Raw genomic sequence first — 127,658 nt, forward strand, 5'->3', positions numbered from 1 at the left:
TAACGTTTTTCACATTGGTGCACTTAATGATAACATTAGGTGCAACTACGTTAAGTGATAACGTTTGCACCAAAGTTTGAGTTCTTTCATGAGAATGAATGCCCATGAAAGAACTGAAAATCAAACACTGTCGTTCATATGTCCAGGTTTAATGCATCAAATGTATTTTTTTTAAAAAAAACGCAGTGACATTTTTGTAAATAACTCAAACTTTGGTGCAAGTAACTGGTACAAATGTACAAGTAAAAGTGCAAGTAAAATAATTTAAAAGTGCAATCATTTTCACTTAACAGTGCAAGTAATTTACCTTTTTAACATTAATTGGTACACCTAATGATAACATCTTTCGCATTTGTGCACTTAATGATAACGTTTGATGTAACTAATGATAACATTAGGTGCATTTAAAATTGATGCCCAATGTACATTATTTGTTGCCCCACTTTTAATAGATTTTACTTGCACTTTTAATATATTTTACTTGCACTTAGGTGCACTATATGAAACTGTTATTTGCACTTTTAACACAATTTACTTACACTTCAAAGTTTAATTATTTACTAAAATGCCACTCCATTTTTTTAAAATAGTTTTCTGATGCATTAGATCTGGACACGTGGACGGCTGCAATTGGTTCTCAGTTCTCTCCTGGTAGTTGGTTCTCACCTAATCTGTCTCATATATATGTTAAGATATATATATATATATATATATATATATATATATATATATATATATATATATAGAGAGAGAGAGAGAGAGAGAGAGAGAGTTCCAATGAAAACACTTGTTTAGGTGAGAACGTGAGAACAAATCGTGTGCATCCATCTAATATTATTTAATAATCAAGATCAATCGTGTTTGCACACATTAATTGCATTCGCACACATTTATGTTAAACATAAATAATCTAACTACACTGAATAATAGTAAACGAGAAACCTGACATCGTATAAGCGGAAGCGATGATCGTGTTGATCTCCAGCCACAGTTGATATTCTTGTTGTGTTGCCCCTTGAACGGTAGACCGTTAGCCATATTTGTCTCATACTTGACTCAGAACCCTAGATGGCGTATTGGTGTCTACTGAGCAGTATGAGTACCATATCTGTATGTGCTATATAATGAATATCCTGAAGTCCATCGATCCAGGTTTATATTAGGCGCAGAGTCTAGTTGAATACCAACTTCTAGTTATTCAATCCCACCAGACCACTTAATAAGTCTTGTCAACTTGCACCACTTAATTAAGGCCCTAATATATAATATATAATATATAATATATAATATATATTATTAGGAAAAATCTTACATTCTCCCACTTGGTGCAAGTACTAGCACAACCCTCGCCAAAGAACAAAACACAAGAATCATAGTGACATGTCCTCTATTTAATCAGAGTAGTATCCATTATGGTCACCTGCATTTTAATTCTCCAACTTAGGTCCTTCATGGGCAAACCCAACGCTTATTCTTGGTACCTTAAGGGATGTTTCTCAATATATATTAGGTGCACAACTAAAAGGAGAAACACATCCAAAATTGTACAAAAGAGTACACTGTATGATCTCTAAAATTTTAGAAGCATGCCTTAAGAAGAGATCTCTTAACGTTAGCATAATGTTAACTATATTCTATGACTTCTTAATAAGTTAACATAAGTACTATCTCTAACGGCTAAGAGCTTAGAGTTAACACGTCTGTTACTCCCACTCATCAAAATAGCCAAAAGATAGTCAAGTCACACAGAAGCATTCCAATAACTTAGACAACAAACCAAAAGTCTAAGTCCATAAATTTGGAATCTTAATCATACACCATAACTTCCCAAATAACTCCAATGTCCACTATAAATGAACTAAACATAATGAGTCTTACTTATATGTCTCACAAAATTGTCTTGAGCCTTACAAATCAAAATGGCTCAGGATCAATTTTGAAGAAACTAAAAACTCTATTAATCACTAAAGGATTTATTAAATGTCAGTGCACCACAAATTAAATGCTTTTATTCTAATAAATTCCTTAATATTGTTACAACATTTTCATAAATATGTTGTACAACCAAACATTCAATAATTTGAACTGATGAATTTACAAGATTAATACTTGTAGAATCTTTTGGATTTATTGTTTGACATACAATCCAATTTAGTATGTATGAAGACAATAATTAAATCCATAATCTTTAATGGAGCATCTTAACGATCTTTTTCTAAATGATCACTCCCACTGATTAAAATATTATTTAGCGAAATTAATAAAATGAACTTAATAATATTCATACTCATAATTAATTTGACCAACTAATAAATGAAGATCAAATTCACCACCATTAGTTGGGCATACTAAATAATCAATTTTTGGTTCTAATTAAAATCCAACTAAATAATGAAGATATAATTCCCCACAATAGTCGTACATACTAAAAAAACACCTTCCGAAACCAAGTTAGAATTTGGCTCAAAAGATTATTATTGGAATCCAAGAGGTATGTCAAATCACGTAACTTACTACAGTTAGTATGAAGAACCGAGCAAGATTCGTGGATCAATTTAATAAAAGTGGCTATCTAAATTTTGGGAAGTAACCGAAAACATGTTTTGCCAATGCAAACCATGAAACTTAGAATTATAATTGTGCTAAATTTATAAATTCTGAGAATTGTGATAAAATTATTATCTAATGGGTTGAGAGATTTATCGACATAAAACTTGCAATCGTTATGCTATGGCCCCGTGTCCAGCATGCATTGTGGACACGGTAACGGTGCCGTTAGTGGCACCATTATCTTCCACCATTTTTTTAAAAAAATTTCAGACCGCTTTGTTATAGGAGCATATGTTCATAATTTTATTACTATATGTTCATAATTGTAAGTTCATAATGTTAGAGCTCTATGTTCATAATTCCATAACTGTATATTCATAATTGCATAATTGTACATTCATACTTCCATAACTGTACATTCATAATTCCGTAACTGTACATTCATAATTCAATAACTGTAAATTCATAATTTTCGAAGCTCTATGTTCACAATTTTAGAGCTCTAAGTTCATTATTTTATCACTATATGTTCATAATTGTAAGTTCATAATGTCAGAGCTCTGTGTTCACAATTCCATAACATACATTCATAATTCCATAACTGTACATTCATAATTCCACAAACAAATAACGCCATTAAAGGCGAGGCAAAATCAATTTTTTTTTTTAAACTGGAATGCCGCGTTTTCCCTGAAAACGACGTCGTTTTGGACTCGTGTCCACAATGCATTGTGGACACGAGTCCACAGCATAATTTGTGTAAAACTTGTCTGTGGGCTAAAGTTTTAATTCTATTAAATCCAATTAAGAAACCCTTATGATAATATTTTAACCGCAAATTCTGCTGTGGACTCGTGTCCACAATGCATTGTGGACACGAGTTCAAAACGACGTCGTTTTCAGGGAAAACACGGCATTCCAATTTTTTTTAAAAAAAAATTGATTTGTCTCGTCGTTAACAGTGTTAACGGCGTTATTCGTTTGTGGCATTATTAATGTACAGTTATGGAATTATGAACACAGAGCTCTGACATTATGAACTTACAATTATGAACATATAGTGATAAAATTACGAACATAGAGCTCTAAAATTGTGAACATAGAGCTTCGAAAATTATGAATTTACAGTTATTGAATTATGAATGAATAGTTACGGAATTATGAATGTACAGTTATGCAATTATGAATGTACAGTTATGGAATTATGAACACAGAGCTCTGACATTATGAACTTACAATTATGAACATATATAAATAAAATTATGAACATATACTCCTATAACAAAGCGGTCTGAAATTTTTTTAAAAAAAATGGTGGAAGATAACGGTGCCACTAACGGCACCGTTACCGTGTCCACATTGCATGCTGGACACGGGTCCATAGCATAACGATTGTATTTTCACAATTACTAAATAGCCAGAAGAATCTAGTGACATAAAACTTGCCTGTGGGCTAAAGTTTTACTCAATTAGATCCAACTGAAAAATTTATTTATGATGAAACATTTATCAAATGAGTTGAAAATCAAGTGACACAAAACTTGCATGTAGGCTAAAGTTTTACTCAATTAGATTCATTACAACCATTATGATAAAACTTAAGAAATCATGTTCCTTTTCTTAATCCCTGTGGGCAAATTAAGAAATATGATATAAAATTTACATCATTAAATTAAACTTCTTGATAGAATTAGAACTCATTATTTCTATCATCACTGATAAAACTACTAAACTACATTCCGATACATAATTGCCTATGAGCTAAATTATGACCGTAGTCCAGTATTTCATCCTGATTAATCATACAAATATAACAAAATTGTCTGTGGGCTAAATTCCATCATATTACATACAATTAATCACAAATGATATGACCAAAACTTTATGTGATCAAAATAAAATGCTTAATGTATAATTTTAATTGATTAAGGATGTTTTGGCTACTCCCAAACCAAATTAAAATTATAAGATCACTAGACAATTATCAATTCCTTGCATAACCTATATAATTTTAACTGATTAAGGATGTTGTGGCTACTCCCTAACCAAATTAAAAATTATAATATCGTAACTTAATAATCTTAGGTAGTTGAATATGCTGTAGCTATTCCTTAATTAACAAAGATTGAAAATTTAAGAGACTTCAGTAAATTAAAGATGTTTTGCCTATTCTTTAATGAACCGAAATCAAATCACATTGGCAAGGAATACCTAAAATTTTAGCAAATTATACCAGATTGTGATGGGAAAAACTAAATATACTCCCAAAAAAGGTGGTTAGAGACTAAGTCTCACTGAAAACCAATTCCTTAGATAGAGTATCAATTTAAGGAGACTAGTAACACAAGATGTTCTTAAGTCATGGTCATTAAAACTAGTATGCCTCCCAGATTCATATACACTTAATGTATAATTGTCTGGGGTATAAAATGAAAAAAAAAAAAAGGACCCAACATTTTGAATAATAATGTACTGGATATATATACTTTAAAATTTTAAACTGTAAGCCCATGGCAAAATGTTTTAATGCATAAAGATCAAATTTATGAGAAATAACTGAATTTACAAATTCAAACAATATCAACCCAAAAAGATATGCTAACATTTGTAAATCAAAATCTCACAAACCCTAGCTAATTGCATAATTAAACTTAATATTATGCACTTACTGTGATCGAATGCATAAAACAATATAAAGAATATGAACCAACTAAAGAATATGAATTTACATCAAATATTCATTTATTCATATTTAACCAAATATGGGCAATCATAATTCAAAGAACTAAATGAACTATGGAATTAATGGCAATAGTCAATTGCCAAGCAAACGTGTTTTTCCAAAATTACTAAATTGACTCAAAATCACTCTTCATTAGGGCTGTGCATCGGACGGTTCTGCCGGGTTCGGTTTTCGGATTACAGCTATTAAACCCTATCCGTGTATTTTCTAAGTGTAAACTTATCGGATATATAAATCTTGGATTTCGGACGGTTTGCATCGGATTACGGACTAAATCGGATATGTATTAAAAATTCATAAAAACTACAAATTAACTACTGAATAAGTAAATCAACACTAAATAAGTTGTAACTTGTTAACTTCTAAGTAGTAAGTATTAACTACTAGTAGTTAACAATTTACAACTTCAAAATCACAAGTTCACAAATCACAACTAAAACGTTAGCCCTATTCGGCTATGTCTAATGCCTCTATCAGGCTAACAGCTAACAGCTAACTTGTTACAAGTTAATGAAGCTAACAACTTTACAGCTTACAACTTACAAGTTACAATTCAAAAACAGTTTATAGATTCAAATTCTCAAAAAATAAGTTGTTAAGACACCATTCAAAAACCAAATGCAGCAACAGCAACTCAGCAAACCAGCAACTCAGGCACTCAGCATTCCTCATCTTCCTGCTTAAGGTGCAAATTTAAATAGCAAATAACAAAAAGAAAAAAAAAAACTGAAAAGAATAACAGTTTAACATTTTTTGCTCAAAAATCCAAAATAGGCTCAGATTGCTGTTGTTTCATATCATTAAGATTTGAGGGAAATTGCTTCTAAAGTTTTGGAACTAAATCCAAAACTTGAGCAACATACCAACCCCAAGTCCTTTGATTCAGACAAAGGTGGAAGCATCATCATAGCCCATACTACTGCACATACCTGTCAAGCTGTAACCTGATGTTCAAATGTTCAATCAAGTGGAACTGTGGAAGGGGCTGGGGCACTAAAATGCACTTACATAATTGAATTCATAAACCATAAATAAAAACAGAATGGTAATCTAATTTTCTAAGAGAACATAAAAACAACTAAATATAAAACTGAGAGCAGAATGAATGAACATTACTGCAACGGTTGGTAGGGAAGTTCCAGCAGTCCTAACTCCAGTTGGCAACTCTGCAAATAAAAAACACATATTAATTATCATACAAAAAAATACATAATAATAAGTATCATAAAATAAATACATAATAATGAAAGTATTTAAGTAAACTACTATTACCTTTCTCAAGCCTTTCACAATCATCAATATTTTCTTCAATTTGAATAGGTTGATTTGGTAATCTCAACCAATCCTGTGTACAAATTAAAGCTTCCACAATCTTAGGAGTTAAGGAACTCCTAAATGGATCCAACATTCTACCACCGGTTGAAAAAGCACTTTCAGAAGCCACAGTGGATATTGGAACTGCAAGAATATCCCTTGCCATTTTAGAGAGAATTGGCAGTCTTTCAGAGTTCACCTTCCACCATTTTAGGATATCAAAATCAACCTTATCTTCCACAATGGCCTCACTCAAATATATTTGCAGGTCATTCTGTTTAAGGCTTCCACCACTCTCCATCCTTTGCCTTTTCAATTGAGATTTCAACTTACCTTGTGGCCTACCAACAGTTACAGCACTAGGCTGCACACTCACAGAGACAGTTTGAGAAGGTTGGGCAACAGCAGCTGGTTCAGTGTTCACATCCACAGAGTAAGTGGCAGCATAATCATTGTACAACTCAAGAAGTGCAGATTGGACCTTCTCAAAACAGGCTTTGCCTTTATCATCACCATAAAGTTGAGTTAACTGGGCAGGCATGTACTCAACCTTATCTCTAGGATCCAAAATAGTGCTAAAGAAGATCACACAATTCATTTTTTCAGGGTCCCCCCAATATTTCAGAAACTTAGTTTTCATTTGGGTGCCCATTACCTGTAAAAAAGCAAATAATTAACATTAGTTAATATACAGATTTGTTAAATAGTAAACATTTCAGTTAAGGAATGGAATTTACCGTTTCAAATCCAGATTCACCACCAGTCATGTCTTCTAACGTGCAACTAAGATCAGAGATCTCACTGAAGAAAGTGTTAGATGTAACATAAAGAGAACCAAAAATTCTCACAGTCATGTCACAGAAAGTTTTTAGCAGAGTTACCAAACTTTTCACATCAAACCAATCCATAAAAGTAGGCACAGAGGTACCAAGGTCATCAGAAAATGAGGGATCATTTCCCAAATAGGCATCAAAGACTACCTGGTACTGGATTGCAGTGTTCAACATCATATATGTGTTATTCCATCTTGTAGGAACATCCAACTGCAAATCTGATTTGGCTTCCACCCCAATAAGTTCAACAAGATCTCTAAAAAAAATTTAGCCTTGCAGGGGAGTTCCTAACCCATCTAACTGCTTCCCTAACCCTCTTAACTGAAGTATCAGCAAACTTCAACCCATCTTGCACCACCAGATTCAGAATGTGGGCTATACACCTCATGTGCATGTACTTAGACCTTACAGAAGCGATACCCCAAAACATCAACTTACTCTTAAAAAATCCCATGGCAGTATCATTGGAAGAGGCATTGTCAACTGTGACAGTAAAAACATTCTTAATACCCCACTCAACCAGACAAGTCTCCAAGGCCTTGGCTATATACGCTCCCTTATGAGATGAAACAGGGACAAAGGCTATGATTTTTTTTGTTGAGCTTCCACTGATCATCAATGAAATGTGCAGTAATGCACATGTAGTTTATCCTCTGTACAGAGGTCCATGTGTCAATGGTTAAGCTGACTCTTTGGGAGCAACCCTTAAAAATTTGTTTAAGGACTGATGTCTCATCTAGGTATCTTTGGAAAATATCCCTTGAAACTATCCACCTAGAAGGGATTTGGAACCTTGGGCAGGCAACTAGAATAAATCTCCTAAACCCTATCCCACCAAAAAACCTAAAGGGCAACTCATCTATTATAATCATCTCACACAAAGCCCTCCTAATGGCTTCCTGATTAAACACCCATGTGCCTAATTCCCCCTTCAGAACCCCCTGGTGCAGAGGATGAGACAGCATTGAAAGTCAGAAGTGACTGCCTTGTATCCTTCGAGTGAGGATTTTTAAGACAGGCCACCATATAATTTCTTAAAGATGAAGTGCCATGTTTTTTTGGCTGACAACAAAAGATCTTAGAACAATATATGCACCTCCCCTCAATCAGATTGTCCTCTTTATCATGTATCTTTACAAAGTGCTCCCACACCCTGGATCTGGACTCAACCTCTTTTCTCTTTTTCTTTGGAACAACAGGAGTCACCTGAGGCTGCTGAGGTATCTTAGATGCCTTGGGGTTGTCCTTGTCCCTCCTGAGTTGAAAGTTGTGGTCCAGAACTAGGTTGACTGATGCTCTCCATCCAAATAGATGGGCATCAACATTCAGGTTTCAAACAATTGTTTGTCATATAGAATAACGGATCAAGCATTCAAGCATACAAACAATTGAAAGAAATCCATATTCAGACACTTCTTTATGTCATCATCTATCAAGATTTTATAATATTACATTTACATATTTACATTATGCACAAACAGTTAAGAACATTTAAGGGTCATACATCCATAAACATATTCACAAAGAAATCCAGATTCAGAAACTTTATCCAGTTCATCATTATCTGGATTTCAGTTAAGGGCTTCCACCATTTCACATTTAAGCCTTTAACTGTTTAAGGGACATCACAATTCAGATTCAACCATAATATATCAGAATATAACACATAAATCACAAATATAGAACTAGAGTTTGGGTTTAAAATAGCTTCCACCAAAATACATCAGAATATAACACATAAATCACAAATATAGAACTAGGGTTTGGGTTTAAAACATCTTCCACCAAAATACATCAGAATATAACACATAAATCACAAATATAGAACTAGGGTTTGGGTTTAAAACAGCTTCCACCAAAATACATCAAAATATAACACATAAATCACAAATATAGAACTAGGGTTTTGGTTTAAAACAGCTTCCACCAAAATACATCAGAATATAACACATAAATCACAAATATAGAACTAAGGTTTGGGTTTAAAACAGCTTCCACCAAAATACATCATAATATAACACATAAATCACAAATATAGAACTAGGGTTTGGGTTTAAAACAACTTTCACCAAAATAGATCACACTATAACACATATATCATCATATAACACAAATAGATCAAAATACAGTGAATAATCATAAATATAAAAACTAGGGTTAGCGATTTACTTGTTTTCCCCAAATACTCCCCGGAGAACAAGGGTCTCTAACCAGTAATCACCAGAGAGAAGGGCTTCCACCATTCTAAGCCTCCAACGGCCACCAGAGAATCAGACACAGCCGGACAGTGCACAGGTCTCAACGACTCAACGAGTAAGTGAGTCACTGAGATTAGAGAAGAAGAGAGGACTCTAAGAGACTGAGATTCTGAGAGTATGAGAGATTGAGAGTATGAGTCACAGTCTCACACTCTCACAGAGAGAATCGGAGATTCGGAGTAGAGAGAAGTCAGAGAGAATGAGAGATTGAGAGAATTAGGGTGAAGGGTCTCAGAGAGTGGAGTGTAGGGCTGCGCAAAAGCTAAGGCTTACATATATAATAGCCTTATACGACGTCGTACCATACTAAACCTTAGCAAACCCTAGGAAAGATCAGATAGTTCGGGCGGGTCGGATGCGTTCTTTGCCTACCCTATCCGAACCACGTAATCCGGCGTCGTTTCACTTGGCGGATCGATTTTGTGATGTCGGATTCGGCTCGGGTTCGGATGCGTTGCAACGGGTCTCGGGTCGGGCGGTTTTTTCGGGTAGGTTCGATTTTGCACAGCCCTACTCTTCATATCCCAGTTAATAATAATATTATTATTATTAATAACAAAATTGCAAATAACCAAAATAGCAATAAATAGCCATAATAATATTATCACATTAAGTAGGAAACTAAATATGGAAAAAACAATGGTTAAAACCGCTAATATTTATAAACGTTTTTCGATAAAATTTTGAAAACTTAATAAAATTTGAAATTCGAAAAACATAAATGTCAAGAAAATTATTTTCTATACTGGAATATTGCCACATAAATTTATTTGGAAACAGTTCAAGATGCATAACTGAATACCATAACAGTATTAATGTCATCATTAATTAATTATTAATAGTAATAAGTAACATTATAGTCACTATTAACTTTAATAATAACAAATTAAAGTATGGTAATGCACATATTAATGTTTCCATTTTTCTAAAGAATAAAATATGTGACTAGTCCAAATTAGCGGTTAACTGTAACTGTAGCACTAATTATCAATAATAAACATAAAATATAATTAATGGCTAACCTTAATGATGCAAACCGCATCTCCCCATCGCGCTAGCAATGATGACAATCCACAAAAGAAGAAAAAAAAAACTCTAGAATTCTCCCAATCTTCACTATCGATGTCAATAATCTCGATGCAGCGTCCAATGGTACGTTAAAGATTTATTGGTACGACTTAATTACCAACATTAATAGTCATGTAAAATCATGCCAATGTACCAAATATAGCAGATTACCATGAAATAATAATTATTATGAAAGGTAATAAATGAGATTAGCCCCTAAACTTAATAACAGTAATTAATAATGCCAATTAATAATAACTACAATAAAGGTAAAATTGTAATTAAGAGATGCCAAATACTAATCTCAATTTACCACATAATAATTAATCATGACTATTATGATTCTTAGAGAGACTGAAGTTAAGGTAACAACCAAATTATCATTATACAGACAATATACCAACTATATTGCTTTTGCCATGAAATTAAAGACTTAATATTATTATTAAGGCACTTAAAACTATTGATAGATTAAAAATTAATCAACTTAAATAATAGTTATAATTCTAAATGGCCAAAATAACAATTAAATCCTTACATCATTAATGTCTCAAAAATAGGCCAAGACAATAATTATAGCAATTAATTACTCAAATTAGGCTCATAAACCTCAATGGCCCAAGTGAATTATAACATTGATGAAAAATGGTCTAGTACTAAAATAGACCCAAAACTTAATATTATTGCCAACGATGAATACCATTAACAAAATATGATAGTTAGTAATAATCAAAACTTAATAAACATGTTATAAACCCAAAATAAGCTATAATTATTATTAAAATATCAATAAAATGGTGGGATCCATACTTTAATGACCCAATATAGGTCCCAAATAGCTTGTTCAAAATTGGTTATAAAATCCCAAAGACACATAAAACTAAAACGTGCTCAAAATTAAGGGGAAACCAAAGCAAGCTACCTTAGTAGGCTATAATGTCCTAAATTGGCCTAAGGATCTAAAATTGAATGATATTTTAATAATAAATTTATTAGTTAATAATATGATAAATCCAACCTTAATACATGCTATTATGAATGTATAATTATAACAATGAAATAATTATTTAATAAATATACGTAGCATGTATGGATTTGCATATTAATATATTATTAACCCATAGATCATAAACAAATTGCAACACTTCAGGTAATTTAATACAAACCTTAATATTAAATTAAAATTTAAATAGCAAATTAAAACTTAATATTTGCTTCAAACTTAATGATAATTTAATAATTATTTAAGGAGGAATTAAACTGAAAATGAAGCTAGAAGAAGTCTAAATATGATGATGGAAAAACTTAAACAAACCCCAAATAGACAAAATAGGCCCAAAGTTTTTTATTTATTTGAATACTGGACCAGGTCTGCCAGAAATGGGCCTGACCCGGCCCAAATTTACAACCCATCATCATCTTCTTCATCTTTAATCAACAACCTTGAACCCTAACAGCGGCAACGAGACCAGCGAATCGCCGGCGTCACCTGAAGGAGAGGAAGGCAGCGTTCGTCGGAACCAGCACCATCTTAAGGATGGGAGACAACAGCGGCAAACCGGGAAATCCAGCCACCTCCGCCGTTTCTCATCGTCGCGACATCAACGCCACAGGTCGCCACCGTCGAACTCCTCAGTGTCATGACGTCGTCTTTTCAACAGAGAACACAAGCCGCATGGTCTGAACGAAGAACGGCGACAGAGAACACATCGGCGACTTCTTTAATGCCGGCGAGGGGAAAAACGACGCGAGAAAGAAAAAAAATCAGAACTATTTTTTTTTGGGGTGCTGTAGCTGTCGTTCTCATTGCCCAAAAATCGCCGGAAAATCCGGAACACCGACGATCCAAAACGAAATTAAAAAAGTTTTTGATGCTGAAATTAATTTTATTTGTCCAAAAATTAACTGAAATTAATTCCACTGAACCAAATCAATTACATATAATTCATCCAAAATATACATAATATTTTACTCAATTATATCAAAAGATATATATTTTTATATGCGTATTTGGATGAATGTAATTGAAAAACCAAAGCATATACAAAACTTATGTATATGAATTTAATGTTGAGTTTTAGGCAATAACAATCAACCAGGCAGAGATTTTAAAGGTTCTGATACCAACTGTTAGACATAAATAATCTAACTACAGTGAATAATCGTATACGAGAAACCTGACCTCGTATAAGCGGAAGCGATGATCGGGTTGATCTCCAGCCACAGTTGATATTCTTGTTGTGTTGCCTCTTGAACAATAGACCGTTAGCCATATTCGTCCCATACTTGACTCAGAAACCTAGATGGCGTATTGGTCTCTACTAAGCAGTATGAGTATCATATATGTATATGCTATATAATGAATATCCTGAAGCCCATCGATCCAGGTTTATATTAGGCACAAAGTCTAGTTGAATAATTAACAACTTCTAGTTATTCAATCCAACCAGACCACTTAATAAGTCTAGTCAACTTGCACCCCTTAATTAAGGCCCTAATATATAATATATAATATATATTATTAGGAAAAATCTTACAGTTTAACCTATATCAATCTAGCTAGACCATTAAATTTATTAGATTGATGCATAATAATTAATCATACAATGTCACCTAGACCAATCTAGATCAATCGCATTTGCACACACTTAAGCTCGTTTGCACACACTTAATTAGATTGATGCATAAGATTTAGTCTCACGTTCTCACCTAAGCAAGTGTTCTCGTATGTATATATATATATATATAGTCAGGTTATTGTGAGAACAAAACTTCCCGTGCGTTAGGTGCGGTTTACACCATTAGGTATGTATAAATTCACCACACAGTGTCCGAAAATACATCATTATGTGTGGTGTATTTTTTTGGTGTGTGGTGCATTTTGTGGCATTTCATTCTGGTGCATTTTCGTACACTGTGTGGTGTATTTATGCATACCTAATGGTGTAAACCACACCCAGTGCACGAAAAGCTCTGTTTTCATTTGAACCAGAATCTGTATATATATATATATATATATATAGGGAAGGGATCAGGTGCATTTGTTGCTTCCCGTGCGGATGTGCGGTGGATTAATGTGCGTGAGGTTTATACTTAATGTGCGTGAGATTTGTACTCAATGTGCCTGAGATTTGTACTTAATTGCGTCATGTTAATATGCGTGAGTTTTGTACTTAATGTGCCTTAGTATTCTGTTTAATGTGCGTGACATTTGTGCTTAATGTGCCTGAGTATTTCAGAATTACGAGCTCAGAAAGAAGCAGAACAGAAACTCACGCACATTAACGCCCAAGCTTCTTGTTACTTCTTCCTTCAATTTGACCATGGATTCTGGGTTATCAGCTACCTTCAATGCAGTTGAATGTTTATATAAATAACGCATGCACAGTAAAATTTGCACAGCAACAAAATGTGGATTTCTGTTGTATTATTCCCATAATTCTTAACCTCCATAGCTCGCCTCCGCATCATCATCATCAGGGAGGGGGCAAATGGCTACTGGGGATGGGGAAGAAGCTGACATAATATTTTCTGCTGCATTTTACACATTCACGCACATTAAGTACAAATCTCAGGCACATTAAACACAACACTCACGCACATTGAGTACAAATCTCACGCACATTAATCCACCGCACATCCGCACGGGAAGCAACAAATGCACGGGAACCTTTCACTATATATATATATATATATATATATATATATATATATATATATATATATATATATATATTTATTTATTTATTTATTTATATTTAGGGGGCTCCAATTCCCATGAGAACCTGTAATCTAATTTGGACCACTAAAATTAGACAATCCACGGTTATGATCAAATCGTCATAATATACTATAATTAGCACTTATTAAGGGCACGGATTAATTAGGATTGCTACACCGAAAGGCAGTTATTTCAGTCAACGGGCTCTCTAATGAGTTCAATAGACTCATTGAGTAGTATCGTTGGACCAACATGTTTATTTAACCCGTTGATAGACTCGTGACCACTGAGTAGTTTTTGATTATTCACTTGGCACTTGTCATGCGCTCATTTTGCTTTGATCGTGCATTCTTATATCGACTTTAGTTATTCGCTTCGCCCAAGCCGTGCATTCATATTACTTTGACAGTGCAATGTTATGCAAAATATCGTGCATTTCTCTTGTTGTGCATTTCTCTTGTTGTGCATTCACATACAGCACAACATCCTATGATGCACATCCCAATATATATCCGACGATGCACCAAACTAAGCGTACTGATGCACATCTCACCTGCCTACGATGCACAACTCACAACACTGGTTCCACAACTAGTCAACTAACACAACCAAACTATCCAGAACGCATACATATACACCAACATCCACATATATGCAATATTATATATACTCAAAAAAACAAGCGGAAAAAAACAAAAAATACTGATCACTTTTCATATATGGACGATTAAGACGAACACTCGATTGATGATGAAGAAATCGCAACTCCAATCCACAACAGTGATCTAAGAAAATAAAAACAAATCTGGTAACATCTGTTGCAATACCCTTTGAACCTTCCCTTGTGAATACATGTTTACTCTACTGGCTGTACGGTAGAACACGATGTCTTTGAACCGACTGCCGTTTGTGTAGACGATGACATATCTCACATAGGAATCTCCCAACCATGCTCTTGTTCTCACGAGTGTGCCTGTTTTGGTCGTGGGTCACCGTTCCTGGTTCTGCGAGAGTTTCTAAAGAATTGTGCCCAACAATTCTCCTTTGAAGCGACCCTCACTTCTCTCTTACATAGGTGATTCTTTCTCGAGTATCCCGCATACTCAAGAATCATTAAAGCATCAACATGCTAGCCTCGTGCGTGAGTCACTGTTTTAACGAGGAGTGGTAGGGAGTCCGAGACCCCCATAGTGACGCGCACCGTTCCATAATTTAGTTGTCCCATTGAACCTAGGTGCCAGCTAGGTTGGGTATCCACTATAAAACTTTTTAGTCCAAGGGCATTAGACCCATTCCTCGTGTCAACTTCTCCACAACTTCTTTGCCTAACCCTTTGGTCAGTGGATCCGCTATATTGTCTTTTGACTTTACGTAGTCAATCGAGACAACACCAGTTATGAGCAGTTGTCTAATGGTATTATGTCTACGATGCACATGTCTAGACTTACCATTATACATATGACTTTGTACTCTCCCAATTGTGGTTTGACTATCGCAATGCACACATATTGGAGGTACCGGTCTTTCCCAATTAGGAATATCCTATATAAAATGGCGTAGCCATTCAACCTCTTCACAGCCTTTGTCCAAGGCTATCAACTCAGATTCCATCGTGGATCTAGCTATCACAGTTTGCTTAGAAGATTTCCATGCAACGGCTGCACCGGCTAGTGTAAACACGTAGCCACTCGTGGACTTAGAGTCCTTAATATTAGATATCCAGTTCGCGTCGCTATACCCTTCAAGTACAACGGGATATCTCCCGTAGTGCAGTCCAAAGTCACGAGTATACCTCAAGTATCTCATAACCTTTACTATTGCCTTCCAGTGCATAGCACCGGGGTTACTCGTATATCTACTGAGTTTACTCACCGCAAAGGCAATATTCGGCCTAGTACAGCTCATAAGATACATCAAACTACCAATAACCCGAGCATATTCCACTTGTGAAATACCTTCTCCGTGGTTCTTGGTTAGATGAACGTTTGTATCAAACGGTGTTCTAGCCAATTGACCTTCATCCTTGTTAAATTTCTCAAGGATTTTGTCAATATAATGTGATTGGCTCAACACGAGACCATCAGGTCTTCTAATGATTCTAATCCCAAGGATTAAATCAGCCAAACCCATATCCTTCATGTCAAATCTCGCATTTAACATGTTCTTGGTAGACTTGATCATCCGATCATTACTACCAACGATGAGAATATCATCAACATATAAACAAAGAATGATGTAGCCGTTTATCGCTTCCTTAACGTAGACACATTTGTCACTTTCGTTTATTTTAAACCCGTTAGTTAACATCGCATGGTCAAACTTCTCATGCCACTACTTAGGCGCTTGTTTCAAACCATAGAGCGATTTAACCAACTTACACACTTTCATTTCTTGGCCCGGAACCACGAACCCTTCGGGTTGTTCCATATAGATTTCCTCATCTAATTCGTCATTTAGGAAAGCGATTTTAACGTCGATTTGATGAACTTCCAAGTTCCGCAGCACGGCTATTGCAAGAATCATCCTAATGGAGTTTATTCTCGTCACGGGAGAATACGTGTCGAAGTAATCAAGGCCCTCGCGTTGCCTGTAACCCCTGATTACATGCCTAGCCTTATACTTCTCGACGAAACCATCCGGTTTCATCTTCCTCTTAAAGACCCACTGGATCCTAAGGGTTTACTACCCGGAGGAAGATTAACAAGTTCCCAAGTGTGATTCTGTAGGATAGAATCCACTTCACTTTTTATAGCGTCTTTCCACATTGGTCCTTCTGTAGAAGTCACGGCTTCTACATACGTTCGAGGCTCATTCTCTATCAAACAAGATAGAAAATCGGGTTCATTTTCTAATAAACAAGTTAGAGTACCCGAATCGTACTCTAACAAGTAAGTTAGAAAATCAGGACCAAATGATTTTCCAACTCTCGCCCGCTTACTGCGTCTCGGCTCGAGCTCGGGTTCTTTCTCAGATTCCCCACTATCATTATCCATAGTTTCGTCAAATGTCCGTTTTGACGTGCTTGGTCCCTCGTTAGACCTATAAGGAAATATATTTTCAAAGAAATATGCATTCCTTGATTCTATTATCGTGTTCTCATGTACGTCCGGATTATGGGACTCGTGTACTAAGAACCGATAAGCACTACTATTATGTGCATAGCCAATAAAGATACAGTCCACCGTCTTAGGACCTATCTTTATTTTCTTAGGTGTTGACACCAAAAATTTGGCAAGACACCCCCACACTTTCAGGTACTAGTAGGAAGGTTTCCTACCGTTCCACGGCTCATAAGGAGTCTTATCGAGCTTCTTGCGGGGTACCTTATTCAAAAGGTAATTACTTGTCATAATCACCTCACCCCACGCATCTTGAGGTAGGCCCGAACTTATAAGCATCGCATTCATCATGTCTTTCAATGTACGATTCTTTCGTTCGGCAACACCGTTCGATTGAGGTGAGTAAGTTGCAGTACGCTCGTGTATTATACCTACACTCGCACAGAAGTCACCAATAGGTGCTTCGTACTCACCACCTCGATCGCTTCTAACCTTCTTAATTCTCCGATTAAGTTGGTTTTCCACTTCATTCTTATAAAGAATGAATTTATCAACGGCTTCATCTTTGCTCTTAAGCAAATACACATAGCAGTATCGTGTGCTATCGTCGATAAATGTGATAAAATACTTATTACCACATCTCGTTTGTATCGATCTAAAATCGCACAAATGACTATGGATTAATTCTAGTGGTTCAGTTTCCCTTTCAACCGATTTGAATGGTACTTTCGTTAGTTTTGCCTCAACACAAATTTCACACTTGTTATTTGTGTTAATTTGAAAGTTAGGAATATGGTCCATGCTAATTAATCTACGCATAGAATTAAAATTAATATGACCTAGTCTACCATGCCACAAATTGGAAGACTCAAGCAAGTAAACAGAATTAACTTTGCTTTTGTTGATAACAGGAATTACACTGAGCTTAAAAAGCCCGTCAGTTACATATCCTTTACCAACAAACATCCCTAACTTGGACAAAACTACTTTGTCTGACTCGAACACCATGCGAAAGCCATGCTTATTCAACAGAGAGCCAGACACAAGATTCTTCCTCAGCTCAGGAACATACAGCACGTTGTTCAACGTCAGTTCCTTTCCCGGAATCATCTTCAGAACCACCTTGCCCATGCCTTCCACAACAGACTGAGCAGAGTTTCCCATCCACACCTTTTCACCCTCAACGGTCTCAAAGGTGTTGAACATCTCTTGGTTGCAACATAAGTGCCTGGTTGCACCGGTATCAATGAACCACTCACGAGGGTTTGAGCCCACGAGGTTCACCTCGGTCACCATAGCCGAAAGGCTAATCTCGACCTCCTTCTGATTGCTATCTCCAACGACATTGGCTTCTGAACTCTTGTTCTTCTTCCTTGGAGCCTTGTATTCAGATACTCTGTGGCCAGGTTTGCCACAATTGTAGCATTCACCAGGAAACTTGTTCTTGGTAATGCCACATTTCGGACCTAGCTTTCGCTTGTCCTTCTTGTTCCTCTTGGAGCTCTTACCGTGCTCCACAACGCTGGCCTTAGCGCCAACAACGATAGGAACTTTCCTATCATTCGTCCTGTTCCCTTCCTCAATCCTGAGTCGCTGGATTAGGTCTTCCAGGTTCATTTCCTTTCGCTTATGCTTAAGGTAGTTCTTGAAGTCCTTCCAACCTGCAGGCAACAAGTGGATCACAGATCCCACTTGGAAGGCTTCACTTAGCATCATGCCCTCGTCACGGATCTCGTCGAAGATTAATTGCAAATCTTCTACCTGACTTAGCACGGTGTTTGAATCAACCATTTTGAAGTCGAGGAATCGGCCAACCACAAATTTCTTTGAGCCGACATTCTCACTTCGGTATTTATGATCCAAAGCTTCCCACAACGCTTTTGATGTGCTAATCTTTCGATATACATCATATAGCGTGTCACACAATCAGTTCAGGATGTAGTTTCGGCAAAGGAAGTCCGAATCTTTCCAATAGCCAACTGCCATCACAGATTGTGCATCTTGTTCCTTGCCAAGCCGAGAGTTGCTAGGTAGAACAACATCTTTTGTTGCCACCTCTTGAAGTTCGACCCAACACCGGTGAACTTCTCCGGCTTTTCAGCCGATCCACTCGGTACTTAAGGTACCCGAGACATGGAAATATATCTCTCAGTGCTCCCACCATCTTGTGAACCAACGTTTACTGGTGTAGCTTGGGAATTAGCAACATTGTTGCTGTTTCCTCCATTGTTGTCCGCAACAACATTATCCTCCCCATCGATTGGCAGTACGGGATGCTCCATTTTCTTCAAGGAAATTCGGAGAAGACCACCAACAGGAAAACAAGATATAAGGTTTTAAGACTGTTGGAACCGTTGGTGAAAACCAAATAATAATCAAATTAACTAAGATTATTATTTTTTCTGGAAAGTAAGGGAAGGAAAGATGGAGTATTTGGCTAGTGTTTGGTGTTGGGTTTTTGCAAGAGTCAAGCGATCACTCTTTCCTTAAAACCTTATTTGCCACATCCCAAAAGTGCTAGGACTTTGTGGCCTAGGCTTCCCAGGATAAAACTTGCTCCGATTCAATGTTTGAGCGTACAATATATCAATCTCTGTGGTACATTTTTGAGAAAATTCAATAGAATCTAAAAGGCGCACGAATCTTTTAAAGCCAAAAATTTCTAATTAAATAGTTGCAATTCTTGTATGACTAAAGAACTTAACCACTTCAATAGTCTTACTAAGGAATTGGACAATCTCAAGGCAAAAAACAAAAGGTTGAGAGAGGAGTGCACATCAAGAGAAATTTGAGAAGAAAAATTTCGAGAGCTTATTGACATATATGTCTATAACTCCAAGGCTGACCTTGCTAGCAATACAAAATCCTATCTATGGATAGAACCGAATTGGATTTTGTTCCTTCATCTTCTAAGGCGCCACAAAACATAAGGCTCGGTTGTTATATAGTGGACCATGTCAACCATGATTGTCAAATGATTGTAGAAAGATGACCAATCAGTATTGTGTGGACCATGGTCTACACAAGTTGTGTGGACCATATTTTATATATTGTAAAATAATGTACATTCAGTACAAAAATAATGTACATTATATTGAGGGGATGTACATTATTTTTGTACTGAGTGTACATTATATTGTATAATGCACACTCAGTACAAAAATAATGTACTTTTTGTTATGGTCCACACAACACTGTGCGGACCATGGTCCATACAATAATTTGCCAAAGACGACAATTACATGCAAAATGACTTTTTCATAAAGCTAATCGAAAAATCTATTTTGAACAGGTTTTTTTAAATTTTAACATTTTAGAACAATAAACTGTTACATAAAAAACTAATGAATCAAACACTTATATTAGTTGTTTAACCAAATCAAACAGTTAATAATGGTCAAATAAACCAAAATTGACTGATAAGCTAACTATATTATCAAACATGACCTAAAAAATAAAAAACAAAGAAAAATAACATACAAGTTATACATATAGGAATTGTATGAAACTAAGAGAGCAAAAATATAATCCCTTGTTTTCTGTCAACAAAATGTATCAAAATTAACACAGATATGGAGACTCGATCAGATCAATAACAAGCTAAGAATAACTCAAATTCGAAATCATTAATTGGTAAATTAGTGAATTCGATCTCATGCATTTCTAGCAACAACAAAATTCCAAGTTACGTTGATGAATCTCCTTTCGTGTTCATACATTCAACGTAGCTGGCACCAGTAATTCATTGGTGTTTGGCATCTGGTGCTGCAAACCTCATTACAGGTTGCTGTTTTCCATCTGGAATGGCAAAGAGAACAATTGGGTCTGTTATCCTGACAAAGGGAACGTCGCATCTGAAGTAGCCTTTTCTCTCCAACTGCAATATATCACCTCTCTTCAACTCTCTCATGTTTGCATCCCCAAACGCACAAGTCTCCTTTTTTGTGCAGGGGTTGACAACGTCAACGAAATCTTCATTTTCCTCAAGCTGCAAAAGAGCACATGCACTTGTCAAAGTAACAAGGAAACACACTTTTCTCTCAACTAAAACACTGTTTTGAGGCCACTCACCGTGGCTAAGTTACCCATCCCCAAAATAAAAGGCCACATAGATTACAAAAATTCTACACAGTACTGCCATCATCTATACCCAAAGTAAAATCTAGTTCCTCATCTCATTGATAGCTCCAGAAGTTCCCAAAAGGTGGAATCATGTATAGCTTAGCACATGTATTAAGTAGTTGAAATATTCTTTTCCCTACCTACTTGTAGCTTATGAAAATGAAGTCTCTTCTCCCTAACTAGTTCAATAATTTCTTTTGAACTGTTTAGCCATGTACTAGGTTCTGTGTGTTGTTACATGGGGAAGGGTGGATTTACTGATTATTCCTTTGCGTAGAGTATTAATTAATTGGAGCATACTATTTAATTTGAGTATTAACAATGACATAGTTGCGAATAACGTATGTTATAAATCTCAATAGTATTAATTAAAATCAGAATTTCATTATATTAAAAATTATTAGAAATTCAGGTTTCTAGGTGCGAATCTCTACTTTATGCTGTTTATTAGTTGTCACTTTTGTACAGATATATTTTGCGGGGGTGCGGGGTGGGAGGAGATGTTTACGTGGGGTCGATACTATGCCTTAAGTGTATGGAATATGGTTTTGTGCAGATGGATGCACTGCCCCAAGCAGTCCCCACGCGACCCCGGGGTCATACCGTCCAACGGGTTGCACCAGGGTGCGAGGATGCCATTGCTGGCACGGTGCACCACATGCCTGCTCCGAATACCCGCATGGTATGTCCTCTACACTTTTATTTGCATAGAGTATTACGTAATTGAGGCGCGGTACATAATTTGGGTACTAACAATAGCAGAGTTGCAAATAGCGTATGTTATAAATCTCAATAGTATTAATTAAAACCAGATTTACAGAGTGTTAAAAATTATTAGAAATTTAATTTTCTAGTTGTGAATCTCTAGTTTATGTTGTTTATTAGGTGTCACTTCTATACAGATATATTCGACGGGGATGGGGGCCATGAGTAGATGTTTAGGTTGGTGTGATACTATGCCTTAAGTGTATGGAATATGGGTTTGTGTAGATGGATGCGCTGCCCCAGGCAGTCCCCGCGCGACCCCAGTGTCATACCGCCCAAGGAGATGCACCTGGGTGTGAGGTTGCCATTGCTGCCACGGTGCACCACGTGACCGCTCCAAGTACCCGCATGGTATGTCCTCTGCATCTGTATTTGCATAGAGTAGTAGTTAATTGAAGCGTGGTATACAATTTGAGTATTTACAATGGCAGAGTTACAAGTTGCGTATGTTATTAATCTCAATAGTATTAATTCAAATCAGATTTTCATTATTTTAAAAATTATTAGGAATTCATTTATATGGTTGTGAATCTCTAGGTTATGTTGTTTAGTAGTTGTCACTATAGTTTCATACTAAGCCTTATCTGTGTGGAATATGGTTTTGTGCAGATGGATGCACTGCCGCAGGCAGTCCCTACGCGACCCTGGAGTCATACCGTCCGAGGAGAGGCCATTGCTGCCACGGTGCACCACGCGCCGACTCCAAGTACGCACATGGTATGTCCTCTACATCCGTAAATAGTCTGACACTTGGTGTAACCGGGGGTGAGGCACAGTGGTTTTGGCTTTGACATATTCTTGATTATTTGGAAATTGTTTGGTTGTAGGGGTTTCAACAAGAGTTCACGATCGTGGCACAGGATCTACTATCGACAGCTACACGGATTGCAGAAATGATCCGGGAAAATCCAGTCCAGGCTCGGGACTACCCCGATTTCAAAAGGGTTGGCGACGCGGCTAGTTTGTTGAGGAGGGAGACACCGGAGACACTAGAGGGCATGCACCACAGCACTTACACACCAGTTCAGCCACCAACTGCGTCAGTAGGTCACCCGGACGACGCTATGTGGCAAGACACACAGTTTTTAAGGGAGCTGGACCAGGTGGAGGATGCAGCGAAATAGGGGTCAGCAGCTTCCGGGGGTCCGGAGCAAGCAACCATAGAAGAGATGGGGGGGGGGGGGGGGGCGATGCACCGTCTTTTAGTTTAGGGTTGACATAGGAGCTGGCAACCCCAAGAGTCGACAATGGCACGGCAGGGCCATCGGACATACGCACGCCATCTCCGCAGGTATGAACTCTAACAACCGCGTGCACGACTCTACATTTCCATGTTTGTCCGACTTAATAGACGCATGTACCCTTATGCGTAGGTGCAGCGGTGGGAGACTAGGGCAGCGACAACAACGCAGGGCATAGCCTTAGGGCTGAAAGTTTATGTACGTCGCAAGGGCAAGAGGCCCCAAGTGCCCGAAGATGAATCGTTTGGCATGTTTTACAGCACCGCCGATGGGTACCCCAGCATCCCCCTTCCACCGATTTATGTCGTACGGATGTGGTTGTTTTGCTCTCTGCATAGTGATCGGTAAGTCACGTGGGACTCATGCACTAATACCTACGTGGTGGGTGGGGGGGGGGCTAGGGTTGCATTAACCCTAGCCTACGAGTTTGGTGAGCCGACTCACAAAAGCCCGCAAAAAATTAGGCCTGAAAAATTTTGCATGTGCATCCCTTGGAAAATGACTTCCTCCCCTAAAAAAAGGGAAGTCAGTTAAAAAATATTAAATGGATGCATACAATTAATCCTAAAACTCTTCAATTTTTCCCAAATCACTCATCTCTCTTAATAATTGGAACCTAATTAATTGGCCCTGAATCCAATTCACACCTTCTATCATTTTGAACCTTTTCCCATTTATGTTTCTTGTGAGATTCGAACTTCCCATTATCGCCTTCCGTCGTGACCTCAAGTCAGGCAATCAACTACTACATAATGTCCCAGGAATAATGATTCTTTACTTGGTCATTAAGATGGAGGATATATAATTCCTTGTAGGAGCCATCAAAGTATAGGCATTTTAGTCCCTTCTTATAGAAGACATTTAATCTTTTACTTTGATTTCATGCTCATCAGCTCATGATGCGTCTTTACACAAGAGAAACGGAAAACAAGTACATACAACAAGTAAAGAATTATATATATGCTCTGATATAAGACATTTAATCCTTTCCACTTCCTTCTTCTCATTACAAAATTTGGAGAAAATTATATGCTCTTGTTTATTGCTTCTTATGCACTCTATGTATAATACAGATAGAATAAAGTGTCAAAAGAATAAAGTGTGCAAAAATAAAAAATAAAAAAAAAAAACAAAAAAAAAAAAACATAAACATAAAAGCAAAGTGAAAATGATGAGGGAATTGGTGTAAAAATGCATTACCAAGATAAATCAGTTTTGTCTTAATTGCACAAATATATTCCACATTCTCGATCTTCAATTCACAACGGTAGAAAATCATTGAATGAAACCATGCATGAATAAGTAAATAGATACACTCATACACCATGAAACAAATGTATATATTATGATGATGTTAACTCTTTTAAAATTGAGTTTAGAATCCCCAAATTTTTTAGTGCATGCATATTTCGTTTTTGATAGGACTGGTGTTAAGGCCGAAATATGACTAGACTTAGTTGCTCCATATTAGTTAATTTCAACACATCTACACCTCCCATGTTTAGGCCTTCTCCAAGGGAGCGGCATTTGTGACACCAAACGCCAAAATGACGCTGATTTTGGCGCTGCACTCCTCCAACGAAGCACCAAAAGAGGCGCCATTTTGGCGATGATCTACAGTGCATCGTCATATTTGGCGCTGCACGGTAGCTTGACGCCAAAATGGTGTTAATCTTTTTAATTTCTACTTTGACCCTTGTTTTTTTTATTAATTCATTTTGTATCCCTATTTTGTTTTTATGGATTTACATATTTTATTAAATACATAAACATAAAATTTGAATAATTAAAAATAAATTATACCATTTGAAAGATCTCATCAATACGATTAAAACAAGCCTAATATTATATATAGATTAATTAAAAATTAAAATACATAAAACATAATTTTCATAATATTAAACTGAATACATCCGAAATTAAATATATAAAAACATACCTAGAATTAATAGAGAAACACATTATGCACTCCGTAATGTATTGACAGAGCATTTGTGGGAACGATTTGATAATTTTGAAAATTAAATGTAATAGTTGTTATATGTTACGGAGTATATTATTGTGGAATAAAAATATTATTTGCATTACAATTAAATTTTATATTCAAAAAATTAAAGTAAAATTAAAGTTTTAATGTATAAGAAAACAAATTATTTTAGTGTAGAAATAGAATTTGGTGTAATGGGTTGGAGATGAATAAAATTTGGTGTAAGAATATTCTGAGAATATTCTTTTTGGTGCAGAATTTGGTGTAATGGGTTGGAGATGGCCTTAGTGGATTATTGAGCAATAGAGTTCATATTTGGCAATAGGCATCGGACAAATCTCATAATAATTGATTCATGTATCATAATAATTGATTCCAACATGAACCACAAAGGCTTGCTTGAGTTATTGTTCCTTGACCGGCCTAATGGGACCTGCAGCGAGCCCTCGGCGATTGAGAGGAAGCCGTAGCAATCTAAAGAATTCTCCTTTAGAACCCTTCGAGGGAAGCTAACTCCGGGCGGAGGAAGCTTTCCGATCTCTCCCTAAGGCTCGTTGAAGAGGAATAAGTCCTAAAAGCAGTAGCAGTCTTAAGAGTTGAGTTCCTTTCTTTTCTTTACCGTGGCTAGGGATCGTATTTAATCGCCCGAAGGGATTCCTACGGGGAAGTAAGCTCTTCCCTCTGCCCATAGTCCAAAAACGAAGGGCAGGAGGGAAGGGCCTTAGTTCCCCTAAAGAGAGCGGGAAGATCCCCCGACCGGTGCTCACTGCACACAAGGAGCCCCCCTCACTTTGAGGGGTTGCTCCTGCACTGCCGTTGGTGAGACTTGATCCCTAGTCATTCTTCCAAAGTTTCACCTCTATGACCAGTTGAGCTACCCATGCAGGCTTGATTCCAGCATATCATGAATGTATGAAAAATCTTTCTAGCTGACATGTTCAGAAAATCTTACAACATATCATTCAACACATCTATTAAGAGTTAATTTCAGCAATGGTCCTCCGACTATATTGATTTTTCAAAATTAGTCATCGACTTTTAATTTGGACACTTTACGTCCTTTAACTTTCAATTTCTTTCCAATTGAGATCCTTTTGTCAAATCATGATAAATTCGACTTTAAATGAAAGGTTAGAGTAGTCATTTCATTTGCCTAATGTATAATTCTTCGTATTTCTCCATTGTATGTGCGACTTCGGACATCAGATTCACTTAATTGCTTAATCCCTAAATCCACTCGAAGAAACAAAATTCCACTAGGGATTAAGCAATTAAGTGAATCTGATGTCCGAAGTCGCGTATACAATGAATAAAGTGTGCAAAAAAAAAAAAAAAAAAAAAAAAAAAAAAAACATAAACATAAACATAAAAGCAAAGTGAAAATGATGAGGGAATTGGTGTAAAAATGCATTACCAAGAATGAAACCATGCATGGATAAGTAAATAGATGCACAATGAAACAAACGTATATATAACTCAAGCCACAAGTTTTATTTGTAAATTAAAAGAAATATAATTCTTATGTTTATTTTTATTCGGATAAATTTCAATTAAATAGTTTGAATAAAAAGTTTCGAATTACACTTTGGATAAAGTAGGTTGCACCGCCGTCGGGAAGATTAAAACTTAATACGGACGCTTTCTTCTCAACAAACAGCAGTCGTTATATTATAGACAGGTCCAACCCTGGGCAAGTGCAGGCTGGGCCCTTGCCCAGGGCCCATCTCTAGTAAGGGCCCGTATAATATAATACATACTCTGTATATATATTAAAAATTAAAAATTATGTTTATCGATTTATGATTTTCTGAAGTCGAGGAGTCGAGAAGCGGAAGAGACAACCACAGTCTCGCACTCACGCCGCCGAACCAGTGCCCAGGAGTCACGTCTCAGCAACCATCCAAAGCTTCTTAACATTTAAAACTAAAGTAATTTAGTAAACCTACATATTACAATCCTACACGGAAAATCGACAATCTGCTAACCTGGAATAGATAATCGCTGGGCCAATGTCGAGGCTTCGGCTGCTTCTCATAATCGCTAAGCCACCGCAAATCTGTAATTTGCAATGGCCTAATTGCCGACCAACTGGAGTGACCAACACCTCTAATTAATTGTTCAAGAGTATTCTTTCTGTATGACTGTATTCAAAATTTATTATTCTATTATGTCTGACTCTCTGGACTCTGGTTTTTCTCCTTCTCTGCAAACTGTAAACAATGGAATCTATTTTTTTGGAATTTATTTTCCATGAAATTTTAATTCCATTTCCCTTCAAATATTTTCCAGCAAACCAAACGAGCTGTTACAGCTAATTAAAGTAATAGGTATTCCAATTGTCTAAATAGCCTCTAATTAGTAATTATCTAAATTCTCTGGATATTTTTTGCAAACTGCCGAATTGTATTTTAATTCCATCAAATAAACTAATAGGTATTCCAATTGTCTTTTTAATTCTATTTAACCAGTTAACCTTAATAATTAAGAATCTTATCTGTGTTTTAATTCTATTTGGGATTTGGGATTCTTAACTAGTTAAACTTAAGAATTAAGAATTTTATTTGTCTTTTAATTCTATTTAGTATTCTTTGTGTAAAATGAAAATGTAAATTTAGTAATTTTATTATTTGAAGATTGATTTTATTTTGGTTTTAAATTTCTTTATTCGTTTATTTATGAAGGAATTGAAGGCATATGTTGACTAGGTCTATGAAATATACTGACACAATTTATATACTGAATGTTCACATTTTACCTACTGAATATTTATAATTTTATATACTGAATATTCACAATTTACATACTAAATGTTTACAATTTTATATATTGAATGTTCACAATTTTATATAATAAATATTCACAATTTACATACTGAATGTATACAATTTAAATTGTGAACATTAAGTATATAAATTGTGTATTTTGACCCGAATCTACCTTGCAAAGTGAACCCAGGTGTGGCATAACTGTTCCTATAGGGCCCTTTTTCCTTATTTGCCCCGGGCCTATAAAATGATAGGACCGGCCCTAATCATAGACCACAGTGCATGTGCACCGCGGTCAAAAACGGCGCCGTTTCTTTAAGTAAAGAAACGGCCCGCCGTTATAGTTAACGAAGTCCGCTTGTTTGGTGTATTAAACACCAACTGACACTACAGTATATCTAAACCGACACTGCAGTTATATCAAAATGATACTGTAGTTATAGTGAAATGAAACTGCAATGTATATAAAATGAAACTGAATAACATTTCACATATTTGAGTGTATATTGTACAATGAAGCTGTAATTATATCAAAATGATCATGTAGTTGTGTTTTAATGAAAATATAGTGTATATAAAATAAAATTAAATAACATTTTCACATATTTGAGTCTATAAATATCGAATGAAACTATAGTTATATCGAAATGAAACTGTAGTTGTGTTGAACTGAAACTGCAGTGTATACAAAATGACACTGAATAACAGAGTTACTTTTTACGAAAGGGTGTAAAACGGCGAAAAACAAACACGTTTCTTTTCATTTAACAAAAGGACGCGCGATGCATGATATAATTTGCCAACAAACAGCGCAACAGGTGGAGCTTGCCTAAGGCCTAAGGGATTCAAGTGGTCAGATAGTTATATATATAGGAGCTTCCTAGGAGCTTTTTCTCATATGATCCTCTTCATACATATATATATATATATATATATATATATATATATAAAATTCAGTCCTCTCCCAAAGCAACCAAAAATCTAATGGATATTGTTAAGCAACCCCAAGTTAAAAATTTGCCCAAAAACAATTTTCTTTCACTACATTTAATTTGGCAGAACAGATTTTTGTAATTTTGACACAAGTTTTTTTGTTTCTGTGTTTTTTTTTTCTTCTCCTGGTCAAGTTTCTATTTCAAACTATATATATAGTTATATACGCACACACTTTCTTCCCACCTGATGACGAATTGGAATACGGTGATATGATGATGAATATCTTTAATTACGAGATATAATTGACAACAAAAAAACTGTAAATACATGGGGTTGAAATTTTCACCAAAACTATAGAACTAAAACACTTCATACAAATCAGATAGAACAAAACCTAGAATTGGAGGACTACAAGATCAGAAGTAATTGGGCTCTCAAGATGGTAATACACACTGCATCATAGGAAGCAAGGTAAGCTGCTCATGTGCCTGTCTTTGAATATAATGCCTTAGCTTGTAATCAATTGTCACCATGATGGCATGTAAAAGTCACCATCTTTTGCATATCACGAAAGCACTCAGGGCATTTCTCTTTCATTGGGATATCTTTCAAGGTAACTGGGTACTCAAACGCACAACAAGAATGGCTATTTGATGAACAAGAAGTATGCAGGGTCTTGTTGTAATAGTCTTTGAATGCTTGGTCAAAGCTTTTAAGGGCCACGTTTTCCTTCCAACTCTCATGCTCATTAATGACCCTCAACATTTTAGCTCCTTGCCCACAAACAACCACCTTTTGCCCTTTGCTTAACAATGCCCATCCTTCCATTATTGCACCCTTACATTCATAACCCAACAATTTTTTGAACCCTTGTGCAATTTCATCGTCGCACACATCACCATGACAATTAGTTGCATATAAATAATTGATTCGTGACAGTAATGCACTTCGAAGCCTTGTCCAAAACCTCCAAGAATGGTAGGAACTATGTAATAAATGGCTCATGTTTTCTTCATCAATGCTTGCTCTTATTGTCTCATTTTTTCCCATGTAAATCAACATTATGGCTGTATCTGTTTTGAAGCGTACTTCATGTACTTTGGAAGTGAATTCTCTAACCCATTTAATGTCATTTCCTCCATATAAGAAAATATAACATCCCTCCCTAATCTAATGAAAGAAAATAAGAAAGCATTACAAAAATTATTGTTACATATTAAAGTTTAAACAAGGAAAAACATATTAAACATTATTGTATTATCATAAGCAATGGAATTAAAATCTATTTTTTATATTAAATTTCTTCTTGGACAAATTAAATTTTGCAGAGTTCACTTTTATGATGCTTAAAACAATATAGGATATCTTGTAGGCATGCATGTAGTTCTAACTAATAAGAAGTTGAAAATGGCCATACCCAAGATGTTATTCTGTAGTCAATTTCGCCAACCACAAGGCCAAGACTCCAATCTTTTTCTTTTTTCCATAGAGCGTTTTCTCTTTCAGTTGAGTACATATTTGACTGCTTTCTCTGATTTTCAATGAAAACATAGAAAATAATTAATGTTACGAAATGACACAATATTTTTATTTTTAAAATGAAATTTAGAAGAAATTTGCATTGGTAAAATAGCAAATAATTTATTTTGTATGCATTATTTTCAATTTTAAAATTCTACAGTTAAAAGTTAATACGTGTTTGTAATGTGATGAATAGTTGGAGATGTGTAATTAGTAATTACAGTGAAAGAGAGTATAAGAGAAACATATATATCATACCAGCTTATTTATCATGTTGTTAATTTGACTTGTCCAAGCATTTATCTTTTCATCAACTTCACCTGCCAAATGACTGATCTGTTCGTCAATGTCAAATATCAAACTATCGAGACCTTGAGACCTTTCTTTCATCTCCTTTTCGATGAAAGGGAATATATTGTTTCGTTCCTGAACTTCCAATTTTCTATCTTCAATATAACCAGGACTCCATGTTTGTATCATGTGCATCGCATTTTTATGAATGATCCTTCCTTGTTGATCTAGTGAAATGAGGATAGGCTCCTCTCCAATCTGAAAGTGTGGGAGGAGATTCTCCTTGACAAATCTAGTGAAGCTTCGTGCAATCCTTTTATGTGGATCGTCCATTATTTCAAACTCCATTTTATCTCTAAATTCTTTATGTTGTTTAGTAGACCACGAAAAATGATCATCCACAATCGGGATCCAAAGAATATATGGAGTTGAAATGGAATTTGTGTAAAAGTTATTGAGAATCTGAATTCTCTCATTAGAGATGTCAAGGCCTGATGTTAGTAGCAGAGCCACTTTTTTATCCTCATCAAAAAAATTTAATCCAATTTTCTCAACCTAAAAAAAAAAATAAATATAAACCCAAAAGAAATATAAGAAGAATATAAAATCTCCACTGTCAAAGATATGAGGAATGCATTTCGCAGATCTAAAAAATTGTTATACTGTATGCACAGTTGTCTGCACCATAAATCTACAAAATCCATATATGTAATCTTCATCACATCAAATCTACTTGTAAGATAAGTAAATCTACTTGTAACATAATGTTAAAATGTATTATTTGAAATAACATAAGTAAATAAGTATTTTTTTTCTTCTTTCAATTGTAAAAAAAAAAAAAAAAAAAAAAAAAAACTTACACACATACATTTTATATTTATTTTAAATACGGAGTAATATAAATACAATAAGAGAAAGATACCTAATTGTTTTCTTCTTGTCAAATAAAGTTTAGAAAAGATTGTTATCTATTTTATATAACGTAGAGCTTATTTTACAAAGGAGTTAATTCCACTTTTGGTCGTAGATTTATAGGTGAGTGGTGACAGTTTATTTTTAGTCCTTTTTTTTATTAAAACATCCTCATTTTGTCTTAGTATTATTGTGACATGACTACTTTTAGTCCTTATTCAACAAAATCGTTGAAATGTCGTTAAATACAAAGACATTTCAATCTTTTTTAGACAAAGTAGGTTGAACCGCTATATTTTTTATGTTTATTTTTTTTGAAAAAATCCATAACTGAAGATCGAAATGCCCCCTTGTATTTAATGATATTTAAACTATTTTGTTGATAAATGACCAAAAATGGTCATGCCACAATAATACTATGAACAATAGTGGATGTTCTAATAAAAAATGAATTAAAGTGAATTGTCACCTATAAATTTAGGACCAAAAATGGAATTAAGTCTTTTACAAAGTTATTAGAGTAGTGTGGTTGTTAAAATATTGCCAAATAGAATTCAGAAAAGATTTACGCAGTATATTTTATATATTGTATAGTTTATTTAACAAAGTTGTTGGAGTAGTATCGCGGTTGGAAATTTTTTTCATCAGATAAGAAACATTGTTTCTAGACTACTTAATAACCATATTTTCAAACGACTATTTTCCTAAGGAAGTGGATGAACTTCTATATGTATTTCGGATTATTTGTGACTTGTTTACAGTCTTACCTCGGGAGTCTGTCGAGTAGAAAGTGAAATTTCATTTCCATCAATGACGTTGAATATTAGCTTTAAAACTTCCAATTTATCAGAAGAGTTATGAAATAAAGCACGTTTTAGTGCTTTATAAGATTCCTCTGCTTTCTTTGCTTCTGTATTAAAAAAAAAAAAATTTAAAAATTAAAAAAAAAATTAAATACATCAATTTTGACATAATATATACTCCGTATAAATATTATGGCATGCAAATTTTGTGTATGCTATATTGCTATATATGTAACCAACCTAGTGCTGGGAAACAAGTGGAGAGTGTATCTTTGATCTTGGCCGTTATAATGTTCAGTTCACTTCGAAACCTGAAAAACGATAATTATCTATAATTCTATAAACATGCAATAATCACAATTTATTAATTACATTGGGGTGTTACTTATCATCTTTGTGGATAAATGTAATACAAAATACTAATTATGTATTTTTATTTATTAATAATTCAACTGATCAGTTGAGAAGAAATGAGTATTTCGTCAATAATATATCATAACTTAAATCTTACTTGATGTTTGTGAGAGGAAGACAAGCACAATTGGTCGCAATACAAGCAATGCTTCTCCCGATCCAATAGCTAGCCATTGGTAATGCCAAAATAACTGATTGGGACAAGGAATCTGATGATGATTGATTAATCTCAACAATGCATTTGGTGAGATCCATGGCACACTTTATCAAATCATCAATTGGGTTTGGGTCATTAGATGTTGTTGAATTTGTCATTTGCATGACGATTGGCAATTGCTCTCTCAACCCTTTCCTATAGTGTAGTTGAGAAAAAATGTTGAGTTTTCCATTGCAAATGGAAAATGCTGCCAGCATTAGCACCATCTTTGCCTCCCATGGATACGCGGATAGTGTGCTTAATAGACATATTGTGGTAAGGTGTCCATCAATCATGCTTGATGACTTGGATGTTAGCTAGAAACAAGAATTATTCAAAAATCAACTAATACTACTATAGATTGAATAAAAGAACATTATACAAAGCATTATGATCATCATATTGATGGAATTCCGCAATGCTTTAAATGCGGGCAGAGATCACTAACCATCGTTCAACTGTCAAGAACCATACCTCAAAACAAAGATGTTGTATTTTTAAAGAAAACTCCCTAAAATTGAGTTCAAACTCCTCTAGCATCTCTCCTGTGGCTTCTTTATCCGTGGCCTACACCAATAAAATGAAAATGTATTGACGACTTCTTATTCAAATACAATATAATACTGATAAACAAGTTAACTAACCTTTTCAGAGTTGAGAATTTTCTCAATTGCACTAAGAACAACATTAGAATTGAAGTTTGTACCGTCAGGATTATGAGTTGCACAAACTAGCTCCATCATAACATTGTCATCAATAGGAAAGTTTGCCATGTTGAGTTGAAATTAATGAAAAAGGCCAAGCTAAATATGATTTAGAAAAACTAAAAAGATTTTGGCTTGTGAACACAATGAGAAGAATGGCTTGTGTATTCATTCACCATCTATATATAGTACATAAACTTGTAAAGAAATAATCTTAAAAAAGGTACTTAGCTTGCGTTTAAAAAATGGGTAGAAATTATAATATTTTGTTCCCTGCTTTTTATGCACTCAAATCAAAGTATGCATAATATATAAGCAGAATGTGCTGAATACTCCCCTCTCCTTCCTTTCGTCTTTAATACAAAAGCATATTATGTATTCTCTTTACACAACTTAGAACTTATATATAACATATTTTACTCTAACAAAGGTGGAAGCTAAGGCATAATTAATATGAAGTTATATATAACTATATATAGATTTATTATATTTGGAAGATTGTGATTTCGAGCCTCAGTGGAGGCGTTATTGGCTCTTTGTGTTTCAGTAGGTTGAGAAAGTATGAACAGATACTACATTGTAATAGAGCTAGTAGCATTCAAAAAAAATATATATATATATAGATTTATTAAATGCGAAACTATTGCAAATGATTCTTGACTTAATCACTAAGGCGAGAGATAATATGTACTAATTTAAGCGCAATCATTTATACAAAATTTTAGTCCCTTCTTATAAAAGACATTATTTAATATAATCCTTTAGTTTAATTTGTTGTGTCTTAGACAAAAATTAAGGAAAATAGAAACAACTAACACTATGATATTATTTATAAATTTTTATGTATGCTTATAATTATTATAGGGCATTTCACTCTGTTCCTATGAGTGCACGGGTTAAGAGCATCAATTGAAAGCCATGCAAATTATATATATGAAAATTGAATTTAAGTCTTAGTGTGATATTTGAATTAAAGTAAATTGTTTAAATTAGTAAAATAATATATGTGTTTTGTAGTGCCCGATAGTGTGGATATTATGTCATGCGATACATGTATGACATCGTGACAAAATATTCATCTGTTGATAATTTGGATGGGGTAAGTGAATTTAAATAGAACTATGTATAGTTAAGTTATATTTTATTAAGTAACATATTTAATAATTTAATAATTTTATTAATTTATTTTTTTGTAGGCATTTGAAAGCGATAGTCTGTATTCTATCGACGACATAAATGAGCTTCGAGAGCATTGGTCAAAGTTCTTCTTTTCCGAGTGCTTATAACTTTTATTTTATTGATAAATTAAAAAGTATTTTGTTTTGATGATAGTATTGAGTCGGGCATGTTTTGATGATATTATTGTATTAAAGTATGAGGATTTTAAGTGCTATTGTATTTTGATGATAGTATTTGCATTGTGTTTAATTTGATGATAGTATTTGCATTGTGTGTTAAAGGTATTGTTTTAAAGTGTATTGATAGATAAATTGTATTGTGGAGTAATGTTGATAGGATTTGAATAAGCTGTAACAGGTACAAGAATTATAAAAAAAAAAATAGGGATTTTAATTAAATAAAATAAATAATTAAAAAATTAAAAAGTCATCCGCGACCATTCCTAGCCAAAAATGGTCGCAGATGACTAATTATTAAAATAATAAAAAAGGAAAACGCAATCATTTCTAGCTTCAAAATGGTCGTGTTTTACCTTCGAATTAAAAAATAAATAAATACAATACGCGACCGTTCTTTGTCAAGAATGGTCGCGTATTATTAAATCATAGATATGAGGCATGACTATGTCATTAATGTCATATTTGAATATTTGAATATTTCTGTTGTCTATTCTTTAGTAGGGTAACTAGGGTTTGTAAATTTTTGATTTACAAATGATTGCATATCCTTTTGGTTTGATATTGTTTGAATTTGTAAATTCAGTTATTTTTCATAAATTTGATCTTTATGCATTGAAACATTTTGCCATGGGCTTACAGTTTAAAAAAAATAAATCAAAGTATATATCCAGTACATTATTATTCAAAATGTTGGGTCGCTTTTGGTTTGGACACATTGGTGTTTGAATATTAAGTTTATACTTTGAAATATCATATTGTAAATTGCTTTAAGTTATGCAATTTATTTAGAATATATGAGTTTAATGTTTAATTTTATGTATATTGGTTCTAAGCATAATATTCTGTTTTAAATTATGCAATTTTATTATGGCTTTAGCAATGGATACTTTGGGATGAAATTATATTATTAGTTCCTATTTAAGTTGGACTTATGAATAAACTTTAGTTGTGGTAGTGCCTGAATTTGAGCACGTTTAAGCCGTTAATTTAGTTCACCAATTTAAACTTTAATCATAGGTGAACCATACAGTTTTCGGATAAAACCCTACAGTTTTTTCAGTTTATACCCCAGGCAGTTATACGTTAAGTGTATATGAATCGGGGATGCATACTAGTTTTAATGGCCATGACTTGAGAACATCGTGTGCCACTAGTCTCCTTAAATTGATACTCTATCTAAGGAATTGGTTTTCAGTGAGACTTTGTCTTTTGCCAATTTTTCGGGGGTATATTGGAAATTTCCCATCATAATCTGGTATAATTTGTCAAAATTTTAAGTTTTCCTTGTCAATGTGAATTTTGATTTCGGTTCATTAAAGAATAGCCAAAGCATCTTTAATTTACTGAAGTCTCTTAAATTTTCAACCTTGGTTAATTAAGAAATATCTACATCATATTCAAGTACATCAGATTATTAAGTTATGATCTTATAATTTTTAATTTGGTTAGGGAGTAGCCACAACATCCTTAATCAGTTTAAATTATATATGTTAGGCAAGGAACTGATAATTGTCTAGTGATCTTATAATTTGAATTTGATTGGGAGTAGTCATAGCATCCTTAATCTATTAAAATTATATATTAAGCAGTTTATTTTGATCACATAAAGTTTTGGACATATCATTTGTGATTAATTGTATGTAATATGATGGAATTTAGCCCACAGACAATTTCGTTATATTTGTATTAATCAAGATGAAATACTGGACTATGGTCATAATTTAGCACACATGCAAATTATGTATCGGAATGTAGTTTAGTAGTTTTATCAGTGATGATAGAAATAAATCAATTTATTTACTGTATAGTTATTTGTAAATAATTTCAAATTCTATCATGAAATTTAATTTTATGATTTAAACTTTAGATCATATTTCTTAATTTGCCCATAGGGATTAAGAAAGGAACATAATCTCTTAAGTTTTTTTATCATAATGGTTGTAATGAATCTTATTGAATAAAACTTTAGCCTACAGGCAAGTTTTATGTCACTTGATTATTCGACTCATTTGATAATTATTTCATCATAAATACAATTTCAGTTGGATCTAATTGAATTAAAACTACTTTAGCCCACAGGCAAATTTTATGTCTCTAGATTCTTCTGTCTGTTTAGTAATTGAGATAAAATATTATAATATGGGTTTCTTAATTGGATTTAATATAATTAAAACTTTAGCCCACAGGCAATTTTTACAATCGTTATACCCTGCACCACGGTGCACACAGCACTGTGCGTCCCGCGCCTCTCAAAACAACATCGTATTGTTAAGTTGTGTAGGAAGTTGACGCGATTATGTATATTATGGTATACAATTATATACATTTGTTTATATAATTATGTCCATTTTTTATACAATTATGTACATTTTGTATACAATTATGTACATCCGAAACAAGGAATTTATGTGTATTATGTTAAAATAAAGTTTATGTGTATTATGTATTATGTTAGATTATGTGTATTATCTTTTCAAAAAAGTGTATGTATATTTTGTTATACAATTATGTACATTTTAGTATACAATTATGTACATTTTAGTATACAATTATGTGCATTTTTGAAACATGAGATTTTTTTTTAAAGAAAATTAACAAACGACACAGGAAGCGGAATTCCCAAAATATAAATTGCACGATATAAATTGCCCAAGTTTTATGTCAATAAATCCCTCAACCCATTAGATGATAATTTTATCAAAATTCTTAGAATTTATAAATTTAGTTCAATTATAATTCTAAGTTTCATGGTTTGCATTGGCAAAATATGTATTCAGTCACTTCCCAAAATTTAGCCAGTTTTATAAATTGATCCACGAATCTTGCTCGGTTCTTCAGACTAACTGTAGTAAGTTATGTGATTTGACATACCTCTTTTGGATTCGAATAATAATAAAATATAATGTATCTTTTGAGCCAAATTCTAACTCATGGGGTACGGATTGCGGGGAGCGGGGGGGGAGGGGGGGGGGGGGGGGCTCCGACCGTGACACTTATTTTTCGCGGACGACAGTCTGCTTTTCTTCAGGGCTACTCGTGAGGAAGCTCAACCAGTCAAGGGGTGTCTTGATAGTTACAGTGCAGCATCGGGGCAACTAATCAATTACGACAAGTCCAGCATCATGTTTAGCTCAAACAATGGAACCGAGACGAGAGATATGGTCACTGCATGCATGGGGGTCCGAGAGACGACGGATTTCGGCCATTACCTTGGACTGCCTTCGGTCCTGGGTCGCAATAAATCGGCCACCTTTCGTATATAGAGGAGAAGGTTCGGGAGCGGTTAGGGTCGTGGCAACACAGATTTCTCTCAAAAGCAGGTAAAGAAGTCATGCTTAAAAGTGTCGCTCAGGCCCTTCCAATATTTACTATGTCCGTCTTTTTGTTACCAGTTCAGATCAGTTGTGTGATAAGATTGAAAATTTGTTCAATCGTTACTGGTGGCGTGGAGGAATGTCGAACGGTGGGGGCCTGCACTGGATGAGTTGGTCTCGCCTAAGTGTGCCAAAATGTCGGGGTAGATTGGGGTTTAGATGCTTACACGAGTTCAATATTGCATTGCTTGCCAAACAAGGATGGCGTTTATTGATTACTCCACATTCGTTGGTGAGTCAACTTTTGAAAGCGAAGTACTTTCCAAAATGCGACTTCATGGAAGCTAGTATAGGTAACAACCCGAGTTACATGTGGCGGAGTATTATGGCAGGGCAAAGTGTTTTGAGAGAGGGCTTAGCACGTCGTTTCGGGGATGGCAAGGCTACAAAAATCTGGAGTTGGCCTTGGTTAGCTGACCCATCTAATTCCATTCTTACTACTCCTCTTGTAGACACCCTAAGGGAGGCTACTGTAAGTGGTCTAATGACTAATCGCGGACGGTGGGATGAGGAGATTCTCCACGACCTTTTCGATGAAGTAGACGTGCGCAGGATCGTCGCTACCCCCATAGCTACTCACTTGCGGGACTCATGGCGGTGGGCGGGTGACATACGAGGGGCTTACTCGGTCAAGCAAGGATACAAGATCTTAACAGCCAATCATTCTTTGCATGCACCAGGGGAGTTCGCTGCGTGGGAGAAGCTTTGGGGCTTACCAATTCCGCCTAAGGTACGTAATCTGATTTGGCGTTGTGCTCGTGGAATCCTCCCGGTTTGCGAGAATTTGAAATCAAAAAGTGTGTGGATTGGGGGCGGGTGTCCGCTCTGCATGTAGTACGCTGAAACAGCCGAGCACCTTTTAGGGGAATGTTGGATAGCACAGCAAGTTTGGAAGAGAGACGACGTGTTGCAGGGGGCTTCTATTCAAGCTTTCATTGAAACAGTTCTATCTAGCTCATGTGTGGAGAGGGTTGTGCATATGGGTGCAGTCTTCTGGATGCTTTGGACCGTGAGGAACGATCGAGTTTGGAGAAACAAAGTGTGGGAAATTGCGGTGATACACAATCATATACTGATGTCGATTACCACATGGAATGACGCCTATAAGCTGGCAGCTTCCAGAGCGTGTATAGCTTACTTTTGTGTGATCTGGGAACCTCGTCAAAGCACTGGCTGAAACGTAACGTAGACGCAGCGATTTTGGTTGATAGCGTGGGCTTCGGGGTGGCAATACGAGACCATGATGGTAGATTTGTGGCAGCGAAGAATGCCCGTCTGGTCTGCAATCGTGATCCTTTGATGGCAGAGGCTTGCGCGGTAAAAGAAGCTCTCTCATGGCTTCGTGGTCTAAGCCACGACCGTTTAATAATAGAAACCGATTGTTTACTTTTTTGCAACGCTTTTAATTCTTGTCTTTTGGATTTTTCATACGTAGATTCAATTGTGAAGTAATGCTTAATTGCTTATTGATTGCTAGCAACATTGGGAACGTTGTTGTTCGCCATGTCAAGAGATCAGCGAATCGAGTGGCTCATGTTCTTGCACGAGCAACTTATTCTTCGTCTGGCTCGGGTGTGTGGTCGATTGTACCTCCTGATTGCATTTCCAGTCTTCTGGATTAGTAATATTAATGCCTTTGGTTTCAAAAAAAAAAAATAATAATTCTAACTTGGATTTGGAAGGTGTATTTTGTTTTTTTTTTTTTTTGGTATGTCTAAGTACGGTTGGAAATTATACACATAAATTATACCAAAAAAAAAAAAAAAAACAAACAAACAAAACAAAACAAAAACAAAAACAAAAAACAAAAACAAAAACAAAAATTTCACACATAAATTTTATATTTATTTTAAATACGGTGTAATATAAATACAAGCAGCGAAAGATACCTAATTATTTTGGTTATTGCCAAATAAAGTTTAGAAAATATTGATATCTATTTTATATATACTGTAGAGTTTATTTTAGAAAGTTATTGGAGTAGTGTGGTTGTTAAAATACTTTTTTTTCACATAGAAACTTTTATTTTGAATTTGATAATCATATTTTTAAATTATTATTTTTTAAGGAAGTGGATGATAAGAAATTTTTCGTTGAGGGTAAAGATGATGCAACAACAGGGAAAAGTGAAATTTGTTTTATTGACTTTTAAAGTTATAATAACAACAGGAAGTGAACATCATTGTTCAATGTTTGTAATCTTACCATGCTGTATTGGCGCGAAGAAAGTGAAATCTCATTATCATCAATGGCATTTAATATTAACTTTAAAACTTTTGATTTATTGGAAGAGTTGTTAAATAAATCATGTTGTAATGCTTGATAAGATTCTTCGCCTCTCTTCTCTTCTATATTAAGAAAAAAAATATTTTAAAATATTAGTTTTGACATAACGTATCTAAATATTATGTACTCATGACATGCATGCAAAAAATTATATGTGATATGAAACAAACCTAGTGCTGGGGAACAAGTGGTGAGTATATCCTTGATTTTGGTAGTTATAATGTTGAGTTCACTTTCAAACCTGAAAAATCATATCAATAATCATGCTTAAATATGAAATAATCACAAACTAATTATTATGTTGTTCGTTGTATTACTTATCATTGAGGATAATACAATACAAAATAATAATTTTATACTTTTACTATTAATTCAATTGTATAACATTATTATTATTATTATTATTTGTATAGTATTAATATAATTGAGAAGAAATATACATAATATGTCAACATTTAATAATAAATGAACTGCATTAGTTGAGAAGAATTGTGTAATCCCACCATAAAATATCATAATTTAAATCTTACTTTATGCTAGGCATAGGAAGGCCAGCACAATAGGCCACAGTACAAGCAATGCTTCTACCGATCAAATAGCTAGTCATTGGTAATGCCGGAATGATTGAGTGGGGCAAAGAATATGACGACGGTTGATTGATCTCAACAATGCATTTGGTGAGATCCATATATGGCACACTTTATCAAATTATCAATTGGGTTTAGGTCATTAGATGTTGTTGGATTTGCCATTTGTTTAACCATTACCAACTGCTTTGTCAACCCTTTTCTATAGCGTTAGTTGTCGAGAAAAATTTTTGAGTTTCCCATAGCTAATGGAAAAGGCTGCAATCATTAGCACCATCTATGATGCATGATGACTTGGATGTTAGCTAGAAACAAGAATAATTCAAAATCAGTGAATAGTAAAGCTAGATTGAATAAAAGAACATTAAACAAAGCATTATGATTATCATATTGATGGAATTCCACAATTACCATACTAAAATTGATCGAGACCAAACTTCTCTAGCATCTCTTCCGTGGCTTCTTTACCGATAAAATGAAAATGCATTGACGATTTCTTATTCAAATACTGATAAACAAGTTAACTAACCTTTTTAGAGTTGAGAATTTTCTCAATTGCATTAAGAACTGAAAATGTACCGTGATACTTGAAAAATAACCGTTATGTGTTTTTATAAGATAATTGAGTTATGTACCAGTTTAGTTAATTAATTAAACTTGTTTATGCAAGAATAAATAATAACTGCAGAAAGCATAAATAAAATAAAAACACAAGGAAATTGTTACGCAGTTCGGAGCTCCTTCTCCTACATCTGCGAGGCAACCCACGTCTGTCCAATCCACTATAGATGTTCACCAAAGGAGTATTACAAGAGGTAACTGAAAACGGCCTCCAGCCTTTACCACTACCACTCTTTCTAACACCTATCCAGGACTGACACACGAACGCCCGAACAAACTACACAAATTGCTTCAGTAGTACCACGTACTGTTCATGCAGTACAATACAAATATTCTTACGAATTAAATCAGAAAATACATTCAAATTATAAATTGCTTTGTAAATATCAGAATAGCTCTCGCAATTGTAATTCTCAAAATATCGGCAATTGCTTCCTTCGAACTGTGTGTATTTATAATCCTTTCATAAGTCTTGTTTGTCTTGATCCACCCATGTAGCCTTTCCCTTAGCAACACACTGTTCGAACAAGCCTCATCCACTCAATTTGAAAAGCTTCTTTGTGGACTTTAAGAATACAAGGAATACTGTCCACTAATTAAGATCTCACGTGGTCCATAATGAAATAGCAACTCTAAATTAATATTAAAACTAACACTAGTAAAATAAAAATAAAATTGCCAATATTGTGTAAAAATATTTTACACTTACAATCTCCCCCTTTGGCATTTTATTTGGAAAACTTGAGTATCAAATACGTTGGACAAGAATCAATTTTAAATTTATTTACGGCCCTTAGTATAGATACTTAACAAGACATCAAAGAGAAATAAAACAAATAACTATTGAAGCCTTTTGGACCACATGTGAGTTGAAACCCTGATTAAATTACTCCAAATCTTGAATCATACATAGACGTAGAAACCATAGCAGCATATCAATTCAATCAACGTACTTTGAGTAGATGTCATACCAAAAAAATACTGTTAGTTAGGAGCACCAACACTTCTATTACTCCCCCTAACTAATGGCAGTCCATTATTACTTTTACTAGCATAATCATGTCCAAAATAGCCAAACCAAAATCAATATTGTAGCAGTCAAAACACTTCCAAAATAAACTACCTTCCAAAACATCCGTACTACTCCCCCTTACTCCTAACCAAAACATCCGTACTACTCCCCCTTTTGCCAAAGAAAATGACAAAGGCAGGTGAACATCAAAATAGTGGATCAGAATTACCGTGCAGACGGGGTGCCCGAGTCAGAATCATCGTCTCCCTCTTCAGAGTCAGTACCCGAGTTAGCAGCACCAGAGTGTGCAAGAATCTGAGCGTGAATAGCTTCCATACGAGTGATTTCCTTGAGCTGTACATCCCTAAGATTTTCCAGGCCAGCGATGGTGGCTTGTTGAGAGGCAACGGACTGCTGAACCTGCGCAATAGAGGCCTCAAGAGTGAGTAGAATCTGCCGACGATCAACCAAAGTAGTGGGTTCTTTGGGAATCCGTTTAGCGCCCGGACGAGAAGCCGAAGCAGTGTCAGCTGAAGACGCCGGGGCAGAATATAGTGGTGCCGGAGGTGGAATGTCCGGAAGTTGAGCCAGAGACGCCCGACCATCATAATGACCTCGTTGAGTGAGTCGATCATCAAAAATGTAGGCATTGTCGGGAGTTGTAAGGACTTCCTCCTTATATGGTTGAAAACCGTGATCTTGAAGGACTCCGAAGATCAAACATGGAAACGGAAGATGTATTTTGGCCTCCTTTTTCTGCAAAAAAGACATTAAATGAGAGAAAATAACCATGCCAAGGTTGAATGGAAGGCGGTTCCGGATTTTGTATAGGAGTCCAGCTAGTTGTTCCGAAATTTGGTGACGACGCACGGCCGGGACCCAATTCGCGGAAGCTAGGCGCAAAAGCACAGAATAAACCGTGGTGAGCTTCAAGCTAGAAAGACCATCCCGCGGCCATGAAACTACCTTGTTATGAGTGAGAGCAGTAGCTAACAATTGAGGGCTCGGATCCGGTGAGGCAGGATTATTCGGGGTCCCCAAATAAGCATTGATCTCCGTAGGGCCAAAGGGGTACCATTTGCCACGAATATAGACTTGATGAAACCTTGCGGAGCCTTCAGTAAATGTGTCCAAAGTCAGGTTTATATAGAATTCGGCCGTCAACCAAGTAGAATACGGACCAACATGCCGGAGGGAAGCAAGTAGATTTTGATCTCGCATCAAGGGGATAATGTTACACTTGGCAGTCAAATCTGCTTCATTGATGGTTTTTTCAACGATGAACTCTCGGTGAATATGAGTCTGCCAAACTGTCAATAACTCAGGTGAAAGCAGCTTGGGTTTGTAGACCTTGCCCGAACTCCTTGATTTGGAACCTGATGAAGGAGGGATAATTGGAGTATCAACATTGGCTCGGGAACGAGTGATCCTTGGTGGTAGAGTGGACCCCCGTCATTGATGTTTTCGGTCAGAGGGACCATCTATAGCATCCACATCGGTAATCTTTCTCTTTTCAGTGGGACCTGCATCACACAATTTCTCCTTTCTCTTTTCAGTGGGACCTGCATCACACAATTTCTCTTTTCCCTTACGGGAAGGCTTAGATAAAGGCACAGTAATAAGGGGAACAGAGTCTTTCATTGGTGACAAAGGTATAGGGATGGTCTCCGTTTTTGCAGTAGTGATAGGTATGTGAATGGGAATGGAGAAGGCAGAACACGGCATAGGTATATTTGGAGAGGATAAATTTTGTGCTATATTTCGAATAGAGAAATTGGATGACAAAGAGCTCACATAATCAGAATAAGACAATAAGGGAGCAGTAAAGCAGGATACGGGATGAGAAACCGGATCATAGGGATCATTTGGTAATGGTAGAGAATGTACATTTATGGAACAAGTGGGCACAGAGGACACAAACTGCTCAGGTAAAGAAACATTGAAATCTATTTTACGAGAAGAGGATAAATTTCGACCAAGAGGAGAAAGGGAAGAGGGTGATACCACTGGATTGACCGGAGAGAGGAGAGCAGACACTGGTATTGGCTCCGGTATGGCAGACTCGGTTGGAATGGGAAAGGGCACGGCGAAGACATGGCGGGCAAGGGCAAGCAGCTGGCGGCGTTCCTTGTCCGTGAGACCATCTAGAAGAGAAGATTGTTGCTTGATGGTGGCTAGAATCCGATCAGTAATTTCGGGTGGAAAAGGTGAATCAGCGTCTATAATTTGATGAAGCATTGTGATTCTTGCAGAGGAGGAAACATGTACGAAAAAGGGATTGTCCATTTTTGTGTCTTGGTTCTAGGATTAACAATGGTGGACTAAGATGGAGAAAACTAGATGAAGAAGAAGAAGGTCTCGGCTTTGGGTGAAGGGAATGCAAGGAAAGAGACAAAGCATTTAATGTGATGTGATGTCTTCTCAAAAGGCGTGGGATGAGATGATGGGTAGAAGACCTAGGGTATGATGGGAACAAATTAGAGGGTTTTAGGATAAAAAATAGGTTTTGACTTGAATAAGTCTTCTAGTTGTTTAAGAAGACACGAATAACAAAACAAATAAAAATTAGGCACATTATAAGTGTATTAGATAAGGAGAAGACAACTTTGATGTGAAAAAAAATAATTCAGCACGATATTGCTTTTATTCCTGAAAAATTCGAAGGAAAAAAAATTAATTAGATTACTAAGAGAAGTAGAATACATAAACTGATAAAAGATTAAATTGTTTACCTGTTGGAGCAATTAAACATTAATCGTACAAACTCCGAGAGCGGCACGAAGTAATTCAAACCTGGATTTATCTAACGGTTTTGTGAATAAGTCTGCAAGATTTTTTTCAGTCGGAATATATTCTAGTTTGATCTCTTTTTCTTCGACTAGTTCTCTGATGAAATGATGACGGATGTCTATGTGTTTTGTCCGAGAGTGTTGAACCGGATTTTTAGATATATTGATCGCGCTCGTGTTGTCGCAGAAGAGTATCATATTTTTCTGGTCAAACCCATAGTCAGTCAGCATTTGTCGCATCCATAATAATTGAGTACAACAACTGCCTGCAGCTATGTACTCAGCTTCTGCAGTGCTGAGTGATATTGAATTTTGCTTTTTACTCAGCCAGGCAATCAGATTTTTCCCAATAAAGAAACATCCTCCGGACGTGCTTTTCCTATCGTCGGCGTTACCCGCCCAGTTAGCATCACTAAAACCTGTAAGGCTAAGATTTGTATCAGTAGAATACCAAATACCGTAATTAATTGTACCTTTCACATATTTTATGATACGCTTGACAGCCTTCAAATGTGATTCCTTTGGATCTCCTTGATATCGTGCACACATTCCAACACTTACCATGATGTCCGGTCTGCTAGCCGTTAGGTATAGCAGACTACCAATCATACTTCTGTATAAGGTGGAGTCAACAGAAGTTCCTTGATTGTCTTTAGATAATTTTGTAGTTGTAGAGACGGGTGTTCGGGCATCTTTTGCAGATTCCAGACCGAATTTGGATATGAGATTTTTCGCATATTTTGTTTGAGAAATAAATATTCCTTCTTTTGACTGATTTACCTGTAATCCTCGGAAATAAGTTAACTCTCCGATCATGCTCATTTCAAACTCTTGTTTCATAACTTTGACCAGTTTGTCAGTTTCACCTGTCTGTGTGGACCCAAACACAGTATCATCAACGTAAACTTGTGCAATGGTTATGTGTTTACCTGATCGTTTTATGAACAAGGTTTTGTCCGAACCACCTCGTTTGTAGTTGTTTTGAAGTAAATATTGGGCGAGTCTTTCGTACCAGGCTCGTGGAGCTTGTTTTAGCCCGTATAGTGCTTTTTGAAGCTTGTATACATATTCTGGATGTTGTGGATCTTCAAACCCTTTCGGTTGTGCTACATATATATCCTCTGTAAGATAGCCATTTAGAAAGGCTGTTTTAACATCCATCTGAAAGAGCTTGATCTTTAGTGCGCAAGCAATGGAGAGCAGCAATCGGATGTATTCCAGGCGAGCCACTGGAGTGAACGTCTCGTCGTAGTCGATTCCCTCAATTTGGGAATACCCTTGAGCCACTAACCTTGCCTTATTTCGAGCAATATTTCCAGTTGCATCTGTTTTGTTTCGGAAAATCCACTTTGTACCTACAACATTTACGTTATTCGGTTTAGGAATTAGAGTCCATACCTTGTTTCGTTCGAATTGCCCCAATTCTTCTTGCATGGCCTTTATCCAGTGTTCGTCAGTTAGGGCTTCCTTGATGTTCTTTGGTTCAAACTGTGATGTATAGCACGAGTATCCTGCTAGTTCAAGATAGTCGCGTTTTGGTTTTCCTCTAGTTTTCACACCTGAACTGGGATCTCCAATTACATTTTGAATTGGATGATTTTTCTGGATACGAGTTGGAATGTCAATATCGTCATGCTCATTTTCTGATTCTGTCTCGATTTCAGATTCAGATTGATTGCATATGGGTGATGAAGAAGATGACTTATGGTCTGGTTCTGGAGTATCAGAGGCAGGAGTTTTAGGTCGATCAGTTTCAGGTTCTGTCACTGGATCAGACTGAATGACTTCAGTAATCTCACTGGGTTGATCATCAATAACCACGTTTGTGGACTCCATGATAGTTTTGGTCACTTTATTATATACTCGATAGGCTCTGCTGTTGGTGGAGTATCCGAGAAAAATTCCTTCGTCGCTTTTTGGTTCAAATTTAGAAGTAGGATGCCTATCTTTCAGGATAAAACAACGTGAGCCGAAAATATGAAAATAAGTAATGTTTGGTTTCTTACCTTTCCAGAGTTCGTACGGAGTTTGCGTTGTACCCGGACGTAGATAAACTCTGTTGATGATGTGACACGCAGTGTTTACAGCTTCTGCCCAAAATTTTTGAGGTAGTCCTTTGGCGTTGAGCAGAACTCTACCCATCTCCTGGATAGTGCGATTTTTCCTTTCCACAACTCCGTTTTGTTGTGGAGTTTTTGGTGCTGAATACTCATGTGTAATCCCTGATTTGTTACAAAAGTCATTGAAAACATTGTTCTCAAATTCTCTGCCGTGATCGCTTCTGATTTTCCTGATGGATTCGTTTCTTTCCTTTTGAAGTCTTAATCCCAGTGTTTTGAATGCCTCCAGTGCCTCGGATTTTTCCTTGAGAAACATAACCCAAGAAAAACGAGAAAAGTCATCTACACATACTAGTATATATTTCTTACCTCCAACACTTTCTGTCTGAGTTGGTCCAACGAGGTCCATGTGTATCAATTCCAGGCACCGACTTGTGTTTATGGTGTGTTGGGCTGGATGAGCTGATCTGGTTTGTTTCCCAGCTTGGCAGGCACCACATATAGTTGACTCTATTTTCATCTTTGGTAGCCCACGAACTCCTTCGATTTTTACAAGCTTATCGAGAAGTCTATAACTGAGATGCCCCAACTTTTGATGCCACAGCTCAGCTTCATTTATGCTGGACCTGCAACATAACGTATTATTGGTTAAAATATAGCAATTATCAGTTGATCGTTTACCTTCCATGACACATTGATTTGTGTTGTCCATCACACTGCAGCTGTTTTTGGTGAAGCACACGTTCCAGTTTTGGTCACACAATTGACTTATGATAATAAGATTAGTGTGAAGTCCACGGACAAGTAACACTTTGTCCAGTTTGGCAAACCAACTACATTTAAAGTGCCTACGCCAGTTACTTGACCTTTGACACCGTCACCAAAAGTAACTTCACCATTACTAGTGTTGACGTTATTCAGAAATTTTACATTTCCTGTCATGTGACGGGAGCACCCGCTGTCAAAATACCATTTTTCTTCTCGCCCTGCACTTTTAGTATGAAATGAAACAAAAGATATATAATCAACCTTTTTAACCCAAATTTGTTTTGTGAACGGTTGAATGTTCTTTTGCCTGAACTTCTCAATTCTTTGATCCTTGTAGAAATAGTAGCATTCTGGCCTGGTATGTCCGCGTAACCTGCAATAGTGACAAACGGGATTATATAGCTTATACTTCATTTTGTTTGCGTTTACTTTACCATAGGTGCGTTTCACAGCGCTGTATTCAGGGATGTCATCTGGGTCAGGTCTCGATGCTTTGACAAATACAGTCTTATCCTTGGAGTTACTGCCGGTGAAGCCCAACCCAAATTTTGCAGACGTTTTCCTGCCGGAATCAAGAATCTCATCTAATGTGGATGTGGTATCCATCATTTGGATTTGTCGTTTGTAGGTTCTGAGCTCTTGTTTCAAATCCTGAACTTCTCGTTGGAGTTTTGCTTCCCGGTCAGCTGCTTCCTTAAGAAGTACATTACTGGTTTGTACTTCGTTTTGCAGTTTTTCTTCTCAACCTGCTGCTTCTTTAAGCAAATCATTCCTATCAGCTACTTGATTTTGATACACCTTATTTGCATTTGTTACAATCTCTATTTCACTAGCTAGTTTGCAGTTCATTTTTCTTAATGCTTCCCATTTGGGATACAACTTATTAAATTCAGCTTCAAAAGATAACGCATTTTGTTCCACATCTTCTGCAGAGACGTAGTCACCACCTTCTGAATCTTCAACAAGTTCTGAACTGTCAGTAAATAGTGCCGTAAATGCAACAAAATTACCCGAGATTTCTTCGATATCAGACCATGTTGGTTCATAGTCAGGCTCGTCATCGCTCCAGGTAATGGCTGACATAGATTTTTTGCGTCGAAGATAGGTGGCGCATTCAGCTTGTACATGCCCAAATCCCTCGCATTCGTAACACTTGATGCCTTTGTTGTTGGACTTTTCTTTGGATTGTCCAGGACGTGAGACAGACTGTTTGGCATTTGACGTCCCTATCTTAGGTGCAGTTCTGAGTGAAGCTGCTCCCTTTTGTGAACTTCTGTCACGCGTGTTTTTGGATACCTGTTTCAAAATTTTGGAAAACTGTTTAGTCAAGAAGGCAAGTGTATCACTGCTAGATTCATCTGTATCGGATACTGCATTATTTTCTTCAGCGGCAAACGCAATATTTTTTTGTTTTTTCGTATGATCAGTTAAAATCTCCATTTCATATGTTTTAAGATTTCCCATTAGCTGAGTAACGGTCTTTTTCTCCCAACCATCATGCTCTTGGATGGCTGTGACTTTCATTCGGAACCTGGGCGGTAAAGATCTCAATATCTTTTTAACAAGTTTTTCCTGCGAGAATGGTTCACCAAGGACCATTGCTCGATTTGCTAGTTCCTGAACGCGTGTATGAAAGTCGGTGACTGTTTCATCCTCGTTCATGCGCAATTCTTCGAATTCTGACTGGACCAGTTGCAGCTTAGACTGTTTTACCGAGGTCGTTCCTTCGTATGTGGACTCAAGGGCCTCCCAAACACCTTTAGCTGAAGGAATACCTGCAACAATTGAAAACTGACTTTCATGCATAAGAGAGTAAATAGTGTCTAAGGCTTTATCATTGTTTCCTGCATTGGTAATTTCGGTTTGAGTCCACTCAGTTTCTGGTTTAGTGACTTCTGTTCCATCAGCATTGGAGCTAGGTTTAATGGGATGTGTCCATCCTGACACCACAGATCGCCACACAGCTTCACCCTGAGCTTTTAAATGTGTACGGGTGCGAGCCTTCCAATATGCGTAGTTGTCGTCGGTCAATTGAGGAAGGACTTTAGTTCGATCCATTCTGCAAAACTCAGTACCCCGTGAGATCAAACAAATAAGCAATACACAAAAGAATAGAAAGAGCCGCTGAAGAGATAAATTCAAGATGCACGGATTCGCCAGATCGATAGACTAACAGATTAAGTCTACAGGCTCTGATACCAATTGAAAATGTACTGTGATACTTGAAAAATAACCGTTATGTGTTTTTATAAGATAATTGAGTTATGTACCAGTTTAGTTAATTAATTAAACTTGTTTATGCAAGAATAAATAATAACTGCAGAAAGCATAAATAAAATAAAAACACAAGGAAATTGTTACGCAGTTCGGAGCTCCTTCTCCTACATCTGCGGGGCAACCCACGTCTGCCCAATCCACTATAGATGTTCACCAAAGGAGTATTACAAGAGGTAACTGAAAACGGCCTCCAGCCTTTACCACTACCACTCTTTCTAACACCTATCCAGGACTGACACACGAACGCCCGAACAAACTACACAAATTGCTTCAGTAGTACCACGTACTGTTCATGCAGTACAATACAAATATTCTTACGAATTAAATCAGAAAATACATTCAAATTATAAATTACTTTGTAAATATCAGAATAGCTCTCGCAATTGTAATTCTCAAAAATCGGCAATTGCTTCCTTCGAACTGTGTGTATTTATAATCCTTTCATAAGCCTTGTTTGTCTTGATCCACCCATGTAGCCTTTCCCTTAGCAACACACTGTTCGAACAAGCCTCATCCACTCAATTTGAAAAGCTTCTTTGTGGACTTTAAGAATACAAGGAATGATGTCCACTAATTAAGATCTCACGTGGTCCATAATGAAATAGCAACTCTAAATTAATATTAAAACTAACACTAGTAAAATAAAAAAAAAAATTGCCAATATTGTGTAAAAATATTTTACACTTACAAGAACAACATCGGAATTGAAGTTTGTAGTGTCAGGATTAGGTGTGTTTGGTTCGCACATGGGAATCGGAATTGGAATGGTATCAAATACTTGGTAATGGTAATGGGTTTTGGTGAAAGTATTTAACATGTTTGGTAATAGGGTGAAATGAGAATGGTTACTAATAGTAGTGCTTGAGGATGAATAAGGGAATGAAACCCTTATTTTATTTGGATATGAGCTTTTCAATTGATGGGGTATTCGAAACACATAGTAGTGTTCTAAAAACCTATCAACCAAACAATAACAATCACATTCATACCCATTCCTATGGACAAAAACCACATCAACCAAACACACCCTATTATGAGTTGCACAAACTAGCTCCATCATAGCATTCTCATCAATATGAAAGTTTGTCATGTTTAATTGAAATTAATGACAAAAAAGCCAAGCTAAATGTGATTTGGGAATCTGACCCCCAAAAAATGTGATTTGGAAAAACAAAAAAAAAAAAAAAAAAAAAAAAAAAAAAAAAAAAAAAAATGGCTTGTGAACACAATGATAAGAATGGTATGTTTATTCATTCACCATCTATATATAGTACATAAAGTTGTAAAGAAATAATCTTATTTGTTTAATTCATTTATTTAATTTTTTAAAAAAAAGGTACTTGCGTTTAAAAAATGGGTAGAAATTATAATATTTTGTTTACTGCTTATTATGCACTCAAATCAAGAATGTATAATATAAAGAGAATGTGCTGAATATTCCCAGCCCCTCTCCTTCAATTCCTTTCGTCTTCAATACAAAAGCATATATATTATGTATTCTCTTTACAGATGTTAGAAATTATATGTAACATATTTTACTCTAACTTAATTAGTTGGAAGCTTAGGTATAATAATATGTAGTGTGTATATATAAGTAATGTTGGTAAGTGTTTGTTACTTATTAGGAAAAATATAATACTCACTACATAACATTTTGAGTATAATTATAAGTATTACATTTCATACTGATCCAACTCATCTCGCAGACACTCACACAAATATTTCTAGTGGAATTTGTACCCCACACTGTCGCCTTTAGTCATGACATCAAGTCAGGTAACCAACCACTGCAGTACAACAAAGCGGTCTGGAATAATGATTCTTTACTTGCCCCAGGAGTAATCAAGTATAGGCATTTTAGTCCCTTAGCTTCTTATATAGAACACATTTAATCTTTTACTTTGATTCCATGCTCAAGATGTGTCTTACACATAAGAAAGGGAAAACAAGTACATACTAGAAGTAAAGAATTATATTCTCTGATATAAGACATTTAATCCTTTCCACTTCCTTCTTCTCATTATTATAAAATTTGGAGAAAATTATATGCTCTGATTTTCAAAAAAATTTTAAAAAAATTTGCTTCTTATGCACTCAATGTATAATATAGATAGAATAAATAAAGTGTCACAAGAATAAAGTGTAAAAAAAAAAAAAAGAAAAAAAAAACAAAACAAAACAAAACAAAAACTAAGAGCAAAGAACAAAAAACAAAAAAGCAAAGTGAAAATGATGAGGGAATTGGTGTAAAAATGCATTACCAAGATAAATCACTTTTTGTCTTAATTGCACAAATATATTCCACATTCTCGATCTTCAATTCACAACAGTAGAAAATCATTGAATGAAACCATGCATGAATAAGTAAATAGATACACCATGAAACAAATGTATATAGCTCAAGCCACTTGAGTAGTATTTGATTATTCACTTGGTATCTGCCGTGGGCACTCATTTTGCTTTGATTCTTATATTGAATGACGTGCATCGACAACTCTCTAGTGTGGTTATTCGCTTGGCTCAAGTCATGCATTCATATTACTTTGATAGTGCATTCATACAGTGGCGGACTCAGAAATTTTGTTCAGGGGAGGAGAAACATTATAACAAAAGGGATAGCTTAAAACAAATGAAATAGTTAAGAAATTAACCATAAATATTGTTAGATATGAGCGAAAAAAAATATGTATAACAAAATATGAAACATAATTAATTTGATAAAATAATTTTAATAGAAAACACATTTTGTTATCAATAGATAGCTCTATTACATTGTAGTATCTGTTCATATACTTTCTCAACCTACTGAAACACAAAGAGCTAATAACGCTTCCACTGAGGCTCGAACTCACAACCTTCCAAATGAAAGTCCAACCCAGGTACCATTGGACCACATAGTCCTGGTAGTCATAAATATTGTTAGATATGAACGAAAAATAAAAAAAAATATATTTATAACAAAGTATAAAACATAATTAATTTGATAAAATAATTCTAACAGAAAACACATTATAAATTACACATCTTATTATTAATAAAAAATACATTATCTTATTATTAATATAAAATAAAACTATATACATATATTTTGAAAGTATTATAAAGTATATACATATATTTTAAGAGTTTAACTATGTTGAAGTCACTATTATTCAAATTGCCAAAATATATACATTCACACCACGCATATTCTACCATATGGGCTAAGTTCACTTTCATTAACATTGGCTGTTTTCATCTACTTATACTTAAACCTTGTACTATATATACATACATATATACATACAAGGGTTATATATCGGGTGGGGGTGGGGTGAGTGGGGGAAGCTGCCCCCACTGCCCCCACTGTAGGTCCGCCCCTGCATTCATATACAAAATGTCATGCATTTCTATATCGTGATATATCCAACATGTACCAAACTAAGCGTACTAATGCACATCTCACACGCTTACGATGCATAACTCACAACACTAGTTGCACAACCAGTCAACCAACACAAGCGAATGCACAACCATACTATCCAGAATGCATACATATACACCAACATCCAAAATATAAGAAATATTATATATACTCTAAAAACAATCGAAAAGAAAAAAAAACAAAAACAAAAAAAAAAAAAAAAAAACAAAAAACAAAACAAAACAAAACAAAAAATACTGATCACTTTACAGCGATAATCTAAGAAAATAGGAACAAATCTGGTAACATATACTGCAATTACAAATAAATAAATAAATATATATAAATATATATATATATATATATATATATATATATATATATATATATAAAAGACGCTACCACCCCACTTACAAAAAAAAATCAATTAGTTTCAACTTAGAAAATCAAATCTAAGTCATCCAAATAAAAAATTTAAAGTTTTTAAATTTTAAAAATTTAAAAATTTAAAAAAATAAAACAAAAACAAATCAAACAAACAAAAAAACACAAAAGATTAGACCACACATTATCACGAGTGATTCTCATACAAAACAGATTTTATATGTGTGTGCCTGTGTCTTTGTTTGTGTGTGTGTTTAATTTGTGTCTCTCTGTGTGTGTGTATGTGTTAGATTATGATGATGTTAACTCTTTTAAAATTGAGTTTAGAATCCCTAATTTTTATAGTGCATGCATATTTTGTTTTTTATAGGACTGGTGTTAAGGCCGAAATATGACTAGACTTAGTTGCTACATATTAGTTAATTTCAACACATCTACACCTGACAATCCCATGTTTAGTGGATTATTTAACAGTAGAGTTCATCTTTGACAAAAGGCATCCGACAAATCTTATAATAATAGATTCCATCATATCATGATAATTTGTACGAAAAATCTTTCTAGCTGACATGTTTAGAAAATCTTACAACATATCATTCAACATATCTATTAATAGCAGACCTTATAATTTAAGAGTTAAAAGAACTTTCGATAGTTTCTTATTGTTAGTGTTTTATTTATTTAAGAAAAATCCCAACATATAATTTCCAATATTATTATCACAAATTAAGATAGGGTTTAGCTTGGTGTCTGTTTGTCCTTGAAGAAGACTGACTGATCAGTACAATCAATAGACGTACCTCTTGATCAAGTCACCGAAGATCTGATAAAGGAAAGTTTTCTAAAAGCTGGAACGCGGTTATGAGATGATGATTTTGGAAAGAATATCAGCGAATCAGCTTGAGAGGTATGGACCGAATCTTAAGATTTCTTTCTTCACAAAAATTCCTACCATCTACAATCAAAGATATATTTGGAGATTGTCCAAATCAAAGAAGTATATATATTCTTATTCACTCAGAAGTTAGGGTTGCATTGATTGAAGCCGCAATACTCTATACTAAACAGAATACACATCTCTGGTTGTCATGCCTCTTCTCAAGACAATGAGTTCTTGGTGATTATGAAGAAGAACTTGAGAAGTATCAACGTTGCTTAAACGATAGGACGCGAAGATCACTCAGTTGTGGGAACAACGTGGGACTGTGTCATTGAAGCGGACTGCATCAGAGTTAGCTCTCCAATTGAAGGGATTTCATTGGACTTCTGCATGCGTGGCTCTCCAACTTCAACAATCAACTAAACTTTTATAGACTGGATACTGACCTTGTGTGGGGCACTTGGGTGAGATTGTGTTTTTCTATACCTTTGTACATTGGATTAGGAGTTAGTGGATTGGACGCATCGGTGATCGTCCCCCAGATGTAGATACACACTGTATCGAACTGGGTAAACAAACATATGTGTTGATTTACTTTCTGCGTTAGTTTTCCGCTTTACGCTTTATCTGTCGTTCTATCTGAATGACTGCTTAATCGAGAATCTGAGTCAGTCAGACCATTATTCTGTTTGCTAGAAACTAAATCAATATCCAGATTAAGAGAATATGCAAAATTACATGTGGTATCAGAGCTTTTAGGTCTACATAATGACTTGATCCATACGGGAAAAGCTTTTTGTATTTTGTCTCTCTTTAAGAAGTTGTTTGCTTGGTTGTCTGTTGGGTTTTAAACTGCTCTCTACTTGTGTGTTCTGGTTGGTTGTCTGTTTTGATTCAGGATGGATGCAAATATGAAACCACTAGAATTGGATGGTCATAACTATTCCTTCTGGGAGGCTCGAATGGAGATTTATCTTCAAGCTCAAGGCACCAGAGTTTATCGTACTGTCCTCACTGGATGGAGTCCTCCGACAATTCAGAATGTTGATGGAACCGCTGAGATCAAACCAATGGAGACATGAACTGAAGATGAGATGTCGTCCTATGATCTGAATAATAAAGCACTGAATTCTATTGTAGGATCTCTACATGAATCAGACTTTACTTTGGTTACAGGAATAAAAGAGGCAAAACATGTATGGGAAATCTTTGAAACCAGATTTGAGGGTACCAGTGATGTCAAACAGTCAAAGCTTCAGATTGTTCTATCAGAGTTCGAAACTCTCAGGATGACTGAAGAAGAAACTATCTCTAACTTCCAAATTCGTGTTCAGAATTTGATGAACAGAGCATCAGTTCTTGGGGAACCATTTACAGATGAAAGAGTTGTCAAGAAGATCCTTCGTTCTCTACCCAAACGATTCCGAATGAAAGTGACTGCAATTCAGGAAAACACAGGCTAGGAGAAGAAGAGTGTAGGAGAGCTTATGGGGAATCTGCATACTTATGAACTTCAGGTGTTGGCTGATGACGATCCTGTAGTCAGCAGAAAAGGCAAGTCAGTGGCTTTTGTAGCTGAGACTGATCGAGATCAGAATCTGACACAGATGATATAGACGATGAAGCCCTAGCCTTATTAACAAAAAATGTCAAGAAAATACTGAAAGGTTTCAATCGAAGGAGCCAAGGACAGCCTAACAGGACTCAGTACAAAAGTGGAAACTCCTCATATCAGAAATCAAAACCGTCCTCTTTCACAAAGAATAGTCAGTCCCAGACTGGACGAACAGGGCAATTCAGAACCACACATACAGACATAGTTAAAACTTTAAATCGATCAGTGCAGTGTAGGGAGTCTGAAGGGTTTGGACATATACAATCTGAATGTGCAACTTATCTCAAAAGAAAGAAATCTATGTATGTGTCTACCCTAAGTGATGATGAAGAGGAAACAACAGATGACCCGTCTGTTGAAAATGTTGGAAACTTCGTAGCCTTCTTCACAGCAACAGAGGTTCACTCAAAAGCATATGAAACTGATGGTGAATCCTACATATCATCAGATGATTTTGAAGAGTGACATGTTCAGCTACAGATGGAATTTGCCAAACTGGTTGGTAGTTGGGAACAACTAGTGAAAATCAACAAGAATCTGAATGAAGATCCGAAACACCAAGATGAACTACTGAAGAAACTAAATACTGAATTAGTTTTGAAAGAAGACCTTATTGCTCATATCAGATCTCAAGAGGGAAAGCTGATAAAAGAACTGGATGATCTGAAGAAAACTATCAAGATGATGGATACCACTTCAACCTTAGACAAAATTCTAGATTCTGGTCGAAATCCTAACGATAAAAAAAAAAGGCTTGACTTTGAACGTGGACAGTCCTCAATGTCAGCCCCTGTTTTTATCAAAGAAGGGACATCTGGGGGTATTTCAGTTCTCTGTCATAAACGGGGCCAATCATCAAGATCAACTCAGTTCTATCATAAAGGAAGCATGTCTGTCTACTTTGATTACTAAGGCTGAACCTAGCAGAGTCAAAGTTCAGTCTCAACACTCAAAGTTTAAGACTAAGTATGTTAAAGTCAAACAGTATGTACCCATCTGTCACTACTGTCTGACAAAAGGGCACACCAGACCTGAATGCTACTTCTTCTACAGAGATCAAAAGAAGGAAAAATATCGGAATAAGACCATCACTCCTTTCACAATGCAAGTTTGGGTCAGAAAATCAGAAGTAATCATCTATCCCACAATAGTATTGACTGCCTCTATGACTAAAGCAAGATGGTACTTCGACAGTGGTTGTTCCAGACATATGAATGGGAATGCCAAGTGTCTTATGTCTGTTCAACCTAGTAGTGGATCAGTGACATATGGAGACGAACAAAAGGGAAAGATAGTTGGTAAAGGTACTCTAAATGTGTCGGGGCTTCCATATCTTGACGAAGTCCTCTTGGTCAGTGGCCTGAAAGCAAACCCTATTAGCATCAGTCAGCTGTGTGATCAGAATTGGAATGTGTGTTTCAACAGAGACTGCTGTAGGGTCCGTGGTAAGGTAGATCAAGTGGTAATTGAAGGAACTCGCTCTTCTGACAATTGCTATGTCTTAACAAATGATACTACCTATTTTATGTCTAAAGCAGACGAATCAAAACTGTGGCATCGACGTTTGGGACACATAAATTTCAGAGATATGGACAAAGTGATCAAACTTGATGCTGTTCGAGGGATACCAAAGCTTAAAGTAGAACAGGAAAGAGTTTGTGGTGCATGTGCTATTGAAAAACAAATCAGGGCTCCCCACGAAGCAGTAAAAATGATTACTACTGAGAGATGTCTAGAACTGGTTCATATAGACCTTATGGGACAACTCAAATTGAAAGCATTGGAGGAAAGAAATACATTTTTGTGTGTGTTGACGATTTCTCACGGTTCAGTTGGGTATATTTTCTAAGAGAAAAATCTGAGGCTTTTAATGCTTTCAAAACTCTATGCATAAGAATACAAAAAGAAAAAGACGAACCCATTGTAAAAATCCAAAGGCTGAGAAGTGATCATGGAAAGGAGTTTGAGAACACCTTATACTCAGAATTTTGTTCAGAAAATGGGATAACTCATGAATTCTCTGCTCCACGAACAGCACGACAGAATGGGGTTGTGGAAAGGAAGAATCGAACCTTGCAAGAAATGGCAAGAGTAATGCTACATGCCTCACATCTGCCACAACGTTTCTGGGCAGAACCAGTGCATACTGCCTGTCATACAGTCAATAGAGTCTATCTCAGACCTGGTACCTCTCAGACGCCATACGAGATATGGAAAGGAAAAAAACCAAACTTGAAATACTTTCATGTGTTTGGAACCAAGTGCGATGCTCTAATTGGATACTCACCAAACAGTCGAGCATATAAGGTCTACAACAAAAGAACTCAAACAGTCATGGAGTCAGTAAATGTGGTTATTGATGACAATCTAGAAGAATCAAATGAAGCATCTATGACTGATCCTGCGTTAGACGCACTTATCAGTGATCCACCAAAATCGTCTGACAAAGCCAAACTGACCGACACACATGAATCATCAGAAAAAGATGAGGGTAATCCAGAAAAAGACAAATTGCTTTCTAATGGAGATGAAAAAAATAAGCCCACCAGAACTCAGAAAAATCATCCATCAGACAACATAATTGGCAATATTATTATAGAAAATTAAGATAGGGTTTAGCTTGGTGTCTGTTTGTCTTTGAAGAAGACTGACTGATCAGTACAATCAACAGACGTACCTCTTAATCAAGCCACTGAAGATCTGATAAAGGAAAGTTTTCTAAAAGCTGGAACGCGGTTATGAGATGATGATATTGGAAAGAATATCAGTGAATCAGCTTGAGAGGTATGGACCGAATCTTAAGATTTCTTTTTTCACAAAAAGTCCTACCATCTATAATCAGAGATATATTTGGAGAGTGTCCAAATCAAAGAAGTATATATAATCTTATTCGCTCAGAAGTTAGGGTTGCATTGATTGAAGCCACACTCTATACTAAACAGAATACACATCTCTGGTTGTCATGCCTCTTCTCAAGACAATGAGTTCTTGGTGATTATGAAGAAGAACTTGAGAAATATCAACGTTGCTTAAACGATAGGACGCGAAGATCACTCAGTTGTGGGAACAACGTGGGACTGTGTCATTGAAGCGGACTGCATCAGAGTTAGCTCTCCAATTGAAGTGATTTCATTGGACTTCTGCATGCGTGGCTCTCCAACTTCAACAATCCACTAAACCTTTGTAGACTGGGTACTGACCTTGTGTGGAGCACTTAGGTGAGATTGTGTTTTTCTCTACCTTTGTACATTGGATTATGAGTTAGTGGATTGGAAGCATCGGTGATCGTCCCCCAGATGTAGATACACACTGTATCGAACTAGGTAAAAAAACATATGTGTTGATTTACTTTCTGCCTTAGTCTTCCACTTTACACTTTTTCTGTCATTCTATCTGAATGACTGCTTAATCGAGAATCTGAGTCAGTCAGTCCATTATTCAGTTTGCTAGAAACTAAATCAATATCCAGATTAAGAGAATATGCAAAATTACACTTATCATCTTATAACCACTATAATCAAAAGAACTATCTAAGTCAAGTACGGAAAATCCTCTTAAGACAAGAAACAGGGTCGTTCTATTAAAAACATGGGCCATGTCAAATAGTTTAATTTGGACCTTCATTGTTTTTGTTCCAAAATGCAATAATCTAAAGATAATACGTAAACTGCAAAGACAAAGACAATAATAGAGAGACAAGAACATAGGGAGATAGATTTTTTTAATATTTAAATTTCGCTATAATGATAGAGATTTCTATTTATAACGGTAAGAAACATAATCTCAACAAACCTCTGAGACAAAAATCTCTATAAGTGAGGAAATTGAGTGGGAAGAATAAATTAAGTGGCCTTGAGGCTCCTTTTATAGAGGAGCCTCAAGGCCTTTCAGTGTTATCCCACCGATGTGGGATAACACTGAAATACAAAGGGGAGCCAATTTGGCTCCCCTTTGTATTGTGTTTTTTTTTTTCAACAACAAAACTAAAAATAATAATTATAATAACAATAATAATAACAATAATAATAATAATAATAATAATAATAATAATATATTATTATTATTATTATTATTATAATTATAATTTCTTATTATTATTGTAGTTATTGTAACAATGTCCTTATACGTCTTTTTACACCTCAACCGCTAATCTAAACAGCTAATTTTACCAAATGTTTTTTTTTACAAACCGCTAATACAATCCGCTGTTCAAACCCGCTAATACAATCCGCTATCTAATAATCGCTAACACAATCCGCTACCGCTAACCACTAACCGCTGATAACCAAACGAGCCCTATATCTATAAAATGAAGTACTTTCCTTTTGTGGATTTACGGATTCCTCGGTGATTTTTAGAAACCTTGCTTAAACACTCTACTATATTAATTCTGATATTTGTCTTTGAGAACATCACGCTTGGTAGCTCAGTGTCGCTGGAACTGGTTCAGCAACGTCAAGTGGTGAAATCAAGCACGTACAATCCTGAGTAGATGTTAGGAAGGTGTTGTGGTAGAAACGGCTGGTAGCCTTTTGTACTTACATATTGTATAACTCTTTGGTGAACATCTATAGTGGATTGGGCAGACGTGGGTTGCCCCGCAGAAGTAGGAGAAGTGCTCCGAACTGCGTGATCATTTCTATGTGTTCCTGGTTTTTATTTCTTACATTTTAATTCTTTATGTTTATTGTATTAGCATAAACTGACACAATTAAAATGGTACGTTAATTGATTATTTAAAAACCAAGTAGAACTTTAATTCTAAACTTGCATTCAAGAGTCACGACACTTTTTCAATTGGTATTAGAGCCCGGAGACTTAATTTATTAGTCTATCGATCTGGCTATTCCGTGCTTCTTGAACTCAAGCTTTCAGCGGCTTTTATTACTTTTATTCATTATATTACTTTGTTCAATCTCACGGTTTGTTGAGTATTTCAGAATGGATCGTGTTAAGGTTCTTCCCCAGTTAACGGGCGACAACTATGCTTATTGGAAAGCACGCACACGAACGCATATAAAACCTCAAGGAGATGCTGTTTGGCGTTCTGTTGTGATGGGTTGGACTCATCCGACTAAAGTTAGTACGAGTGTTGACGGTCCACAAGTGGCAAAACCTGAAACTGAATGGACCCAAACTGAAATAACTAATGCTGGAAATAATGATAAAGCACTAGATACTATTTACCAACTAATACATGAAAGTCAATTTCCCATAGTTGCAGGTTATGGTTCAGCTAAAGGTGCGTGGGAAGCTCTTGAGTCAACCTACGAGGGCACAAATTCAGTGAAACAATCGAAGCTGCAACTGGTACAGCCTGACTTTGAAGAACTTCGAATGAGTGGAGAAGATAACATCATTAGCTTCCATAGCCAAGTGCAAGAATTGGTGAATCGTGCAATGGTCCTTGGTGAACCTTTTTTCCCAAGCAAAACTAGTAAAGAAAATTCTGAGATCTCTACCGCCCAGGTTCAAGATGAAGGTCACTACCATTCAGGAACATGACGGTTGGGAAAATAAGACTGTTACTCAATTAATGGGAAACCTCTGAACATATCAAATGGAAATCCTTACCAATCACACGAATAAACGAAAAAACTTAGTTTTTGCCGCTGAAGAAAACAATGTTGCCTCTAACTCAGATGAACCAGGTGATGATACTGTTGTGTTTTTAACTAAGCAATTTTCTAAAATCTTGAAACAGGTGTCAAAGAATTCCCGCAACAACAAACCACAAAAATCTATGTAGGCCATTACCTGGAGTGACGACGAACCTGAGACCGACGCAGCTGGATCTGATGCAGAAGAAATTTTCGGTAACTTTGTAGCATTCACTGCTCGTGTTTCAGCGTGTTTAGAACTTGGAGACATAGCCGATTCAGAAGAAGGCGAATATGGCTCCGCGGAAGATTTAGATTTACCTACTTTGTCTTATGAAGTAGAGTTTAATAAACTGTATCCCAAGTAGGAAGCCCTACTAAAAGCTAATCGTCAATTGACTAGTGAGATAAGAATATTAGCCAATGCTTATAAAGTGTACCAAAAATCAAGTAGCTGATAGGGATTTACTGCTTAAAGAGGCGTCTGATCGAGAAGAGAGACTGAAACAAGAGGTACAGACCCTGAAGCAGGAGTTGAGAACCTTCAAAAGACAAATCAAATGATGGACACAACCTCAACACTTTACCAAATACTTGATTCAGGAAGAAAGTCTTTTGTAAAATTTGGTCTGGGTTTCACCGGGGGTACTTCAAAAGATAAAATTGTATTCGTCAAAGCATCAGGACCAGATCCAGTGGACATACCTGAATCTAGCTCACCGAGACAAAATAATGGTATAGTACGGTCAAATAAACAATTTTACAAACTCTATAACCCCTTGTGTCATTATTGCAGGTTGAGTGGCCATATCAGACTTGAATGCTACTACTTTTATAAAGATCAAAGGCGAGAGAAGTTCACCCACAAGCATATTGCACCGTTTGTGAAACAAGTGTGGGTTAAGAAAATTGATTTCGTCTCTCAGGCAATTCCTAAAGAATCTCGAATTGATAATTGGCAAACTGCTGATTAAGAGTTGCAATTAAGAATAACATGTAAAATTCTAATTTTTTTTAAATTGTTTTACCTAATAAAATTTGCTAATGTCTTAGGTAATAATAATTTGAGTTATTCTAAGCTTTTTAATCTTTCAGATTTTTTTCTCTTTACCTGTAAGTTCAATTTTTTTCTGTCTCTAAAGTGTTCATACTTGCTATATCGGTTGATTTGCCTGGATTATTCTTTGCGTTTTGTTTCTGGCTATTTTCTGTGTGTTCACAAAATGTTCTATTTACGTTGTTTTGGGTGCTTTTGAACTGATAATCATGTTTTTGCTTATGTTATCTTGTTGGTGTTTCCTGTGTAAAAATATGGTTGCTTGAATGACAAATTTGTTGCAATTGGATTAATTTTTGTATTTTTTTTGGGTTGCTATGTGTTTTATGTGAATGTGCCTACTGATTTACCTGTTCTAAGAATTGATGTTTGAATTTGAGATTGTTATTCATTATGTGTAATTTCATTTCTTTGTGTTAGTTTTTTGGTCCGGTCATGACCGTATTTGTGTTTGCTTGTGTGCTTATTGTGCTAACTATTATGAATTCTTGCCTAAAGTTGCTTTATATGAATCTGTGATTAAATCTGCTTTATATGAATCTGTGACCAAATCTGCCTTATATGAATCTGTGACTAAATATGCTTTATATGAATCTCTGCCTGAATTTGCTTTACCTGAATGTACTCACTATTATGCTTTATTTGCTTTACATGCTCCAACTTTACTGTTGTGCCTATCTGTGCTTATGTGTCATTTGCTTAGTTGTTATCAAGTTTTGCGTTTTTCATTGCTAATTTTCTTGTGCAGGTTTAGTCCAATCGGGCACACCGTCATACTCAATCCATGAATATAGATGTTCACCTTTGTCACTTAATTGGAAAAGGGGGGGGGGGGGGGGGGGGGAGTATATACAAAGGGGGAGTTGTGGATTTTTTTTGTTGATAAAATTAAGGGGGAGAATTTTGGTGACTGTTGGTACTATATTTTTTGTTGATAATCTCTAATCTCTATTATGAAGTTTTGGAAGAATAGTTTTTATTTAGCTATTCTATCTTTTTATTATTCTTTGAACTATCTGGGTTATTATTAACTGCAATGTATTGGAGTTTTATTTGGTTTCATCAGGACAGATTGTTTTGGAAATTACTACTGCTGATTCTTGGATGGAATATGGTCCAAAAAGAGCTTGGGTAATTACTTATCTTATCTTAGATTATTGTTTAGCACACATACTAAGGACTTTTTAATAGAATTAATTTATTTCTCTTGTTTGCCCAAAGTATAAGATGCTATAGTGTTTTTGCCAAATAAATTGCCAAAGGGGGGGATTGTAAGTGTACAAAGTTAATACACATTAATACCTATGTTGGCTATTTTATTTTATTTTATTTTAAACAGTTTTTAAGTTAAGCTAAGCTCTTTTGAACTATTTCCTATCATATGATATTTAATTGAATGGCTATCAATTATTGGTTACAAGTGAAAGGGAAGTCAGTAGTCTTCTTATTTGGTGGATCCTTATGAGGTTTTCAAATTAAACCTTCTCTATCTTATGGAAGTGTACCTACGGTTAAGATGAAGTCAATATTGGTTACGTGGGAAATGAAGTCAGCATGGGAAGCTATTAGCATGGACACTATGTGTGGTGGAGAGCTTTTTAATATATTTAGAGGTGATGGATGGCTATTATATTAAGGAAAGTGGTTAAAGACTATATCTATAAAAGGAAGTACTTTCCTTTTGTGGATTTACGGATTTCTAAGTGATTTTTTGAAACCTTGCTTAAACATTCTACTATATTAATTTTGATAGGGAAAATGACACTTTTTCCCCTTATGTTATATACTTATAGCACTTTTTCCCCCTCAATTATTTAAGTGGCTCTTTTTTCCCCTAAAATGTTAAATGGACATATTTACCCTTAAAATAAATATTTCATTTATTTTTATTCTCCAATAAATTATTACTATAATTTGGTTCAAACCAGATACTATAGTAACCAAACCAAAATATTCCAATTACAATTTATATTCAAAACGCGATATTTAGAGTTTATTAAAATCGCGAACTGGAATGGCCGGTTCATGTTTCAAACTGAAAAAGTAAAATACATTTATTGTTGAATTTAAACTATTTTAAAATAAAAAATAAAATTTTAAAATAAAGACGGTTCAAAATTGCGAACGGGATCCGGAACCGCCGGTTCATGATCCAGTTTTTTTTTTTTATTCTTAAATTTAATAAATTGAAATCCAAATATTGGGTTCTAGATCTAAATCATAACTGAAAACTTTTAATTCGATTACTATAGTGTCTGGTTCAGTTCGAACCGAACCGTGGTAATCGCTACATATACGCAATAATTTGTTGGAGAAGTAAAATAAATAAAATGTTTACTTTAAGGGTAGAAATGTCAATTTAATATATTAGGGGAAAAAACCACCACTTTTAAAATAATTGAGGGGGCTAATGTGCTTACATAAATAATTGAGGGAGAAAATATGCTATAAGTATATAACATAGTGGGAAAAAGTGTCATTTTCCCATTCTGATATTTGTCTTTGAGAACATATAGCCTGGTAGCTCAGTGTCGCTGGAACTGGTCAGCAACGTCAAGTGGTGAAGTCAAGCACGACATGCACGTACAATCCTGAATAGATATTAGGAAGGTATTGTGGTAGTAACGGCTGGTAGCCTTTTGTACTTACCTATTGTATAACTCCTTGGTGAACATCTATAGTGGATTGGACAGACGTGGGTTGCCCCGCAGACGTAGGAGAAGTGCTCCGAATTGCGTGATCATTTCTTTGTGTTCCTAGTTTTTATTTCTTACCTTTTAATTCTTTACGTTTATCGTATTAGCATAAACTGACACAATTAAAATGATACGTTAATTGATTATTTAAAAACCAAGTAGAACTTTAATTCTAAACTGCATTCAAGACTCACGTCACTTTTTCAGATGAAAAGGTAAGAAAATCATAAGATTCGAAAGATACTAATGAACGTCTTTGTTACAACTACATGAAACTAGAATACTTATCGTTTGTATTTACCTGGTTGAAGAATACAAATCTGAGAAGAAGATTAGAAAGATCGGATCAAAAGTGTTAGGAATATAGCGGAATAATACGGAAGCAAAGAATCAAAAATTGAGAACAACAAGGAATATATGTATGTATGTGTGTGTGTGTGTGTATATATATATATATATATATATATATATATATATATATATATATATATATATATATATATATATATATATATATATTTATTTATTTATTTATTTATTTATTTATTTATTTATTTATTTATATGAATATACGTGAGAGTAGCTAAAAGAGAAAGAAAGAAAGAATTCAATTAAATTGATATTGATGTAATGAGAGATAAATATGGCATGTACATTGACGAAGGGAAAACGTGGCTGCGGATTGAGGAGAGGAACATGTGCGACATGGCCGACATGGATGGTGTTGAGGATGACGCAGTCTCCACAAATTTGAGCCACAAAACACATTAAATTCTAACAATCTCCACCTTAGATCAAATTTATTGTAAAATTAATAACTGGAACAGCCGGCTAAACTCAAGCGCTACTTGAACTTAGTAACAGGAAGAGCTTCAGAATAGCAGGATGGATCACCATCAACCTCCTATGCGACTGAAAGAGCATAAGCAACCAAGTTGGTTTCATCATCACTAGCATACCTAACAGGTTTTTTAATTGTCCTCCAAGGACGATCCATAGCAATGGAATACTCTCGTTGTGGCTCGACGAGAGGTGCGGTGCTTGTAGATACATCATCTTTAGTATTACCATCAGTGGTAGTAATACTGTCAATAGACCTGAACTCAAACTCCACCTTTCCACCAGTACTCTGTGTCTCATCTGTAATGGGAACTTTTACAGAAGAAAGTAGTGCATTTTCATCAAAAGTGATATCTCGACTCAGAATGATTTTTCGAGAATCAGGAGGCCATAGACGATACCCTTTTGACTCAGAAGCATAACCAAGGAAAATGCATTTGACAGCTCTCGGGTTTAATTTACCCGTACTAGAATGAGCATATGCAGGACATCCAAAAACTCTTAAGATAGAGTAGTCAACATAATTACCTGACCAAACAACCTCTGGAATTTTGAAATCAAGGGATGAATGTGGAGATCTATTTACCAAATAGCAAGCAGTAGAGACGGCATCGGCCTAAAAATCGCGTCGTTTCCATAACTCAGCATTAGAGAGCATACAACGAGCTCTTTCCAATAGAGTCCCGTTCATACGTTCGGCAACACCATTCTGATGGGGTTTACCAAGCAAGGACTTGTGCCTGGCAATTCCATTTGCCACACAGAAGTCATTGAAATCTGACTCGCAGAACTCCAAGCCATTGTATGTCCTGAGCTTCTTGGCTTTTTTACCTGTCTGAGTCTCAACAAGTATTTTCCACTTCTTGAAAATAGAAAATGCCTGATTTTTATGTTTCAAGAAATAGACCCAGACCTTACGAGAAAAGTCATCAATAATAGACATAAAATATCTACAGTCTCCCATAGACTGGAATTTAGTTGGTCCCCATAAATCGGAATGTATGTATTCCAATACATCTTTGGTACGGTGTGTACCAGTAGAGAAACTAACCATCTTTTGTTTCCCATAAACACAATGCTCACAAAATTGTAATTTACCTGTACCTGAACCACCAAGGACACCTTTCTTGCTCAGGAGATGCATGTCTTTCTCACTAATATGCCCCAGACGCATATGCCATAATTGAGTGAGATCCGCATCAGACATCGATGAGGATACCGCTACTGAACCTATCACAGTACTGTCGTGCAAGACGTACAAGCTTCTAGAACGAGAAGCTTTCATGAGAACAAGAGAGCCTTTGATGACCTTTAGAACTCCACCTTCAGCTGTGTACTCGCACTCCAGAGATTCCAAGGTGCCCAATGATATCAGATTGCGTTTCAAATCAGGAATATACCGAACATTGGTAAGAGTCTTGATAACATTATCATGAGTTTTAATCTGAACACTTCCAATTCCACTAACCTTGCATTGGGTATCATTACCCAGCAAGACAACTTCACCATCAACCGGTTCCAAAGAGACGAATCAGTCTTTGCGAGGACACATGTGGAATGTATAACCAGAGTCCAGAATCCACTCGGTTTCGCTCTGTTGGCCACCGGAACTAAGAGATAACATAACATTGTCTTCTGAATCACTTTCAACAACACTAGTTTCAACATACTTCTTTTCTCTCCCTTGCTTGTTCTTCAACTTGAAGCATTCAGTCACATCGTGACCCTGCTTCTTGCAGTACTTACAGGATTTGTTGGACTTTCGTCCTTTGGACTTGGATCTAGATTTTTTATTGCTACTCCCTGATTCAAGTGAACGACCCCTTACAGTCAAGCCTTCACCTTTGTCCTCAGACTTAATTTCAAAGTCAAATTTTTCTTTGGACAATAGGTTCGACTTAACATTGTCGAAAGTAAGGGTATCACTACTATTACCATACAGCATAAATTTATTTGAAATGTTTGTATGATTTAAGGAAAGAGACAAGCAACAAAACAACACGATCCTCATCGTCAATTATGACATCAATATTTTCCAAGTCTAATAAAATAGAATTGATTTCATCCAAGTGAGACTTAATAGAAGTACCTTCCGTCATACGGATTGTGTACAGACGCTCCTTCAGGCGTAGCGTGTTCGCCAGAGTTTTTGCAACACCCCCATTTTTCAAAACCTAATTTTCTTTACAATAACTCTTTTTCTCAATTCAAAATGAATTAATACTATAGCGGAAGCATTAACTAACCACAATCAATGGGTGTTACAAATTGGTATCAGAGCAGTTCGAACCTTTGGGAGCCTAGGTTGTGAGAACTTAATTAGTAAAAGCCTAGGTTATAAACTTTAAGAGATATAGAAAATCTAAGTTGAAGTCTATATGTTTCGGGGATGAAACATCCTTTAAGGGGGGTAGAGTGTGACACCCGGTAATTTTAAGCAATAATATAATTTGGAGAAAATTATTTAGTTCACCCTTAAAATATTTTCGTATGTTGCCAAAAGAATTTTTGAAAATTATTCCTAGAAAAATTAAATTGTTATATTTATCTATTATGCCTAAAAGAAAGCCTTATATTATTTTTTTCGTGTATTTATAAATATATATGTAATCTGATAAAAGGTAAACAAAGAGATTAATTGGTGTAGTGGTTTGAGACCTGTTTGTTTAGTTTGAGGTTTTGGCTTCAATTCTTATAAGCTGCAAAATTGTTATTTTGTTTTGATTTCAGCAGAGAAAAGGATTAAGAGTTGTAGGCAACATTTAAAAAAAAAAAAGGGATTGAAATAATAATTGATTAGCTGTTACTATAATTAGCAGAAAGATTATGAGTGATTAGCAATTATAAAAACATAATTGGATGGACTAGGAATGATGATTGAAGTGATTAGCGGTTATATATTCTTTATTATAATGATGATTGATTGATGATTAGCAGATTTATATTATTTATTATTATAAGATAAGATAAGATTATAAGAAAGAAAAGTATTATAAGAATGGGTAGGGGATGAATCGAACGAAGAAAGATTAGGGGAAAAAGAAAGAAAGGGGAAGAAAAGAAAGAAGAAAGAAAGAAGGATACGAGATGGAGATTGTGAGGTTTATGGAATTGCTAGGAATTATCCTTTTGGTAAGATTTCATGTTCATTAAAATTTTATATTTACCTCAAAGTATATATATGTTTTTTTAATGTGTGAATGTGGTTATGATATGATGTTATATATATCAAAGTTATATGATTTCACAAATTATGTGTGATATTATGTGATTATAATATATATTATGTTGACACAAGTACATTTATCGATAAATGGTAACGTTGTGAGTGGTGATTCTCGAAGTATCGAGAATGGATTTCGACGTGTCGAACCCGTGTGTTGTGTAAATGCTTGGCTTGGGATATTTAAAATTTATATATTAAAATAATGATCAAATGTGATCAATTTGCGAAAAAGTGTTATTTTGGACAAGCTACACCATTTATGTATGTGGTGAAATTCTTATTATTATTCCACGTTCATTTTATTAGCAAATAATGTTTGGAAAAGAAATATTTTGACATGAAAGTATATATACATACATATTTTAGTCTTGGAGGAGCGTGATATTTGGTGTTGGTGTGAGCCGAAAAACTCACAACCAACTGATTGGAAATTTGGTCATTCTACCGGAGTGAGCCGGGAGAACTCACAAAAATATTTTTATTATACCGGAGTGAGCCGGAAGAACTCACAAGTTTGGAATTTATCACAGATATGGAAACTGGAGTGAGCCGGTAGAACTCACATTGGAATTCTAAAATTATTTTCATGATTGGCTTATGATGCCTAGCTCTTGGTGGTTAAGTTGAGAGCTTAAAGACTCTACACTTGAAAAAAGGACGTGGAAGGTTTTGAAAAATGATTATTTACTAAGTAACACTTGGACAAACTCTACTATGTTAATTGTACAAAAGTATACATATATTTATTCGTATATGGTTTGTGAAAGTATAAAAATATATAAGTATTTTACTTTGAAAATTATATAAAATCCAAGCCAATTATTTTACGGGGTGAAGTGAAACTTACTTAGCTTACGCTAATTTTTGTCTATTCTTTATCTTTTTGTGTCAAGTAATTTTTACAGGTGAACATGGATAGGAATTCAAGATGAATTCAAGCTAAGAAGGAATTAAGAATAGACCTATTGGAGATTTATTATTTTTGAAGCTTTATGGATGTATATCATTACCCTTTATTGTATCATTATTATAGAAGTTGGATTCGGGTTGATTTTATTCGATGTTGTAATTTTAGCCTTAGCACTTACAGGGCGTTTGGTTGGAGGGGGTTTAAATTCCCTTCCCACTTAATTCCCACTTAATTCCAAAGGCCATAACATTCCTTAGTTTGGTTGGAAGGAATTGCAATTCCCCCATTTTCATGGAATTAAAATCCCATGCCTCCCCCCCCCCCCCCCCCCCCTCCCCTGGTATTTTAATTCCTGGGATTTTAGGAAGAAAAAAAAGCTAGTGATGAGACAAAATTATCCCTCTTTTTTTTAACCTAAAATTAATACCACAACAATAATTGACATTTTGGACTTTATACTACTTATTCTCTTTCAATTCCCATGTATACCAAACATTGGAATTGAAATTCCCAGTAGTTCTATTCCTGTGAACCAAACACTGAAATTTAAATTCCCACTTTATTCTCAGTAATTCATCTCCCATGGAATTGCAATTCCTTTCCCACGTAATTCCCCCTTTCCAACCAAACGCCCTGTTAGGTTGTTGGTTGCCTGAGTGTGGCGGTAACACCCTTTATTTTGGTTAATTAATGCTTCCGCTAGAGTATTATTGAATTTTGAATTGAGAAAAAGAGTTATTGTAAAGAAAATTTGGTTTTGAAAAATGGGGGTGTTACAGTTTTGGCCATGTAAAGCGTATCCATCTTGGACCATAAATCTAACGCAGTCGTCTCACTTACTACCTCACGTAGAACCTCTTTAGACAGGCACAAAAGAATAGTTGAACGTGCCTTGTCATCCAAATCTTTTTAGGCTTCATCTGTCATTGTAGCTGGTTTCTGCTCTTCTCAGCTAGTGTTTTTTTCAAACCGTTTTGGATTAGAACGGCTTCCATATGAACCTTCCAGATAGAGAAGCTAATTTTCTTGTCGAACTTCTCGATATCAAACTTGGTAACAATCGACATCTTTGAAAATAATTCTCAATTAAACTTGGCTCTAATACCACTTGTTAGGAATATAGCAGAATAATACGGAAGCAAAGAATCGAAAATTGAGAACTACAAGGAATATATATATATATATATATATATATATATATATATATATATACACGTGAGAGTAGCTAAAAGAATTCAATTAATTAAATTGAATTTGATGTAATGAGAGATAAATACGGCATGTACATTGAGGAAGGGAAAACGTGGCTGCGGATTGAGGAGAGGAACGTGTGCGACATGGCCGACATGAATGGTGTTGAGGATGACGCAATCTCCACAAATTTGAGCCACAAAACACATTAAATTCTAACAAAAAGAAAGATGGTAAAAAAGAGCAAAAGAAAGTGCATATATATGGTTGAAGAATAAGGAACAGGAGAGCTCACACACTTACAGGATTGGATGAAGCATTAATTGCTTACTATTGGAGAATGAATCTTCTAACTCAATGACAAATTCGGGGATAAGAAAATTTACCACACACAATATAATGCAGAGATTAGCTCCAAATATCTCATGGTAAATGAACAAGAAGATGTAACTTCTACTTTTTCCAGTTACAATTCAAATAATATAATGCTTCTTCTACAACTCGCTGTGATACATTCTTAGTAATGTTGAGAAAATTCAATAGAATCCAAAAGGAGCACGAATCTCAGCTCTAAAATCCAAAAAAAAAAAAAAAAAAAAAAAAAAAAAAAAAAAAAAAAAAAAAAAAACACTTCGAGAGCTTATTGACAAATATGCCTACAACTCCAAGGCAGACCTTGCTAGCAATACAAACTCCTATTTGTGGAGAAAACCGAATTGGATTGTATTGCTTCATTTTCTATGGCACCACAAAACATAAGACTGGTCTTTTAAAAAATATTGTATGGTCTAAATAAGAAAAGGGCATGGTATGGCATTATGTCTACCTTCTTGGTTCAAAAAGTTTTTTGTCAAAAGCATGGTAGACAAAATTTTATTTTGAATTGAAGATGATGGTCATATTCTTCTAATATAAATCTACTTGGACGTCGTCATATTTGGGTCTTTAAATTCAAAGCTCTATAAAATGTTTTCAAATTTCATACAAGCAAATTTAAAATGAGCATAATTAGTGAACTAGTACTTAATTACTCTAAGGGGTGTATTCAATCATGACTTTCATAGAGTTTTAAAGACTTTTATGAACTTTAAAAGTTTGGGGTATTCAATAATATTATTTTTACTTCATTATTACTTGTTTATATTGATTTTTATTTTTTCTATAAATTTTTTATCCCTAACATTCTCTAATTATCCATAAATACATGAACAAAGCAAATCTTTCATCATCAAATTTTAGTATATGTTTCATAATATTCATATAAATATTTATATATTTTGATTTTTATTCTTTTTTATGTTTATATTCGTAATATATATATATATATATATATATATATATATATATATATATATATATATATATATTAACAACAAGTTACCACAATTAGCGAACTACTGTTCGCAACAACAATTTGGAGTCGTAAACCGTAACACCTCGTTGTTGTTTGCAGTCTCAAATTACTATTGCAAATAATAGTTCTTTGCGTGATGCCTAGCAATATATCAAGTATAATTATATATATATATATATATATATATATATATATATATATATATATATATATATATTAAATATTAGATTTTTTTTTATTTTATGAAACTTGTAATTATAATTTTAAATATTTTATTTGATCAATTCTTTTATTATTAATTTTATTATTTAATATTATATTGTTATGAATTTCTAATGAAATAAATTTTTTTTTATGTTTATTAATAATATATATATAAGTAATTAGCATATAAGTCTCAACATACTATGAATAAAAATAATAATGTTGAGAATGTTGATGTGGGTGAAGAACTACATAATAAGATAATTTTATGATATATTATAAATGTTTTGTAAGAAAATTATAAATGATAAGAATCAAAATCATTGAAAGTTTGTAAGGATGTATTCAATTTAGAATTTCAATGATTTTTGTAGACTTTTTAAAATAAAAAGTTGATAAAAGTCTATGAATGTTTTTTATATAGAATTTTATAGAGTCTTATAATGTTTTGAAAAGTTTTGAACGACTCTATGAAAGTCAATCAAAGTTTATTAAAATCTATACTTTTAAAAGTCTTTAAACCTCTACAAAAGTCATGATTGAATACACCCCCCTAAGGAATCATGTGTCACCGCACTCTAAGGGGACGTTTGGTTCATGGAAAATGCCTTAAAGTAGAGGAAAATGTTGTTTTCATGTGTTTGGTTCATGGAATTCATCATTTTCCATTGGAAAATGAATTCCTCAAATTTGAGGAAAACAAAATCCTTGGTTGGACCAAGGATTTTGTTTTCCTTGGAAGATGGGAAGAAAAAGTGAGATGAAATGCCTATTTTACCCTTGTTTACTTTTTTTAATTATACTCCGTATTACTTTTATTAATTTGTAGGGGCATATAGATCTTTATACTCGTTATTCATTACAATTCCAAATCTAACCAAACAATAGAATTAGTATTCCAGTAATTCTTTTTCCACCAACCAAACAATGAAATTCATATTCTTAGAAATTATTTTTCCATGGAATTTCAATTCCACTTCCCTTAAAATATTTTCCGCGAACCAAACGAGCTCTATGAGCAACATTATCAGTTGGAAATATTAGGGGGAAATGTAAGAGTGATTAGGAAAGAGAATGTGAGAGAAGGTTGAGAATAAAAAGAAAGAAAAATAAAAAGTAAAAAGAATGTTGCAAACTGACAAAAATAGGATGCTTCTCTTTCCATCCCTCTCTCATTCATGTCTTGGGAAGAGAAATAGCTCTTCAGGAAGAGCAAAATGTTTCTCTCTCCACCCCCTTCTCCTCCATGTTGGCACTTTTAACCTTAAAAACTGTGAAATATGCACTAATGTAGATGCTCTAAGGCCATCCCCAATAAGGGGACTATGCACAGATTTTAAGAGAAAATTGCCAACATGAAAGGATAATAATGAGGAGAGAGAATGTTAGAGTTGGTACGACAAATGTGGAGATTTTGCAGAAAAAGTGGGACCCACCTATTTTAATAATTTTCGAGAAAAGACACGTGAAGGCCACAAATAGCGCCCAGCGAGCGCGTTAATGACAGTCTTTATTTTTATTTTTATTTTTATTTTTTTATTTTTTCATTTTTCTACCATTTTCTCTTTCCTAATCACACTTACAAAAATTCCTCAAAACCCACACCAAAATCCCTACTAATGAGGATGCCCTAAGAGGGTGTTTGGTAAATACTCCTTATGTCCCATTTTATCTGTCATACTCACTATTCATTAGTCAAACCAACTCTTCTTCTTTTGTTTATTTTCTTTAATATTTTTTACTTATTTTCAAATCTGATTTTTTATTTTTAATAATACTTTTAGTGTAGTTTTTAAATATATAAATTTTATATACTAATACTAAACTTAATATTATGAAAAATTGAATTAAAAATAACTTCAGTCAAGCCTCGTTAATCGAACCAGACACATAAAAATGGGACGGATGGAGTAGTTATTAGTTGATAATTGTTATCTGATTGGATTAGTGAATTTGACTAATTGATAACATTAACTGATAACTAATTACATGCAAAATGACTTTCTCCAAAAACTGATCTATTTTGATCAATTTTTTGAATTTTAACATTTTAGAGCAATAAACTGTTACAAAAAGTTAATTAATCAAACACTTATATTAGTTGTTTGAAATGCACTCAGGTGCGAATGGAGCGCGCAGGTAGGAAATGCGAATGCATGATATCCGTCCACGTGTCCAAATCTAATGGATGAGACACTGATTTTTTTTAAAAACGCGGTGACATTTTCGTAAATAATTGAACATCGAAGTGCAATTAAAATGTATTACAAGTGCATGTAAAATGTATTATACATGCACTTGCAGACAAAAATAGATGCACTTGTAGGTGAAAGTAGGTGCAGCTAACCAAGACAAAAACTACATACACTAGCAAGCGAAAGTAGGTGCACTTATAGGTGGTGCACCCAATCAATGAATATTGACACGTGGTGCGTGTGGATTGGTTCGCATTTCTTTCCTGAGCACTTATTCGCACCTGAAAGCGACCCTTAGTTGTTTAACCAAATCAAATAGTTAATAATGGACAAATAAACCAAAATTGACTGATAAGCTAACTATATTATCAAACATGACCTAAAAAATAAAAAACAAAGCCAAAACAAAGAAAAATAGCATACAAGTTATACATTTAGGAATTGTATGAAACTAAGCGAGCAAAAATATAATGGTCAATACATAATGAATCCCTTGTTTTCTGTCAACAAAATGTATCAAAATTAACACAGATATGGAGACTCGATCAGAGATCAATAACAAGCTAAGAATTACTCAAATTCGAAATCATTAATTGGTAAATTAGTGAATTCGATCTCATGCATTTCTAGCAACAACAAAATTCCAAGTTACGTTGATGAATCTCCTTTCGTGTTCATACATTCAACGTAGCTGGCACCAGTACGTCTGCAGTCGTGAGTGAGTCAGTAATTCATTGGTGTTTGGCATCTGGTGCTGCAAACCTCATTACAGGTTGCTGTTTTCCATCTGGAATGGCAAAGAGAACAATTGGGTCTGTTGTCCTGACAAAGGGAACGTCGCATCTGAAGTAGCCTTTTCTCTCCAACTGCAATATATCACCTCTCTTCAAGTCTCTCATGTTTGCATCCCCAAACGCACAAGTCTCCTTTTTTGTGCAGGGGTTGACAACGTCAACGAAATCTTCATTTTCCTCAAGCTGCAAAAGAGCACATGCACTTGTCAAAGTAACAAGGAAACACACTTTTCTCTCAACTAAAACACTGTTTTGAGGCCACTCACCGTGGCTAAGTTACCCATCCCCAAAATAAAAGGCCACATAGATTACAAAAATTCTACACATTACTGCCATCATCTATACCCAAAGTAAAATCTAGTTCCCAAAAGGTGGAATCATGTATAGCTTAGCACAGGTATTAACTAGTTGAAATATTTTTTTCCCTACGTACTTGTAGCTTATGAAAATGAAGTCTCTTCTCCCAAACCTATACAGAAATTTTCAATAGATTTTTTTTATTTATATCTAAGATAGATTCCGATGGAATGATCTAATAAAAGAATAACTTCACAGCAGAAACATTTAGAAAAATGACGTTTAGTGGCCTCAACTGTCAAAGGTATCACTCAGATTGTCAAGGCAAATGTGAGCAAGTTCAGTAACCAAATCAAAAAGAAACACATGAATAACACCTAGTTATCCGACTATCCCTTGTCTGAAAAAATGTATGTATCATACCTTCTTTTTGGTGATTAAATAGTCAAAATCAACCAAAGAGAGCTTCAAAAGTTCATTTGTATGAGGAAGCCAAGTGAGCTTCAATTTGGTAGTCTTCACAGAGCCTTCAAGATGCAGCACCCCAGTCAAATTTACAACATTCCCCTGCTGATCTTTTTCTATACTCTTCACAATAGCATTACCCCAATCCATTAAAGTGACTTCTTCATCAACAGAAATCAACTCTGCATCGGCATAGTCAATCCAAACTCTTTTCGAGTAAGTGGTTACCTTAACCCCAGCACCTTCATATTTCTTGTGCTTTGGTATGGTACGTGTAAATGGATCTTCTGGGCCATCACTTAAAGTCAATAAGACACGTCTTTCTGCTATCACAGCAGTGTGCCGGGGACACACAGGATCAATTATCTTCTTATTAATAGCCCACAGCTTGTCCCACTCCATGAGATTCAGATTCTTTGAGGCTCCCTAACAATCAGGTACAATCTATATTAAGTTTCAAGACACAAATCTACAATTTGTGATTGTTGTGACGTATCACTTACATGTAATAACAAATTCTAGAGGACATTTACCAGATATACAAAATTATCAAGCATGTATATAGACAGATCGAACAAGTTACTTCATCTGCCTCCCTCCCAAAATTGTTAGGAAGCTAGGGAAAAATAGTTTTGAAAAAAAATAAATAAAAGATAGGCCAACTCAAAACCATATATCATGACAATGGACAACATATAAATTGAGAGTTTCCTTACTGCATTTATGTAAAGTCAATCTAAAGTAGAAATCAGAAGGATATTCTAAGTCTCTTACTTGTTCAAGAATGAACTGTATCAAAGCCTCAATCTTCAGCCCTCTGCGCACAATTCCTTGCACAGTAGGAAATCGTGGATCATCCCACCCTTCGACCAGTCCATTTTTAACAAACCACAGCAGCTTCCGCTTACTAAGAAGTGTATAAACCAGGTTCAGCCGACTGAACTCATATATGTGAACTTTTTGGAACCCCATATCGGTCTGTATCCGGTAGTACTGATCATTGCGATCATGGTACTCACTAGACCTAAGTGCATGTGTAATGCCTTCAGTGGCATCAACAAAGGGACAAGCAAAATCATAAGTAGGGTACAGTTTATATTTGGAACCAATCCTATGGTGTGCAGTGTCATTGCAGCGGTAATATACTGGATCTCTAAGCGACTTGTTAGGATCCTGCATATCCAACTTCCCTCTTAGACAGCACATCTTACCCCTCTCAGAACCAGCAATCATTTCCTTCCATAATGCCAAATTTTCCTCAACAGTGTTGTTCCTACACTTTGATTCTATACCATTCATTCTTTCCTCCTTCATCTGTTCTCGTGGTGTATCATCAACATATGCTTTCCCCTCTAGAATCAATTTTTCAGCCATCTCCATCAACTGAGGAAAGTAGTCTGATGTGTATGTTACAGCTTTGTATTTAATTCCCAAAGTCTCAACATCTTTCAAAAGATTATCCACGAACTCATTACTTTCTTTGTCTGGATTAGTATCATCAAAGCGCAAAATGACATCACCTTTATACCGCTCAGCAAAATACTGGTTTAGAAGTGCAGCTTTAGAGTGACCAATATGAAGAAATCCACTTGGCTCAGGTGCAAACCGCAACCGTACCTTGCCAACCTCAGCATCTGGAAGATCTACCTCAAATGTAGAAGCAGAAGGATTAGCATTTGAAACTTGCTGCTCATTTACTTTGGCTGCTGCCTTTGTGGAGCCCTTTTTCCCTATATATGTTGCGATGACTTCACCAAGAACAGCTTCATATGCTACAAATATTGTGTTGAACCACCTTACCAGATTTTGGTATTTCTTTGATCTTCTAAGACTTTCCCATCTCTGTCCAGCTCCTGCAATGATTGGATTCCTAAATATTGATCCAAGTGAATATAGAGGAGCACTTAAGACTCTAAGATTGTGAAGCTGGTTTAGGTAAGCAAAAAACAGATAACTTGCAATTGATAATGACTATGGGAAAAGAGTAAGGAGCTTCAGAGCTTGGCTGTAGTTCAGATGTTAGCTTGAGCCTTCTGGTGACTAGCTAACCATTCCCCGGTAAAAAGAAACAAAATTGAAAGCAAAGAAGCGGAAAGAGGACTTTAGACTGATCAATCAAGTTGATATAAGGACAAGAAAAATAAATAAATAAAATACATAAATAGAGGCAAGCTCTGATTTCCATGCCTTATATTACACATACATTCCTTTACTTCTAAGCAATCCAACTATATTATCTTAGCATGGCTACCTACGAATTTTGCCAAGACCAGTTTGACTTAGTGCCAAGGCAGGCTGATTTAAAAACGTAAATATAGTACCAGTTTGATCCAGCAATCAGGTAGGTCAGGAAAACACCAATATATTGTTTAAAAATAATTCCTGAACACTATCCATGCATAATGACCGTCAAATAAGTCAAGTGCACACATTTACCTGCAAGACCAGACCAGACAGCAATATCTGCAATTGAAAGACTATTCCCAACCAAAAATGTGTGCTGCATCAGAAATTGGTCCACATAATTGCATGCTCCCTGAAATTCAGAGCCAGATGCAAAAGTAGGGGCATACTCCAGCCATTCATCTATCTATAACAAAAAAAAAAAACAAAACAAAACAAAAAAAAAATAAAACAAAAAAAGGGATGGAAATATTACAACAAAAGCAGAAAGGTAAAGTACACTGCCTGGATACCAAAAACATTATTTTAAAAATTCCTAAATATATTGAATGGAAAAAAAAATTGGATAGTGCACCTGGCTAGACTCAAACGAATCCCGCCGGTATAATCCAGGAGTGCTTGCTACACGGCCAATATACCTTAACAGAACAAAAGTTCCCCGCAACTTTGATCTGTGCATTACACTTAGTTAGCATTGGCATGCAACTAAGAAAAGTTCAAGGGAATTATAGGTCTGTATCATTTATTTATCACTTGCAGGGACCATTGAGCTTAAAGATGTTGGCCCTGTTTGGTAAAAAATTGGCCTATAGGCCAATTTTGGCTTATTTGACCACTATTAATTGTTTGATTTAGTTAAAATATCAACATAAATGTTTGGTTAATTAGCTTTTTGCAACCCCAAAAGGCTAAAATTCAAAAAGCTACTCTAAGCAACTTTTTCAATTAGCTTTTTGAGAAAAGAAATTATACCAAACAGCTATCAGCTAACAGCTAATTTACCAAACACTTTTCTACAATCAGCTAATGTTATCAACTATTTATACCCTTTAATTAACACAATCAGCTAACAACTAACAGCTATCAACTAACAGCCATTTTACCAAACAGGGCCGTTATCTTACCCAAAAGCTATCATAAACCGAATCATGATATGAGACCACAAATATGCCTTTTTTATAGGTAATTGATACCTAAAAAGGCTAAGTGCTCTAATACAGATTTTCAGGTCTATTACTATCACAATTTCATTTATATATATATATATATATATATATATATATATATATATATATATATATATATATATATATATATATATATATATACATATATATAGATATATATATATATATATATATATATAACATGATCACAAGTCCTATGGCAGCACAATAACCTTAGTATCAATAAGTATCATACACAATCCCATCTGAGCATTCACTCACGTAGATTAATAGTCAAGCAACTGGTTTTAGTTATGATTTAATTTCTTTCACCTTAGTTAAGGCTTCACACACTTCGAATTCAAGGAACAAGGATGCTTGCAACAGCTATAATACCATCTTTGATCCCACAACTATTGCGCCATTTCCACTTTCACTTTGATTGCATTTGGTCCCTTGACTTTTACAAATTACAAATTGACCAAATTTCGTCTAAAATGTCTAAAATGGCCACACTTTTACCAAAATTCATACTTCTTCAAATGAGAGCATTCTGGACATTTTGGTGTAAATTTGGTTGATTTGAAAAAGCTGAGAAACCAAAAGTGGTTGAATTAAAAGTCAATAACCAAAAGTGGAAATGTCATTATAGAAGAGACCAAAAATGGTATTAAATCCTTGCAACAGAACAAATAAAACTTAAGAGAACAAACATTCCTTGCAACTTCAATCATTGCATAATAGTTACTTCAGGAAATTGTCTCTATTTCTGTTTTCTAATATTTTAGTTTTCATTCTGTGTGCTCTATTTTCAATTTTCTATTTAGAAAACTTGTTTACTAACACTTATTTAAAAATAAAAATGAAAAAGACTAATTTATAAATTAACACAAGTTTAATTTCAAATGATTATTAGACCTTATATTTAAAATATTTTTGGTTATGTTTAGTTTAATAAATGGAATAGATACAACTTTTACTTTTAAGTTTAATATATGTAAGATTTTTAAATTTCATATCCGAACCAAATTTATATCCGTATATAAGAAAACTTAAAATATGTTTTTATACACACACACACACACACACACACACACACACACACACATATATATATTAAAAGATTTTTATATTTGAAATCCGAACCAAATTTATATCAGTACACACCGAACCAATGATCTATTGAGTTCAATCAAAATCTAAAACATGGTGTACAGTTCAAGTTCTAATTGTGATAATGTGAATATTGTCTAACTTTAAGCGTAAGCAAATAAATTATGTTTATATAAGTAAATGCAAGTACAAAAAAATTGAAGATGTTGATAAGTAAGAGAATATGATAATAAATGTAATCATTGTAATGAATAAATATGTAAGTAGATAATGGCGAGAATATGGTTACAGTGATATATAGCCAAATAGATGATAGAGATTCTATATTCCATTTAGAAAACAATTTTTAAAAATTCACCAGGAAAATCAGTTTTTAAAATGGAAATTGTGCTAGTAAACATGTTTTTTTTTTGTTTTTTATTCTCAAAATATCCCGTTATCCAGAAAACTAGAAAAATTCTCCCATTAGTAAACGGGCCCATAGGTTTTTGCCATTCCATTATCATTAGAGACTAATAAACCTATGAATACTATGTTACATACATAAAGGTATAAACAAAATTATGATATGAGACACAACACCTAAAATATGTTAATATCATAGATTCAGATCTAATATATTTCATTTTGGGTTTTTTAAACTCATGTTCACAAGTCCTATGGTAGAATAACAATCTTTGCTTCATACACAAGTCACTTGCATAGAAGCATAGTCAAGAAATTACTTTTAGTGATGCGCAGTTTATCAAATTTGTACAATGTTAGAAGAAGAAAATTTACAAAATTCGGGATCATTTTATATTATCAATGAAGAATCCATGCACTGAAAATTCTTCGGAAATGAAAGTAACACTCAGTAGTGACCTTGGGAATACCATGGTTTATGTTGGGCTAATATATCAAATCAAGGGTGTAGAAATTTTTATTTCTGGAGTCCAAGCTCTAAAGTTTAAACCCAAAAACTTGACCAGTTTGTCTAATCAATAGCTTGTTCAAGGAAATAACTAATCAAAAAAAGACTAGTTTCAAGGAAACTTATAAATCTTTACTTCTAGGGTACAGTACAGGTTTTTAACAAGAGACAGCCCCTTCCAAGGGAAGAGAGTTCTATGTTGATCCCAAGCCAGCAAGTCCTTACGATATAGGGTGTCTTCATGATACACATACATAATTAGAGTATTAGATTAACTTCTCGGAAATGAAGCAACAAGTACATTGCACAAATCTTTGTTGAAGAAAAAACAAAAAGAGATAATTCCTTCATCATTGTAATTTGTAACCAAGCTCACATGAACAACTAGACATCAATTTACAATCACAAGAAATAGAAAGAGGAACACACAACAGAAAGATTAGTACTTCTTATCATGCAAAATCATAAACATAATGCAAACTAACAGCCATAATTGCTATCTTATCTATTTTAATCAATTTTTATTAGAATATTCAGATATAAATATACAGAAATATGCACAAAAAATTACTCTGAAAAACATGGCATATACTGTCAATAGGTGAATAAGCAGAAGCTGGGTTACCCATTAGGTAGTAGAACTGTGGGTGGAGAACCAGGGCTGAGAGTTGCATCTGCGGAAAAAGCAACACCGGCAATTTTTGCAGCAACAAAGACAGCCAGCGGAGGACTATCAGAGGATAATAGGATTTTGAGTTCCATAGTAGCTGATCACTAGACTGACAAACATGAGTGGAGTTCACAACTTCAGAAAGTTACTAGACAAATTGTAATCTATAACACCAATAATCATTTGAAACTGTGAAGTATAGCCACAAAGAAAATAAAACCCAACAAGAAATAAATAAATAAATAAATAATAAACTTCAGCAGGAGAAAATGATTAATAAAAAACATAAAATGGTCCTACAGCTTCTACGAAATAATACATTTTCAACATGTGCTAGCTAATCCTACAAAAATTAACAAATAAATAAATAATTTGATTGATTTTTTACTTTAGCTCAAAGAATTAACAACTCATACTAAACAACTACGAACAGAAAACCAAAAATCAACTCAAATTTTAGCAGAAAAACATAACTGATCAATTAAACACAAAATATATACGAGTGAATATGAGTCTTGACTCACAGACTGGTGATCAGCAATGGCAGATTCAAAGTGCTATTTCGCGAGGGCGAACTACTAGTTCTTGTTGAGTGATCGCAACTCGCCTGTAGCTCTGCCGACTAGGTGTTCGAGCTCAACGAGCCCGATGAGCGATGGCGGCGCTAGTCCCGGTGGTTTCTTCTTTGAGACTTGCAGTGGCGGGCTAGGGCTTAAAGAAGAGTAAATTCCGGTGTGTATTTTTTACCTTCACTAGATTACTTCTTTTTTCTTTTTTTTTACCATACTTTAACCCAATAAATAAAAATAAAAAATAAAAATAAAAATAAAATTAAAAAAAATATTAAAAAAAAAAACTCTTTCATTGCATTTTTTATACAATATGTTCCAAGCGAGTCGGCTATTAATCCTAAATTTTTAGAATCTCTACTCAAAAATTGCTGAAAGAGGTAAATTACGAGTTCCTAAGCAGCCTCTCAGTCCATCCCTAACTATCGTTGACTCAACGCACAAGGGGATCCACCTCCACACTTCGATCAACTTGGTGAGTCGAATCTCTAACCTGGGGAGTCCAAGGATACAAACTCTAGTCGATGGAGGCATAATTCCAAGATCTTGTTGGTGATTTTAGGTTAAGTGGTCTACCACTTGAACTATCCTCACGGGAAAGTCAATGCATTTTCCATTTACAGGAACTTAAAAGAATACATATATACGGAGTAACATTTTACATAAACTTTAATTGACAAAGATTTTGTTTGGTAGAGTTTATAGCTTATTTTAAGTTACAAGTTTATAGTTAATCTCTTGTGAGACCGTCTTACAGAGTTACAGGTTTAAATCTGTGAAATAGGTCGGATCTAATAACAATGTGTCATAACAAAATTGCATATATAATCAATACTTTAAACTATATAATACAGTAAATAAAAGAGTTAATACCCGATTTGGTCCCTCGACTATTAGGATTTCACCAGTTTGGTCATCGACTTCCAAACTTGCTCAATTTCATCCCCAACTATGCAAATTAAACGTCAACCAAAATGGTCCTCAATCCAAATTGCCGTTTGTTAGACGTCAAAAATGATGATAGAAACGTAATTTCATTTTCTTTGCTGCCCTAGACCGGACCAGAACAACCGGGAGTGAAAGTGAATGAGGCTCCGACAGAGAATACTGTTGCGTGGAATCTTGCCAGGGAGAAGGCTACCGTGGTTACTACTGTTTTGGCTTTTAATTTCTTGGCACTGGTGATATTTTAGAGGCTAGTGTTGCTCAACAAGCCCATGCCTTGGAGGTGGCGGCGACGACGCTCCTTCACGTCACCTGGTTAGGCCATCTACATGTGCTCCACCTAGGGTTTTGAACCCATATAAATAGAACACTATTCCATTGTTTCTCCTGATCCCCTCCATTTTGCTTCTTCACTCCAAGTCTTAGAAATATGCTAGTAGAGATAAGAGAATCACAGTAAGTATATTTACCTTTCATCTTCTCCATTCATTCCATCTTCCAGACTTGTTCATCCATTCTCTGCCTTCCATCTCTGCGGTGTGTTTGAGCCTAGTATGTGTTTATGTTTGTATGAGGAAATAGGTGGTGAAGGTGGGAATCTTTGAAGGAGAAGGAGAGGGATCCACACTAGAGAAGGCCAAGCTCAAGGTATAAACTATGGATTCCCAAAACTACAATTTTTAGTCTGCTAAATGCTAGATTCTTGAGATTAGATATGTAGAAATGTCATAGAATAATTGTTGATGAGTTATTTGTGTGTTGATGATGTTATATGTATGATTTGTGGTTGTCTGGAAGAATTTGTTGAAGGTTTGAGATGTTTTGTTGGAGAAGAAGACCTCTGGTGCACACTGTCTAGTGCACCAAGGTGACCTTGCGGCCCTAGCCAACGGATCTAGGAGAGATCCACTGGATAGGACCGTGGTCCAACGGACCAGGGTGACAAATCTTAGCGAGATCCGTCACTCAAGGCTGCTGCTTGGCGGAGCCAAGTGGCGGGGCTTATCTAGCCCCGTCACAAGCTCCGCCAGGCCAAGTTTTGAGAAGGTCGGCCCCTTTGAGGCTCAGCCCTGTGTTGTTTCGGACCGGGATTCGTGGGCCCTTGAGGCTCGGACACGCGGGCTCGTAACGATGCGCTAGTATGAGTTGTTTCGTTTAATTTCAAGTAGAAGCATGTTTAGCAGAAGCATGAAAGATGAACTCTGTGTTTTTTAGGCTTTGAAATGCATGACAATGAAGTATATGTTTTGCTTCTATTCTCAAGATTGGGTAGTAGCTGTGCTATTTACTTTGTTTAATTCTTGAGTTGTTGATTTGTTGAGTTATTTGAGATTAATTGTTTAAGGCAGTGCATTCCAAGTTTCACAGTAAAATAGCACGTTCATCAATTTCACGATTCATGTATAATCGAGGCAAAGTAAAGCCTAAGTCATATTTCAAAACCTTATATCTATTTTGGAAAATCTATATCTATATGCATTGAGAAATTTGCATGACAATTAGATATCCAATATGAGAAAGAGAAGTTATTTGAGATATATGTGCATTGAGAAGCTTGCATATTAATGAGATCATTTGCTTGAGAATAGTAGTTGCATGTGATATATATACTATTTATAAAGTGAGGAAAATCTATGTTTTGGAGGCCCCCGTTAGGACTATGTCCTTTCGGAATAAAAGAGAAAGAAAGAAGTTTGAGAAAAGAAAGAAACGGTCACAGAGGACCGATAGTTGTTTTAGAAGTAACTTGGTCGATATTTCCGAGTTACTAGGTTGGATACTACCCGCTGGGCTTGGAATCCCAGTTAGGGGGTGTGTACACTGACAAGTACGATACCTGATTCCACAGAGTTTATAAGAACCATGAGTACCGGTTCTGTGGGCGAGATGAGTATTAGGCCGGCTAGATGCCGAGCCCGGATATGTCCATTCGCGATTCGTGAAGTTCCTACCTCGCCCACGAGTTCAGAAAGAAAGCAAGAAAAAAGAAAAAAGATAAAAGTGAGTCAAGAGACTCAGCAGAGATCCTCCGCAGAAAAGTGTTCCTTTTTATATAAAGAACGAAAGTGTATCTATATATTTATAGCATCCTATCCTTACTTGTATAATGATATAGCATATGTTTAATTTAGAGCATTTGAGAAGTACAGTCTTATCGTTGTTTAAGTGTTAGCATGAAAGCATGGTTTTACTTGTTAAGCTTCAGTTGTCTCTTTTTCTATAAGCATGATTGTGAGTAGTGCATAGTAGACTATAGTTGGTTTATATCTGTTTATAGCATGTGAATGCGTTCAAGTATGAGTTATAAGTTAAAGCATGTTTATATGTTTAATAGGTTGCGAGCATATAGAAGTATTTATGTATAACTATTGAGATTCGTTGACTAAGTGTCTAGATTGCTTATATTCATACTTGAGAATGTGTGTGAATGCAAAATATTTTCAAACCTATATCTATAGTACTTTACAGGGTTGAGTGGCTTTATACTTAGCATTAATTGCTAACGGGTTTATTTTCCTACTTGTTTTATAACCCCTTTCAGGTGGACCCAATACTTGAGAGCGCACGAGGATAGTTTAGTGCGTAGCTTTAGTGGTGGTAGGTATAGTTACTAGATCAGTACCTCTTCCTTTAGTAATACTTTTAACTGGTTGTAGTAAACTACCTTTTTGATGGTGTGTAGACACCGGGGTTGTGTCCCCTGTTTTACCGTTTTGTTGAACTTTGACTCTAGATTCTGTAGTTATTTTTGTAGCCTATGCAGTTACCGTGAGTGGTGACATTCCCTTGGCTTATCGTTTTGGATGGTTATTTTAGTTACTTAAGTTATTCCTCGATTTATGTTAATTAAGTTTGTTTATTATCGGGTTTTAGATTTTAGAAAAAGGGGGCGTTACAGGATGCGTAGACGACAGTGCTAAACAAGAGGCGGACATCCTCGAAAATATCGTCCAATCCTAAGGACTCCAAGTTATCTCGGATGGCGGAGGAAAACCAGTCTCTAGGTTCGAAGAAATCATCGTCTTCATATTCGACATGGTCCCAGTTCATCGTTAACGTCCTCCGGCGGCATAGCAATCCAAGTTGGGGACGCTAGGGAAGAAGATGACTATGGGAATTTCATATTTTACCCTTTTAGTTTGACAGTAAAATAGACTAAGGACCATATCAGTTAACGTTTGCATAGTTGGGGATGAATTTGAGCAAGTTTGGAAGTCGATGACCAAAGTGGTGAAATCTTAATAGTCGAGGGACCAAATCGGGTATTAACTCGTAAATAAAGTAATAACATAACATAATTGCAAATATGATAACTCTTTAAGCCATATATATAATAATTTATATTCATTGGTCAAGTGAAGTCTTACTTCCTTGTTCATTTTCTTTATTAGTTTTTTTATTATTTTTAATTTACATTTTTGTGTTTTATAGTACTTTTCAATTTACATGTGGTAGTTTTTTCCTACATGTTTCATGTGTTTTTTCCTATGTGGTCTAATGGTACCCGGGTTGGACTTCCATTTGCAAAGTTACGAGTTCGAGCCTCAGTGGAGGCGTTATTGGTTCTTTGTGTTTCAGTAGGTTGAGAAAGTATATGAACAGATACTACAATGTAATAGGGCTAGTAACATCCAAAAAAGGTTATCATGTGAAAGTATTGAACAAAATAGTAATATTTATTATATTTGTATAAAATACTTGGTAAATAAATAAATAAATAAATAAATAATATATATATATATATATATATATATATATATATATATATATATATATATATATATAAAACATATTTTGTATTATAACTTTGATAGCTTTCAACAAAAAAAATTTATAACTTTGATATTTAATTACAAGATAATGTAAAAATAAGACAATGGACAATGTAGTGAATATAATAAATTAATAAATTTGAAGGTAAGAAATCTTTGAATTGTAGAAAATAAAGATAATATAACTAATGAAATTATATCTATTTTTAAATTTTTTATAATGAATAATTTTTTTAAAGCAAAGGCATTATAGACATCTATTTCTAAATTAATTTTTTTTTTTTGAAAGTTACTGGCTCTATTACATTGTAGTATCTGTTCATATACTTTCTCAACCTACTGAAACACAAAGAACCAATAACGCCTCCACTGAGGCTCGAACTTATAATCTTCCAAATGGAAGTCCAACCCGGATACCATTGGACCACATAGTCTTGGTAATTCTAAATTAATTAAATGCATATGTATTATTTTTTGTTGTAGCTACTAATTTATTTTAATTTAATAAGAGTAATAAAGTGGCGTACATGCTTTTCACCAACAATAATGAAATCATTAATTTTTTTTTTTAATTTCCATTCGTTATTGAGATAAATTATTTTGAGAGTTTGTCAATGACAATTGCTGTCAATTGCTAATAAATAATTTAAAATATATGGTCACAATAGATATTGTAATAATGATATAGTAAAAATTAAATTAACTTACAAATTTCTTTAGAAGTTTTCATGCATTGATAATATTATGATGTGTAAAATTATTTAATTGTGGCCAGTGGGATGGATGTCAACATTGTCAATTCTTTAAAAAATGATCGTACCATTTTAGAGTTCAGGTGTAATTGTATTTATGGCCGACAACTCTGTAGTTAGGTCGGGCAGGTCTGACCATGTTGTAAGAACAATTTTGTCCGATAAAAAAAATAATAGTATAATATTTGTAAAGTAATGTACAATTGTACCATTATAAAAATACATACAAAAAATATTAATACCATAATGACCTAAAAATCATTCCAATAATGCAGAAGCATAATTGAAATATTAAGTTTTGTTCTAAATAATCAAAAGAAGATTAATTAAACGAAAAAAAAAAAAAAAAACCTAATTTTTTTTTAAATGCAAGAAAATCAAATGATTTTTAAAGTTTCTGATTTATAATCTTTGATGCTTAACTTTGAATGCTATGTATTTAGTCGGGCTAATTATTTGACCAAAGTTTATGTTAAATTTTATATTATATATATTTTAATACGTTTTAACATATTCGTAGTATATGTTTAACAATTATGCCAACTCTAATTGGGATGAGGTTCGAACCTAAGACCTTTTTTTTTTTTATAGAAATTAATGAGTAAGTTAAGAATAATAAATAGTTAACGGAATATTCCGTTATTAAAGTTTATACTAACGTAATTTAGGGTTATTATGAATAAAATAATATAATAGAGGGTAAATAAAGAAAATCATTAAATCATTAAATAATACTAAAATCCAAATAATATGAACCATTCATTTTAAGAAACAATTATACCGACATTTTTTTTGTTCCAGTTAAGGACCTAACATTATTGTCTCTTATTAGATTTGTAGATTTGTAGATTAAATTAAATAAATTAGTAGCTACAACAAAAAATAATATATAGGCATTTAATTAATTTAGAATTAGATGTGTATAATGTCTTTATTCAAAAAAAAAAAAATTATGCATTATAAAAAAAATTAAAAGAGATATAATTTCTTTAATTATATTATCTTTGTTTTTTACAATTCATTAATTACCTTCAAATTTATTAATTAATTAGATTCACTACATTGTCCATTGTCTTTTTTTTTTTTTTTTTTTTTTTGCACTGTAATTAAATATCAAAGTTATAATACAAAATATGTTATATATTTATTTATCAAATATTTTATACAAATATAATAAATATTAATATTCTGTTCAATATTTTCACATGATAATTTACGACACACATCTCACAACACATGAAACATTTAAGGTGAAAAACTACTACTACCAAATATCAACAGACGCTTTAAATATAAAGCGTTTATACTACAACTAAGATCACAGTCATATACACAAGACAAATCTAAAATTTCCTACACCATAATCTCATTGCATGACGATGCCCTCTATGCTACCACCATTAACCCAATTGCACATGACATACTATCAATAAAAAAGAAGAGGACGAATACTGAAGATGAAGACAATGACAATGCTACCCAAAAGAGAATTAAAAAGACTTAAAGAAATTTAATCAAAAGTAGTATTTATTTAGACTATCATTTTTAGACTAAGTATTTAGACTAACATTATTACAAAGTTGCAAACATTTTTTTTAATGACAATTATAATCAATCTCTCATATTTTATCTTGCATTTTTATTTTTTGAATTATTGATTTAAATAAATAAATTCGACATTCAATTACCTATGTATGGACATCTCCTATATAATCTTACATTGATATACTTTTTTTGAAAACTTACATTGATATATACTTTAAAAAAAACATTGATATACTTTAAACTACTTATTTAAAAATAATCATGGGACATTATCTCAGTTCAAAAAACTAATAATATATATATATATATATATATATATATATATATATATATATATATATATATATATATATATATATATATATATAAAAGTAAAATTCTCCTATTTCATTTTCCCGCCCAAACTTTTGTAGTCAAATTAATTAAATATTTTATATTTTATTTGTCAAATACTTAATAAAGCTTATTTGGTAAGCAAATGAAAAATGGAAATTTATTAACATCAATATTATGAATTAATTAGGAATATTAATATAATGAATTGATTAGGAATATCAATATAATGAATTGATTAGGGCAATACCTTAAATAAATAAATACACTTTCTTTTTGAAAAATTTTACAAATTTATAATTCTCATATTTTTCACCTATAAATACAATGAGTTGATGACTACAAAAATTATATGTCTTCATTTTATATTGCATCCCTTTTTTCCCACTAGGTCTTCAGCCTTAATCATTCGGTTTAGCCGCGTTTTGAAATTAACGGTAGGTTTAGCATCCATGTAGTTTGATTGGATTGGATACAATACGTTTTTCATGGTTGTGTTGTCCAAATTTAATACTTTTTTCAGCAAAAAGTTATTCATATCATATGTCTAGATTATGATTTATTCTGAATATTTCTACGGTTACTCCAAGTCCATTTCATATATTGATTTTTTGCTTCTATTGAAGTTTCATTATCATTGATGAAAGGCAGCCTCATGTGAATCTCGCTTTGAGTGGTGCCTACTCCTGCCCGTTTAAAGGGATGCTGAGTGCTCACTCCTCTAATCTCTCTATTCATTTTTTTGCTATACTGTCATTGGTCAAGAATTTAATTTGCCACACAATAAAATGTGTGACTCACGGGTGATTGGAGAATGGGGAGTGGTTAAGTGTTTCTGTTGTAATATACACAACAAGATATAGCAGGAATCGCCTTTAATACACCAATTGACTATTATTATATTCTTCTTAGTTCTTTGCGTTGATTATTGAAGTAATCGGACTTCTGAAGTTCTGATTTGTTAAGTTATTGTATTCTCATGGTACCGGTTTTGACAGTTATGAAGTCCATGCTCAATTCCTCATTGTATAAGTCAAAAGTTTATTTTTTTTGGCGTAATTATGGGATCGCCATAATTACTCTGTAGTAGTAGTAGTAGTAGTAATAGTAATAGTAATAGTAATAGTAATAGTAATAGTAATAGTAGTAGTAATAGTAGTAGTAGTAATAATAATAGTAATAGTAATAGTAATAGTAGTAGTAATAGTAGTAGTAGTAATAGTAGTAGTAGTAGTAATAGTAGTAGTAATAGTAATAGTAATAGTAATAGTAATAGTAATAGTAATAGTAATAGTAAGAGTAAAAGACATTTTTGGTCCTAAACTTATAGTGGCACGGACAATTTTAGTCCTCTTTACAAAAATCAGACAATTTGTGGACACTCTTATTGTGACGAGGACAATTTTGGTCCTCCGTCACTCTTTCCGTTAGTTGCACCGTTTGAGTAGGGGTATTTGGGTCTTTTCATCATACCTCCTTCTTAGTGAACTTTAATTAGGTGACTGTGTGGCCTAGCCGCGTGAAACATCCTTCTCAAATATGTGATCGGCGAAGCAGCAGTGGCTCGGTCCTGGACATCTTACTTAGCCACTCTCTGCAACCAGCATCCCAATTCTTTTCTCATCAAAGCTCACAGTTTAGTAGAAGGCTATAACAAGCTCGACCCCATTGCCATTGGAGTTTGCGTAATCATCTGTTTCATTGCAATTCTCAGCACAAAGAGCTCTTCCCGCCTCAACTACGTTGCCAGTATCGTCCACATAATCGTGACTTTGTTCATCATAGTATGTGGCATCATCAAAGCCGATGCCAGCAACTATACACCCATTGCGCCGTTTGGTCCCGGGGGGTTTTCAAGGCGGCGGTTGTGCTATTTTTTGCTTATGTGGGTTTCGATGCGGTTTCGACCATGGCGGAGGAAACGAAGAACCCAGCTAAAGATATTCCGATCGGGTTGCTGGAGTCGATGGTGATTACAACCACTATTTACTGCTTGATGGCGATCACCCTGTACGTGCTTGATGCAGAAATATGACAACATTGATGAAAACGCTCCGTTCTCGATGGCTTTCAAGAGTGTTGGGTGGTCGTGGGCTCAGTACTTGGTTGCTTTTGGAGCTTTGAAAGGGATGACCTCCGTGTTGTTGTTGAGTGCGGTTATGCAAGCGCGGTATCTAACCCACATTGCGCGAACCCACATGATTCCGCCCTGGTTCTCTCGCGTGAATGCCACAATGAATGCCAAGACTGGGACAACGCCACTGCTACAATGATGGCATCCACTGCGGTGATTGCCTTGTTCACGAAACTGGACATTTTGGCCAACCTGCATTCCATCGCCCCGCTCTTCATCTTCATGCTCGTTGCGCTTACTCTCTTCGTGCGCCGCTACTACGTCGCTAAGGTCACTACGCCCCATGACCGCCACAAGCTCATCCTCTTCATCTTCCTCATCCTCGCGTCTTCGGTGACCATGGATGCTTACTGGGGTGTGAGCGACGACGGGTGGATTGCCTACTACATAACAGTTCCAGTATGGTTCCTGGCAACTCCGGGGCTTTATTTCTTGGTTCCTCATGCTTGCGATCCTAAGCTATGGGGTGCCTCTGGTGCCATGGCTTCAAGGAGGAGGTATGATGAAAAGACCCAAATATCCCTACTCAAACGGTGCAACTAACGGAAAGAGTGACGGAGGACCAAAATTGTCCTCGTCACAATAAGAGTGTCCACAAATTGTCTAATTTTTTTAAAGAGGACTAAAATTGTCCGTGCCACTATAAGTCTAGGACAAAAAATGTCTTTTACTCTAATAGTGGTCTAATGGTACCCGGGTTGGACTTCCATTTGGAAGATTGTGAGTTCGAGATACTACATTGTGATAGAGCCAATAGCACTCAAAAAATAATAATAATTGGTAATATTATTGTTCAAATATAATATTAAAAAAAAACTAATTTTAATTGGTAATCTATATTATATATTAATCTATCTTTATATTCTATATTAATTAATAAAAACAAATCCTCCTTTACAAGTTCCCGCCTAAACAATTAATAATAATATGAAAAAAATGAAAAAGAATGGAAGGAAGCTGTATGCCCAAACAATTAATAATAATATTGGGAATAAAATTAATAATAATATGGAAATATGGAAAATAATGGAAGGAAATATTAGTCATGTGAATGTTTTCTACACTCTGAAAAATGGAAAAGAATCAATAAACAGTATAAAGAAAATAATCATTAAGATATTTTACTATTAATCTTTTACAGAATATTTTGGCAGAGCTTATTTAAAGCTTATAGCTTATTTTAAGCTACTAATAAGCTATAAGCTCCGTTTGGTAATGTTCCTAAAATAAGCTCCAAGCTTAAAATAAGAGCTTATTTTGGAACGCTACTTTAGGTAGCGTTTCAAAATAAGTTCCTAGCTTCCTAACTTTTTTTTTTCATCCTTATCCTTATTATTTTAAAGAAATGACATAATTTACCCTTCCCAATTAAAACCCTTTTATCTTTTCTTTTATCTGCAACTTTCACCACAAATATTATTATTATTATTATTATTATTATTATTATTATTATTATTATTATTATTATTATTATTATTATTATTATTATTATTATTATTATTATTATTATTTTATTATTATGAGAATTGCAACAATATTGTTAAATTACTTCATTATGAGATGCTACATCATGATTATGCTAATAGTTTTATTTCAAAATGTTAATTTTTTTTAAAGACAAAATGTTAAATTTTAATATGTAAACAAACTAATTTAAATTTTATGATGATGTCCTTTTTAGTCTTTTTATATTTATCAACTTATCAAAAAGCTAATTTTACCAAACACTTTCAATCATAACAGTTGTCAGCTCCGAGCTTATAGCTTTTCAGTTTTCAGCTCCTTTTTCAGGTTTCAGCTCCTAGCTTATAGCTTTTAAGCTAGGTTTGCCAAACAGAGCCTGTGTAAAAAAAAAAGAATAGAATTGGTTATTAATAATTTAACCTTATTTTACTATTAATCTTTAAGAAAAATTATGCGTAAAAAAATGTAATAGAATCGGTTATTAATAATTTAGCTTTATTTTACTATATTAATCTTTAAGAAAAATTATGCGTAAAAAAATGTAATAGAATCGGTTATTAATAATTTAGCTTTATTTTACTATTAATCTTTAAGGAAGATTTTGTTAAAAAATAAAATAGAATTAATTATTAATAATTTAAATTAAAATTAAAGTACATATATTTTCGTATCCGTAATACAATTTTACTTATTATTTTAAAAAATATTCAAATAATAATTGGTAATATTAGTCTTTAATTATAACAAAAACTTTAATTTTAATTGGTAATCTATATTCTATATTAATTAATAAAAACAATATCCTCCTTTACAAATTCCCGCCTAAACAATTAATAATAAGATGGAAAAATGGAAATGAATGGAAGGAAGCCGTACGCCAAAATAATATAGAATAATATTGGGAAGGAAATTAATAATAATATGGAAAAATGGAAATGAATGGAAGGAAATGTTAGACATGTGAATTTTTTCTACACTCCGAAAAATGGAAAAGAATCAATAAGCAGTATAAGAAAATAATCATTAAGATATTTACTATTAATCTTTTAGGAAAGATTTTGCATAAAAAATAGAATATAATTGGTTATTAATAATTTAGCCTTATTTTACTATTAATCTTTAAGAAAAATTATGCGTAAAAAAATGTAATAGAATCGGTTATTAATAAGTTAGCTTTATTTTACTATTAATCTTTAAGGAAGATTTTGCTTAAAAAAAATGAAATAGAATCAATCTATCTATATATTATATTTTATATAATTAAAAACAAAATCATCCTAATTCATTTTTTCGCCCAAACTTTTGTAGTAAAGCTTATTTGGTAAGTAAATCTCAAATGAAAATTAAATAAATCTATTAATTAGTAAATAATAATAATAATAATAATAATAATAATAATAATAATAATAATAATAATAATAATAATAATAATAATAATAATAATAATAATAATAATCCAACAAAAGTATATACAAATTAAAATTAAAATTTAAAAAAATAAGAAGAAGACAAAGGTGGCTCCCCTTTGTAAATGATGTTGGATCATTTTGATCCCACATTGAAAATGTTTGGAAAGATGAGCTCTTGAGCTCCTCTATATAAGAGGATCATTGCTCATCTTACAAACATATAATTGCTTGCCCATCAATGTGGGCAAGTATTGAGAAGTCCAAATTTTTTTTTTTTTAAGTACTATTGACCCGACAAATTATGCTGTGGCACCGTATCCACCTTGCAAAGAGACACGGTTCAAAAATTGTTCATAAATTATTCATAATTATGAATATATATAGTTCTATAATTATAAACATAGTGTTGTGAACATAATTATAAACATATAGTTATGTAATTATGAATATAGAGATTCAATAATTGTGAATATAGAGATTCAATAATTGTGAATATGAAATTCAAAAATTATGAATATATATCCAAACAAAACGATATACAAACATTTATTACAATAATAATAATAATAATAATAATAATAATAATAATAATAATAATAATAATAATAATAATAATAATAATAATAATAATAATAGTAGTCATCATCATCATCATTCAAACAAAACGATATACAAAATAAAATTAAAATTAAAAAAAAATAAGAAGAAGACAAAAAAGAGCCACGGGATCTCCTTTGTAAATGATGTTGGATCATTTTGACCCCACATTGAAAATGTTTGGAAAAGGAGCTCTTGAGCTCCTCTATATAAGAGGAGCAATGCTCCTCTTACAAATATAATTGTTTGTCCATATCAATGTGGACAAGTATTGAGAAGTCCAAAGGCAAATATTTTATTTTTTGAGTACTATTGACACGCCAAATTATGCTGTGGAATCGTGTCCACCTAGCAATATAGACACGGTTCTAAAATTGCTCATAATTATGAATATATAGTTCAAAAATTATGAATATATAGTTCCAAAAATTATGAACATAGTGTTGTGAACATAATTATGAACATATAGTTATGTAATTATGAATATAGAGATTCAATAATAGTGAATATGAAGTTTAAAAATTATGAATATATAGCTTTATAATTATGAACATATAGTTTAGTAATTATGAACATAGAGTTTTGTAGTTGTCAATATAGAGTTCAATAATTATGAATATGAAGTTCAAAGATTATGAATATTTATCTTTATAATTATGAACATATAGTTCAATAATTATGAACATAGAATTGTGTCCACCTTGCAAAGTGGACACGGTTCCACAACAAAACTATTCGATTCCCCGTGTTACATGTAGTAACTGTTCATAGGCTCTTATTTAAGAAACTTTATTTTAATGGCTTTTTATTTTAGTTTTTTTTTTAAAAAATTTATTAGGGGGTTTGGCTAAGATTAACCCAAAATGTATATGTGTTGTTTTAGTTTTTAGCAGTTTGGAGCAAATTGCTAAGTTATTAAATAATATTTTTGATGTTTTGATTAAATATAAAATGTTAAACATGCGAATTTTTTAAAATTTTGGAGAATCTCCAAATAATCAAATTACAATAACAACAACAATAACAATAACAATAACAATAACAATAACAATAACAATAACAATAACAATAACAATAACAATAACAATAACAATAACAATAACAATAACAATAACAATAACAACAACAACAACAATAATAATAATAATAATAATAGTAAGAATAATCCAAACAAAATTATATACAAAATAAAATTAAAATTAAAAAAAAAAAAAAAACAAAGAGGAGTCACAAACACCTTTTGTAAATGATGTGGGATCATTTTGACACATTGAAAATGTTTGAAAAGGGAGAGCTCATCTATATAAAAGGAGCAAAACTCCTCTTACAAACATAATTACTTGCACATCAATGTGGGCAAGTATTGAGAAGTCAAAAGATTATTATTTAAGAAGTTTTAGCGTTGTCTTCTTATTTTAGTTTTTATTAATTTATTTATTATTTATTATTTATTATTATTATTTATTTATTATTAGTTGGAGTTTGGAAAGATTAACCCAAAATGTATGTGTTGTTTTAGTTTTTAGTAGTTTGGAGCAAATTGCTAAGTTATTAAACAATATTTTTGGTTTTTTATTAAATATAAAATATTAAACAAACGAATTTCTTAAAATCTTGGTGAATTTGCCAAATAATCAAATTACAACAAAACAACAACAACAACAACAACAACAACAACAACAACAACAATAATAATAATAATAATAATAATAATAATAATCCAAACAAAACTATATACAAAATAAAATTAAAATTAACAAAAAAAAAAAAAAAAAAGGAGAAGAAGAAGAAGACAAAGGGGAGCCACAAGATCCCTTTGCAAATGATGTGGGTTCATTTTCATCCCAAATTGAAAATGTTTAAAAAGATGAGCTCTTGAGCTCCTCTATATAAGAGGTACAAACATAATTGTTTGACCATCGATGTGGCGTGTATTGAGAAGTCAAAAGGTTCTTATTTAAGAAACCTTAGCTTTGTCTTCTTATTTTAGTTTTATTTATTTATTATTTATTATTTATTAGTGGGGGTTAGGAAAGATTAACCCAAAATTTATGTGTTGTTTTAGTTTTTAGCAGTTTGGAACAAATTATTTAGTTATTAAATAATATTTTTGGTGTTTTGATTAAAGATAAATTGTTAAAATGGCGAATTTGTCAATAATAATAATAATAATAATAATAATAATAATAACAACAACAATAACAACAACAACAACAACAACAATAATAATAATAGAGTTAATACCCAAAATCGTCCTCGACTATAGTGGTTTTTCTCAATTTCGTCCTAAACGACTTTGGTGACCTAATATCGTCCCAGACTTTTGTGTTTCGCTCAATTTAGTCCTCCATTTGTTATTCCGTCAAATTGGTGTTAAATAAAGAGACAATTCAGTAATGACAATATTGATCTCTCTTTACTTTCAACTTGTGAAGTGCGAAATTCCTCTTTCTTGTACGAATTACACCCAGAATTACTCCCGGACCTGCAAATCAAATTTTATATTCGCAGTTTTAGGAGTAATTCTGGGAGTAATTCGTAAAAAAAAAAGAAGGATTTCGCAGTTCACATGTCTATGAGTAAAGAGATGCCAATATTAAAATTACTGAATTGTCTATTTATTTAACACCAAATGGACAGAATAACAAATGAAGGACTAAATTGAGCAAAAACACAAAAGTCTGGGACTAAATTGAGTGAAACACAAAAGTCTGGGACGATATTAGGTCACCAAAGTCGTTTAGGACGAAATTAAGAAAAACCACTATAGTCGAGGACGATTTTGGGTATTAACTCAATAATAATAATAATACTAATAATCCAAACAAAATGATATACACAATAAAATTTAAATTTAAAAAAAAAATAAGAAGAAGACAAAAGGGAGTCACGGGCTCCCTTTGTAAATGATGTGGGATCATTTTGATCTCACATTGAAAATGTTTGGAAAGAGGAGCAATGCTCCTCTTACAAACATAATTGCTTGCCCATCAATGTAGCCAAGTAACTTGGAGGGTGTGGTTGAGTGTGAGGGACTCATCCATCCTTAACCAAAGGTCAAGGGTTCGATCTTTGGATTTGGGAATCGAGGAGCCTTAAATCTCTAAGCCAGTTATCCCACCCAAAAGAGGTGCTTACAATTTAGCGAGGGGATTAGTCACGGTGTCTGACGGTGGAAACCCTGGGTTTACCAAAAAAAAAAAAAATCAATGTGGGCAAGTATTGAGAAGTCCAAAGTCTCTTCTTCTTTTTTTTTTTTTTTTTTTTTTTTTTTTTTTTTTGTGGTTAGAAGTAATGGAAAATTTAAAATAGAAAGGAAATATTTCAATAATAATATTTTAATCATCAAATAGTAAAGACATATTTTAAAAAATAGTAAAGATAAATTAAAAATGGAACGAAAATATTTCATTAATAATATTCTACATCATCAAATTAAAATGGAACGAAAGTTAGGTAAAAATATCACTGCATCTATATTCTAATTGACTAATTGATTGGAAATAAAAAAAAAAAGAATAATTGACTGAAAATGAATCTAATATTACTAATTGACTGAAAATATAAAAGGAAATGAATATTAATAATTGACTGCAAATAAAAAATGATCTATAATTGACTAAAAAAATTATCAGATCAATGCATTTTAATTAAAAATAGAATGAAAATTAAAAATTGGAGGAAAATATTCCAATAATAATATTCTACATTATCAATAGTAAATGCATATTTAAACAATAGTAAAGGTAAATTAAAAATGGAACGGAAATATTTTAATAATAATATCTACATCATCAATTAAAAATAGAACGAAAGTCAGGTAAAAATATCACTGCATTTGATATTCTAATTGACTGAAAATAAAAAAGAATAATTGGCTGAAAATGAATCTGATATTACGAATTGAATGAAAATATAAAAATGATAACTAATCGAGTGATATTCTACCATTATATATTTTCACCCAAGTAACCCGTCCTGATGGAGAAGATGTTAGCTCTAGACGAAGATGAACAAGATTGTGTTGTCAGTTGTCACTACCAATGTCGTCTACAAAGAGGTTTCAATAATGTGTAAATATAATCGGTGATATTAATTTTTTTAAATGAAAAAATTGCTATATATCTAGACAAAAAAATATATCTTCCATACAAATGAATAAGGATAGCAATTCATTTCTATAACTGAGTTGTTAGAGAACAACGAGCACATTTGCCTAATGTATGAAAATACTAAACAATGATAAATAAAATCTTCAAAATTATAGGACCGCATGCGCACATATAGACATTAGCTATTAATTTGAGCAATTATTTGCACAAATTCAAGCAATGATAACATCAAAATATATAAACGATTCAAATAACATCTTTAATTACACTATATAATATTTGATGTTCTAATTTAAATAATTATATATCGATTCATATATTCTTAATATATTACAACAAATTCATTCCGTGCATCGCACATTCGCACGGGTGCAAATACTAGTAATAATATATATATATATATATATATAAGTAAAATCCTCCTAGCCAAGTTTCCCCCCCCCCAAAATTTAGGGGCATTTTTGTAATATCATTCATTTAATAATCTATATATCTATATATCTATATATATCTATATATATCTATATAAAAGTAAAATCCTCCTAGTCAAGTTTTCTCCCAAAACTTAGGGGCATTTCTGTAATATCATTTAATAATAATAATAATAATAATAATAATAATAATAATAATAATAATAATAATAATAATAATAATAATAATAATGTTATTACCTTAATTACAAATTATTATACTTTCCTTTTGAATTAGTATTTTTCACCTATAAATACAAATTATACTTTCATTTGCACTCTATATTGTTCTCCGGTTCATGATTTCATTTGATTTATAAGTTTTATATGGTTGTTTCTGGATGCAGCCTGCAAAGCTAGGGGCTTAGATCTCATAGTTCATTTCAAGGTAATATTATGATTCCAATAGGTGTAATTAAACTATGTTCACATTTTCATCTTTATTTCGATTTGTTAGGGGTTTGTATATCAGGATATGTTGTTACAGTGTGTCCAAATGTATGTTTAATTACTGGTGTAAATGTATGTAAATTTGGGTATATGTTATTTGATTTTGACATTTTTTTTTAAATACCCTGAGATCAAAGTGTTACATTCTGCATGTTGGATTGGTTGTTTTCATCAATTTATTGTGATTTTTTTGTGTTGTGGTTACCTTATTAAAAAGCAGGACCTCTAGACTACTGTGAATGGGTTTCAACAAAAAAGAAATTGAGGAGGAAGAGGCTTGGTAACAGAATCCTAATGGTTTAGTTTTTATGGAAGAGCGTAGAGATGCGATCGAGGATGATAACGACGGTGATTTTGATAATTTTGTAAGATTTTATGAAACTTAGAGTTAGTATGTTGACTTCGAGATTTGTACATGTCATTCAAGTTTCTATGTTTTTTTTTTTTAACAAACAGCGTTAAGGGTTTACGTGGTTCGTTGGTTCAAAACAGCAATCAAGCAAAAGCTAAATTGAATTGAGGGGTGAAGACATTGTAGATAGAGGCCATTTCTCATCCTACTTTGCCTTTTTTCTAAAGAGAGTGGGAATGTGAGGGTGAGGAAAGAGAAAAAGGAAATGGAGAGATTTTTTTTTTTACCAGAAGTTTCTATGTTTTCCTTATACAAATTTATAATTGTAAATTTATATTAATAAATGATTATTGTAAATTTATATTAATACAATGTAATAGAGTCAATAGCATTAAAAAAATGGTTATTAAGACAAGTATAATTTATTTTATATTGTGGATACATTACTTTTAATAATTTTGATTTAATAATATTATACCTTAATTATAAAAATTCTACCTAATAATTTTAGTATTAAATGTCATACAATAATTACCATAAACAATGTTTAATAATTGACAAATTCTATTAGGCAATAAAAATTAATATTATAAAATCTTTTGTAATATGGACACATTATTTTTAATTATTTCGGTTTAATAATATTATATCTTATGTATAAAAATTCAAAATAATACTTTTAGTACTATTGAATATTGATTGACTAACAATTATCTTAATTATTAAGGCAATTAATAGGTATTTAGATTTAAAAAGTTTTCAAATATATGTATTATACATAGTAGCATGGAATCAATTAGTAAGACAATTATATTAGGTAATCTAATACTTAATGTATAATATTATTGGCATGAAATAAATTATACTTACCTTAATATGTAATTAATTTTTAATATAATTTTCTTATTTTTATTAAAGGTAATTATTTGATAATTTTTCTTTCATTCTTTTGTGTAATTATTATGGTAATGTATTTTTTTTTTTTTGAAAGTTACTGGCTCTATTACATTGTAGTATCTGTTCATATACTTTCTCAACCTACTGAAACACAAAGAACCAATAACGCCTCCACTGAGGCTCGAACTTATAATCTTCCAAATGGAAGTCCAACCCGGATACCATTGGACCACATAGTCCTGGTTTATGGTAATGTATTTAAATATTTGAGTATTTAATATAATTTCCTTATTTTTATTAAAGGTAATTATTCTGATAATTTTTCTTTCGTTCTTTTGTGTAATTATTATGGTAATGTATTTAAATATTGGAAGAGATTAGAAAAAAAATATTATAATTAATATAATTAATGAAATTATTATGGTAACTGCCACAATATTTGGTAATTATAACTAATATAATTAATGAAATTGAGAAATATAAGGGCTAAAAGAGTAATTTCCTTTGTCCTATCGCCATTCTGCAATTCTGCATGCCAACTCCACAGAAGATCATAACCTTCGAGAAGCTAGTTTAGCTTCATATTTTCTTCCAACCCACAGCGAAATTTAAGCTTCACTAATCCACCATGTCTTCCAGCTAACTAAACCGGGCCACCATCAAGAAGCTATCTTTAACTTCTCTGTCTGCAGTTCCAATCCCTCTCCCAATCCAATGCTTGGTCGTCTTCATCCTGCTCTACAAAGTCTTCGAGTGGGGGAGAAAAGTGTGAAGACTTAGCATTAGCCTCTTATTATATATCTCTAGTTATTATATTTCTCTGGTTGATATTTCTCATTTGCCTAGTCTTGTGGTTAGGTATAACCACACCTCAATTTATGGCTCTGTAACTCTATATAAAGCTTTGTACATACTGGGAATAAACTACAACTTTCATATTCTATTATGGTATCAAAGCCTACACTCTAGCGAGAAAAATACATGTTTTTCCCTCTCCCCTCTCCTCCTCCCTATCGCTAGTCATGGTTGCTACCAACACCCCTATCATAACTCACCTTCACGCCCCAACCCATTTACCAATTAAACTTACATCCTCGAACTTTCCCATTTGGAAGAAACAGGTCGAGTCTAATCTTATAGGTCTTGACCTCCTGGGCCACATCACAGGCTCTACTACAGCTCCGACAAAGTACTCTGATACAGCTCGCACTGAGATTAATCCCGCCTACACAGCTTGGTTCAGGCAGGATCAAATCATTCAAAGTGTCATTCTCGGCAGTCTTTCCGATGTCCTGCAACCGGTTATCTCGTCGGTTGCTTCTGCAAGTGATGCGTGGACACGTTTGTCAACTAGTTGTGCCGCTACGTCGAGGGGACGTGTGGTGTCGCTAAAAGCAAAACTTGCCAAAAATCCTAGGGCCAATCGGTCTATTGACTCGTACATGAGGGAAATGCGAGCCATTGCCGACGATTTGGCCCTTGCTCAAAGTCCGGTGAGCGAAGAAGACCTCGTGGTTCATATCACGCAACTTGGCGATGAATACAACCCCATTGTGGCGGTTCTTCGCTTGCGAACCGAGACTATCTCATTTAGTGAGTTGCACGATGTGCTCACTGATTTTGAGAGGTTGATGAAAGATAATGAAGCTGCCTCGCACATCCATATGCCGATTGCGAATGCCACACAACGGCGGTATAATGGTTCAGCTGACTTCTAATCTCAAGCTTACAATCGATGTGGCAGAGGGCGACACAACCAGGTGAAGAATAACGGCAACCGGTCTGCCAGGTACTGTAATTATTGTGAGTATCCAGGGCACGACACCAAATTCTTCCGGAAACTAGCCAAGTTTTTGAAGGAGAATGATGTGGCTGTGCTTGAGCCGCGCAACACCGCTCGACAGTCTCCATCGGTTCATGCTACACCAACTGTAGCTTTGCCTACTCAGTCCTGGCTCATGGACTCCGGAGCCTCGCATCACACGGTCAATGATGCCATGTCGCTTCACGCTCTGGCGGACTACACCGGACCAGACGAAATCATGCTGGGTGATGGTAAGTCACTATGTATCTCGCACACTGGGTCAGTTTCTATACCATCGAATAGTCGGTCTCTCATATTGTCTGATGTTTTGTGTGTTCCGAGTTTGCACAAAAATCTTGTTTCTGTTTCCAAACTCTGTAGAACTAACTCAGTTTCTGTTGAATTCTTTGACACATATTTTGTGGTTAAGGATCGGCAATAGGGAACTCCTCTCGTACAGGGTCCAGTCGTGAGTGACGTTTACAACCTCCCGGTCTAGCGGCCTCAACTTAATGTTACCACCAAGTGTTCCCTGTCAAGTTGCCATCATCAGTTTGGTAGCCTGTCTTCTTAGAAATAACAATATTAATTTCAGGCCTGATAAGCTTAATGCGTTTTCTTGTAACTCGTGCCATGTTAATAAAAGTCACAAACTCCCGTTTTCCTTTTAATTCCATGACTAGTTCACGCCCGTTGCAGTTACTTTACACGGATGTGTGGAGTTCCGCAACGGTCTCCGTGGATGGTTTTAAATATTATGTCAATTTTGTTGATCATCACACCAAATATGTCTGGTTGTTTCCTATTAAACTTAAGTCTGAGGTCCCCACTATATTTCTCCAATTCAAGCGCATGGTAGAGACTTATTTTGGCTATAATATTGTTTCGATATTTTCTGATAATAGGGGGTGCGGGGGGGGGGGGGGGGGGGGGGGAGTATATCAAGTTGATTCCTATCTTTAATTATGTGGGTATTTCACATTTCACTTCACCTCCGCATACTCCGGAGCACAATGGGCCGACTGAACGTCAACACAGGTACATTGTCGAGACTGGTATGGCGTTACTCCATTATGCGTCCATGCCAGCTTCGTACTTGCCCTATGCCTTTCAAATCGCTGTTTATTTAATAAACCGAATGCCTACTGCAATTCTCGGTTATTCTACACCATATGAGCGCTTATTCAATAAACGCCCAAACTACCAAAAAATTCGACCATTCGGGTGCCTGTGTTATCCTTGGTTAAAGCCTTACTTCCCAGCCAAATTAAATCCAAAGTCCATTCCATGTGCCCTTTTAGGGTATTCGTTGAGTCAGTCCGCCTATAAATGTTTAGAAATGTCCAGTGGGCGGGTTTATGTTTCGCGTCACGTACAGTTTGTGCCAAATGAATTTCCTTTCCAGACCATGGTTTGTAAGTCTGTGTCAACTAACCCAGGTGTGTGTTTGAACGTGGGTGAGCCTCTGCCTTTGCCTACTTACTTTACTACAAGTCATACTGGAATGCCACATCCTGGTGAACATCATCCACCTCCCTTGGCCTTGACGACGGACGTAGCTACAACGTCGACGCCGGTACAGCCACACCCACCAGCAGCCTTGGCGGTCACTACAATGAGGGTCCCCGGTAGCCCCTTCACTGTCTGGTCAGGGTTCGGGGGCCCGCACGCCGCACGCTGCTTCTGCTCCGTCGTCGCTGGTGTCTGCTGGTTCGCGTGGGGAGTCGCCGGTTGGCCTGACAGTTCCGAACTCACCGCTGGCCGTTGGACTTCAGGAACATCCGCCGTCTGAACGAGTATCTCAGTCGATGGAGTCGGTGGAGGCGGTGTGTCCAGTCCGATCGGCTAGTTCCACTCTGGTTCCCTCTACGCAAGCAGGTTCCTTTTCGGCTTCCTCCATGCAGGCAGAATCCACGCAGGTTGATGAGAAAGATGGTGCGGTCATGGCAGATCAAGCTACTGTAGTCCCTTCCTTGCGGCGGACGAACAGGCAACGTCGTCCGAATCTGAAGTTCTTTAACGACAAATTTGTGAATCTGACGACCTCGCATCCGGTTGCTCCGTCCGTTGAACCTCGCACTGTAGACCATGCGTTGAAGTGTGACTTATGGCGCGCTGCTATGACAAATGAGTTTAATGCACTGGTGAAGAACTCTACTTGGGAGTTAGTGCCCCGAGCCAATCGTAATGTGGTTGGCTATATGTGGGTGTTCAGGGTTAAGCGCAGAGCTGATGGTTCTGTAAACAGGTTCAAGGCTCGGCTGGTTGCCAAGGGCTTTTTATAGCAACCGGGACGAGACTACTTTGAGACCTTCAGCCCGGTAGTCAAACCGGTCACTGTGCGTGTTATTCTTAGCTGTTGGTCCCGATAGGGTGGTAAAAGTCTAGAGGGGGGGGGGGGTGAATAGACTTTTAAGCTTTTTTACAATTAAATAACTCTTTGGTAACTTCAACTCTAAGTAACAAGTAAATAGAGTAGAGTTTAACTTGAACTGCACAGCCGAATAAATAAGTGCAAAGAGTTATGCCCAATCAATAAATTGAATCACATGCACATGTTAGATATCTTCAGATGATGTGTAAGGATGATATGAATCTTTAATATTTAAAAGGAGATGGTGCACTCAATATTTAACAATGTTATTCAAGATTATAAATAAGACTTCGTGTCACGTCAATCGTACGATGAATGTCACATGCAACACGTCAAACTTGCTTAGAATAATTCAAATGTTAAGCATGGAAAGTTTGAGTTACATGCATACGTGAAAACATACTAAACCCAAAAGATAGAGATAGACAATGAATATTAAACGGGTTAGTCGGATGATAAATAAATAAAGCGAATTATGTAAGTGCGGTATGTAAATGAGAGAGGCAATTTATAGTGGTTCGGAAGTGGCGTAATCTTCCTAGTCCACTTTACTCCATTCACTTCTAAGAGTAATTCACTATTTTCCACACACAGTTACAATAGTGAATAAGCGCTACACAAGCACTTCTTCCGGATGTCTTGCACACAGCTACACCCAACTCCGAGTGTCTCGCACACAGCTACACTCAACTCCGAGTATTTCGCACACAGCTATACTCAAACGCCAACTAAGTGTTTTGCACACAGCTACACTTAGCAATTACGAGTGTTTTGCACACAGCTACACTCACTAGAGTATTTTGCACACAACTATACTCTTTTTACAATTACAAATATAGAGGTAATTGTATCTCTCTCCAACTAAATTTGAGACTATTCAGACTAAGTCTCTCTTCTAGATATCTCAATGAATATTTAGCACTTGCACTTGTTCACCCGTGTGTTCTCTTGTATTTTTTGTATTCACCTCTATTTGTTCTTCAAGTCTTTATGGCCTTTTTATAGATGATCAAATATATCTGTTGGAGTGGGATATTTTTGATATTTGAAGTTTGAATCTTGTAGCCTGATATTATTGACAATGGTAGGTCTTCAATTTGATTTGATTGTCAACTTGCCTGACAAGATAATATTTTATTTCAACTTGATTTTCAAGTTGTTTCTAAAATATTATTTTCTTTGTCTATTTTGAAGTTCCAACGTCTTTTAGCAATAAGTTCTTCTGATAGAATTTATTTCTAGGATAAGATTTATCCATGTCTTCATAAATTTTCTACCGTTCTGATCATATCTTTAGGCAATTTGGATTCTTGTGACATGTGAGATGTACCAATCATAAATTCTTTCGAATTTATCATTTTTATGATCATATTGCTTCTTTGTCACATCTTGCTCTTTTGAGACGCATTGTGCTTTAAAAGTTTGATCTTGCTTGTTTGACTTTGCACTTCTTGCTTTTTGACTTGCTACATCGTGTTTTTCTGATTTGGCCATATTGTGCTTCTTTTTGCATCTTGCTTCTTTGACTTCAACACATTGTGCTTGTTTGACTTGAGACATTGTGCTTCTTCTTGAAACATTGTGCTTCTTTCTGAAATTCGGCTTATAAAAAATAAGTCCATGGGGGATAATCAATCTTGGGTATGATCGTTATATGTAAAGACTTCTACCATTTCGCCATTAAGCTCATCCAATCATTTTTTGTAACGCCATTGTTTAGTACTTGTGTTCCAGATGAATACTTGTAGGACCAAAATTAATTCTCCAAATTAATTTTGTTCTTCATGTGGTAGACTTTCCTTTGCATACTCACTTTGATATTCTGATATATGATGCTTGTACTAAAGACCTAAATTCTAAGGGGGTCTAAAGTACATTTGGCTCATCAAAACTTTATTATAAAAATATTCCTATCAATTTTCCTCATTTTTGATGACGCCAAAACCTATACTCAGTCATTTGGCTTGTCTTTTAAAATAAATTTTTCAAAAGATTTTATTAAACTTGACATAGACATGATGAGTTTAACAGTTTGATTTTGACTCTAGGAAAGGTATTTTTAGCAACAAAATTCCTATTCGCATTTTTGGATTTTTGAAGTTAATGAATTTTGTAATTTTTCCAATTATGCGATTTTTACAAACTAGGCTAAAATGTTACCTTTCAAGACAAATTAAAATAACAATAATTAAAATACCGTAAGCATCATAATCAGATAGTTAAATCAAAGTATTATAGCAAATAGTTCCATGATCATACTTAGGAGTTTGTAGATCAACCAAAACATTCTAACATCAATTATAAATTACTTGATTATCTTGTTCCTCCTTTCTTCTAACACATGATTGATATGCTTCTTGATTTCAACAAAATTATCACTAATTGCATAATCTTTGCATACCTGCCCAATCACATAGTAGTTGAAGGCTTCAATCACATTGCATTTTAATTAAAAATAGAATGAAAATTAAAAATTGGAGGAAAATATTTCAATAATAATATTCTTCATTATCAATAGTAAATGCATATTTTAAACAATAGTAAAGGTAAATTGAAAATAGAACGGAAATATTTCAATAATAATATCTACATCATCAATTAAAAATGGAACGAAAATTAGGTGAAAATATCACTGCATTTGATATTCTAATTGACTGAAAATAAAAAAGAATAATTGGCTGAAAATGAATATGATATCACTAATTGACTGAAAATATAAAAGGTAACTAATTGAGTAATATTCTACCATTATATATTTTAACTCAAGTAACCCGTCCTGATAGATTGAAGGTGTTAGCTCTAGACGAATATGAACAAGATTGTGTTGTCAATACCAATGTCGTCTACAAAGAGGTTTCAATAATGTGTAAATATAATCGGTGATATTAAGTTTTTTTTAAATGAAAAAATTGCTATATTTCTAGACAAAAAATATATCTTCCATACAAATGAATAAGGATACTAATTCATTTCTATAATTGAGTTGTTAGAGAACGAGCACATTTGCCTAATTTATGAAAATACTAAATAATGATAAATAAAATCTTCAAAGTTATAGCACCGTATGCGTACATCTAGACATTAGCTATTAATTTGAGCAATGATTTGCACAAATTCAAGCAATAATAACATCAAAATATATAAACGGTCCAAACCATATCTTTAATTGCACTATATAATATTTGATGTTCTAATTTAAATAATTATATATCAATTCATATATTCTTAATATATTACAACAAATTCATTCGTGCATCGCACTGGTGCAAATCTATATCTATATATATATATAAACAAAATCCTCCAATTTCATTTTCCCGCTCAAACTTTTGTAGTAAAACTTACTTGGTAAGCAAATGTAAAATGGAAATTAATTAAAATTTATTAATTGGAAATATTACATAATTACACTTTTCCTTTTTGAAAAATTATACAAGTTTATAATTCTCATATTTTCTACCTATAAATACAATGGATTGGTGAGTTTGGAAATCATAATTTTTCATTTTACACTGTTTCCCTCTTCTTCCTGTTCTCTCTGTGGAATCATATCTTGGTGTTGCACTCATGAAAACGTAAGTTTTTATTTTTTATTTTTATTTTATTTTTATTTTTTTTTACAGTTTTTAAGATGATGATGATGATGATGATGATGATGATTATTGTTATTGTTATTGTTATTGTTATTGTTATTGTTATTGTTGTTGTTGTTGTTGTTATTATTATTATTATTATTATTATTATTATTATTATTATTATTATTATTATTATTATTTTGCAATTGTAGCTTGAAGTGTTTTTAGTTCCGATGGATCCAACGGATTGGGCGTTGATGGAGACCCTGGTAACATTGACTACAAAGATGATTTCTTAATTTTCCGGCAGCAAGGAAGGGCCGGCGTTTTCCTTATCAGAAATCAAACTCTTCTTCTCCTCACATGCAACGAAGCGCTTTGCCGAACCGGAAAGTGATTCTTTTTTTTTTCTCTCTCTTTATTCCTCTGAGATAATTACAAGATGTATACGAAAAATGAAACAGAACCCTGGTTTCAACACCAAAAACACAGAAGTTAAGGATAGAGATCGATGACTAATTCACGTATCTGAACTAACAAATAATGTATAATATTATTAGCAAGGTTGAAAAAATCGCTAGGCGCCCTCTAGGCGCCTGGGGACCGCCTAAGGCACCTTGAGCGATTAATCGGCGCCTAGAGCGCCTAGGCGGGTGCTTAGGGCGCCTAGGTGACCGACCGCCTAGCGCCTAGGTGCCGATTAATCAACGCCTAGGCTAGATTTTTGCAACACTGATTATTAGTACAAAATAATGTATAATATTATTAGTACAAAATGTACAAATATTATAATTAATATAATATACACTTAATGTGTGTGTGTGTGTATACACTTAACGTATAATATTATTAGTACAAACTAAATTATACTTGCCTTAATAATTAATTATTAATATTATTGCCTAATAATTATGTATTGTTACCTTTTTCGATGTAATTATTATGGTAATCTATATACATACATACATACATACATACATACATACATACATACATACATACATACATACATACATACATACATACATACATACATACATACATACATACATACATATATATATATATATATATATATATATATATATATATATATATATATATATATATATATATAATATTATTGGCACAAAATAAATTATTATTACCTTAATATATAATTAATTTTTAATATAATTTCCTAATTTTTATTAATGGTAATTATTCTAATAATTTTTCTTTTTTTTTTTTTTTTTTAGTGTAATTACTATGGTAATGTATTTAAATATTGAAAGAGAACAAGTATTATAATTAATATAATTAATGACATTGAGAAATATAAGATTTCTCCCGTGGAAATATTTGTGGCAATTTCATTAAATTATAATTAATAAAATATGAAATATAATTAAGGAAATTAAATTATAAAATTAACAAAATATAAACAAAATTTATAAATTTTTTTACATACATACATACATACATACATACACTTATGCACTATACTAATCATACAAAATTTAAATGCAATTTTTTTTTTTAATTTCTAAATGTAATTTTTAAAGTATAAATCTATCAATATAAATCTATACTATTACTAAAAACAAAATCATCCTTTCTTACTTTCCCGCCCAAACAATAAAAAAGCGAAAAAAATTATATTACCAATTAATAATACTAATAATAATTAGTAGAAACGTTAGTAGTAAAATAGAAAGAAAAAAAAAGATCCTTAATTCACGAAAAGTAGAAAAGGAAACGGAATTCACTGATTAATTAATACTAACAATAATCAGTAAAAAAAAGTTTGTAGTAAAATAGAAAAATAAAAAAGACCATTAATTCACTAAAAACTGAAAATATAAACGAAATTTACTGATTATTACTACTAATAATAATAATTAGTAAAATAGGAAAATAAAAAAGGAGTCTTAAGTCAATGAAAATGAAAAAAAAATAGAAGATTGTGAAAAAAAGTCATAATAAGGATAAAGTAAAATATAAAAAAATCCTACCAAAAATTAGAAAAAAAAAAGATTCTTAATTCATGAAAAATAGAAAATAAAACGGAATTCACTGATTAATTGATAGTAATAATAATTGGTAAAAAGGTTAACAATAAAATAGGAAAATAAAAAAGGATTCTTAGTTCACTAAAAATCTATATTCTATACTATTATTAAAAACAAAATCATCATTTCTTACTTTCCCGCCAAAACAATAAAAGGGGAAAAAAATTTACCAATTAATAATATTAATAATAATTAGTAAAAAAGTTCGTAGTAAAATAGAAAAAAAATTCTTAATTCACAAAAAAATTGAAAATGAAACGGAATTCACTGATTAATTAATACTAACAATAACCAGTAAAAAAAATTTGTAGTAAAATAGAAAAATAAAGAAGATCCTTAATTCACTAAAAATGGAAATATAAACAGAATTTACTAATTATTTCTAATAATAATTAGTAAAATAGGAAAATAAGAAATGGAGTCTTAATTCAATGAAAATTAAAAAAAAAAATGAAAGTTGTGGAAAAAAATGGGTCATAATAAGGATAACAGTAAAAAAAATCCTACCAAAAATTAGAAAAATAAAAAAAATTCTTAATCACGAGAAATAGAAAAAAGAAACAGAATTCACTGATTAATTAATACTAATAATAATCAGTAAAAAAGGCTAATTGACTAATATTATCTACAATCTACAATTCTAATAAGAGCCAATAATGTTAGTATTTTAACTGGAACAAAAAAAAATGTTGGTAGTATTGTTTCTTAAAATAAATGGTTAATATTATTTTGATTTTAGTATTTTTTTTAATGATTTTCATTATTTACCCTCTATTATATTATTTTCTTCCATTAAATAACATGTATTCCGTTAGAATAAACTTTAGTAATGAAATATTCCATTAACTATTTATTATTCTTAACTTACTCATTAATTTTTATAAGAAATGTCTTAGGTTCGAACTTTATCCCAATCAGAGTTGGCATAATTGTTCAATATTTATTTACCTATGCATGAACATTTCCGATATAATATTACATATAATATTGCATTGATATACTTTGAAATACTTATTTAAAAATAATCATTGGGCATTATTCCATTCGCGCAAATCGCGTAAAATAACTAGTACCATTATATAGTTTTACCCGAGTCACCCATCCTGATGGACCGAAGGTATTAGCTATAGACGATGATGGACAAGATTGTGTTGCTACTATCGTTCCAAACAAATGAATTAAGATAGCAATTTATTCTTATAACGACCACATTTGCTTAATTTATAAAAAAAATACTAAACAATGATGACATCAAAACACGCAAATGATCTAAACCACTTTTTCAATTGCACTATATAATATTTGATTTTCTAATTTAAATAATTATATATCAATTCAAATATTTTTAATATACTCCGTATTACAATAAATCCATTCATGCAAAATTAGAATCAGTTTCCAGTTCCCACTTCCTTTTAATACTTCCGCACATTCCCTTTATCCCCTTCCTCCTTCACAGAATCACAGACCACATTTCATAGGCTCACAGCTTCACACTTCATCTCTTCCCTTCTTCAACCTTCACTCCCACAGTCCGACGGCGTCACCTGCAGAACCGCCTCGCGCGATCGCAATCCGTCCAGTTTCTTCCTCACCAGACGGCAGACGCTCTACTCTTTCGCACTTTCGTCTCTGTCCTCGACTCCTCTCAACCTTACGCAGACGCCAGACCGCAGGACCACAGCTCCTGCCCCAGCGTCGTCCAGCCATTCTCCTCCGTGGCTCCGTCCGTTCACCATTCGTCCACCGGACCACCATTATAGATTTATAGCCTCGGACTTCAGGTTCAAACCTCAACCAATCTTCATTATTATTCACTTTATTCTCTTATTATGGCTAATCTTTATGATGATTCATTTTTCATATTTGATAAATCTCTAATTGGCTAATTTCCTAAATTTTCAATCTTTAACCTTTTTTTACATCTTTGTTTCTGAAAATTTTCTGTTTTGCAATTAATCCCAATGAGACTGAATTAGTGATTACATGTATGCTTAATGCTTTTGCAGATTTATATATGCTAATAGCCTACTTCAATACATATTCGGAATATTTTCAAACTGGGAATTGAAGCTGCTAGTCTCAAGTATTGAAGATCCAAAGGTAAGGGGAATTGCTTGTTCATGAATTTGATTTTTTTTTTTATATATTATTTTTTTATATATATTATTCTCAATAGTTTTGCCTATGCCTAGTTCATATTGATTTGCAACTTCCAAGGCTAACTGCCTAACTGGCTAAGTATAATTCTGAAAATGAGATGCTTACAGTTTGTATCCTTGAAATCAAAGATTTTAAAAATGCATTGTATCCTTGAATGCTCAGAACTTGAAAAATTCTTTATTAAATGATTGCTTAGTGCCGTATGTTGAGAAAGATATGTTTTATCAAGTTTCAAATGAAGCAAAATGAAGCAATTCTACACTGGTTTCAAAACATGAGAGAGCCTAGAGGAGTATTATCCCGTAGTTCATCATAAACCTTGTATTGTAATTTATAATGTATTTTGTATTTTAACAATCTTATTCATATTTGATATTTTGAATTCATTTTACCTTTTGCTTCTTGCTCCCACCCAAAGAAAATCCTGGCTCCGTCCCGGGATATGTTATTATTCATACCATCGTAATTCTTACATTTGTTTTTAACAAATTACAAAAAAAAAAAAAAAAAAAAAAAAAATGGCGGCCCCGCCTAAACCCGTGGGCCTAAGGAGGGGTGGGACGGGCTCGCCCCGCCAGCCCGTTTCGACAGCTCTAGTAAACATTATATTGGAAAATGATATTTATTTATTACTTGTGAATCAATGTTTAAGTAATAAGTAGCTTTGGAAAATCTGCTTCAAATATATTGAATTATTGACAGTTGAGTAACCCTGATCTTAAATATAAAAAGATGGGCCTAATTGAGATAGTTAAGATAGTTTATTACTTTGGAGCTGAAGTGATTAACTCCTCCCCGTCTTCTTCTCAGGTAATTTGTTTGATATTCATACACAATGAATGATATTGCAGTTTTACTTTTCTCCCCACCTAATTGCAGCTTTAGTTTCAACCACTTTTTGGCTTTGAAAGAGACTTCTAGGGTCCTTCATGCTTTCCTTGTGTATTGTTGTTATGTTATGATAGTAAAAACTATTAGGTGAATAAGTTTTTTTAGGTAAGACATAAGTTTGTTTTTATATATAAGATTGGTAAAATTAATTATAATTGGTGTATAAATGAATAGACAAATTATATTAAATATACAATTTCATTAAGATGATGAAGATTTCCGTCGACCAATTGTGAATAGATCTCTTGGATTTTCTGTAATTGTTTTGGATTGTTTGAAGAAGGCTTGGGCAAAAATCAAAATTATAAAATTAAAAAATTAAAAAAAAAAAACTTTTCTTTCTTGTGCTGATAATCTCTGCAAGCCTTCTCGAATCTGTACAAAGGTAAGATTTTGGTTCACGTATGCAGCTTCCAGATTGTTTGATCTAATGCCTAGCTGAGTGTTTGATTGAAATTTTGTAATAAATTTTATTTTGTGCCAAGTTTATGTTTTTATGAATTCTTGGCGTCTAACTGTAGCTGGGTAGGCTGTTTGCGCTTGTGTTTTTTGGTTGATTTCATGCTTTTGCTCTGTTTCCATTTCATTCTTATTATTGTTATCTTTCTACGATATGAATCCTTTAACTAGTATGCGATAGCCTAAAAAAAGCTCTGTGATTTCTCTCAGATGATTGATACCCATGGTCTTTTCTCTGTGCCACAGATAAATAGGAATGGCGACTAGCATTGCTTCGGGAAGTGGCCAACTGCATTTCAGTGAGGCTCCATACAAGGGTCACAGCTGTAAACAAGTTTACCGTTTTTCTAGTGTAACCATCCAGAGCAACATACAAAAAGAACCACCTTGGTATGTTAGGAGGAACATGAATCTAGATCAATTATTTACTTTGTGTTTAGTATTTGATTAGTAGTTTATGAACAAGTATCTGATATACTTGCCCACAATCTACCACCCGGGAACCAATTGAGCTGCCTGTGCAGGTGAAGCTTTGATACTTGCCCACAATCTACTACCCGGGAGCCAACTGAGCTGGCTATGTGGGCGAAGCTTTGATATACTGTTCCTTGAGAACGCCAGTTTGTTCCATATATGTATGACCTTGTAATATATGCTGTTATAATTGTCCTGGCAACACAACTCCATTATTAGATTTTGTTCATATGGGAATACTGCTAACAAAGTTTCTTGCATTTGGATGAATTGATGCACAATAGCTTTCAAACTTCTGGTGTGTCTAATTTGTGCTTTGTCTTTTTGAATTTGTTCCAGGTCGTCTCGTGGTGTATCCAAATTATTAAGGCTTCAGAGACATAATGGTTCGTATTCTCAAGCTTATGTAAACCGGAAGTCCCACAGAACAGCAATTGTATCATGCCTTAGGAATGGTTCTACCAACTATTTTGACTTTGCTGTTATTGGTAGTGGAGTTGCTGGGCTTCGTTATGCTCTTGAGGTTGCAAAACATGGAACCGTTGCAGTGATAACGAAAGCTGAGCCCCATGAGAGTAACACTAACTATGCACAGGGTGGTGTAAGTGCTGTACTATGCCCTAAAGATTCAGTGGAGAGCCATATGCAAGATACAATTGTGGCCGGTGCTTACCTCTGTGATGAGGAGACAGTCAGAGTACGTTTTCTGAAAAATTGATTGTGTTTGATGCTTGTACTCTTTTGCTAAAGAAACTATACTAGTTCATAGCTAACTCGTGGGTGGCTTTTTCTCCAGGTTGTATGTACTGAAGGACCTGAAAGAATTAGAGAATTGATAGCCATGGGTGCTTCGTTTGATCACGGGGAGGATGGAAATTTGCACCTGGCAAGGGAAGGAGGGCACTCTCATCGCAGAATTGTGCATGCAGCAGATATGACAGGCCGGGAAATTGAGCGGGCATTGTTGGAGGCAGTCAAAAAGGATCCTAACATATATGTCTTTGAGCACCATTTTGCAATAGATTTGCTTACATCTAAGGTTTGCTTCTCATGCTGTTCTTGTGTTATTTTTGTACTTGAAGCTATATTTGGGTTCCCATGATGACTACTTGCATCCAACGAAGCAATATTGTGGTAGTATGATGGTGTAATTTAAGTACAAATTAATGGGTTTCCTAACTTTAAGCATGGAGTGCATTAAATTTATGTCAAAGTGAATTCTGGGTGCAGGATGGTTCTGACACTATTTGCCATGGAGTTGACACCTTGAACACTGAAACCTTAGAGGTAAGATATGAGATTTGTTCATATTACTTGGACATTTTTTAAATTCATGTATTACACAAGACATTGAACTGATTGCTTTGTCCTGTACCTTCCCGTTTGAACTATAGGTAGTAAGATTCATTTCAAAGGTAACTCTGGTTGCATCAGGCGGAGCTGGGCATATATATCCATCAACCACTAATCCTCCGGTAGGGGTTCACTTGCTTCTCTTGTGTAATTGAAGTGGCCATGTTCTGAACATTTACAAGCTGTATTAGCACTGTGCATTGTTCTAATACTGTTGTGGATGTGAAGGTTGCCACTGGAGATGGAATTGCTATGGCTCATCGAGCTCAGACTGTTATTTCTAACATGGAGTGAGTAACATTTAATTCAAGTTCCAAGAGGGGATTGCAGGTTCAGGAACTAATTTCATTCTGTATAATTCAGGTTTGTGCAGTTTCACCCAACTGCCTTAGCTGATGAAGGCCTCCCCATCAGACCAACCATTGCCCGCGAAAATGCGTTTCTGATTACTGAAGCTGTGAGGGGTGACGGAGGCATTCTTTATAACTTGGACATGCAGAGGTTCATGCCCTTGTATGATGAAAGAGCAGAACTCGCGCCAAGGGATGTGGTTGCAAGAAGCATAGACGACCAACTCAAAAAGCGCAACGAGAAGTACGTTCTTCTAGACATAAGTCACAGAGGCAAAGAAAAAATTCTCTCGCATTTCCCAAACATAGCTGCCGAGTGTCTCCGGTATGGGCTGGACATCACCCGGCAACCAATCCCAGTGGTGCCCGCGGCTCATTACATGTGCGGGGGAGTTCGCGCCGGTCTGCAAGGGGAGACCAACGTGCAAGGCCTTTATGTAGCAGGTGAGGTCGCCTGCACAGGTTTGCACGGTGCAAACCGCCTCGCCAGCAACTCATTACTAGAGGCTCTGGTGTTTGCAAGAAGAGCCGTCCAGCCTTCAATCGACCACATGACAGGCTCCAGAATCGATCGTGGCGCTTCGGGCTGGTGGCCACGACCAGTCGTCCCGACATCACTAGGCGATGTAACGCTGCGCAAAATCATCCTGAGGACAAAGGAAGTGAGGAAACAGCTGCAGTCTATGATGTGGGAACACGTTGGAATCGTGAGGTCAACAACGAGGCTAGAAACCGCAGAGAAGAGGATTGGAGAGCTGGAAATTGAGTGGGAAAGCTACTTGTTTCAGCAGGGTTGGGAAGCAACCATGGTGGGACTAGAAACCTGTGAAATGAGGAACCTCTTCTGCTGTGCCAAACTTGTGGTGAGTAGTGCTCTGTCAAGACACGAGAGCCGTGGGCTTCACTACACCATTGATTTCCCCCATGTTGAAGAGAGCTTGAGGCTGCCAACCGTTATTCATCCTTCTTCACCATTGAACAACACTTGGAGTTCGCGGCAACTGCACAAACCATGAAAAATTGATTTTTTTTTTTAAATAACTTCCGACATCCCTCCGCCTCCCAAATCCGGTGATTCTCCGGTTATAGTAGGGAAAAAAAAATATCAATACTCCAAAATCAATTGTAATTAGAATAAATTAATTGAAACCAAAGCATATACAAAAACTTGATGTATATCAAAACTCTATATTGTTTTAGGCAAAACAATCAATCACGCAGAAATTGATAAAGGCTCTGCTATTTTTTGAGTATTATTGACTGTGTTACAATGTAGTATATATTCATACATACTTTCTCAACCTACTAAACACAAGAGTCAATGTCTTTATTGGGGTCTGAACCTATGACCTCTCATTTGGTGGTATATACAAGGTTTTTGTTACACCTTAGATCATATATTCAAATATTTCAGTTTCTATTTTTATTACACTTTAAATTAAGAGTTAATCAACGATTTGGTCCCTTTCAGTTTCTACTTTTATTACACTTTAAATTAGGAGTTAATCAACGATTTGGTCCCTCAATTATTAGCGACAATTGGTCCCCAAAAACAATTATATTTAGTCGATTTCCCTCTGGCCGTCGACGGAAGACGGTTTGAGGGACTAAATCGACTAAAAATAATTGTTTTCGGGGACCAAATCGATGAATAAGCAATTGAAGAATTACATTGACAGTTCGCTAATAATTGATGGACCAAATCGTTCATTAACTCTTAAATTAATGCAAGTGGTAGAAATTTTAGTATGATGAGCTTCTTTTTTTTTTTTGATAATTTATGTACTGGTACTTATTTATTAGCTAGAGCCATAAAGCTTTTATCATATCTTTGATCACTAACTTACCTTTATTTTCTACTGTCTCTCTATTAAAGAAGGATGGTTTGCAGAGAGTATGAGATTTTCTTTCGGAGGGTAATTGCCCCTCTCTGCTCACCTGATGATTTCTCCTTTCTCATATCCATAACCCAAACAGCCCTTTAAGCAGAGTAACAACATGGACCAAAAATCAAACACACCTTCTCTTCTGATTACACTTTTCAATGTTCTTCACTAACAAGGTAGTTATAATTTTTTTTTTAATTTTTTATTTTTTATACAGATTATTACACTTTAAATTCATGGGTTTTTTATTGACATGCAGGTAGTAAGAATTTCAGTATGATGAGCAAGGTTAGTTCTGCTCATTAGATGATTATAAATATTACTAATTTTATAAAAAGTATAATTTCTTATCCTATTTGTGCAGACTAACAGTTCTACACGTCAAGTATTAGGCAAATGATGAAACTAATTTCTGATGCCATATTTTTTAAAAAAATGAAAATGTCTCTCAAAAAAATCATATAAATTGGCAATTGTGCAATTAGATTTACATGCTTTTACTTTACGAAATAAAAATAGTTACAATGAAAGCTGCTACTGAAACCTTTTGTGCCTAGATAATTAAAATATGGTCAAACTGATATTATTACATATCCATTATAAACTAATGACTATTTTGATGCATTATTTCTAAATCTTATTTCATATATGAAAGTATTATATATGTGATAGCTGTATATTCAAAAATAGATTTTTCTTATATATGTCATGTTATATTAATATATATATATATATATATATATATATATATATATATATATATATATATATATGTTAGAATACACACACAATTTGAACACATGTGATGACCTAACCTCATAGCGGAAGCATAATGATCAAGCAAAACTCCAGCCATTGTTGATACTTTGTTGCATTGTATTGTTGCTTCAAGAACTCCAATGATCAAAGTTTTGTTGTCTACCATTAATCTCCTGTATGAACTAGATGGTGTAGTTGTAAGGTTGCAATAGGAGCAATGAGAGGACCATGCTTAAATAGCCTACATGCCATCATTATAGGCTAAGTAACGGAAACCGTTACTTCCGTTTCAAACCAAAACATAATGGCCATAATTGACCTATTAAACTTGCACCACTTAATAGTGTAATTATAATGAAAATGTTACATTCTCCCACTTGGTACAAGTATTAACTCAAAGAAACAAAAAACATGAACCATAGAGATGGTTCCTCTTAATCAGAGTAGTATCTACTTATGATTACAATGTAATTTATTCTCTAAGTACCTTATGTGGTATAAAACTTAATGAATAAACCTTATGTTCATTCTTGATTATAATTAGTTATCAAAACTAATTATTGCCGCAATGGCTAAATTTGGCCTAATAAACTTACACCACTTGATTTGTACAACATTAATGGAAAATGTTACAATTTCCCATTTGGTGCAAGTATTGGCACAACCTTCATTGAAGATCAAAAGCATGAATTATAGTGGTATGTCCTCTAAATTAAAAAGTGAGTAATACCATCTATGCATCACATGCATTTTGATTCCCAACTCAGGTCCTTTACGAATAAAACCCTACGTTTACTCTTGGTCAAACCTTATGGATGTTTCTCAAATAAATATGCGCATAACCATAGGAGAAACCGTCCAAATTACATAGAGGTGACAACATAAATGTACGTACAATATAGTCACATAATAAGTTCCATGTACCCTGTATGATCCCTAAAATTCTTATAAGCATGCCTTAAGTAGGGATATGAAATTATTAGCAAAAATGCTAATATATCGCACGACTAACTCATTATCTTTAATATTATCACTGATAGCTAAGTTTTCAGAGTTGACACGTCTGTCACTCCTACTCTCATTAATCTTAGCCAAAGATAATAATTGAGTAGTCCATATTCCAACGACTTAGATAACAAATTCATGAGTCTAAGCCCACAAACGGAACTTTAAACATACACCTTATAAATGATCTCCAAAAAAGAAGGAAGCTCAACTTTCATGTCATAGAGCAGTACGAGGATTTATTAATGTAACTTTATGAAACAACAAAAAATATTGTATCATCATAAAAACAAAAAATCCTCAAGATTCATATATATGAATCAACATCATGAGTCTTTACATGCTTTATGTCTCTCAACATTGAATCTTGAACCTTTTAAATCTTAATGGCCCAGGATCAATTTGATGAGACGAAAAACTCCAATAAATGCTAAAGAATCTAACTTGTGATAGTTCACCATAAACTTAATGTCATTGTTATAATAAAACTATTAATGTTTGTTACAACATTTTCAGAAATATGTTGCACAACTTGTAGTTCAACAAATTGAACTATTGATTTTATAATAACAAGGCAAGGTGTCTTATCCTTGAAGTAGAGCAATCTTGAAGTGAGACATCTGTAATGATCTTTCCAAATGATCACTCCCACTGATCAAATGGGGCATCTTATTGATCTTTTAAATGATCACTCCCACTGATCAAACCATTACTCCCACTAATAAAGTTATTCTTGAGCATAAATGATATACACACTAATGATCCTCAAGTCCAACTAATTTAAAAAGGATTATAATTCCCCACCATAGTTGGACATGTTAAATATGTACATGTAACAGACACAATTTCCAACTACTTAAACAAATTAAATTGCTTTAGTTGAAATTTGGCTAGATATGTACAATTCCAATATAAGGATCCAAAAGGTATATCACGTCTAAATTCAAAATCTCTACTGTGGTTGGGCTGAAAAACCAAGTAAGCCACATACAGTAACAATTTCAAGTTACTAAAGTTTTGGAGGTTAACAAAATACATGTGTTGCCAATGCAACCCATGTCACACAATATAGAATTATAACTGGCCTTAAAGTTATAAATTCTAAAATTGGTATGATAAAATTTTATCTTGATCATCAATTTAAACAGGAGAATCCAGTGACATAAAACTTGCCTGTAGGCTAAAGATTTTTCAATTAGACTCAACTGAGACTTTATGATAATCAAATAGAAGAATCTAGTGACACAAAACTTGCCTGTGGGCTAAAGTTTTGTTCAATTAGACTCAACTAAAACTTTATGATAAAATTATTATCAAAGGGGATAGAAGAATCTAGTGACATAAAACTTGCCTGTGGGCTAAAGTTTTATTCAATTAGATCCATCTACAACTGAGTATGGTGCACAGCGGAATTAAATAAAGATAAAGTGTGTGTGAGATTGTGTGAGCAATATCTCGTGTAGAGCAAGTAAAAAGCAGTAAGTAAAGAAAGCAGTAAAGAACACAAGACAATTATAGTGGTTCGGAGGTGGTGTAATCCTCCTACTCCACTTGCTCTTATCTCCAAGAGCAATTCACTATATACCACTTCTTGGTTCGAAGATACAATGAATTTCCGTGATCTAGTGCTTTGATCACCAAGCCCGCACTAATCACGCCCAGTGACACCACACTCCTGCTTCGGGTTTCACGTCGCCGCGCTACTATCCCAGGATTTCACGACTCCGCGTTACTTTCCCCCCGTCTTCCACACTCTGGTAGAAACGTATCCCGTGATCTAGTGCTTTGATCACAAAGCCCGCACTAATCACGCCCAGTGCCTCCGACATTGCTGCTTCGAATCTCACAGCTCCGGGTGACAATCCAGGATTTCACAGCTCCGTGCTACTTTCCTCCCTGCTCTTGTTTTGCTCCAAAACAAGTGTTGTCTTGCTTCCAACTTTGAGACTCTGTAGTTGATCTTCAATGATGCGCAGGTCTCTTTGATGAAGATGTAACACTCTTTGAAAGATTTCTCTTGAACGCTCTGAGTGTTTTCTCTATTTGAATATATCAAGTAAAGCACTTGATTTTTATGCTTTGTTTAGCTCTGTTCAAGAACTCTTAGAATATTTTCTTTGAAGCTCTCTGAGTTCTTTTTCTTTTCTCACTTCTCAATTGAAGATTTTTGGTATGCTCTGTACCAAATGAGATTTTTGCTCTTTGCTCTTGTTTAGCTCTTTGCTCGTATTTTCTGCTCTTGAGTTCGTATATCTTGCTCTGTCTTCAAGTCTTCATATCTTCATCATTTTATAGCTGGTAATGAGAATCTGCCCGTTGGAAAGAGACGATCTCATTTTTGAATTCTTGTATCTTTTGTCAGAGATCTTATCTTATCTTCTGCAAAGTGTCAGAAGAGATAAGCTAGCCGTTGGTAGAGCTTCAACTTCATGCAAATGAGTACCCAAACTTCATCTGATATTCCTCTGGTTTTCTCACGTCTCTTGGAAATATCTGGGTCTCAGTTTTGTGTAGAATGACTTCTCTGATCAGCTCTAAAGTGGTTCTTGGGATTTAAATACTTCAAAAATATTCTTCAATTTAATCCCATACTAGTTAGACTAGTATTTTTCCTTGTGAGAATATTTTTACTGTAAGTTCATCTTCATCTTCTTCATTCTCACGTCTGGGTGTTCTCAGACTTCAAACTGGCTTTGAACTTCCTCCCAATTTGAATTTCTCCTTTGTAATTGACACCCAATTGCAATTGACTTGCCAATGGCACCCAATTTGAATTTCTCCATTGTAATTGGCATCCAATTGACTTTGACTTGTAATTGGCTCCCAATATACTCCTGGTGCTTCAATTGCTTCCCAATTTGAATCATTTGACTTTGACTTCGAAATTGGCTCCTAGACTTCTCCTGGTATTGAATTTCATCGCAATTCAATTTGATCTCAATGTCTTCTTTGAATCGGTCCCCAATTTGAAATTGTATCCCATACTACAATCGGTCCCCAATTTGAAATTGCATCCCATACTACAATCCCAATTGGCTCCCAATTTCTGCTCCCAATTCCTTTGAATTGGAAATTCATGCATTGGCTCCCAACTTGAATTGATTCATGCATTGGCTCCCAACTTGAATTGAATCATGCATTTCCCAACTTGAATTGAAAATTCATGCATTGGCTCCCAACTTGAATTGATTCCCATGTGAAACTAGCTCCCAATTTCAATTTCTCTGAAATCGGCTCCCAAGTACAATTGCTTCTCAATTGCCACCCAAGTGAAATTTCTTAGCGCCCAACTCCATCAGACTTAATTAATTTTGGCTTCTCAAATTTTACCTTGTAAAATTATTAATAGTGAGATTTGAACTTGAGCTATTTCACATAATAAATCAAGCATTTTCCACTTCATCCGTATAGCTTATTGGTTAAATCTCCAATCATCTTTGATGTACTCCTTTCTTTCCATAGATGCTTGATCTCCAAGTCAAATTCATGCAATCTTCCAATCTTAATTTTCTTTCACGAAAATTCTTCTGGGAATTCCTTTGAGTAGTAGCGACGTGAATTTCATGTTATTCATCTTCTTCTTCTATTTGTCATTTTCTCCAGACAAATTATTGATTTTAAGCTTTGTATCTTCTTCTTCTATTTTCATGCATCTTCCTCTGTCTTTCTCTTTTGCAATTTAAATAATTTCCTGATCATGTAAGACTCTACTAGACCTATGAAATAAAATTGGGGGATCTACAAATACATATTTGGCATATCAAAACCATTACACTTTATTCCTAACACTTATTGATGAGTTGTGTCTCTAGTTTTCAGGTCTGTGAACCCTTATGTTCATTTTGAGAATTTGACTTAGCAGTTTAGCCTGGTAACCATCCTGGTATATGTGATTATAACGGTAGCATCCCCAAACAATTAGTAACGAATGATCTATTTATCTATCTTTACCTTCTTTCCTTTCGTTAAGTATTGAATTAACCTATGCTCGGAAGCGTAAATTTGGGGTGTTACACCCTTAAAAAGGGATTTCTAACCGTTTATCTATGCATGTGTGTCCAGATTAAATTTTGCATCTCCCAGTCTCCCTTTTTTCCAAAATACTAGTTTTTTACGCGCTTTGCGCGAATGAGATAATGTCCAATGATTATTTTTAAATAAGTATTTCAAAGTATATCAATGCAATATTATATAGGAGATGTTTATGCATAGGTAACTAA

General features: G+C 34.2%; 5 protein-coding genes, 1 long non-coding RNA gene and 1 pseudogene across 9 annotated transcripts; 4 read left to right on the forward strand and 3 right to left on the reverse strand.

Moving 5' to 3' along the window:
• Positions 1-29,664: 29,664 nt before the first annotated feature.
• Positions 29,665-52,469, reverse strand: LOC109180794 (protein SIEVE ELEMENT OCCLUSION B-like). The gene is made up of 9 exons (XM_019330497.1): positions 52,383-52,469; positions 34,144-34,229; positions 33,974-34,066; positions 33,401-33,816; positions 33,130-33,200; positions 32,854-32,996; positions 31,142-31,729; positions 30,780-30,893; positions 29,665-30,532 (listed from the first exon to the last, which is right to left on the reverse strand). The coding sequence occupies exons 1-9, from the start codon at positions 52,423-52,425 to the stop codon at positions 29,882-29,884; spliced, it is 2,205 nt and encodes a 734-aa protein (XP_019186042.1). The 5' UTR covers positions 52,426-52,469; the 3' UTR covers positions 29,665-29,881.
• On the reverse strand, positions 41,057-42,084 carry LOC109180797. Its single transcript, XM_019330501.1, has 3 exons — positions 41,752-42,084; positions 41,392-41,462; positions 41,057-41,283 (listed from the first exon to the last, which is right to left on the reverse strand). The coding sequence occupies exons 1-3, from the start codon at positions 41,907-41,909 to the stop codon at positions 41,090-41,092; spliced, it is 423 nt and encodes a 140-aa protein (XP_019186046.1). The 5' UTR covers positions 41,910-42,084; the 3' UTR covers positions 41,057-41,089.
• A 5,598-nt stretch (positions 52,470-58,067) lies between the features above and the next one.
• On the forward strand, positions 58,068-88,476 carry LOC109180798. The gene is made up of 5 exons (XR_002054121.1): positions 58,068-58,078; positions 62,228-62,232; positions 71,820-71,923; positions 87,338-87,344; positions 88,466-88,476. It is a non-coding gene; the product is annotated as an uncharacterized LOC109180798 (long non-coding RNA).
• Positions 77,306-85,188, reverse strand: LOC109180795 (glutamate--tRNA ligase, cytoplasmic-like). Of its 2 annotated transcripts, none has more exons than XM_019330498.1 (7): positions 85,017-85,188; positions 84,448-84,601; positions 81,205-81,301; positions 80,883-81,036; positions 79,221-80,299; positions 78,405-78,872; positions 77,306-77,867 (listed from the first exon to the last, which is right to left on the reverse strand). In XM_019330498.1, exons 2-7 carry the CDS (start codon positions 84,582-84,584, stop codon positions 77,622-77,624), a joined length of 2,181 nt encoding a protein of 726 aa, XP_019186043.1. In that variant the 5' UTR covers positions 84,585-84,601; positions 85,017-85,188; the 3' UTR covers positions 77,306-77,621. The 2 variants fall into 2 exon arrangements, with proteins under 2 accessions (XP_019186043.1, XP_019186044.1); XM_019330499.1 differs by having other exon boundaries at positions 84,993-85,188.
• Positions 88,477-93,932: 5,456 nt separating the features above from the next.
• LOC109180763 lies at positions 93,933-105,074 on the forward strand (annotated as a pseudogene).
• A 242-nt stretch (positions 105,075-105,316) lies between these two features.
• LOC109180764 lies at positions 105,317-106,651 on the forward strand. Its single transcript, XM_019330471.1, has 3 exons — positions 105,317-105,887; positions 106,020-106,349; positions 106,529-106,651. The coding sequence occupies exons 1-3, from the start codon at positions 105,317-105,319 to the stop codon at positions 106,573-106,575; spliced, it is 948 nt and encodes a 315-aa protein (XP_019186016.1). The 3' UTR covers positions 106,576-106,651.
• An 8,885-nt stretch (positions 106,652-115,536) lies between these two features.
• Positions 115,537-120,994, forward strand: LOC109180801 (L-aspartate oxidase, chloroplastic-like). 3 transcript variants are annotated; one of them, XM_019330504.1, is made up of 9 exons: positions 115,537-115,882; positions 116,108-116,201; positions 117,858-118,001; positions 118,425-118,782; positions 118,882-119,124; positions 119,316-119,372; positions 119,480-119,560; positions 119,667-119,728; positions 119,802-120,994. In XM_019330504.1, the coding sequence occupies exons 3-9, from the start codon at positions 117,868-117,870 to the stop codon at positions 120,802-120,804; spliced, it is 1,938 nt and encodes a 645-aa protein (XP_019186049.1). In that variant the 5' UTR covers positions 115,537-115,882; positions 116,108-116,201; positions 117,858-117,867; the 3' UTR covers positions 120,805-120,994. The 3 variants fall into 3 exon arrangements, with proteins under 3 accessions (XP_019186049.1, XP_019186050.1, XP_019186051.1); XM_019330505.1 differs by lacking the exons at positions 115,537-115,882; positions 116,108-116,201 and adding an exon at positions 117,359-117,537; XM_019330506.1 differs by lacking the exons at positions 115,537-115,882; positions 116,108-116,201 and adding an exon at positions 118,136-118,246 and having other exon boundaries at positions 117,917-118,001.
• Positions 120,995-127,658: the final 6,664 nt, after the last annotated feature.

Source organism: Ipomoea nil, unplaced genomic scaffold (genome assembly GCF_001879475.1).
Source record: "Ipomoea nil cultivar Tokyo-kokei standard unplaced genomic scaffold, Asagao_1.1 scaffold1034, whole genome shotgun sequence".
NCBI lineage: Eukaryota > Viridiplantae > Streptophyta > Magnoliopsida > Solanales > Convolvulaceae > Ipomoea > Ipomoea nil.

Coding starts and splice junctions, on each gene's coding strand:
- LOC109180794 (XM_019330497.1), bottom strand. CDS start 52,425: ATGACAAACTTTCATATTGATGAGAATGCTATGATGGAGCTAG. Junction 33,201..33,400: donor CTTCCTCTCACAAACATCAA/GTAAGATTTAAG, acceptor ATCGTTTTTCAG/GTTTCGAAGTGAACTGAACA. Junction 30,894..31,141: donor ACAACATGATAAATAAGCTG/GTATGATATATA, acceptor ATTGAAAATCAG/AGAAAGCAGTCAAATATGTA.
- LOC109180801 (XM_019330504.1), top strand. CDS start 117,868: ATGGCGACTAGCATTGCTTCGGGAAGTGGCCAACTGCATTTCAGTGAG. Junction 119,561..119,666: donor CATCAACCACTAATCCTCCG/GTAGGGGTTCAC, acceptor GTGGATGTGAAG/GTTGCCACTGGAGATGGAAT. Junction 119,729..119,801: donor ACTGTTATTTCTAACATGGA/GTGAGTAACATT, acceptor TGTATAATTCAG/GTTTGTGCAGTTTCACCCAA.
- LOC109180764 (XM_019330471.1), top strand. CDS start 105,317: ATGGTTGCTACCAACACCCCTATCATAACTCACCTTCACGCCCCAACC. Junction 105,888..106,019: donor AACCGAGACTATCTCATTTA/GTGAGTTGCACG, acceptor TCTAATCTCAAG/CTTACAATCGATGTGGCAGA. Junction 106,350..106,528: donor CGAAATCATGCTGGGTGATG/GTAAGTCACTAT, acceptor TTTGTGGTTAAG/GATCGGCAATAGGGAACTCC.
- LOC109180797 (XM_019330501.1), bottom strand. CDS start 41,909: ATGGATCTCACCAAATGCATTGTTGAGATCAATCAACCGTCGTCATAT. Junction 41,463..41,751: donor CTTCCTATGCCTAGCATAAA/GTAAGATTTAAA, acceptor ATGATTTTTCAG/GTTTGAAAGTGAACTCAACA. Junction 41,284..41,391: donor CACTTGTTCCCCAGCACTAG/GTTTGTTTCATA, acceptor TTCTTAATATAG/AAGAGAAGAGAGGCGAAGAA.
- LOC109180795 (XM_019330498.1), bottom strand. CDS start 84,584: ATGGAACTCAAAATCCTATTATCCTCTGATAGTCCTCCGCTGGCTGTC. Junction 80,300..80,882: donor TGTCTGGTCTGGTCTTGCAG/GTAAATGTGTGC, acceptor CAATCATTGCAG/GAGCTGGACAGAGATGGGAA. Junction 78,873..79,220: donor TACAGTTCATTCTTGAACAA/GTAAGAGACTTA, acceptor CCTGATTGTTAG/GGAGCCTCAAAGAATCTGAA.